Here is a 144,179-nt window from a genome sequence, read left to right on the forward strand (position 1 = left end):
CCGTGAGTTTAGAACCCGGTACTGCGAAACTAGATCAGCTATCAGAACCGGAAAAGTCCAGTCTCCCATAGTCCAACGCTGTATTGATTTTAACCATAATGAAAACGAGCTCAGATGGCTCATTTTGGAAAAAATCTAAGGCATCCCTGGTAAAAATATTGACGAAGTGTGAAAATGTTGAGAGACTTTTTGGGTTTATACCCTCAACTCAGTTAAGGAGGGCCTGAATGAAGCAATAGTATGGCAGACAACCTAACTACCTCTGCTACAGACCCTATTCTGAAATTGAGAAAGCTAGGGGATTATGATGAGGGATATGACATTGATTCCTACAAAATAACTATATGCTTGAAGTCCCTTCACCCACGAGGATCACTCCCTTTAGATTTGCTCTCTGACTCTGTCAGACTACAAAGTTATTATCAACATGAAGCAAATTCTATACTCGGAGAAGCAGAGGTTTCATATACTTAGAGCCAACCCCGAATTATGATAATTTGAGGATTGAGAGGATGCTCTGCTTACCCACCTACTCAGATATTATGACATTGATACAAAGAGTTTAAGGTGGCCCGTTGGCCTCATATGATACACCGCATTTTAAAACAACGACAGAGCTTGATCTATTATTACTTTCCCCTAGTTGGCTACTAAAAAGTTCTAAATAGATGCCCAATACAGATGGTTTTATAGTTCTCCAGTAACCGTAACGGTTAAACTGTGGAAGTCCATACATGTATGTACGATAATTTGAGGTCACTGATTAATAGATGACATATTATGGGCATGTTTAGATAGACAATGTGCTTCCAGCATGCTCATTGGTTGATTATACAACAGCCAAACATGCTGTGTTTGTGGTTCAGAAACATATTTGTACACAGTACGTAAGGTCTACAGACATATACTCAATATACATTTTGCATATCTACAGCCGTTCTGCTGATTAATATAGCAAATTAAATAAACTAACACTAAAACTATGTCCCCGGTAAAATTGACCTATACATATCAACCTCAGCCCAAGGGCTGGTTCTTTCGAATGAGAGAGTAACTTCTCATGATCAGTGTTGTTCCACAAAGAAAGTAGAGATTGCTACACATTACACTATTCCAATTTGGTGCATTCACTAGCACCTATAGAATTGCTCCCTACGATCAGTTCTGTGTGAACCGGAAATGATTCTATCACATCTGACGGCCACGTACGGGTAGCAGCCTACGCACAGTCACATGTGAAGCATAAATTAGACGCGGGATGAAATCATACAGCTGATGGCTGCTGGAAGAAGAAGGTTATCCCGACGTGAGCGACTGCCAAATAGGAGGTAAATTGAGTAGTTAAATCAGGAATTTCTTATGCTTTTTAATGTGGACTGCACGAGAATGGGTTGCGAACTGGGTGGCAGATTATATCATAGTCCTCGATAGATCGGGTTATGGACTATGGAATTATGGCTGCGCCATATTTTGGCTGCACTGAGATATCTGAGCCCATGTGGACCCAGAGATAAAAATACTTTAAAGGGAGGCCTGGGCTGTAAAAAACAACGTATTAGGCACTATCTGAATTACTCTCTGATTTCTAAAAGAACTATGCACTAGGCACTAATTGAAGTATTCTCTGATCTTAAAAAAGAACACATTGTTTTTCTGCTTTGCAGCATGCATTGTGTTTGGTATTAGGAACGAGAAATACCAACAAAGCGATACAATTTTCTGAGAGCTTTGAAAGTAAGTAGAAAGTTACATACGCAACAAGGTAAATGATTTTCGATAAGCACCAACAATGTCCAGGGGTTCGCGATTTATTAATTGAGCTCCACATGTTGAATATTACCGAAGGGCTCATTACTTTAGTATCTACGAAAGGTGACAAAATTTGGAACAGCATTTTGTAATCATTGCACTCTTTCCACCAAAATAGAGGCAGCTCGTGACAGAATATCCAACACCTGATCGAGAAAACAAAGGACTACTAATCATATGGTGGCGCTATATTTCACTAGAAGAGTAAGGCAAATACAATTGCGGATAACTACCCTTAGATTTTTAGGTATGCAACCTAATATTGTTGCTCCCTATGTTGTATAGGGTTGTGTCCTTGCAAAAGTCAATTCGAAAAAGGAATACATGCGGATAAAGTCATCTTAATCATTGCGTGTTTCTCCTTTTTTTAATAAGAGAAGCTGTCCGTGCAAGAAAACCTGTTTAGTAATCTGTCGAGATAATAAGGAACTGCAAACAAAACAGTTGTGTCATTCTTGATTAGGATCCAAGACACATATCAGGAGTTCATGAATAAAAGGTAATGGTTATAAAATATAGCATTAGGTGCTAATACCAGGACAGCAAATTCATGAATATTGACATAATGATACAACAGACAGATTTGGCATTTTTGCTGTATAATCATTGTAGATAACTGAAGGATTCTACTTTATGAAGTCAGGTCTTGTTAAGGCACAGATACTACCGACTATTTGCCCAGTACATCAGTGTGTTCTCAGAAAACGCCATTAACAACAGTCACAGGTAAATACTAATCTAATTTGTTATAGATGGTCAGTAGCATGCCCCATTATAAGGATATAATGACCACATAAAGGAAGTATAACCAATATAGAATTTTATTCATTTTTTTACCTTCACTTTTAACCACTTTTAACTATTTTTCTCTCACAAAATTTCCTGTTGTATATACACAGAAGTGACACTTACTCATGCTTATTCTGCACGGTATGAACATTATGTAAGGATGTTCAGGATTTTATCATCTTTTTCTATACTGTTTACATTCTTTGTATCTTTGTCTGAGCATGATTACCACTAATCGCACAGAATGGAGGATACTCGCCTTGAAAATACCCATAAGTGGCACATTCGTCTGCCATGAATATATACATAGATTAGGAGAAATGTAAAATGTCTCCTAGGGACTTTTGATCAAAGAATTAAATTAAGTGTAGTCTAATTATTTTCTCCACTGCTATTACAGATCTGTTCCCCCCTCATTCCACCCATTATAAATCATAAAATAACAGGTACTGAAGAAGATGGTTTAAAATTAATCAGCCAATTGAAACGTATGTGGACCGGAAAGACTCTGACACCCCAGCTACCAGCACAGCAATTGAGGATTGATTTCATCACCCTGATGTGTGCATGCAGTGTTGTTCTGGGGTGTAGAGTGTGAGTGTATTGTGTGCATTGTGTGCAAGTGATATGGTTGCAGAGTAGAGAGAGGTGTGAGTGTGTGTGCGGGTGAGTTGAATCATTTTCATTATTGTATTATATGCAGTGTACTATTTGAATAATGCAGATAGTTACATTTGTGTTAAAAAAAAGTATGTTAATAACTTAAAATATATGTGTACTTTCTTTGCAATTTGAAGTCTTATAAACAAAAGTTAAAAAAAGAAAAAAAATGAGATGAAATAAAATCTGTAATAATGGTGTATTTTTCAGTGTGGAGCATTATGTTCTTTTTGCTCTATTTCTGAGCATTGACAAGCCATACACCAAAGACATTTATTTCTAGAGGGATTGTTTCTCTTGTAATTTTGTTTATTTCCCCCATTCCCTTAAAAGCTTCTGCGTTTGCGCCCTTGAAAGCTTCTGTGTTTTGGGTAACTTTGTTGGCACTGGCGCTTCGCTCGTTCTTCTGTTGGTGAGATAGCCTCCCGGCGTCTCGTGCAGAGGAGCGTGCTTGCGCCCATGATTGCTCCGCTGTTTTGGGTGCACTAGACTCCCGTAAATACTCCTGCACCTAAAGCACGCTTGTATTCCGTTTCTCTGTTGGCGAGCCGGCACAGTAGAGGCTCTTGTAGAGGAACGACAGAGAAAGAGGGGGAACAGCTCCTTCTCCCCACAGACTCCTCTGCTGGAAGAGACCACGGAGTCGTAGGCCTCATTGCAGAGGAGATTCCAGAGGGATCGCTATATTCCTACCTTTCATTGCCTTTATTCACAGGGAGTCCTGCTGGGTTTCGAACATTATCTCCTGCGATCAGGAACCAAACCAATACTCGGGGGGATTTAGTGATGACATATCGCTCCCCAATGTATGGCTGTCTTTGGTCCGGAATTGTTGTGCTCGCAGCACGCCCTTCTTCTATGGTATACCATGCTTTCCAGTATATCAGTGGCATAAAGAAAACCCTGTGGAGTACGTTGCAGTACTATTAGTGGAAACAGTTATAGCAGTACCTATGGATTATTGCAGCACTGTACAGAAGATGAATGTACTGTAGCTGTTGTATCACGTTGTTTTGATTTGTATATTATATATCATTTCCCTAGGAGTGAGAGTCATTGGAGGGTGTGTCGGCAGCCGCAGGATTGCACTATCTACAGATCCGTGCTTACCTCTGGGTAGGTTGAGGGGGAGGTGGATATAGCCTTTGTGGGTCGCAGTAAGTGAACCATTACACATGTGCCCTGTTTATGGTATGTTCTCTTTTTTTCCCAATAGTCTTGTGTCGGATGTGTGCAATCACCCTCTTCTCTCTTCGGGTATCAGTTCTCCACTCTTTGTTTCAGGTAGGGGGTTCCCCATAGCATCCAATAAGTACTATGTGCTGTGTGTAAGGAGGTGGGGTGTTGTGAATGGACAGCAGGGACTAACCATGTGATCTTGTGTCTCCTCAGGTCTCCCTCCCTGCAGTCCCCATCCTTTCCTTCCCCCGCTTAATTATCTCACTAGTCAGAGTATATTGCTCTACGGACTTGGGGCAGTTGAGAGGAGGACCCCTTTGAGCATCAGCACAATCCTGAGGACTTCGGACGGCGGACCATTACAGAATAATCGGCCCACGAATCAAAATTGTCCTCTTGGTTGTGCTGGTGTCAGGGATGGCCCCCTTAGAAGATGTTATGGCAGCCTTAGCCCAAGTACAAGTGGAGCTTGCTGCTTCACGTCATGAGACAGCAGTTCTTCAGGCCAGAGTAGAAAGGATGCAAAGGAATCCCTTTGATATAGGAGTGTCTTCACACCCCGCACCTCTGCCAGTAGTGGTGGAAATGCCATCTCAGATCCCGCTAGCCCCTCCCGAAAGGTTTCACGGGGACAATAGGAAAGTACAGGTGTTTATGACCCAGGCTCTGCTTCATTTTAAGTGTAAACCAAAGTTGTTTTCTACCAATCAGGCTAGAGTAACTTTTGTGATCTCTTATCTGGCCGGGGAGGCAGCACAGTGGGCATTCCCTATAGTGAGAAGAGACGATCCCCTGCTCTATGATTGGGATGCATTCAGAATAGAATTCGACAAAACGTTCGATAGAAGGGTGGAAACCTTTTGAGTCGATAAGGACCTGTCGGAGCTACGTCAGGGGACTACGGAGCTGATCACGTATCTGAATAACTTCCGAAGATTGGTGGCAGAAACAGAGTGGCCTGAGTCTAAGCAAGCCGCTATCTTTTATCAGGGGCTCAAGGATGAACTGAAGGACGTCCTCGCCCAGATAGATCCCCAGCCACAAACATGCGCCTCCCTTATAGAACCAACCTTACGGCTGGACCACCGGTTGAGAGAGCGAGAAGGGGATCACAGGCGGAAGGATAGGTACGCTTCCCCATCCGATAGGGCTCCTCCTACGGAACGAAGTGCCCCAAAGACGGAGCCTATGGAGATAGGGGCTGTTAGAGCTTTTTGACCCTTAGTGAAAGGGACCATAGACGTAAACAAGGCTTGTGCCTTTATTGTGGAAAGAAAGGCCATTACCTTCGCGACTGTCCCGTCAAACCAAAGTATGGGCGTTCCAGACCAGGGCAAGTAGCTACTGTAGCTGCAAAAACAGAGGCGGAAAACGCCACAGCTTGAAGGCACGAGAAGGGGAGCCATCAAGCGGTTGTACGATCCCTTCAGTAAACCGATCAAACTTCCTAGAATCGTACACTTCTTTGTGGGGTTGGACATCATCATCAATCAGGAGCACAAACAAATACACGCCATGATTAACTCTGGTGCCACCGGATGTTTTATGGACAGAAAGGAAGCTCAGAGGTTGGAGATACCTCTTTTGTTAAAAGATATTCCTGAGCGTGTTTATGCTGTGGACGGGAAGGAGCTTGAAGCAGGCCCCATCAGTTACGTTACTCCAGAGCTTGAACTTGTTTAAGAGGGGTACCACCACGAGTGGCTATCATTCAATGTTATTCAAGCCCCACAATACGGAGTCATATTGGGTCTCCCATGGTTACGAAAACACGAGCCTACTATAAATTGGACAAACGCGTCCATGTCCTTACGATCCGTCTACTGCCAGACTCACTGTAACCAAACACACCTAAGACCTTCTGGTGCTTTAGCTATGCAACAACACATCACCACTGCTGCGGAAAAGAGCGTAACCCTGCCTAAGTGCTATGGGACATATGCTGATGTTTTCAGCGACGTCAAAGCGGAGAAGCTGCCTCCGCACAGAGACTATGACTGTCGGATAGACCTGGTGCCAGGAGCAGTAATTCCCTGTGGTAGGATCTACGCCCTTACCGCTCCTGAAACACGTCATCTCCGGAAATATTTGGACAAGCACCTCGCGTTGGCATTCATTCGCCCTTCCAGGTCACCTGCTGCATCACCACTCTTTTTTATCCCAAAAGCCAACGGTGATTTGAGGTGTTGCATCGACTACTGAGCTTTGAATGCGATAACCGTTAAAAATCAATACCCGCTGCCGTTGATTCCAGTTCTTCTGGAACAGGTAAAATCGGCGGTTATCTATACCAAACTGGACCTTCGAGGGGCGTACCATCTGGTCCGAAAGAGAAGTGGCGATGAATGGAAAACGGCCTTCAAGACGCGGTATGGGCTGTTTGAGTATTTGGTGATGCCGTTTGGGATGTGTAACGCTCCCGCCGCCTTTCAGTTCTTCCTCAACGATGTACTAAGAGAGTTCCTAGACCATTTTGTTGTGGTTTATATAGAGGACATATTGATCTATTCTGCCCATGAAGAAGAACACGTGGCCCATGTAAGTCGCGTTTTACAAGCCCTTCAGGATCACCAACTGTTTTGCAAAATCACCAAATGCGAGTTTCATGTGACCTCTGTGGAATTTCTTGGAGTCATACTGACGCCGTCAGGACAGATCATGGCCGAGAGAAAGGTAAAGGCGATCCTCGACTGGCCCCAACCACAGAACGTGAAAGACATCCAAAGCTTCCTGGGGTTCGCCAACTTTTATAGGCGATTCATCGGCGGGTTCTCGGATAAGGTAGCGCCCCTTACCAGATTGACCCGGAAGAAGACCCCTTTTGACTGGTTCAACGACTCTCAGACAGCTTTTGATCTCCTTAAGAAAGCCTTTACCACCGCTCCGGTTCTCGTCCATGCCAATCCGGAGATACCCTTTATCATGGAAGCCGACGCCTCCAAAATAGCGTTAGGGGCTGTGCTGTCACAAAGACATGCCACGACAGGGCATCTTCACCCCATCGCTTTCATGTCCAGAAAACTCAATCCTGCGGAGCTAAATTATACCATCGCCGAAAAGGAACTACTGGCCATAAAGGATGCTTTTCTGGAGTGGAGACACTGGTTAATGGGAGCCGCACATCAAGTGACCGTCTATTTAGACCACCGCAATCTCCAGTATATGCGAGCCGCACGTCATCTCACCCCCAGACAACTCCGTTGGATGCTGTTTTTTGCTGATTTCCAGTTCATCGTCACGTTCCGTTTGGGCAAAGAAAACAAGAAGGCAGATGCCCTGTCTCGACAAGAAACATCGACACAGCAACCTGTTGTGTATGAAAGAGCCATCATAGAACCTGGCAGAGTGCTATGCACTATACAAACAGAGGAGTTTCTACGGAAAACCAGGCAACAAATACACACCTTTGTGTGGAAAACCTGGTTACGATACCACCCTGAATGGCAGATGCGTCAAGGCCTCCCCATGAGAAACCAACAGTTGTTGGTCCCCTCACAGAACCTGAGGCGTACAGTGTTCACTTGGTGCCCTGACCTCCCGTGTGCAGGACACGTCGGAAGCAAGAAAACCCTGGACAAAGTATTATGCCAGTTTTGGTGGCCTACAGTCCGTCCCGATGTTCTTTCATGGGTGAGAAGTTGGTCCGTTTGTGCCTAAATGAAACCCGACCACAGCGCCGCACAGGGGCTTCTTCAGCCGTTGCCCACGCCCGAGGTCCCATGGGAAAGAGTGTCAGTGGACTTCATCGTTGGTTTGTCGAAGGATCAAGGGTGTACCGCGATAGAGGTGGTGGTTGACTACCTATCGAAGATGGGGCATTTCATCGCCTGCAAACAGGTCCCTTCGGCCGGTCACCTGGCAAAACTGTTTCTGACTAATGTGGTCCATTTACATGGCCTTCCAAAGGTCATTGTATCCGATAGGGGATCTCAGTTCACCGCCCGCTTCTGGAAAACCTGGTGTTCTGAACTAAAGATAGAGTCCTCACTTTCAACCAGCTTTCACCCTCAGACAGATGGCCAAACAGAGAGGCTAAATCAGACCTTGAAGCAATACCTCCGGTGTTATGTCGATAGCAATACAGAGGCGTGGGTGGAATGGCTATGGGTGGCAGAGATAGCGTACAACAGCTCCAAACACGCCTCTACCCTACATACTCCTTTTTTTGCACCTATGGTTTCCACCCCCGTTTCACGCCACTGATCCTTCCTAGCCAAAACTCCTCACTCCCTGATCTGCACCGGCGATTGTCTCACATTCGCACGACCTTGGTGGAAACACGGAATAACTTACTCCGTGCCAAACAAAAATATAAGGCCCAGGCGAACAAACATCGCAGACTAGGACCCACATATAAAAAGGGGGAGCGGGTGTGGTTGTCCACAAAGCACATACGTTTTAAAAGACACAGTGATTTCAACCCTAAATACATAGGTCCTTACCAAGTTTTTAAACACATCAACCCAGTGGCGGTGAAACTGAAGCTGCCGGTTCACCTCCGTATCCATCCTGTATTCCATGTGTCCTTGTTGAAACCCTCGCACTGTCCGGTAAAGAAGCAACCCAAGCCCATCTGGGTACACCAGGAGCGCGAGTACGAAGTAAAGGGGGTCTTGGACTCCAAATGGGTGAGGCACAAACTGTGGTATCTCATTGCCTGGAAGGGTTACGGCCCGGAGGAGAACTCCTGGGAACCTGTGGAGGCGGTCCATGCTGCACGATTGGTTTCCGCTTTTCACAAACGGAATCCAAGCAAACCAGGCGCCAGTCAGTGTCTTCCAAGAGGGAGACGTACTGTCAGGTCCCAGCCCCGGTAAACACTGACGGAGTCGCAAGGGGCAACCAGGAAGCAATTGAACCCTCTCAAAACTGCATTACCCAACAGGCCTAGCGGTGTCGCGTCACACGTGACCTCCGCTACGCAGGGAACCGGATATAGGCGTGCGATACAGACCTAGCGCTGCCGATTATTCTCGTCCCGGATGGCGTTCCGAGTAATGCCAGCTCCTCCCGAAGACCCGGCGGTGTGAGGCAGCATCGCGTTGGTGCGGTACCGTGAGTACACGGAAGTCTGTGTTCTGGGTGACGTTGTTGGCGCTGGCGCTTCGCTCGTTCTTCTGTTGGTGAGACAGCCTCCCGGCGTCTCGTGCAGAGGAGCGTGCTTGCGCCCTTGAAAGCTTCTGTGTTTTGGGTAACTTTGTTGGCACTGGCGCTTCGCTCGTTCTTCTGTTGGTGAGACAGCCTCCCGGCGTCTCGTGCAGAGGAGCGTGCTTGCGCCCTTGAAAGCTTCTGTGTTTTGGGTAACTTTGTTGGGAATGGCGCTTCGCTCGTTCTTCTGTTGGTGAGATAGCCTCCCAGCGTCTCGTGCAGAGGAGCGTGCTTGCGCCCGTGATTGCTCTGCTGTTTTGGGTGCACTAGACTCCTGTAAATACTCCTGCACCTAAAGCACGCTTGTATTCAGTTTCTCTGTTGGCGAGCCGGCACAGTAGAGGCTTTTGCAGAGGAACGACAGAGAAAGAGGGGGAACAGCTCCTTCTCCCCACAGACTCCTCTGTTGGAAGAGACCACGGAGTCGTAGGCCTCATTGCAGAGGAGATTCCAGAGGGATCGCTATATTCCTACCTTTCATTGCCTTTATTCACAGGGAGTCCTGCTGGGTTTCGAACATTATCTCCTGCGATCAGGAACCAAACCAATACTCGGGGGGATTTAGTGATGACATATCGCTCCCCAATGTATGGCTGTCTTTGGTCCGGAATTGTTGTGCTCGCAGCACGCCCTTCTTCTATGGTATACCATGCTTTCCAGTATATCAGTGGCATAAAGAAAACCCTGTGGAGTAAGGTGCAGTACTATTAGCCGTGGAAACAGTTATAGCAGTGAGGAGCCTGACCTTTAAGGGCCAAGCGGCGCAGAGTACACCTGAAATCCTCTAGTTCTCCTGCCTTGCAATACAGAGACACTGGACACTCCGTCTGGTGTAGAAGATCGAGTTTTATTAGCTGCAGCTAGTACAGTCGTCCGTGAAGTCACACAGGGATGGGTTCACAAGAGACTGCCGCTTAACTCCGTGGCGCACAGGCTTTTATACAGTGAAATACAATGGATACAATGGATAACCCAAACACATATAGAATTTGAGACATCGACAAATGTTACCAACAATGGTTTAAGCTAAAAACTGACTCGGGTTCCAGGTGATGTTTGTTGCTGGCCCCTGTAAGCAAATTTCAAAGAGAATCCACATGATAGAGTTTACAAGGAAAGAAAACATAGTTGTATGTTCTAGAAGGACAGTCGTGAGACCAGAGAATGCATGAGATGTGTAGCGAAGGGCAGTAGATAAGATAAGCGGGAGGAAAGAATGGCGTGAGCTTACAGATATTTCGGGCGGGGATTATCCGGCTCAGACATGAATTAGTGTATTCGGCCAGACCCTGACACTAGTTAATAAACACGGGACGAAAAGCTACCTGACACGCAAGGGCAGAAATGACAAAAACATCTTGTTTACCAGCTGCCTGAGTGAGGGCAACCTAAGATGGCGGAGAACACAAGATGGAGTCTGGGTATGATCGAGAAACGACAAATTTCAGAACCTCAGACCCTCGTTTAGCCATTACTCAGGCAATAACACAATGACTGGGCTCATGTTAGTCTGAGTCGGAGTCAATATCAATTGCCATAAGGTCGTTTAATTGTTGCTGGACCATCATCTTAATATTCTCTGTTTGTTGGGTTACGGGCTTTGATACACATAAGGTAGCGAACAGACCACAGATAGCAGGACCACAGTGTATGCACAAGCAACAAGAGAATATGATGGCCAGAATTGCTCCAAGGAATGTTAGTATCTTCCATCCCCAGGTAGATAATAATCCCCATAACCATCCCATGAGGGACCAATCTCCTTCGTCCTGATGGATCGATGTGGAGATGGTATGTAATTTTGAGATGGCCTGATATACAGTCGGGGCGTCATCAGGAATGTATATACAGCAGCTTGATCCAATTAATTTACAGACTCCTCCTCGGTCTGCTAGGATCACATCTAGCGCAATTCTGTTTTGTAACGTCATGAGACTGTCCGCTCGGAGTTCTGCAGTGATGTTACTTAAGGCACCTACAGTAACATCGATGGTTGTCTCAACCATGCGAACTAATCGCCTAATGTTTCCGCTGTTAATCATTGGTCCCCAGAAGGGAATGAATCCTTTGAAGAAATCTCCTCCCTCCTGGCCAGCTGTGTCTTTGGCATCAAATACGCCTCTACCATATCTGTGTCTGTGATGGTCTGAGGGTGCAGTATACGTTGGGGGAAGCAAGAATGCTATGTAACATGTTCCCGAAAAGTAAGAGGGGAGCCATGTATATGCTTTGTCATAGCAGACAAAATAGGTTCCTTGTGATGGGATCAATGGAGGGTTATTTTGAGACGTGAATACATATATCTGGGAACAGTTTTGTTGAGTGTCATTCTCCTTGCTATTGATTCGGAGGCAAAAGTTGCCTTGGTGGGGTACAGTCCATGCTGGGGAAGACTTCTTTTGTTTGGTCTTCTTATTAAGACTGAAAATGTAATGAGTTACATTCCAACCTTCGTAGGCTTTCTTTTCATCCAAAGGTATCTTACTCTTCCCTAGGATTTTAGCCATGGCCACTATACCCTTTATCAAATTACCGTGGTTAAAATCCATTCCATTCTCAAATGTACCTATCCGATATCGAAGTCTGTTGTGGTAGGCAGCCGAAAACATGGTCAGGTAAGCCCATGCTGAACCTTCATATGAGAAAGGCAATACTAGATAGGGCATCCCTTTATGGGCAGTGTGAGGCATGAGTCCACACACCCATCAGTCAGATATGTTGACAACTAACTGGTGTTGGTGTAACAGCTGGATAAACGAATTATTTTGATACTCCATCCTTCTTATTTGTTCATGTGAGGAAAGGGCACTTATCTTGTGCTGAAATTTAGTGAGACGAGAAGGTACAGAAGTAGATGAAGGAACAGTTTTTAGTTGCAACACATGGACAATCCAACCTATACATGCTAGTAAAACACATAGAATCAGCAACACACACAAGGTTACGCCAAAACGATTACGTAATGATTCACAATATTTGGTTTTCATATTCTGTCTCCTATCTACCTGACGTGATGTACCATCCATCCTGGCTAGAAAAATGTGTCGCTCGCGGCAATCTTACTCAATCACTTGGCTATTTGATAATCCTGAACCTAGCGGATCTTGACCATAAATCAGGTTCAGTTCAAGACTCCTACCGAGACGCTGCGACGGGGACAGATGGCACAAATACTATCTAAAAAAGAAAAATAGTTAATTGGTGGCAAAAGTAACAAATGTTCAAGTCTTTGCTTCAGGCCTGGTCCTCAGGTTGTATCATTTCTTTGTTGGAATCGTTTGGTCCTGAAAGATTATTTCTGGATTAGTAGTGTTTACTTGCAGATGTAATGGAATGGTTCTTTGAAGAATGTCATCACTTTCTTCCTCAGTCTGGGTGTCTTCCAGCCGTGCGTTACTAAATGGTACGAACCGGGGAGTCTTGTCTCCTTCAGACTCACCTATGCCCCCGCGGACCCACTGGTCAAAAGGCAAGGGCAAGGGTACCTTTTTGCAATGCACGGCGTGGACCCAGTTTTTCTTGCCTTCTATCCTTACTGCTGTCCGCGTAGCCAGTAGAACCTGGCGAGGAGGTGAACAGCGAGGATCAAGATTTTTCTTTCGTTGAAAGTTCTTGGTGCAGACCCAGTCTCCCGGTTTGATAGAGTGACCTGGGTCTGTTGAGGCCTCTGGCAGAGCACTTTGAACCTGTTGACGAAGAACACTTAATTTAGCAGTCAAGTCATGAAGGTAATCAATAAGCATAGGGTACGGTATGTGTGAGTACTTCCTAGGACGAGGAACTCCCCAAATGTTGGCGGGGCGTCCGAATATCACTTCATAGGGACTAAGTCCCATACGAAAGTGTACAGTTGTTCTGGTGGATAGTAAGGCCAATGGTAAAGCGTCAGGCCAGGCAAGACCTGTGCTGGCCTGAATCTTTGCCAATTTGAGTTTGAGAGTGCCATTGTAGCACTCTACCAAACCCGCTGACTGTGGATGGTTTGCCGCATGGAATTTTTGTCTAATACCAAGACCCATACATACTTCTGCATGATTTTGCCGACAAATTCACTTCCATTGTCACTCCAGACAATTCGCGGCAAACCGAATCTAGGAAAAAACTCTTTCAGTAATACTTTAGCAGTTGATACAGCTGTGTTATCTTTTAAGGGGTAAGCCTCTATCCATCTAGAGAATGCACATACTACCACCAGAACATACTTGAGATTGTTGCATCGATCCATGTGTATATAATCAATCTGTAATACTTCAAAGGGGTACGTAGGGGGAGAGAAATGGCCTGCAGGAGTTGGAGTACCCTTCCCTGGGTTATGCATTAAGCATATAATGCAATGTTTTACCACATTGTCTGCACATTTCGGAATTCCTTCATTTTGCCAAACTGGAGCCAGGAGTTTGCATATGCCTTTAGCACTAATGTGAGCTGGTCCATGAGCCATAGTCACTACAGGTAATACATATGCATCTGGCAACATCCATCGTTGATGCTCTGACAATTCTGTCCAACATCCATTCGAATCCAACATTCTCGTACTTTCTTTCCACTTACTCAATTCTTTCTCTGTAGCCTCTTCCTGAATCGTTGTTACGCTCTCAATTGTGTCCTCACACATTCCTCTTTCTGGGATCTGATTTGCAGGGCCTGCAACATACATGTGACTTGTGATGTCCCTAGCTGTGTTTTTCGCTACCTCGTCTGCGAAAGCATTCCCGCGACCAATTTCATCTGTGACTCTTTTATGTGCACTACACTTGATGATGGCAATTTGGGTAGGTAATGTGAGAGAGTCAAGAAGATCGGTGACCAACTGGCCATGCTGAATCTTCGTTCCATGGGAAGTAAAGAATCCTCTTTCCTTCCATAAACGACCAAAACTATGTGCCACGCCAAAGGCATATTGGCTGTCTGTGTAAACATTCACTCTTTTCCCTTTCGACAGCACACATGCTCTAGTCAAGGCTATCAATTCTGCAGCCTGGGCTGAATTGTATCTGATGCATGCTATCTCCACTACTGTATGTAATGTAGTGACTGCATAAGCTGAGGTAGTCTCGCCATTGGGTAATTTGAAACAGGAACCGTCAACCCACAAGGTTCCATCCGAATCCTCAAGTGCAGTATCCTTTAAATCTATTCTTCCTTTTGTTTCTTCTTCTGTGCGAAGAAAGCAATCATGATGATCCTGAGGATCTCTTTCATCTGGGAGTGGTAACAAAGTAGCTGGATTCAAGGTGTTACATCGCTTTATACGTATGTGGCTTGCCAAGAGAGTCAACTCGTAACCAGACAACCGAGCACTCGTGAGATGTTGTGTTTTAGTTCTATTCAATAAAGTGTCCACAGCATGTGGTACCATGACAGTGAGAGTGTGGTCCAATACTACTCCAGCTGATTGACGAATAGAAATTGCTGTCGCCGCCGTAGCTCTGAGACAGCTAGGTAACGCCTTAGCTACCGGGTCTAAAGTAGCAGAGAAGTAGGCACATGGCCTCTGTTTGTCTCCAAATTGTTGTGTCAAAACTGACAATGCACAACCTTCTCTCTCATGGACATAGAGAGTGAAACATTTACTGTAATCAGGGGTACCTAACACAGGAGCAGAACACAGGGCTGATCGTAAGTCAGAAAAACTCTTCTGACATTCATCAGTCCATGGGAGTGGATGGGGCGTGTCTTTCTGTGTAAGTGCTAATAAGGGTTTGGCCAATAAAGAAAAATTAGATATCCATTGTCTGCAGTAGGAAGTAATGCCCAAGAAAGCACGTACTTCTCTCTGGGTCGATGGTACAGACATGTGCGTAATTGCTTCAATACGTTCGGGGGTCAGTCGCCTTCCCTCCTTTGATAAGAGATGACCTAAGTATGTAACTTCTTGGCACACATACTGTGATTTAGAAGGTGATACCTTATGATTGAGATCAGACAAATGCCGCAACAATGCCACAGTCACATCTTTACACACATCCTTTGAATCAGTCGCGATCAACAAATCATCCACATACTGAATAAGAGTGGCTCCTGGAGGCAAAGGGAATGTATCAAGCTGTGACTTAAGAGCTTGACTATAAATGGATGGACTTTCACAATAGCCTTGTGGTGCTCTCTTGAATCGGAAGCTTCGGCCTCCTAAACAAAATCCAAAAATATCTCTGCTCTCTTCATCAATAGGAATGCTGAAGAAAGCGTTCTTTAAGTCAATCACGGTGAACCAAGCTGCTGAAGCTGGTATCATCGTCAGTAAGGCTGTAATGTCTGGGACAACAGGGAACTGTGGTGAAACAATTTTGTTCACCTCTCGAAGATCAATCACAAATCTATAGACGGGTGGTTGAGAAGGATCAGTTCACTTAAGAATTGGAAGAATAGGGCTGTTACACACATTTCCTCTCGTTTCTTCCACCACACCCTTCTGGACCAAATCTTGAACAATAACCAATAATGCTTTTTCACCCTCATTGGAAATCTTGTACTGAGCTATACGTGGCAGTTTAACATTAGGCTTGAGAGTGACAACATATGGTGGAATCGCAAGCCGACCCACATCATTCAAACCGTAGCCCAAAGACTTTCAGGAAGAGATAGGAATTCAGGTGGAATCTTATCTCTAGACAAATGCATTGACAATGTTAGTTTCTTACCTAGCGTAAGATACACACCAGAAGGGGAGCAGTGTAACGTGGCATGTAACTTTTTCAACAGACCCATTGCATTGACAGTGACATAAGGACCATTCTGATCTACTGGAATTGATACTTCTCCCTTACTTTGTCTATGGCTGTCCTATTCATTTTGGAAACTCTCGTCGCCACCTTCAACATAATAGTCACTATAATATTGTGTAGACTGGACTCTCTGTTGGTCAAAAGAATTCACAGCGTTAGGAGAGGGAAAGGAACGCTTCTCTTGGAGGGATGTACCTTTACCTCTACTCCTGGAGACTGACTGGAAATTACCACGGCCTCGTGGGACAAACACTCCATTATTACGTTGGAGCAAAACTGGACAATTACTCTTAAAATGTCCCTCTTCCTTACAGTAAGCACATTGGTTTGGACCTAGCATAGATCGGGGTACATAATGTTCGGGCTTCTGAAACACTTTCTGAAACTGTGGGGGCTGAGAAGACTGGTGCTGAGCAGGACGTGGAGGATAGGCCTGCTGTAAAAGAACCTTTGTTTTTAAATCTTTATTTTTCTTCTCCTGCTTATCTTTCTCTTCCTTGTCTCTGTTTTCATAATATTGTGCTGTAGCCAATATTTTGGCAGTAGAAGAAACAGCCCATGCACTCTTGGAACTTTTTAATTTATTCGATAATTCGGGAAGCAAGTTAAATACTAACTTGTCCACAAATAAGCGTTGTCCACCTTCTGTGCTCATATCCTGACCACTATGATCCAGAAAGGTCTCCTCAAAACGAGTGAAGAAATCGGAGACGCTCTAGTCTTTCTTTTGCTTACAGGCGGTTAACTTATCCCAATTTACTCGTACTGCAGGCATAAGAGTCTTCATTAAATCAATGATTCTACCAGGAAGTGCTGTAATCAGATCATCAGGCTTTGCGCCGCCAACTTGTGCTGTGTCAGCAGCTCTAATAGCTGCCCAAACACCACCTAGTTCGGCAGCATGATCTTCCCTACGAATTTTCGCCCATATTGCTTGTGGAACAACATTCCCAAATAACATATCAATATCAGCTAAGTACATAACGCAAGCCTCAACTGTCTGGGATAGCTCCTTATAATAGCCAGCAGGATTTTTACGTGGGTCTGGAAGTGTTTGTTTAAGGGCTAAAACTTCGGCTCTTTTCCAAGGTTCATGTACCCATATACGCTGGAAATGAGCAGCCACCGGCTGAGCACCACCTACCGCCTCTCTCCATACTGGGGGAACTTCACGCATAGGATAATGTTTAGTTTTGTCAATAGGATCAGTTTCGGGGAGTTTTAGAGAGAGAAATGAAGTCCTAAATTCAATCAGCATAATCACCGCTTTCTCAACGTCTGCTCCTACTATAAAACCTTTATCAAAATCGGCTTGGAGCTTCATCAGTTCCATAGGAGCCGTGTCTAATTCCATATCATCCCAACCCTTAATGAGAGTGTCGCACATTATGTCAAAAACATATCTTTGAATGGGCTCTGTCCATTGGCAAAAGGTGCTCATAATATCCTGTGTACTATATTTTGGACCTTTCTCAATCCATTTACGGGCGAGGGAACCTAATACTGCTTTTTCTTCCGTAAGAGGAAGCTGACAACAAGATTGTCGTCTAGAAAAAGACGGAGACAGATTCAGGGCTCCGATTAAGGGAGAAAAGAAACTTGTGACAGCATTTGTGAGTCTCTTCGGTGTACCTGGAGAATTTCTCACCAGAACAGGGGATAGAGAGGAATTAAAAGGAGATGGAATAACAGGAAGAGGAGAAAACAAAGGCTGAGGAAGAAGAGAAGTATTATTTGGCTGAGCAGGTCGCTGAGCAGCTGCTGGCTAAGCCATAGGAGGTTCATTAGGAGTTTGCACATAGGGTGGAGGAGAATTCAACAAACAAGACATTAAAGGGTCTTCCTCTATATCTTTACTCTTCTCTGAAGGGGAAGTAGGCAACACCGGATAGCATCTATCTACTGCCATGCGATGTTGTCTTTCTGATACCTCCCTAGCAGAGTCTACTTCGTTATTTCTTAACTGCTGGGCAGCCTGTAAAATCGACATATTCTTATCTTTTTGATCTCTTCTTGCTTGTTTTATTTCTTTCTGTTTGGCTTCCTTTCGCCAAAGGCGGAACGAGTCAAACATTGCCGGACGGGCTTTTCTTCTAAACAAAGTGGTTTCTAAATTGTCTAATATATTGGGCTCAAAACTGCCATTTTGTGGCCACTGCAAAACACCACCTCTTCTGGTATATTGGACCCATGTTTCGTTAAAAGTAATGGGACCAATACCATGTTTTGAATAGAGCTCATAAGTGGGAGTTCCAAATGGAGGAATCGGACAAGAGTCCTCGAGCTGGGAGTCCCTAGTACAACCTAAGCAACAAAATCGACGAAACTTACTTAGACCAGGCATCGTTATTTCTCTGGACTATTCTACAAACTTCTAAAAGGGCGGGTGTGTCAATTCTTAACAAAACAGCACAAACATACTCACCCCTTGGCCTCAATTATTGCAACAATTGAAATACAAAAATGAAACTCAAAGACCCAAAAAACCAAATTTGTGGGAGCAACCCACCAATCAAATACTTAACTAAGTATCTTCTTACGCCAACCGGAGGTCCGTCTATCGTCTCGCTCTACCAAATCATCACAAAAACCGGGGCCAAGGCAGGACGGCAGTCAGGGCAGCAGTCGCAGCAGCCGTCTGAAAGGAGAAGCCACGCCGTAAAATCCTTCGGTCCACTTCTGACATACAGGGGTCAATCACGTGGGGCGCCTCCTCCGGAATTTTCTTGCGGGCCCCTCACGACCTTCTGGCTGCACCGCTACCACTAAAGCCGTCCCTTCGTGGTCGCCATTTGAGGAACCTGACCTTTAAGGGTCAAGTGGCGCAGAGTACGCCTGAAATCCTCTAGTTCTCCTGCCTTGCAATACAGAGACACTGGACACTCCGTCTGGTGTAAAAGATCGAGTTTTATTAGCTGCAGCTAGTACAGTTGTCCGTGAAGTCACACAGGGATGGGTTCACAAGAGACTGCCGCTTAACTCCGTGGCGCACAGGCTTTTATACAGTGAAATACAATGGATACAATGGATAACCCAAACACATATAGAATTTGAGACATCGACAAATGTTACCAACAATGGTTTAAGCTAAAAACTGACTCGGGTTCCAGGTGATGTTTGTTGCTGGCCCCTTTAAGCAAATTGCAAAGAGAATCCACATGATAAAGTTTACAAGGAAAGAAAACATGGTTGTATGTTCTAGAAGGACAGTCGTGAGACCAGAGAATACATGAGATGTGTAGCGAAGGGTAGTAGATAAGATAAGTGGGAGGAAAGAATGGTGTGAGCTAACAGATAGTTCGGACGGGGATTATCCAGCTCAGATATGAATTAGTGTATTCGGCCAGACCCTGACACTAATTAATAAACACGGGACGAAAAGCTACCTGACACGCAAGGGCAGAAATGACAAAAACATCTCGTTTACCAGCTGCCTGAGTGAGGGCAACGTAAGATGGCAGAGAACACAAGATGGAGTCTGGGTACGATCGAGAAACGACAAATTTCAGAACCTCAGCAGTACCTATGGATTATTGCAGCACTGTACAGAAGATGAATGTACTGTGGCCGTTGTATCACGTTGTTTTGATTTGCATATTACATATCATTTCCCTAGGAGAGAGAGTCATTGGAGGGTGTGTCGGTAGGCGCAGGATCTACAGATCCGTGCTTACCTCTGGGTAGGTTGAGGGGGAGGTGGATATAGCCTTTGTGGGTCGCAGTAAGTGAACCATTACACATGTGCCCTGTTTATGGTATGTTCTCTTTTTTTCCCAATAGTCTCGTGTCGGATGTGTGCAATCACCCTCTTCTCTCTTCGGGTATCAGTTCTCCACTCTTTGTTTCAGGTAGGGGGGTTCCCCATAGCATCCAATAAGTACTATGTGCTGTGTGTAAGGAGGTGGGGGGTTGTGAATGGACAGCAGGGACTAACCATGTGATCTTGTGTCCCCTCAGGTCTCCCTCCCTGCAGTCCCCATCCTTTCCTTCCCCCGCTTAACTATCTCACTAGTCCGAGTATATTGCTCTTCGGACTTGGGGCAGTTGAGAGGTGGACCCCTTTGAGCATCAGCACAATCCCGAGGACTTCGGACGGCGGACCATGACACCCATGCCACATTCATGTTAGAGTACCTTCGGGCAGGGGTAATTCCATCTGGACTGTGGGTCCGCAATGTGCCGGTACTCTTTGTGGTGTCGTACTTTAGAATTTGGGACCGCGTAGGAGGCAGGGCCCTACCCCTGTCTATCCCGGTATTAGTGAACTGCGAATGGTTAATGCGGTATGTACAAGTGCTTTGTGTAACGTTTTAGCTATGAATGCACTGTGTATACATTATTATACATCACTACGTGGGTTCCATCTTAGAGCGGTGGCCATCTTATGGTTGCCCTCACATAGGCTATATAGCATGAAGCAAATACGGGCCTTTTAGAGCACATGTCCCTTTCTTTGACTTTTCTGTGACCTGGGCAGCTTGGCTCCGCTGCCCCAGGTCAGTCCGGTCTCACGAGTTCCCCGTCCTCTGGCCACCTGTGATTAGCATCAGGGCTTGACACACCATAAAGCCTTTACATTAAACACGAGCCTCCAGCTAATCTCTTTCTCACCTGACTGTTCCTGCTTTATGGCTTGTTTTCCAAACAGGAGATGCTCATGTTTATTGGGGCCTATCGATATCTGATGTGGGATCTGAGCCTTGCTGGGTAAATAATTGCGGGCTGGCTTAACTGGAATGTGGGATGGTCATCATGACTCTGCCTTTTCTCTTGAAATGTATACATATAAATGACCATGCCATAAAACAAGGACTGTATGCCTGAATCAGGATATTCTGTATTTAAGGAGAAGCCCGTTTCTGTGATTTTTAGCAGTCTCCTGAGAACATACACGCTGTTGTACTTCTAGGATACCTGTAATTGGTGTGCAGCCAATAAACTGATCTTTGACTTGACCCAGAAGACTCTGTGTTTCTGTAGGTCTGAAACAGGAAGAACCCGAAGTCATAGGGTGTGTTCCCCTGCACCGCTGGGCTTAAAATTCCCAGTACTTCAGTTGGCGCCCAACTCGGCGCGATTTCAGCGGTACCGGTCCAAGCCAGAGGTTCGTGAGGAGCTTTGTGTGGAAATTCTGGAGGAAGGCCGCCACTTCATCGACCCCTGCATGTCGACGTGGTCCAAAAGTCTTTTCTGCGAGGTTCTCCGCGTCCCGACGGCTACGAAGGACTGCTGCCCTGATTAATCGCCCTGTTTTGGACCCTTGACGATTTTGGTAGAGCGAAACAATCGAGAGAGTCTTCTGGTGACGCCATTGATCATAGATATTTAGTTAAGTATAAGTGGAGCGTCTCCCAGTTTGAATTTGGTATCCTTCGGGATTATTTTGATTTGGAGTTTGCAAACCCCAAAGCCAGATGACTCGTGTATTCACCAGACTATCGTAGTCGATAATCCTTTGAAGTTTGGAACTAGACTAGTGAGCGAAGATGCCTGGTGCTAGTGTATTTGGAAGATTATTTTGTTTGAGTTGTGGAAGGGATTTCCAGTTAGAGGATTCATGTCCGGTTCCTCCAATTGGAACTCCAACTTATGAGCTTTATGTAAAACATGGTGTGGGCCCCATTGCATATAATGAAGTATGGATCCGATATACCAGAAAGGACAGTGTTTTAAAATGGCCACAAAATGGTAGTTTCGATACAGATATCTTAGATAATTTGGAAGTGAAATTGTTTAAAAAGAAAGCCCGGCCGGCGATGTTTGATTCTTTCCGCCTATGGCGAAAGGAAGCCAAACAGAAGGAAATTAAGCTAGCGAAAAGGAATAAGAGAGAGAGAGAGGTATGTCAGTGATGCAAGCAACTGTGCAATTTAAAGATAATGAGGAGGAACAAATGAATGAGCAATTGCACAGACAGCGCAAACTAGGGATCGATAAATGTTACCCTGATTTGTCACCCCTTGTGCAAGATGAGACAAAAGAGAAAGAGAAAGATTCCCTAATGTCCCATTTGCTAAGTTCGCCACCCCCGTATGCGCAAAATGCCACCGCGCCTCCACAGCTTGTAAATGCGCAGCCTCCAGTAAATATGCCGCAAGCCTTCCCACAGCCGCCAGCTCCTCCTCAGCTGGCTCCTATCCCTGCACTGCAGCCCTCTCAAGGGCCACCAGTTTTGTTACCTGTTACCCCCGCGCTTCCTGCGACTTTGCCTAGCACGCCAGCGGCTTCCCCTGGCGCTCCCTCTTACACTACCCAGGTACCTGTATCTGAATCTGTTTTTCTTCCCTCTGTCTATCCCCCCGTTCTCGCCTCAACTTCTCCTTCAGCGCGACAACGTCTAGCTAATGTAGTTACTAGTTTAATGTCGCCTCTCTTTGGGTCATCGAGTGCGACTCCTGGTTTACAGCGTAAACAATTGCGTAGTCAGCTGCCTGGTCCAGACGAGAAAGAGGTGTTAGATCATCTGGCGCGTAGGTGGATTGGTTTCCCTTCACTCTATGATGTGGAATCAGTTGTTAACGTTTTTCACCAATGGGATGCCCCAAAGCAGAGGTATGTCTTTGATAAGATGTGTGAATTCCTCTGTGAGGAATTGGAGGATAATGGTGCAAACCCAAACCCGCAGGAATTGTGTCGAGTGCGATTTGATTTTGAAACAGGTATAATTGTGGGCCCCAATGTAGATAAAGCAGTTGCGACTTTACTGTCCCTCAGAAATGGGGATTGTCAGCAATCATTGTTCGAACAGGAATTCCCTGTGGGGAAGAAGGGAAAAGCGCGACAATACCCTATGAGAGAAGTCCCTCCGGTATGGAAAGAAGCCGTTGCGGCTAATGCCGCTCAAGGTATTGCTGCTGCTCCAGCACATTTTCAGCGTGTTTGGGTGCATGTCCCTTGGAAGCGTTCTGAGGTCTTAGCGCTTAAACAGACATTGCCTGACCCCCGTAAAAACCCTACAGGTTATTATAAGGAGTTATCACAAACTGCAGAATCATGTGTAATGAATCTGGCTGACATAGACATGTTGTTTGGGAATGTTGTTCCACAGCCTTTATGGGGATCCATTCGTAATGTAGATCACGCTGCAGAATTGGGTAACACATGGGCTAATATCATTGCTGCAGATGCTGGCCAAGTTGGTGGCGCGAAACCTGACCCTTTAGTAGCAGAACTCCCTGGTCGAATTATTACCTACATGAAAACTATAATGCCCGCGATGCGCGTAAATTGGGATAAATTATCCGCATGTAAGCAGAAGAAAGATGAGACAGTGTCTGATTTCTTCACCAGGTTTGAAGAAACGTTTATCGACCACAGTGGTCAAGACATGAGCACTGAAGGTGGCCAACGGTTATTTGTTGATAAATTTGTGCAGAATCTACTTCCCGAGTTGTGTAAAAAATTAAAAGACTCAGAAAGTTCCTGGGCTGTTTCCTCTTCAGCACAAATACTGGCTACTGCACAGTATTATGAAAATAGAGACAAAGATGAGAAGGATAGAACAGATAAGAAAACAAAAGAACTAAAAACAAAGGTCCTCTTGCAGCAGGCTTATCCACCACGTGGAGGACAGAATAATTATAGGCAAACACAAGGTATCTATCAGCAGCCCCAACAATTTCAGAATAATCAGCAAATGAATGGGTATTATCAACCACGAATCCCTGTAGGTCCCAACCAATGTTCATATTGCAAAGAGGAAAGTCATTTTAAATATAGTTGCCCTAAATTAATGCAGCGTAACAGTAATGCGTATGGCGCAAGAGGTAGAGGTGGTCAGCAAGCTCCTAGAGGCAGAGGGCGTGGAAATGTTCCCCAGAACGCACGTCCTCTTCCGCCTCAAAATACCATAAATAGCTTTGATCAGCAAGCCAATGCGACTGGTAATACAGCTCAGTACTACAATAATGATTATTATGCAGAAGATGACAATGTAGAAGATAACGATTACTAGGACAGCCATAGACAGAGAGAGGGAGTTGTTTCAGTGCCAGTGGATCAGAGCGGACCTTATGTTAAAGTAACTACAGCAAATGTAACGGAGCCCTTTTTTGCTGGATACTGGTGCTGCAAAGAGTTCAATCATGCATTCAAAACTCCCTGGCGTGCCTTTGTCTGGTGAAATGAATGTTTCAGTAGGTTTTTCTGGCGCCCCAGTTAGGAACCCGATTTCTAGTCCTATGTCACTTTCTGTTGGACCTTGTGAGCTAAAAGCACCCCTCATCTTAACGACAGGTTGTGGTGAAAATTTGCTAGGATTAGATTTGCTAAAAAGATTGCATGCAACGCTATATTGTTCTCCCTCAGGAGTACAACTTACATTAGGCAAGAAAGTGATTTCCCCGATGTATTTGTCTAAAAATGCAATGCCACCTGAATTGTCATCCCTTCCGGATGTCCTTTGGGCTACTGGTCCCAATGATGTGGGTCTTTTGGAAGTACCGCCATATGTGGTCACTTTAAAAGCCAATGTCAGATTGCCACGTATTCCCCAGTACAAGATCTCCAATGAAGGTCAGAAAGCATTGTTAGCAATTGTCAGTGATTTGATTAAAATTAATTGAAGAGTCAAGGGGCAACATTTGCAATAGTCCTGTTTTACCTGTCTTAAAACGAACTGACCCTTCACAACCACCTGTTTACAGATTTGTGATTGATCTTAGAGAGGTTAATAAGATTGTTGTGCCACAGTTTCCAGTTGTCCCTGATATAACTGCCTTGTTAACCATGATTCCAGCCTCCGCTGCATGGTTCTCAGTGATTGATTTAAAGAATGCTTTCTTTAGCATCCCAATTGCAGAGGAGAGCAGAGACATTTTTGGCTTTAGTTTAGGAGGTCGCAGCTTCCGCTTTAAACGCGCTCCCCAGGGCTACTGTGAGAGTCCATCAATATACAGTCAAGCTTTAAAAGCGCAGCTTGATGCACTGGTTTTACCCAGTGGCGCTATCCTTATTCAGTACGTTGACGATTTGCTAATCGCCGCGGATACTGAAAAGATTTGCAAAAACGCTACCTTGTCATTGTTGCGTCATTTGTCTGCCTTTCATCACAAAGTGTCTCTCTCAAAGATGCAATATTGTCGACAAGAAGTGACCTACTTAGGTCATCTCTTATCGAAGGAGGGAAGGAAACTGACCCCAGAAAGAATTCAAGCCATTGCACAGTTGAGTGTGCTAAGAACACAGAGAGAAGTACGTGCTTTCTTGGGCATTACTTCATACTGTAGGCATTGGATTCCTAATTTTTCCTTGTTGGCAAAACCTTTGTTAGCATTAACATGCAAAGACACACCGAATCCTATTCCATGGTCTGAAGAGTGTCAGAAAAGTTTTTTGGAATTGCGTAATGCATTATGTTCAGCTCCTGTGTTGGGTACCCCTGACTACAGCAAGCCTTTTACATTGTATGTTCATGAGAAAGATGGTTGCGCATTATCAGTGTTAACACAGCCTTTTGGCGACAGACCGCACCCATGCGCATATTTTTCGTCAACCTTGGACCCGGTAGCGAGGGCATTGCCAAGTTGTCTGAGAGCCACAGCCGCCGCAGCTATGTCTATTCGACAGTCTGCTGGCCTAGTAATGGATCATACATTGATTGTTATGGTTCCACATGCTGTGGACACATTGTTAAACAGGACCAAGACACAACACTTAACTAGTGCGCGATTATCTGGTTATGAGCTGACACTGTTAGCAAATCATATACACATAAAGAGATGCAACACGTTGAATCCAGCTACACTATTACCAATTCCAGCAGACCTAGATGAGATTGAGCAACATGATTGTCTGTTCAGAACCGAAGAAGAGACGAAAGGGAGAGTAGATCTTAAAGATACTCCCCTGACTGAGTGTGATGGTACTTTATGGGTGGATGGTTTGTGTTTCAAGCTTCCAAATGGTGATACGACTGCTGCATATGCTATCACGACTTTGCACACGATTGTGGAAACTGCGCGTGTGTCACAGAATTCGGCTCAAGCAGCAGAACTGATTGCCCTTACAAGAGCATGCGTGTTGTCTAAAGGAATGAAAGTGGACATATACACAGATAGCCAGTACGCCTTTGGCGTGGCTCATAGTTTTGGGCGATTGTGGAAAGAACGTGGGTTCCTGACTTCGCATGGAGCTAAGATTCAGAATGGCAAGTTGGTGAATGATCTCCTTGAGTCACTGACCCTACCGTTACAAGTTGCGATTATGAAATGCAGTGCGCACAAGAAAATCACTGATGATGTTGGTCGTGGTAATGCGTTTGCTGATGAAACCGCGAAAGAAACAGCAAAAGATGTAAAGACTCGAATGTATGTTGCAGGCCCTGCAAGATGGGTTGGTGATGTTAGAATGTGTTAAAACACAATAGAGAGTGTAAAGTCCCTTCAAGCTGAAGCCACAGAGAAAGAGTTGAGCAAGTGGAGAGAAAGTATGGGTAAGTTGGATGAGAATGGTTGTTGGATTGATTTGTCAGAACATAGGCGATGGTTGTTACCTGATGCATATGTGCTTCCAGTGGTTACTATGGCACATGGAATGGCACATATCAGTATGAAAGGAATTTGTAAGTTGTTGGCTCCAGTATGGCAGAATGCTGGAATTCCCAAGTGTGCAGAGAATGTGGTCAAGAATTGTATGGTATGCTTGAAATACAACCCTGGTAGGGGAACCCCAACTCCAGCTGGTCATTTTGCGCCTCCATCATATCCATTTGAAGTTTTGCAGCTAGATTTTATCCACATGGAAAGGTGCAACAACCTGAAATATGTGTTGGTGGTTGTCTGCGCTTTTTCAAAATGGATAGAGGCCTATCCCCTAAAGGACAACACTTCTCTATCCACAGCCAAAGCCCTTGTGAAGGAATTTTTTCCTAGGTTTGGAATGCCAAGAACGGTGTGGAGTGATAATGGGAGTGAGTTTGTGGGTCAAGTGATGAAGAATGTGTGTGAGGGAGTAGGGATAAAACAAATTCCACGCTGCAAATCACCCCCAATCAGCTGGATTAGTAGAGCGCTACAACGGCGCTCTAAAACTCAAGCTGGCCAAAATCCAAGCGAGCTCAGGTCTTAAATGGCCTGACGCTCTGCCTCTAGCACTCCTGTCCACCAGAATGACTGTGCATTCACGAGTGGGACTTAGTCCCTACGAGGTCGTTTTTGGCCACCCGGCTAATGTAGGGGGTGTGCCAAGACCGACAAAATTCAGTGAAATCGAACATCCAGTACTGCTTGATTATTTGTACAAATTGACGGCTAAATTGCGTGTTTTACACCAACAGGTGCACGATACTCTTCCCCAGGCCTCTGAGGCTCCAGGACACCCTATCGACCCTGGCACGTGGGTTTTGGTAAAAAATTTCCAGCGCAAGAGCAACGATGAGCCTCGTTGGATCGGCCCTCATCTCGTACTTCTGTCTACAAGATCAGCCGTTCGAGTAAAGGGGAAGAAGAACTGGATCCACGGAGCCCACGTGAAAAGGATCCCTTTGCCTCTGCCGTATGACCAGTGGGTCCAGGAGGGTATCGCAGACTCTGAAACAGACACTGTACCTCGTTTTGTGCCGTTCAGTGATGCACGCATAAAAGGCACAACTTCAGCACAACAGAGTGACGATATTTTGCAAGAAGCTGTGCCACCGTCAATTCGATTGGACACCACAGAGCCTGAACTCTTGTTTCAAGATCAGAAAGTACCTGGCCGTTTTCATTATAATCTAAGACCAAGGCCTATGGACAAATAAATATTCTTTTTCTTTTACCTTTTTATTTTTTGATAACCAGAGCTCTCCCATCTGAAGGACTTTCTTGATTTTTGTTTTTCGAACCACCATCCGGGTTCAGCCGCAGGGTCGCGGTGCCAAGACTTTGGGGTACAGGCCGAAGATGTTAGGTCAACGGTTCTGGTTGGTCTAGGGCGTTCCCTGGACTGACAGGCGTACTCCTTAGCAGAAGATACTCACCCGCCGCGAGCGGCACGATTAGAGGATGGAGTTTTTCAAGATGGAGAGACCCGCTGAGGAAATGAACTTTAAAGCCGGAATGTGTAAAATAATGAAGAGCAAACGTTTTGTATTTTTATGCCTGTTTGTATTATGTAGTATGGTAGTGTTTACTGTAGGATTTGTATTCTTCTCCTCTCAAGAGCCCATTGCACCCACTGTACAGCCTATACCTCCTCCTACTTTCTCCTCACACTCTTTCCACCCTCTGCCTGAACACGAACAAGCTAGACGATCAGAGTTTGTGAATAACTCGTTTATTCAGCTCCTGCACCAGCACCAACTAGTCATGAATACAACCAATTGCTGGGTGTGTGGTTTAATGCCACATACCATTAATAAGGGTATTCCCTATCTAGTGCTGCCGTTTAGTTACAATGGATCGTCATGGGCATTCCAGACCATGTTTCTCTTCGCATTAGACGCCTACTCCCCGCGACAACCGCGTTCCATCAGACCTAGCACCAATAACAAAGCTTTAATGAAAGGAGTTGCCGATATGAGCAGAGATATCGATGCATACTCATCTATTCCCAAAGAAGAGTTGAGTGCTTATGTTGGGTGGAACGCAACAGGGTATAGTATTAGTCTGGGTGAAAGACAGCGAAAAATCTCATCCCCAATCTGGGTCGTACCCCACATAGGTCGGTTCTGTTTACAAGGTAATGGTCAGAATCCTAGAGCTCAACTGGGAAGAAGTGACTGTACTGAAATGTACACTTTTCCGTCACAGTTTTCCCCTGCGTTTTTGGCTGCCAAGGGTACATATTTTATCTGCAATGACCGAGCATATACATGGTTGCCCCCTGATTTCTCGGGAACATGCTATATTGCAAATCTGCTACCGCCAACATTTACTGCCGCCTCTGACTATCACAAGACCAGAGTTGTGAGAGGCGTGATTAGTAAGGAGGATACTGCCGGTCAGGAAGCGGGAGATTTCTTTTTGGGTTTCCTGCCGTTTTGGGGACCTATGGTTAATAGTAGGAACCTGAGACAACTGACTTGTGTGGTTGAATCCACTGTTAATGTTACGGCTGGTGCCCTTGGTAATTTGACAGCTGAGCTCCAAGCGGATCGCCTCATGACTTTGCAGAACCGCATGGTTCTAGACGTCATACTTGCAGACCGCCGTGGGGTATGTAAGGTTATCCAATCTAGTTGTTGCATTTTCATACCAGATAACGCTCCAACAGTTTATCAAGCCATCTCCAAACTACATAAAATATCTGAGTCCATACACGTGGATAAAGGAGATTGGTCACTGGCGGGGTGGTTCTGGGAACTGATATCTGCCTGGGGTTGGAAAGCTCTAATGGTCATTGGAATGATCTTAGCCATCCTTTTCTTGTTCTGTCTGTGCATACAGTGTGTTCCTGCGATATGTGGCCTCTGTGCTACATTATGTGTTAGGAAACCTGTATCGAGGGACGAGCTAAGTAATAGGATGATGCTACAGCAACATCTCCATGACTTCGTGAATATTGACCTAGACTAGCGGTGGCCATCTTATGGTTGCCCTCACATAGGCTACATAGCATGAAGCAAATACGGGCCTTTTAGAGCACATGTGCCTTTCTTTTACTTTTCTGTGACCTGGGCAGCTTGGCTCCACTGCCCCAGGTCAGTCCGGTCTCACGAGTTCCCCGTCCTCTGGCCACCTGTGATTAGCATCAGGGCTTGACACACCATAAAGCCTTTACATTAAACACGAGCCTCCAGCTAATCTCTTTCTCACCTGACTGTTCCTGCTTTATGGCTTGTTTTCCAAACAGGAGATGCTCATGTTTATTGGGGCCTATCGATATCTGATGTGGGATCTGAGCCTTGCTGGGTAAATTATTGCGGGCTGGCTTAACTGGAATGTGGGATGGTCATCATGACTCTGCCTTTTCTCTTGAAATGTATACATATAAATGACCATGCCATAAAACAAGGAATGTATGCCTGAAGCAGGATATTCTGTATTTAAGGAGAAGCCTGTTTCTGTGATTTTTAGCAGTCTCCTGAGAACATACACGCTGTTGTACTTCTAGGATACCTGTAATTGGTGTGCAGCCAATAAACTGATCTTTGACTTCACCCAGAAGACTCTGTGTTTCTGTAGGTCTGAAACAGGAAGAACCCAAAGTCATAGGGTGTGTTCCCCTGCACCGCTGGGCTTAAAATTCCCAGTACTTCAGTGGAACTACTCAAATTCTTGGAGAGATGGTCACAAATAGGTAATAGATGTTCAAGAGATCGGATGATTCTAATTATAGAAACAGCCAGAGAACAAGTAGCTGCTCTGAATTTGGAAATCCAAGAATTAGAAGATAAACTTAGAACTGGAACAGAAGTAGAAAAGGCTAAACTTAAACTAGAAAGCCTTAATGGTGAATTACACAATTTTGAAGAATACCTGATCAAAAAAAAGACGGACAAGCTAAAGAAGGATATTAAATGGTTTACGCAAGAAAAGGCATATCCATATCTGAGTTCCAACTATTATCAACAGTGGCAAAGTGAGAGTGAGGCCCAATCATATGGATATAACAATAAAAGAAAAGTCCTCACATTCTCTGACACCAACTCGTCGGACTCAGATGGAGACGCTCCCAATCACTATGAGGGACATTTTCAAGGACACCTACCTCAGAGAGGTAGAGGTAGGGACTATCAACCATATAATCAGGCACCACCTCCTTTTTAGGGAGAGGCCGGGGCCAGAGCAGAACCCGTTTTCCAAAACAGTACAGGAGAGGGTACCAACAGATGGACCCAAAACCTCCTCAAATGTATATGAGGACCAGGAACCCGCAATATTGGAGAACCTGAACAGGGGGTTAAGGGTGGATATCATACCCATTTTTAACTTGTCCAAACACAGTCTAAATCATGACTAGTCAGCTTTTTTTAGCAAAGGGTTGGCCTTTGTGCCAAACACCCATTGTGACAAATTTAAGCTTAACCAAGACATCTTTGCCTTCTTTAGGAAGATTTGATTGAAAATATTTTTTTCACAAAGAGATGAAGTAGGTGCAGATGATAACCTTTCAGGGTGTAAACCTAAATCAACTTTCATTCCCACCTTGGAGATGGTGGGCCCAGGGATGGCAACCTTTGAAAAATCGGTACTTAATGAGATCCAGAAGATTACCAAATATACCTACAGCAGTAGACCAAATTTGTCTAATTCTGAGAAAACTGCGTTGGTGAAACTTCAAAACAAACCTGACCTTACAATAAAACCCTGTGATAAGGGAGGGGAAGACAAAATGAACCAAATGCTGGCAGTACCAGAACATTACAGACCTATTAGACCGGGGACGATTACTAAATTACAGGATCAGATAAGCAACATCACGGGGGGCGTGGCTTGCGCCCAGCGGAGATGTCGGTGTCGACGTGAGGCTCCGCGTCGGGCTCTAGCGCCAGCCTTCAGCAAGCGATTTCGGACGGCGAGAACAAGGATGACGGCATCGCGGATGATTCCTAGATAATAGCGGCGCCGTTTTTTTTTGCTTAAGGCGGCACTGTTTTACACTAATTTGGGAGCATTTAATGCATTGGTGCGTTCACGTTTTATCGCGGCCGCCATTTTGAATCCGATTTAACCGGCGATGACAGGAATAGATACAATAAAGGTATTCTTTTGTTTTTTACCTATTCCTGAAGAAATGTGGCTGGCTTTCCATCATAATTCTTGCTACACTCCCTTGAGACTTTATAATTCTGTCAAGATAGCCAACTAAGGAGGCTGATAAGTTTCATTTGATAATGGATTTTCCTCATTGTATGAAGAGTAAGAGCAGCCATTTTGTGCTTCACAATGACTGATGTGTTTACGCTGCATTTATAAACTCTCCCTGTGTGTGCTCCTGGCGATGAACGGATATCTGTGGATGCATCCTCTGCTCAATGTTTAATTTGAAGGCTACTATAGATTTCCTTATTGATAGATAGCAGGTCCCTTTCTTGTATCACAAGCTGAGCTTTTTGGGGGCACCTGCATCTCCCTTTTGAGGCTTCAACACACGGAGGCTACGACTCTTCCATTCTTAAAAGCCCAGGTAGCACATGGGGAGATCGAAACATCTACAAAGTAAAGTAGTGAAATCCACTCATCCATATATTAAGAATTCCAGACTTTTCACCGAATTAGCTAAACTTGAAGATAAGCTCTCTTCAGGATCGGTTGTAGAGGCCAACACCATGGATTCCACATTAACTACACCCGGTAAATCTGTCACCAAGCGCCTAAAAAAAGACCCCCTTACTCCGCCAAAGTCAAGCTCACCTGTATCTCTGGAGCTGTTATTGGATGAGATACGCGCTCTACGCCCTTTTATGGAGGACACTAATGCGAAATTACAGGTCCTAACAGATAACTGGTCCCAAATGGATGCAAGGATAAATACTGTGGAAAATAAGGTGGCATCTCTGGAAGCAATCTCATCCAACGTTGTCTCTATGGAATCCCAGTTGACGTCCCTCAAAAAACAGGTCGAGGAGTTGGAAAATCGCAGCAGGAGGAATAACCTTCGTATTTATGGCCTGAGAGAGGGCGTGGAGGGGAACGACCCATTAACATTCTTCCAGTCTTTCATACCCAAAATTCTTCATCTACCTTCGGAGACCCATCTCAATATTCAAAGAGCACATAGACTGGGTCGACCTTCTTCTACGCCCTCATACACAGTAAAACCAAGAGTCGTAATTCTTTATTTCTTGGAATATACTGATCTGTTAAAAGTGCTTTCGGCGGCCAGGGTCATCCAACATATTTCATGGGAGGATTCAAATCAATTGTTTGCTCAAGACTATGCTCGTGATACAGCTAGACGCCGCAAAGCCTTCTTAGACCTCCGACCTGACTTGAAATCCATGGGTGCTAGATATGGCCTTTACCACCCTTGCCTCTTTAAGGTCACCTTCAACAATCAAACGAAAACTTTTGAGGATCCGGAACTCCTGCGGCGGTTCATCGACTCGAACAAAACCGAAGCTATGATGACTTCCAGTTCAACTACATTGTAAAGGGTTCCTTAGCATTGCAGATGTTGATTGTTCCTAGAGCTTACTTGCGATGCTACGTATTAGCTTTTTCAGAATGTTAGCAATAATAATTCTATCAATGTTAGTTTTCATATATTTGTGGTTTTCATTGGTTTGATCATTTGCATTGTTTTGTTTAAATTGCATTAGATACATTATACTTCTTGCTTCCATAATAGTAATGCTGTATTCCTTCTTGTGTTTCTCCCAGTTTCAGTCCTATGCTGTATGTTTGATCTCGCGTCTTAAAGCAAACAGCCTACTTTGAGGCTGCGTTGTCCCCACGTGCGACCTTCCCCCGATGTCTGTCTCTCCCTGGTGGATCCTTCCCTCCCCCCACCTGATCCTGATCGTATGTAAGTATGTTTTTCTTTTTTTTTTATATCCTTCTCTTTTTTCTTTTTCATTTTTTCTTTGGCTTGTACTCTAAAACACACTCTTGGTGTCTTAAATATTTTCTTATGGCTTTTTCCTATATCTTTGTATTCTTCTTCGCTTGGCATTTTAAAATCTACCAAGTTTATAGCAGTATCATTTATTACATGCTTGATTTTATTGATTGTTCTTATGAAGTACACACCATACGATTTTATGAGTTTGAGCTCCCGATTAGGAGACAGAGAGTTCTGGCTCAGCTTGCTAAAATGGATGCTGATTTGGCCTTCTTGCAGGAGACACATTTGTCTGATACTGAATCGCAAAAACTGAAAAGAGGCTGGGTTGGTGACGTGTTTTTTTCTCCAGGAGATGGTAAACGGAACGGAGTAGCTATTTTAATTAAGAAATCTCTTTCTATTTCCCTGGTCTCCCAACTATCTGATTCAATTGGTAGATAGGTGAATGTTAAGTTACTGCTTAGCGGAACCCTGGTCTCTCTCCTTAATGTTTATGCCCCTACATGCGGAGAATCATCGTTCTGGCCCAAATTTTCGCAAACTGTATCCCAATGCTTAGAGGATAACTTTATTTTAGCAGGGGACTGTAACCAGGTTCTAGACCCCTTCTTAGATAAAAATTCCACATGTGTCCCCTCACCCAATAAAATTCATAAATCCTTTGTCCATTCAATAGCCCAGCACAAAATACAGGATGCTTGGCGACTATGTAATCCCACAACCAGAGAATACTCATTTTACTCTCCTGCCCACAAAACACAATCAAGAATTGACTACATTTTTCTCTCTCATAATCTTACTCAATCATTAACCCATGCTGAGATAGGCCCTATTCTCATATCTGATCATGCTCCAGTATTTATCAAATTGGATATTCTCCCTAAATCTGTTGGTATTCGACGATGGCGTTTTAACAATCGATTACTCTTAGATACCACTTTTACCGAGGCCTTCCAAAATTTTTCCACTGAATTTTTTATAATTAATGCATCAGATTCTATCTCCTTTCCCACTATATGGGATGCATATAAAGCGTCTGCGAGAGCTTTTATTATTTCATACGTGTCTAAGAAGCGTAAAACTGCCCGCAAACATGCGACCACTATTTTACAAAACATTAAACAGCTGGAATATTCATATTATAAGTCTCATTCACAGGCAACCTAAACTTCCCTCATCAATGCAAAAATGGAGTATAATACAAAATCTACGGAAGATGCCTCATTATATTTATTAAAGACGAGTGCCAAGTTCTATGGAGGGCGGAATAAAGCAGGTAAGCTTTTAGCCAACTACCTAAAAGCCCGATCCAATAGACTTAATATAGAATGAGTATATGACGAAAACCTTCAACTAAAATTTAAAGATCAAGATATTTTACTAGAATTTTCACATTTCTATGAATCATTATACGCATCTGACTCGCCTTCCACCGATGATCTCCTTTCTATCTTTTTTTCGGACATACCAAAACCCCAATGTACTCCCCTTGACTTACTTTCCTTGGAAAAGAATATTTCCCAAGAGGAACTTTTATCTGCTCTCCATGCCCTCAAGAACGACAAAGCACCGGGACCGGACGGCTTCACAGTCGAATTTTACAGACATTTCTCCTCTTTCCTATTACCCAAAATTCACACCTTAATAACAATTTCTAATAACTCCAATTTCTCATCGGGTTCCTTCGCAGAGGCTCATATCTGTCTAATTCCCAAAGATGGTAAAGACCCTCAATATTGTAAAAACTATCGACCCATATCTTTAGTAAACATTGATTATAAAATCCTTTCCAAAGCTTTGGCCATCCATCTGGATTTGATACTACCACATCTTTTGGGGAAAGAGCAGTCGGGCTTTGTCAAAGGTAGACTAATTACGGACAACACTAGACTTCTCTTTAATATTCTATCGAAAGCATCTCATCTGAATTACCCTCTTGCAGCAATAGCATTAGATGCTGAGAAAGCTTTTGACCGAGTGGAATGGAAATATTTATTTTTTACATTGAAATGGTTTGGCTTCAGTCCTAAAATGCTGTCACTTCTTTCTTTATTATACTCGAGTCCCAGGGCAGCTGTCATTGCGAACGGTCTGATCTCCAACTTTTTTCATTTAGGCAGAGGGGTGCGTCAGGGTTGTCCATTATCTCCTTCTTTATTCAATTTGGCCTTAGAACCATTTCTATTACACATTAAGCAAAACCCTGAAATACACGGCTTTCCAACTTTCCTCTTCTCAAATAAAGTTGGCAGCTTACGCAGACGACATATTACTTTTTTTATCTACTCCAGAGAAATCTCTTCAAGCTTTATTCAGAGGTTTCTGGATATAAACTAAATACAGGAAAATTTGAGATTTTACCCTTAAACAAATACACCTTTAAAGCAGATTTTCTTGTTTCTAATTTCAAATGGAGCCCCAACCATATCAAATATCTTGGTCTCCATATTACACCATCAATTGCTACCACGATCTTATTGTGCATTACTAAATGTACACAAAAGATTTCAGACCTTACCTCCAAGTGGCACCCTCTTTATTTATCTTGGTGGGGTCGTTTAGACACTATACAAATGATGCTCACACCCTTAATGCTGTACACTTTATCCAACATACCGGTTCTTGTTTCATCAAAACTACTAAAGAAGTTAAATAAAGTGCTCTCATCTTTTTTATGGTCTAACAAAAAACCTAGAATGTCCATGTCCAAGTTAACGCGTCCCAAAACGGAAGGCGGTGTTAATTTTCCGGACTTCTCAAGATACCACAAAGCTTTTCTGCTACGACAAGCATCTTACTGGCTAGATGAACACACTGAGGATCACCCACTTTGGATGCAAGTAGAACGATCTTTCATATCTCCCTTCACGTTTGCAGAATATCTCTCCTTTTCCCGTAAGCCACAAAAATCCTCTTCCCAAATTATAAAGGCTATATCAAAACTTTTGACTTCCTCAATACGACAATCGAATGTCACCCTCAATTCCAAGAATCTACGATTTGGCATAATAAGTTTGTATCTGTAAAAGGCCGCCCTATTTTTGGGAAAACCTGGCACGACCGTGGATTGCTTTGGGTCCATCAATTGTTTGCTGAACGAATCTTCATTACATTTGACACTCTTAAAACAACTTTTGATTTACCCTCCTCTTTTCGAACTAAAAATCTTATATTAAAAACTGCTATAATGACATATTACTCCTCTCTTCTGGAAACTCACTCCACCCATTTCCCTGTTCCTATAACTAATCTTAGATAAGCAACATCACAAAAAAAGCATGTGAAGACCATATCATCTGTGAAGAAGAACATCAGTTTCTGAACAAACCTAATCCTGTAATGCCGGCAATGTATTGAGTACCGAAAATGCACAAAAACATCAGTGACCCACCTTTGCGGCCTATGGTATCCTCTATCAATTCCTCTACAGAACCATTGTCTAAATAAATTGATGCATTACTGTGCCCGCTAACTACTAAGTACAAGTCCTACATCAGAGATACAGGGGACATTATTAGCAAATTAGAACATGCACCGTACGACCCTGATCGTGAAATCTTGGTGACATTAGACATCGAAGCATTACATACAAACATACCTCAACAACAAGCAATTGAAGCGGTGGCTAGCCTCCTGGGCAGGATGCCAGGGGAGAGGCCTGATGGCTATTAGAATGTTTAGAAATTGTGTTGAAGAATAATTACTTCGATTTCAAAGGTAAGTTGTATCACCTAATGAAGGGGACCAGTATGGGGGCATCTTGCGCCCTGAGTGTTGCTAATATATATATGGGCGAATATGAACTGCAACATCTATTCAATGAGATGGCCCCTTTCTATGAAAATGTCCTTAGGTGGCACAGGTGTATTGATGATATTTTTTTCATCTGGCGAGGAGATGAAGCTACCCTCCTAATGTTCATTGAAAGGCTCAATGCCAGCGATGATAATCTGAGATTCACAAGCCATTACAGCACCAGGTCGGTGGAATTCTTGGACATAGTCATTAAGGGGGAAGCAGGAGAAATCCAGGTCAATTTCTTCCGCAAACCTACTGCCAAAAACATGATCCTATTGCATGACAGTTACCACCCTAATTGTCAAAAAGACTCTATTCCTTTTTGAGAATTCCTAAGGATTAGGCGCAATTGTTAAAACTTCAAAGACTATGACAAAAATAGTGAAGACCTGAAACTAAGATTACTACAGAGGGGGTACCCCAGACGCCTCAACAGGATAGCCTACAAAAGGGCGCGCTATTATAACCGTGAGGCTCTCTTAGCAGGCAATAGACGCCCTAAAAATAAAAATGACAATTTGGTTTGTGTCATAAACCACTCATCGTTGAACTTTAAAGTTAAAAAGGTGTTGGATAAAAACTGGCACATTTTAAATACTGATGAAGACCAGGATACCATACAGAATCCTATTGATGCGTACCGAAGAAATAGAAATCTCAAGGACAATTTGGTGCACACAAGAGAAAGACACACCCCACGAGAGAAACAAACAACGATCACAGGCCCCCCCCCCCATTTTGGGAAATCACAGATGTGGTACGTATGTGGCATGTGATAGTGCAGTTGTTACCCAAGTTTGGGAATACCAGGGAAAGAAGGGGAAACTTAGAGACTTCACAAACTGTAGAAGCCACAATTTGGTATACCTTATCCTCTGCCCTTGTCGTAAAGGGTATGTGGGAGAAACAAGCGAGTTTAGAACCCGGTACAGCGAACATAGATCAGATATCAGAACCGGAAAAGTCCAGTCTCCCATGGTCCAACGCTGTATTGATTTAAACCATAATGAATACGAGCTCAGATGGCTCATTTTGGAAAAAATCAAAGGTATCCCTGGTATAAATATTGATGAAGTGCGAAAATGTCGAGAGACTTTTTGGATTTATACCCTCAACTCAATTAAGGAGGGCCTGAATGAAGAGATAGTATGGCAGACAACCTAACTACCTCGACTACAGACCCTATTCTGAAATTGAGAAAGCTAGGGGATTATGATGAGGAATATGACATTGATTCTTACAAAATAAGTATTTCCTTGAAGTCCCTTCACCCACGAGGATCACTCCCTTTAGATTTGCTCTCTGACTCTGTCAGACTACAAAGGTATTATCAACTTGGAGCAAATTCTGTACTCGGAGAAGCGAAGGTTTCATATACTTAGAGCCAACCCCGAATTATGATAATTTGAGAATTGAGAGGATGCCCTGCTCACCCACCCACTCAGATATTATGACATTGATACAAAGAGCTTAAGGTGGCCCGTTGTCCTCCTATGATGCACCGCATTTTAAAAAAATGACGGAGCTTGATCTGTTATTACTTACCCCTAGTTGGCTACTAAACAGTTCTAAATTGATGCCCAATACGGATAGGTTTATAGTTCTCCAGTAACCGTAACGGTTAAACTGTGGAAGTCCATACATTTATGTACTATAATTTGAGGTCACTGATTAATAGATGACACATTATTGGCATGTTTAGATGAACAGTGTGCTTCCAGCATGCTTATTGGTTGATTATACAACAGCCAAACATGCTGTGTTTGTGGTTCAGAAACATATTCGTACACAGTACGTAAGATCTACAGACATATACAGAATATACATTTTGCATATCTACAGCCGTTCTGCTGATTAGTATAGCAATTTAAATAAACTAACAGTAAATCTATGACCCCGGTAAAATTGACCTATAAATGTCAACCTCAGCCAAAGGGGGCCGGTTCTTTCGAATAAGTGAGTAACTTCTCACAATCACTTTCGTTCCATCCAGTAATGACAGTAGAGATTGCTACACATTACACCATTCCAATAAGGTGCATTCACTAGCACATATAGAATTGCTCCCTACAATCAGTTCCATGTGAACCGGAAATGATGCTATCACATCTGACGGCCGCGTACGGGTAGCAGCTTACGCACAGTCACATGTGAAGTATAAATTAGATGCGGGATGAAATCATACCGCTGATGGCTGCTGGAAGAAGAAGGTTATCTCGTCGTGAGCGACCGCCAAATAGGAGGTAATTTGCATCGGTAAATCAGGAATTTCTTATGCTCTTTAATGTGGGCTGCACAAGAATGGGTTGCGAACTGGGTGGCAGATTATATCATATCCCTCGATAGACCAGGTTATGGACTATGGAATTATGGAAGCGGGATATTGGCTCACTTAGCTATCTGAGCCCATGTGGACCTAGAGATAAGAATACATTAAAGGGAGGCCTGGGCCGTAAAAAACAACGTATTAGGCACTATCTGAATTACTCTCTCATTTTTGAAAGAACTATGCACTAGGCACTATTTGAAGTATTCGCTGATCTTAAAAAAGAACAAATAGTTTTTCTGCTTTGCAGCACGCATTGTGTTTGGTATTAGGAACGAGAGATACCAACAAAGCGATCCAATTTTCTGAGAGCTTCGAAAATAAATAGGAAGCTACATACACAAGAAGGTAAATGATTTTCGATAAGCACCAACAAAGTCCAGGGGTTCGTGATTTATTAATTGAGCTCTACATGTTGAATATTACTGATGGGTTCATTACTTTAGTATCTACGAAAGGTGACAATATGTGGAATACTATTTTGTAATCATTGCACTCTTTCCACCAAACTAGAGGCAGCTCGTGACAGAATATCCAACACCTGATCGAGAAAACAAAGGACTACTAATCATATGGTTTCACTAGAAGAGAGATGGCAAAAACAATTGCGGGTAAGGAACCTTAGATTTTTAGGTATGCGACCTACTATTGTTGCGCCTTATGTTGTAATGGGTTGTGTCCTTGCAAAAGTCAATTAGAAAAAGGAATACATGCGGGTAAAGTCATCTTAATCATTGCGTATTTCTCCTTTTTTTAAATAGAGAAGCTGTCCGTGCAAGAACACCTGTTTTGTAATCTGTCGAGATAATAAGGAACTGCAAACAAAACAGTTGCATTATTCTTGATTAGGATCCAAGACACATATCAGGAGTTCATGAATAAAAGGTAATGGTTATAAAATATAGCATTAGGTGCTAATACCAGGACAACAAATTCAGGAATATTGACATCATAATACAATAAAAAGTTTTGGCATTTTTGCTTTATATTCATTGTAGATAACTGAAGGATTCTACTTTATGAAGTCAGGACTTGTTAAAGCACAGCTACTACTGACTATTTGCCCAGTACATCAGTGTGTTCTCAGAAAACACCATTAACAACAGTCACAGGTAAATACTAATCTTATTTGTTGTAGATAGTCAGTAGCATGCCCCATTATAAGGATATAATGACCACATAAAGGAAGTAGAACCAATATAGAATTTTATTCATTTTTTTACCTTCACTTTTAACCACTTTTAACTATTTTTCTCTCACAAAATTTCCTGTTGTATATACACAGAAGTGACACCTACTCATGCTTATCCTGCACGGTATGAACATTATGTAAGGATGTTCAGGATTTTATCATCTTTTTCTATATTGTTTAAATTCTTTGTATCTTTGTCTGAGCATGAACACCACTAATCGCATAGAGTGCAAGATACTCACCTTGAAAATACCCATAAGTGGCACATTTGTTTGCTATGTATATATACTTAGATTAGGAGAAATGTAAAATATCTCCTAGGGCCTTTTGATAATGGAATTAAATTAAGTGTAGTCTAATTATTTTCTCCACTGCTATTACAGATCTGTTCCCCCTCCTTCCACCCATTATAAATCATAAAATAACAGGTCCTGAAGAAGATGGTTTAAAATTAATCAGCCCATTGAAACGCACGTCGACCAGAAAGACTGTGACACCCCAGCTACCAGCACAGCAATTGAGGGTTGATTTCATCACCCTGATGGTTTCATCTGTGCATGCAGTGTTGTTCTGGGGTGTAGAGTGTGAGTGTATTGTGTGCATGTGATATGGTTGCAGAGTAGAGAGAGGTATGAGTGTGTGTGGGGGTGAGTTGAATCATTTTCATTATTTTATTATATACAGTGTAATATTTGAATAATGCAGATAGTGACATTTGTGTTAAAAAAAAAGTATGTTAATAACTTAAAATATATATGTACTTTCTTTGCAATTTGAAGTCTTATAAGAAAAGTGAAAAAAAAGAAATAAATTAGATGAAATATAATCTGTAATAATGATGCATTTTTCGGTGTGGAGCATTATGTTCTTTTTGCCCTATTTCTGAGCATTGACAAGCCATATACCTAAGAAATTTAGGTCTAGAGGGATTGTTTCTCTTGTAATTTTGCAGTTTATTCATCAACATAAAATGTTTTACATAACATTTTATCCATATCAAACGTTCCTGGTCATAACCGTGTTTAATGTCAATGTTCTATCATTTTCATCTATTGCCCCTTGCAATTCTTTCTCTTGCATTATGGACCCTGCATCCTCAATTTTTCGGGAGGGGAGGGTCCCCTGTTTCTGGGCTTCCGATTCATGGGTCTAGGCTTCAGCTTGCTACGGATTTGAGGGTGTCCGTCTGGACCTGCCCAGGGTGCAAGTGCCGTCCTGCTCTCCCTGTGGCCCTTTCATGGGCCCTCCCTTCTCCCCGGGGTCCCTGCCGTTGTGGCATCCCAAGGACCTTATTTGAGCATCTACTCTACCTTTCCTGAGGCTGAGTCCTTGCTATCTTCTCCCTTGGTACCCATGTCGTGTGGCATCCTAAGGGTCCTGCACGAGCATCACATCTACTCCTTTGCCTTGCGGCACGCCACCCCTTGGCTTCCCCATTGCCCCTGTCGTGAGGCATTTCATGAACACTGTGAGAGCCTTCCATCTACCTTCTAGTAATTTTTCTCTTTTTACTAGCTTCCTTGTGTTTGTTCCGCCACCCTTCTTCTCCTTACGGCTGCGAGGGAGGGAATGTGCTTCATTCGGGCCGTTGGCCCCTTCTTAACCTCCCCCTCGCCCCCTGTTTGGGAGGGGGGAGCTTGCTTTTATTTGAGGGTGGCCAATCCTGGCCCCCGCAGGCCTTGCCGGCATGCTACTGTGGGCCGGGCTCATGCCTTCGGATTACGTTCTAACCGGACCCCTATTGGTCCGGCTTCGCCTTCCCGGCCTGGGTCCAAAACAGGGGCACCAGCTCAGCACAGACATGTCTGGAAATACTCTAGGAGGGCAAGCTCCTTCCCGTAATGCAAGGAGCTAAAGTCTCAACAATATAGCAGGGATACAAACTCTTTTCACTCACAGAGGAAACAATCTCTTTTCACAAACAAATACTGACAACAAAGTCCTGCTATTAATGAAGGACAGACGCTGTGTGCTACTACACAAGACTGTAAAACCCAAAGAACCGCGCTGTGACACAAGCTCCTTCCAATTATAAAGGAAAGACTCATTCCACATACACAGCATACAAGCTCCTTCCTATAATGTGGGAAATACTCATTGCACAAATACAGCACACAAGCTCCTTCCAGTAATATAGGAGATACTCATTCAGGAAACACTCATTCCACAGGCATCGTAAACAAGTTCCTTCCAATATTAAAGGAAGCACTAATTCCACAAATATGGTACACAAGCCCCTTTATCAATACGAGACACACTCATTCAGGAAACACTCATTAAAACAATTCAGTGCACTAGCTCCTTCCAACAATACAGGAAACACTCATTCCGCAAATGTATTACACACGCTCCTTCCAATAGTAAAGGACATACTCATTCGGGAAACACTCATTCCACAAATATAATACACTCGCTCCTTCAAATAATAAAGGAAGCACTTGCTCCACAAATTTAGTGCACATGCTCTTTTCAATAGTAAAGGAAGCACTCATTCCAAAAATATAGTGCACAAGATCCTTTCAGTAGTAAAGGAAACACTAATTTCCCAAATACAATACACCGACTCATTCCAAAATTATAGTGCACAAGCTCCTACCAGGAATACAGGAAATACTCATTCCATAAATATAGTACACACGCTCCTTCCAACAGTAAAGCAAATACTAATTCCACAAAAAGAGTGCACGTGGTCCTTCCAATAATGAAGGAAGCACTCAGTCCACAAATATAGTGCACATGCTCTTTCCAATAATAAAGGAAATACTCAGTTCACAAATATAGTGCACATGCTCCTTACAATAATAAAGGAAACTCATTCCAAAATTATGGTGCACAACCTCCTTCCAGGAATACAGGAAATACTCATTCCATAAATATAGTACACACGTTCCTTCCAACAGTAAAGGAAACACTCATTCCACAAAAAGAGTGCACATTCTCCTTACAATAATAAAGGAAACTCATTCCACGGAAAGAGCGCAAAGGGTCCTTCTAATAATAGTGCACTCATTACACGAATATAGTGCACAAGCTCCTTCCAGTAATAAAGGAACATGTATTCCACAATTATCGTATACAAACTACTTCCCAAAAATTCAGCGACACAAATTCAATTTACTAATAAAGACGATAAATAAAATCCAATGATGCAGGAACACAAACCTCTTGCAATATTACAAGAAACAAACTTATTATATCACACTGAAACACAAACTCCTTTTGAAGTACATGACGAAACTCTTAACTCCAACTCGGGGGCATAATAATGTATGATAATATATTAAACTAATCATATAGAAGAGAAATCATTCAAAACACGGGAAACAAACTCTTCCTAATATACAGGGGCATTCTTTCATTCAGTACTAAAACACAGACTTTGTTTTTTAAGACAAAAGCACAAACTCTTTAAAAAGCCTCCTAAACTTTTAGAACATTCCCAAAACGTACGAAAAAAAACGGAATACACAAACTCAGGACACAGGCCTCTAGCAATGATCCAAACCTATCACAATAGCACAATGTTACAAATTCCTTCCAACAAAACAGGGAAATAAAGTTTTTCAATAATAAAGGGAAAACACATTAGTAACACGACTGAAATTTCGCAATCGCAATCTAAAAACCCAAGAAATGAATCTTTTTCAAAAATAGAGGCGCACATTTTCTTTTAAATAACACAGGGCAGAAACTCATGTCAGAAATACAAGGACACAAAATCCTTCTAACCGGAGAGGGTTAAAATCACCTCCAAATAACCAACAAACCACTTCCGATAGCACAGGATACACACGTTTTGCAATATACGGTGTCATCAATTAATTTCAGTAATGTAAAACATATGTACCTCCCACCAGCGAGGGGCACAAACTCATCCCAGTAACACAACACCTAAACGTCCTCGAATAACATAGGGCACAGACTTCTCCCAAAACCATAGGAGACCAACACATTCTAAGGTACAGAAAAGACACCAACCTTTAAAATAGTCTTATCTGCAGAAATAAAAAAAAAACACAGGGAAACGTATGCCTTCTAAAAGACTGAATATAAGCACCTTCCAGTAACACCGGCCACAAGGTTTTCCAAAATATAAGTTCTCTTTAATGCACGAACACAAAGGGAATTATCATAATGACACAGAAATACAAAGTTTGTCTTATAATGCAAGACAGAAACTCGTACCAACCGCACAGAAAATAAGATTCAAACAGTGCACAAACTCCGTCCAAAAATTAGATAAGACAAATGCGTTCTAATGACATGACCACAACAGGGACACAGGTGTATTCACAAGCAGCCTCTTTTACGGTGTTTAAGCATGCTTTATTTTGGAAAATGCATTTTACAGCTAACTGGCTTCTGGCTGCTACTGCCACAAGTGTACTCCACATCTGTTTCTCTGACACATGGGTCTCAGGGAGCTGATCACTAGTGCTCAAGATAAACGCTTAACACTCCGTCTCCTCGGGTACGGTAAAGCCTGCAGCTCGCGTGCACATTCCCTGCACATCAAACCGTGACATATATATGGGCTTGTGTGGATGACAAAGAGGATGTCTTGTGGACTATGGCTAGTTAAGGGAAATTATTTTTATAACACCCCATAGTTCCAAAGATACAAGTGGCAATCCACCAGTGCATTAGTTTTGCGTTGACAACACCATAGATGTTATGCAGCGAGTTTAAAGGTGCTTGTAGACGGGTGGTCGGTGCGTGCTGAACACGTGCACCTTCGCTTCTACTAAAGGTGTAATAGTGCTGTTTTGGTGTCGTACATATCTACAGATCTTGGCACGCAAGTAAATATAGTGAAAAACACATGCATACACCTTCGAGCTCAGGAATAAGCCACATGGCAAGGCTTTTTGCACTTGAAGTAAACTTGAAGAAATTAACGGTGCAGGTTTCCTGGACAGAGCGCCTAGCTGGTTCTCATCTATCGGCGCTGACTGAGGCATGCCTGCTGCTCCTGGCCGAGGAGCTCTCTGTGCACTTGTGCTCTTGTCTGAGGTGCTGCGGGTATCACTCCGAAGACTCAGTGCGGCGTGCACTTCTGCAGGGTTGGGGTCGAAGCCTAAGGGTAATGCAGTGCTGCAAAACACACATACCTACCCTTACCTGCGCTTCCTACTGAGGCCCGTGACTCCCTCAGAATGCGACAGTCACCACTAGCCCAACAACAGCCTCCTGTTCTCCACCCTCACTCGGGGTGCACGCCCTGCTGTTCTCTGCTTGCAGCCCCTTCTTCCATCACTCCCGCAGGGTACGCGTCCGGGCCTTTCTCATGGCCGCTTAGAATAATATTATGAAAAAGCTGCCGGGGCAGCCTGAGAGAGCGAGCAGACTGCGGCACTCTATCACCATCAGCCCCACGCTGCCGAGAGGCTTCAAATTAAAGGGTGGGGGGCGCACTCCCCGAGCCGCTGGAAAGCCGAGACAATACACACCCAAAGTCAAGTTCCTGCGCAAGAACTTCGCAAAGTTTTCACATTTTCCTGGCGAAGGGATTGATTTGTTTTCTGATTTTGGAACCTGCTCTCACTTCCAAAACCCAAAGCAGATTGCTTTTGCACAAGCGAAGCTGCATGTCAGCAGCTCCCATTCTGCAAAAGCAATGCCATCTCCCACAGGAGGTGGGGAGCCGGTGGGACCGTGGGGGCATTGGGGCACCCCTCACGGTCCCCAATAGTGAGGCCAGGCCTGGGGAGATGGGGTCCCCGGGGCCAGAAGTGGCCAGGGAGGGGGTCCACATGGCCCCCCTCCCCTGTAATGAAATTTTTAAAGAAAAACAAACAAAATTGAAAGGCTGGCCCCGCGGGATTGGTCCCGGGCCATAATTGGCCTAAGGAGGGGGGGCACGCTGCCTCCCTCCTAAAAAAAAACACAAGCTGGCCAGGCCCCGGGGGATGGGGTATCCAGGGCCAGAAGTGGCCAAGGGAAGGGGGGCCAATTCTTTTTTTTTTTAGAACAACAAGGCAATGCCCCAGGGGATGGGGTGCCCGGGGCCATTATAGGCCTCAGGAGGGGGGCCACATGGCCTCCCTCCCAAAACAATTTCTATAAAATGCTGGCCAGGCCCTGGGGGATGGGGTCCCCGGGGCCAATAGAGGCCCAGGTAAGGGAGGCCACGCGGCCACCTTCCCGTTTTTTAAATTTTGTAAATGCTCAGGCCCTGGGGGATGGGGTCCCCAGGGCCCAAAAAATAGTAAAAGATAGGGGGCCACACAGCCCCCCTTCTACAAATATTCAAAACAAAGAAAAGCTAGCATCTCGCCGGAGGCCCCGGCCCCTCCCTGCACCACTCTGCAAACATGCCCCCTGGCACGTTCTAACTTGGGGGAATTAGGTCCCCTTGAATACTGAGGGTCCCTGGGGGCCAACTAGCCCACCAGGTACCTCCTGTAAGTGCCACACAGCTGGATTTTGGAAAGGTGGTCCGAGGTCATGCCCCTTTTTACTCTACTCTGCAAACGCGCCTCTTGGCGTACTGCTGGTGGGGCGATGAGGTTCTCTTGTGTCCTGAGGACCTCAGAACCCAAGGTGACTTCATCACACAAGCAGCAGTGCGTCAGGCAGTGCATTTGCAGAGTGATGTAAAAAGGGGGCATGGCCTTGGACCACCCTCAGAAATCCAGCTGTGTGGGTCTTACAGGAGGTACTTGATTGGCTTGTTGGCCCGCAGGGACCCTCAGGAGGCAAGGGGACTTCATCCCCCAACAAAGAGTGTGCCAGGGGGTGCATTTGCAGAGTGGTAGAGAAAGGGGACATGGCTTATGTACACCACTCAGCAATCCCACTGTGTGGGGCTTACTGGAGGTAAGAGGTAGGCTAGTTGGCCCCTAAGGACCCCCAGCAGTGAAGGGGACTTCAATCCCCACCCAAGAGCATGCCAGGGAGCATGTTTGCAGAGTGATGGGCAAAGGAGGCTTGGCCTTTTATGAGAACTTAGCAATCCTGCTGTGTGGTACTTACTGGAGGTAATATGATGGGTAGTTGGCTCCCAAGGATGTCCTTGGGGGCCAACTACCCCTCTTGTTACCTCCAGTAAGTCCCACACAGTAGGATTGCTAAGACGTCTTCGGAGGCCTCGCCCCTTTTCTCCACCACTCTGCAAACGCGCCCCATGGTTGACTATGGGATGGGGGATGAAGTCCACTTTACTCCAAAAGGATTTTGGGGGCAAAGAAGCCCTCCTGGTACCTCCTGTAAGTCCAATGCAGTGGAATTCCTGAGCGCTGGTCGGAGGCCCAGCACCCTTTCTCTACCACTCTGCAAACATGACTACTACTTAAAGAAGCATCTAAAAAGCATCTTTCTGCACCTCTGACTTAGAGGTAGTTTTATTCTTCTGCCCTATTATGTACTAGGGCCTTACAAAGGAGGTCATGCCAATCACAGGGGTACCCCAACGCATAGTGTTCCCTAGTGTATATAGGTGTTTTCACTGTATTTTAGGTGTCTTTTAGCATAGCACTAGCTCTAGGCCTGCTTAGTCAGAGTCAGTTACCACTAGTACTCGTCAGTAAAACGTTGGGGACACAGGATGACTTTGCAACAAGGCCTCTTTATGCACCTCTGTTGGTTCTTTCTGCATATCTCTTGCTTATTTCTGCACTTTTGTTTGTCTTTCTGGACTTCTGTTGCCTCTTTCTACATTACTCTTGCTTCTTTCTGAACCTTTCTTTGGCTTTCTGGACTTCAGTTGCCTCTTTCTACATTTCTCTTGCTACTTTCTGTGCCTTTCTTCCTCTTTCTGCACATGTCCTACCTCTGTAGGCATAGGTAGAAATTAGCATTTAAAAAACCTTTGAAATTCACAGAAAAAAACATTGGGTTCAGGAACGTTATAATTTGAAATTAGCATTTAAAAAACCATAGAAATTAACTGAAAAAAACATAGGTTTCAGGGACATTATAGTTAGTTGGACATTTCACTCATACAAAACCAGAGAAATTTGGCCGTTATAGTTAGTTGAGCTAACTATAACTCGCGCCCCTGCAATGCACTGCTGATGACTTCCCATATTACATGATTCATGACATGGTCAGTGACATCACTGATTACATCACTGATGACATCTCAAATGACATCACTGATGACATCATCCAGTGACTGTGTGTTTCTGTAAAGTTTACATATGTTTTATATATATATATGCCAATATTTAGAAATACCAAACACAATTCTGTGGACCTTTAATTACAAATGTTTGAATGTCTGCTATAGTTGGTCCTCTAGTTAAAACTTGGCAGGAGGTGATCATAGTCCCCATTTTTAAGAAGGGTGACAAAGGCCAACCACACTGCCATTTCCCAATTTCCTTGCTGCATAGCTCGGTAAAAATTCTAGGTAGAGTGAGGTTAGCCTAGGTTGAAATCTGAATATCAGAAACAGACTGCTAATCTGAGGATCAGTTTAGGTTCTGCCCAGGCCTGGGTATAATCGAGCAGACCCTGAACTTGACACTCACTCACTTTTCCACAAGTGCATTTGCAGAGATGGGAAGCTTACAGAGAATTTTCCATCAGTAATTGGGGTAAGGCATTGCTGCTTCCTTACTCCCTTCCTCTTCTTTCTATATATTAATTACCTTGATTACTTTCTTTATCATACAAGGAAAGATTAAGCACAAATTGGATTGTGTCAGGTCTCTGTTCTACTCTATGCCGATGACTCAAGCCTCATAGCCAGAACGACCAGTGGCCTTAACATTTTGTTGGCTGCCTTTAACACCTTTATGACTAATAGTGCCTAAGGACAAATAGAACTAAGTCCTTTATAATTAAGTGAGGCCCGAACCTTATTAAAATGAGTTTCCCATTTTACATATTTAGGTGTGCCTCTGGATGTTGGTTTTAACTGACAATGTATTTTAAGCATTGTGGCCCCACAATTCCAGAGGTTCATTGATGCAGATTTAGATTTTCCAAAAAGTTGGGAAACAAACTCATGAAAGAAATTTTATGTATTTTTAGAAGCAAGTGCCTTTCTATCGCCACATTTGGGGCTGGTGCATGAAGGTATTCTAACAGTAATTGTTTACAGACTACAGAAAATAAATTATTGGAAAGGCTTCTCTCAGTTCCCCAGTCAATGTCTATATATTTCTGTCACAAAGAAGTTGATCTAGGATTTATAGATGACCTTATCCAATTGCAGCCATTGTTACTCTGGCTCAGAGTATGGAACAACCCTGAGGCTCATTTTCCTAGATCCGTGCTGGCTGACTGTTTATGCCTAGATAAGGCTTTAGATATTCCATGGTTCAAATATATCAGAGATACTTTTGCAGTATTAGGGATTCCAGAATATTTTCACCTGTCAGATGCCTTTACCATTAGAGTCATATCCGGAGTGAAAGAGCTCTACTCCTAATACACTAACACTATCCATTCAACAAATTGGGCAGTCGAGACAGCAGTGAATCTAAAAGAACCCTCATATGCCAAATCACATCCTGAACTGTATCGCCAAATAGTTCTATCAGAGCAATATACATTTCTACGACTAGATTCCCACTAAATACTATACCATTTCTGGGAGCATTCCCTGTCCATGGTACTTGGATCTCTTCACTTCCCATACCCCTGCAATGGGCTTGCACCCTAAAGGACAAAGCACTTTAACCTTCTCTGCACTTTGTATACGACACAGAGGAGGCAGTTTTTTCACCCAGTTTTAAAATTATCAAGACTCAGAACCCCCAAACTAGCTTTTGATTACCTGCATAGCTTGGGAAGTGCAGTGCTGATTTTTTTTCGGAGTGCCCTTCTGATAAGTGGGACTGGACGAGAGGCTTACTTGTTTGTTCTATCAGTTCCAACCGATGTCTTCGGAAGTCTGTAGATCTGTCACAAGGTTTTACAATAGCCCACACTAGCTCAGACCCACTAAACGGCATACTAGATAATTTTTAGGCTAAATATTAGGACTTTCTGAGAGTTTTGCTGTTTTATTGTCTTTGTTATTGGCAGGAAATGTTTTAACCCCGTCGATGCTAGGCCTCCCCCATCCTGTGCTAAGCTTTTTTTGGGCTATTTGGAGTAGTTTGTGCTTAGACCACCATTATTTTTTGTCTACATAAGGTATACATGCCAAATTTGTGTCCTTTTTTCCTGAGGATTATAAAAGTACCCAGGGTTTGTGAATTCCCCTGAAGGGGACCGAGATATTAGTCGAAATACAGCAACTTTTTGTTTTTGGGGGAAAATGGGAAAAAGGTGCAGTAGAAGAAAGTGTCAGGTTTTTCCTGCAAATGGTGTCAATGAAGAATTTGCGGTGTTAAAATCACCATCTACCCAGCTTTCATGAACAGGCAGACATTTGTCAGAAAAATTAAATTTTCTACACAGTTTTGGCATTTTACTGGGACAGAGCCTATTTTTCCTATTTTTGTGCTTTCAACCTCCTTCCAGTTAATGGTAGAAATGGATATAAAATCATTAAAGGATCCTGTAAAGCTTTACGTTTCTGAAATGTAGATACAATTCTGAATTTAGCAAAGGGACATTTGTGTAGATCCTTGAAGGTTCCTTATAGAAAGTAACATTTGAAATAAAACAAATATTGAAATTGAGTGAAAAAAACAGCCATTTGTGCCTGCGTTTTTACCTGTAACGTCTTCTAACTATGGCATATTTTTTAAAACAATATACCAGTACGTCCGCAGGAGGACCCTTATGGTTGTGGGGATATAGAGGGCTTGTAGGCTTCCCAAGAACCCCAGTTACACAGAGCCAATAACCGAGCTGCACCTTTCAATGGTTTTTCATTGTGTACCGGGTATACAACAATTCATTTGGTAAAATATAAAGAGTTTAAAACAGGTATCAAAGAAACCTATATATTTCCGACTTGGGAGCCAGATATGGAGTTAAGCAGCAGTGGTTATTTGTACATCTCTGAATTTGTGGGTACCCATACTAGCATATGAATTAAAGGGCATATTTCAAAATGACTTATTTTTCACACACTATCTTACATTTGGAAGGCAGACATGCATAGAAAGACAATTGTTAATAACACTTGTTCTAATATTCTGTGTTACCCTGAGTCTCCCAATAAAAATGGTACCTCACTTGTTTGGGTAGGGCAAGTGCCCGTAACAGGAAAAGGCCCAAAATGCAATGTGAGCACATCACATTTTTTAACTAAAAACTGGCACTTTTCTGCAATGTGCCTAGCTGTGGATTTTGGGCCTTAGCTCAGCTGGCACCTAGAGAAACCTAGCAAACCTGTAAATATTTTAGAACTTTACAACCAGGAGAATCCATAATGGGGCTGACTTGTGTGACTCTCACCAGATTCTGTTGCCCGGCATCCTTAGCAAACCTCAAAATGTGCCGAAAAAAAGATTTTCCTCACATTTCTGTAATGGAAAGTTCTGGAATCTGTGGGGATCCACAAACTTCCACAAGCCCAGCATTTCCCCAAGTCTTCCGATAAAAATGTTACCTCACTTCTGTCGGTAGGCCTAGTGCACGCAACAGGAAACGGCCCAAAATGCAACGTAGACATATCAAATTTTTAGCAATGTGCCTAGCTGTGGATTTGGGGCCCTAGCTCAGCTGGCATCTGGAGAAATCTAGCAAACCTGTATATTTCTGAAAACTAGACACACAGGGAATCCAGGATGGGGTGACTTGTGTGACTTTCACCAGGTTCTGTTACCCAGAATCCCTTGCAAACCTCAAAATGTGTCTAAAAGATAATTTTGTCTTACATTTCTGTGATGGAAAGCTCTGTAATCTAAAGGAAGCCATCAACTTCCTTCTGCCCAGCCTTTCCATTAATCTTCCAATAAAAATGTTACCTCACTTGTGAGGGTAGGCCTAGTGCCCATGACAGGAAACGGGCCTAAACACAATGTGGACGCATCACATTTTTCCACTGAAACTGACCCTTTTTTCAGCAATGTGCCTAGCTGTGGATTTTTGGCCCTAGCTCAGCCAACACCTAGAGAAATCTATCAAACCTGTAAATTTTGTAAGACTATACACCCAGGGAAATCCAGGATGAGGTAAGTTGTGTGGCTTTCACCAGGTTCTGTTACCTAGAATCTCTTGCAAACCTCAAAATTTATCTAAAAACACATTTTCCCTACATTTCTGTGATGGAAAGCTCTGGAATATAAAGGGAGCCACAAACTTCCTTCAAATCAGCATTCCAACAAGTCTCCTAAGGAAAAATGTCACCTCCCTTCTGTCAGTAGGCCTTTTGCCCGCAACAGGAAATGTCCAAAAACGCAACAGGAATGCATTACATTTTTCCACGGAAAACTGACCCTTTTTTTTGCAATGTGCCTAGCTGTAGATTTTGGGCCCTAGCTTGCTGGAATCTAGAGAAACTTAGTGAATTTGTAAATGTTTGAAAACTAGATACCCAATGGAATCCAGGATGAGGAGAATTGTGAGGCTTTCACCAGGTGCTATTACCCAGAAAACATTTGTGTGATGGAAAGTACAGGAATCTGTAGGAAGCAACTAACTTCCACCCACCCAGCATTGCAACAAGTCTCCCCAGGAAAATGGTACCTCACTTGTGTGGGTAGCCATAGTGCCCGCAACAAGAAAGAGCCCAAAATGCAACGTGGATACATTACATTTATACATGGAAAACTGACCTTTTTTGCAATGTTTCTAGCTGTGGGTTTTGGTCCCTAGCTCGCAGGTACCTAGGAAACCTCAAGAACCTGTACATTTTTTTAACTAGACACCCAGAGTAATCCATGACGGGATAACCTGTGTGGCTTTCACCAGGTTCTATTGCCCAGAATCCCTTGCAAACATCAAAACTTTGTCTAAAAAAACACATTTTCCTCACATTTGTGTGATGGAAAGATCTGGAATCTGTGGGAAGCAACAAACGTCTACCCACCCAACACTCCCACAAGTCTCCTCAGAAAAATGGTACCTCACTTGTGTGGGTAGGCCTAGTGCCCACAACAGGAAACAACCCAAAATGCAACATGCACAAATTATATTTTTCCATGGAAAACTGGCCCTATTTTTAATGTGCCTGCCTAGCTGTGGAGTTTGGGCACTAGCTCGTGCAGCACCTAGGGCAATCTAGCAATCCTGAAAATTCTTTAAAACTAGACACCCAGGGGAATCAAGGATGTGGTGATTTGTGTGGCTCTCACCAGGTTCTGTTACCCAGAAACCCTTGCAAACTTCAAAATGTGTAAAACAAAAAAACATTTTCTTCACATTGCTGTGATGAAAAGCTCTGGAATCTGAAGGGAGTCACAAACTTCCTTCTACCCAGCATTCACACAAGTATCCATGTAAAAATGGTACCACACTTATGTGTGTAGGCCTAGTACCTGTGGCAGGAAACAGCCAAAAATGAAGCTGTGGATTTTGGGCTTTAGTGCAGCCAGCACCCGGGGGATTACAGGGAGGAGTGGCTTGCGTGGATCCTCCAACGTTTTCTTACCCAGAATCCCCTGCAAACCTCAAATGTAGCTAAAAAAATCATATTTTCCTCACATACAGTTCCTACCACCCAGCATTCCCCAAGTTCTACCGATAAAAATGGTACCTATTGCTCGGGTACATAAACATACTGGTTGGACTTGGCATGAGTACGAGTGAAGGTTCAGAGCGTTAAATTTTATCAACAAGCAGTTTCACAAAAATGAAATGCACTGTGAATAATTAAAAGGTTAAAACCTGAACCAAGGGCTCACAGATAATTACAGGCCATTTACACACCTTTCATACATGACATACACAAGACCATTCACACTGCCGGCCGCAATCCCAGCACATTCCAACATTCATATCAACAGACAGCGCCATTCAAGGGCCATCGCTTTCTTATGCCCACAACACTGACACAGCAATCACACAGGCTGGCAGTTGGGCCAGCCAAACGCCATTCCAAGCACACCGCCAGCCAAATGCCACTCCATGCACACTGCCAGCCAAATGCCACTCCAGACACTGCATCAGTAAAATGTCACTCTACACACATGACCAGCTAAGCTGCAGTCCACGCACACCACCAGCCAAGTAACAGTCCATGCACACCACCAGCCAAGCACCAATCCACCCACACCACTGGCCAAGCACTAGTCGACTCATACCACGATTACATTTTTTTCTACACAAAATAAAACACAAACCAATTGGAAGTATATACAAAACTATAACTACAAACAGCTCTAACTAAATACATCACACTAACACCAACCATCAAATTTAAGCAAAAAATATAAAACGATACAGACCAGTCAGTTTACTGTTATGCTCACAGTTTTGGTGCATGTGGTACAATTTGCAACATGTGGGCACACAGTCAAGGATTAGAAGAAAATTGGGGCAGTACATACAACTCTCCTTCCGCATACCTCTTCAGGTGATAAGGAAAGTTGCAATCTTTCAATCTAGCCACATCCTCCACCGTTAAAACTCTAGGAACTCTTGCCTGTTCCACCACAATAAGACTGCCTATCACAGACTGCTGAAACTGAACAAATGTCATCTTTGACTCTTGAGAACAATCCTTGAATACATGAAAAGCATTGAAGGTTGCTAAATGGACAGCCAACTTGTTATACCAAACGTAAGCCTATCGAACAGCAGTGCAAGGTTCCATCCTCTGATCTACTCTATCGATACTAGGCCTTTGCAGTAAATTCTGTTCTGCTCGCAGAATTTGCTGAATTTGGGTAGTTTCACGTTCCGCGGAGAACGCGGAATTGCCCAAAATTCTGCCATCTGCGGCTTTGCGGAATTTTTTGCTTGTTCGCGCTTTCAAAATGCATGTTCGCGAGATATTTCTCCCCGAGCATGCAAACAGCGTTCGCAAACGAGAAAAAAGCATCGCGAACGGGCAGAACAAGCAATTCCGCCTTTTGGATGCTCACGGTGACATTTTACCGTTTCGCAGAGCTTTATGTAGCGCGACTACGCAAATTCCGCCCACCCCTATACCTCCCATGTGCTTATTGTAGTCTAAAATGCACACAGGTTTTCGCACTTCAGCAGCCTGACCCCAAAAGTTCACAGGTGAAGTACTTTCATCATGGATGGTAGTCAGCATGTAGACATCTCTTGTGGCAGAAAATGTCTCAGCCAGGAGATAATCACCATGCAAGGCAATGAACTGTCCCTTCTCAATTTTTTTGCATACAAGCTCTTTTGGGTAACCTTTACGGTTATAGCAGATTATTCCACAAGCAACAGTGTCCACTTTGAACAATTCCCTAAACAATTGCACACCAGTGTAGCACTTATCTACAGGTAAATGATGACCTTTGTTACAAAGTCCTCTACCAAGTTCCCACAAAATGTTCTCACTGACTCCGCAAGTGGATGGACAACCTGGGTGGTCAATAGCTACTGGTGTACGCCCTGAAATTATAGACATATTCAGTACTACTCTCAGACAGCATATACATCTTAATTCTATAATGTGCCCTATGGCCAGGAATGTACTGCCAAATGCCAAATGGCCATTGAACAGGACCAAAGACTCATCCACAGCTGTTTCTCTCCTTGGAATATAGATCTCTGAAAATCGATCTACAAAGTAATCAAGGACAGGCCTAATCTTAAACTTATGGTCACAATCAGGGGGATCTCCTGGCAAGGCTGAAGCATTATCAACAAAATACGGTATCTGAAGAAGAAGCAAATAGCGACCACTACCCATGAGTGCAGGAAATTTAGCTGTTGCCATTGAGGGTTTAAGTAGACCAATTTGAAGATAGGAACAGCTTCCTTATCAAGCCCATCAAGAATGTTAAGCCCAAGAACTTCTTCAACTCATCCAGATATGTGACAGTCCATTGGTGGCTCTAGATGGGGCTTAAGTCTAGCACTGTTGTCCCTGAAATAGTGTGTAGCATACAAATTAGCCATGTCAACAATCTCATCCTAAAATACATTGTCCTTAAACAGCTAAAAGACTTTTAAAGGCAAAAGGTTTTCAGTATTCGCTCTACACCCTGCAACACCACATAAGGCACACAAGACAGGCTGCACCATGTTTGGGGCAACCCAGATTCCAGTACTTCCAATGGGAAACCTTTCAGCCCCATGCAATAATCCAGATGCCTCTTGCTGCACTATTGGCACATCTGTGTCCTCCTCTAATAGCAGCACTTCATCAGAAATGAGAGTGGCCTCATCATCAGATGATTCCTCTCAGAAAGAAAATTGACTGTCAGAATCCAGGACTTCCTACTCTGCCTCAGATGAAGAGTCAGTCTCATAATCATGGTCAAAGGAAGACTCGAAAAGCATATCAACAACCTGCAGTGTGGCAATCCTGCGGCTAGCCGTAATCCTTACTAAGAAAAGTAACTTGGCAAATAAGTCAACAATACCCAACACTGTGTAAAATAAGTAATCAATAAAGTGTCACTTTATCAAATGGAAGGTAAAACTACTGGTAGTCTGAAAGGAAAAGTCAATCAATACAAACCACACAAAGACTTACATTTTGAAAAAACAATACCACTAACTTGCCAGGGACAGCTAGACTCACCAGCACCTACTATGTACAGATACAGCAAGCACCAAAGATATCCCACTAGAAAGGAAAATAAAAAAATACATTTTTACATAGGGTAACACAATAAACATTGTGCACAAACATAAGGAGAATTTACACACAGTAAAACAGAAGGTAAATATGCTGCTATTACACCGTTTGCAAAAACCACATTCATGCAGGGCAATGACACTCATTCGGAGTAAACAGTACAAAAAATATATTCTTACCAAACAGATGCAACTCCACAAACTGCAGATTAACCAGTGATGAAACCGCAAGCATGACACACTAAGAAGAAAAAAAAGCATTGCATTCGAATAAATTGGATAAATAAAACATTACGATCACAAATGCAAATGATGACAAGAAATAAAACAATGAATATTATAAAACACTGTAAAGTCTGCCCATCACCTTCCAAATGCCAGTCACACACAGTACCAGACAGGGGCAGTCCACTCACAGACAGCCTAATGCCAGAACACACAGACCATCAGCCGAACTACAGTTCACCCACAAACTTTCATTGGTGTCTACTGTCTTCTGCCCCCCTTAGGGGCAGATGAGCCTAAAACTATATGGCCGATCTACCCCCAAAGTGACCAGAAACAGCCAAACCCTTCACCCCCAAAAGGGGGCAACCCTTGCCCAAGAGGATGCTTCCTGAACCATGATGCTCCACGTATACTAAAATCCCTGGTGGTCTAGTGGCTTCTGCACCCCTTGGGGGCAGATGGGTCTAAAAATATAAGGCAGATTTGCCCCCAATAATTGCCAAAAACAAAGCCTGGTGGTCTAGTAGATGAATTCCTGCTCGACGATCATGGCCCCACCCGTGATCACGGAGCAGGGATATACTCTATAAAAACACAGGGAGAAAGTCCTTTCCCCATGTGTCTGTATTTCTGCAATCCCCTCGGAGAATTAGTTACCTAATTCACCTCCTCTCCCTGGACCTGCTGGATCAAATGGTCATGAGCATGCCGACTTCATCATATCACTGAGAAAGGGGTTTGGGTTGCAGCGGAGGTGCTCGATCTGCCATCCCTGGTGGGGTTAAATGGGGCAGCCCACGGGCGGATTGCTAGTGCTTCCCACATGGGTGGGTGCTCAGGCTTCACCGTTACCTCCTCAGCACATTAGCACCATGGCTGAGGACGTACCCCTTACACCTATAGCACCCAAAGGGTTACATAAATATGAGCATAAAATGATCAAAGTGAAGTGAATATGCATTAAACACAACAAAAACACTAATAAGAGTTTATCCTAAATTGTGCAAAACAAATTCAAGCTAATCTCCACACAGCCTATCAAATTTAACTTAAAAACAGTTTCTAACTAAGGACAGTATTTCATTCAAAAGCAGTATAATAAGGTTACAAACTGTACAACAGAATGCTTCCTGAAGAACAATTACAGCAGAATAGTGTCACTTTTCACTTCGAAGAACCACTAAATATTCCAAGCAGAGCAAACAAAAAGGAAATTTGTGAATACATGTGAGCTTTAACAAATATTTTCAACTATAATACATATTTATTTCTCCAAAATACAGGTGCACCAACTAAAAATGTCAAAAGGAAAAGAAAACAAAGAGACGGACACTGAATTACTCGAAATACAAAAAAGACCACCTCAAAAGCAAGTATTGTAACTAAAGAATGAAAATAAAATCAAGCTTTAACATATTTTAAAAATTAAATAAAACACGCTCCTCACTAAAATTGAAGTTATAAAATAAATAGACACAACTAGCTTAATATTGATAACCTTGCCACATACATTGGTCCACCACGGCACATTTTCCGAGTAATCCTGACAATGGTAATGCCCTGCTGAGGAATTTAAGGGCTGTCATTATGATTATTGAGCCATGAATAATGGCAAGATGGCACATGGAGAGTATAGAGACGGACGGACCTCCTCTCAGATGGAGGTGAGGAGTGTGTGTCTGATGGTGGGGTGCCTGACCGGAGCGGTCCGAGGAGTTGTGGCGGCGCACCCTGGGACCAGTAGTGACCTGGGCACCCTGGAGGGAGTTTGAGTGTTCTGTGGAGATGGCGTAGGCCCTCAGTGGGGGCCCCTGATGTGTGAGAGCCTGCTGAACCGTGTGAGATGATCTGGTTGGGCTGGACTTCGGGGGCCTCTGGGCCCCACCCTGGATCTTCTAGCCTGGAGCGGGACGCTCACAGCGGGTAGGCCCCCAGCACCTTTGGCATGCGGGTGGGGGCCTACTCTATACTACCGCCTGATCACCCAACTCAGCCAGTTACACGGGGTCCATGATCAGGGTCCACCGTCTGGGCAACTTTGACTGGTTGCTTCGATTGCTCTGGGCTGCCCGTATACGTCTTGGTAATGCCAATCCTCTTTTAGTTCTTCTAGTCGACCCCCCCTCCTCTCGGGATGCTTAACTCCTCCTTCTGATAATGTTTGCCACTGCGAGACACCCCCTTCTGACCTATGGTGCTCCGGCGCAGAGAGTGAAACTGGCTCCAGATGATGTGCGTGGGCTCGTGGACTGCAAATTTGAGTTCCCACTGATGTACTATCTTCCTTTGCCAGTTTTGACTAACGTCTGTCCAATGCTCCTGCTGCTGGACTCCATTCCCACCAGAAAAACTGTTTGTTATTAACACTGAGCCTGAGCAACCTTGGCCGATGCCCGGTGGAGCTGTCCTATGCAGCTATAGAGGAGTCTGGCTCAGGTTCACCCCCTTGGCCATCACCTACCCAGCCAGACATCTGACATTGTTTTCCCCGTCTCCCTGTTGTGTCTCCTTCCCTCCCTAACCTTCTCCTTCCTTGACTCTTTGACTTTCCGCCTGACTCAATCTGCATCCCTCCCTCCTGCTCACCAGTCTCCCCCACACTACTTTACCCGTTAAGACATGTTCGCCTGGCTATTTTACACGCTAATAACTCATATTATTGTATAACCTCTAGTTTTATCTCATATGTCTACTCTTGGAATAATGTACAACTTGTAACTGATGTAACTTTGCAACAATGTAACCTCATGTAAAGCGCTCTGATACCTCCAGGTCTAGCCAGCGCTCTATAAAACTCATCAAATAAATAAATAAATAAATATACCTATATATATTTATACGTGAACAAGGCTTGGTATGCTGACCCAAAATGTGTTAGATCTGTATCCCATAATAAACTGCTCTTTGTTTATTACCGCCACCCATGTCCAGGTGCTTTTCTGGTGTGTGATCCGCAGAGCCGACAGATCTTAAGATTTGAGATCTGACTGGCTGCCACCACATACACAACAATGTGGCAGTAGTCATCTTAGGACTTGGGGCTAAGTCCATTGCCCTGGAAAATACATTTTAAAAAAAATTGGGGGAAGGGGTAGCCAACCGCCCAGGGCCCTGTGGGAGGGAAGGTCTCAGAGGGACCTCCAAAGGCAAAAACATTTTTTTTTAAAGTTTACCACAAATATGCAGTGGAGCTGACACATTCACTACTTTAGTTAGTGAGCACCCCATAATCCATAGGGCTTCTTTTGAGTAATAGTTTTTATTCCTTGTGGTGCCCCTAGAAGGAGTAGGGGCACCACCAAGTATTTTTTTTGTAATGTTATTGGGGCTGCTGGAAGTCCAGCAGCTCAACAGCAACAAAAAATAACAGTAAGTCTCCTGGCTCATTAAATCCAAGACCTCAGCAGAGCTTACCATTTTTATGACATTCACTTTTATTGAATATTGCATTGTGTACATTAATGAAATATACATTTGATTATAAATATTGGTGATTTTGACAAAGCCAATAGGTCTGCTAGGCAGTTGGCTTACTGTTGTGTGGGTGGGTGATATCCTTTCCTAAACCCTTCCATGTCCCCTTCTAAATGCTTCTTGTCTCCAATCCCATCTTCTTTTTGTAGTAAGTCTGCCCCCTTTTCCATCCACTCCATCCAGACTCACCTACTTGAAATACTAAAACATATTCTTCTTCCGTGTGTGGAGACTCCACAGTAGGGGCGAAGTTCTCTGTACACATAGGTATAGGCAATGCAGAGGCATACACTCTGCATATAGTTTGTGAATAGTACATTGTTACATGCTTTTTGTGGTGAATTAAGTTCAATGAAGAATAATCGTAGACAGAAGTAGTAGACCAGGAGATGCCCTTTATTGCATCTTCACAAGTTCAGTAGCAAACGTAGCATGCCCTAACGGCCATATCATCACAACTCCCCCAACTCCCACTTCCTTTGAATGATGCCGCACGCAGCGCAGAGCGAGGCAGTCATGAACCGTGATGGAAGATCACGCTCGTGACGGCCACACTCCGGACACCCAACACACCTTCCCCCCTTAAAATTGAACATGGAAAGAGAAACAAAAAAAAAGATAGGTAAATACATAAATATACATAAGAACACAGTAAACACATTACTTCATAATGTAGTCTTTGAATTTAGCAGGAAGACGATGGTCACGCACTGTTCTACTGGGAACAAAATCATGGTTGGTGTGAGCAGATGGGTGGTTCCTAAGAGCCTCACTGGACTCTACATCAAGAAAAACATTACTGTTGGAGTCTTCATGTGTAGTAGAAATACCTTTAAACAAGGATATTCTGTTAAAATTCCAAACACTTCTGCCCTCAACCCTGACAGCATTCCTGAAAATTTCAATAACTCTTTTAGGATCAGACCAAATAGAAGAACCTTTACAAACTACCTCTTTTTTTTATGCGAACAAGGTCACCTATAGCCACACTCTGTTTACTAACACTGCCTAATTTTTTTTCCATGGCTTCTTTCATTTTCCTTTTGTAAGATTCAACTCTACTATGGATTAACTCATAATCTATATACGAGAAATTCTGGTCTTGACCCATGTTTTTCTTTAACCACCAAGGGGCTAATTTGGTACTGGGTTTACGTCCCCTTAAGAGTTCAAATGGACTTATTGAGATAACAGAATTAGGAGAAGTCCTGTAGGCTAACAGCATAGATTGTAATGCATTACGCAAATTTAATTCCCCCTTAACTGATAGTTGAATAGCCTCCTTCACGACGCGATATAAGCGCTCGACCTGACCATTTGCTTCTGGATGGAAAACAGCTATTTTCCTATGGACAATGCCACACTTCTCAAAAAACAAATAGATTTCTTTACTCACAAATTGTGGTCCATTGTCTGTAACAATTTCTTGGGGAATGCCCTCTTTACTAAAAACCGCATCAAGAAACTCTATGATGCTACATGATGTTACTTCATTGACCATTTTAACCTCAGGCCATTTCGAGTAATAGTCTATTAAAACAATACCAAACCTCTCCTGCTTAGGTAGAACATGAAAAGGGCCAATAGTGTCTAACCCCAATTTCACCCTTGGGCCAGATGGACAATCAACAGGATGAGGTTCAACTCGCAATACAACTGCTGATTTGTCACTCTTTGCACACTTGTCACAAGAACGTACAAAATGTTCAACAGATAAATCAATGCCTGGCCACCAAAAAATCTTTCTGATACGTCTCCTAGTAAAAGATATACCTAAATTCCCTTCATGAGCAATCCCTAGAATCCTGGTCCTTAAAGCAAAAGGGGGTATCACTTTGTCGCCTCTCATAATAAGACCATTCTCAATAGCCAACTCATCTTGAATTTTAGAAAAACTCATCATATCTCCTGACACCCTCCTCTGATCTGGTCATCAATGAATAATGTAACTTTTGACTTTTTTTTAACTCTGTATCCTTTTCCATTTCAGAAACCCAACAGTCTTCAATCAAATTAGGTTGATCACCGTATACCAAATTCAAATCACCAGCAGTGAAAGCAACTTCACACTCATCGTCACACGAGTCTAACTCGCCTCCAACAGGTAATCTGGACATGCAAGCAGTATGCATATTGGCTTTCCCTTGGACATACTCTATCTTATATTTGAATGACTGCAGCCTGGAAGCCAAATCTAGCTAAACGTGCTGACATGGATCGTCCACCCCCTGGAGCCATAAGAAAGACAAGAGTCTTGCGATCGGTTTTGATAGTAAACTTGGTGCCCCATAAAAATTTTCTAAAGTGTTCAGCCCCCCACACACATGCTAGAAGTTCTCTTTCTATGACAGAATCATTTTTCTCTGAATCTTTTAACACTCTGGACGCATATGCAACAATCCATTCCTTTCCATTATCTCTCTGTAGTAAGACTCCCCCCAGACCAGTATTACCAGCATCAACCATAACGATACAGCTTTTCCCAGGTACAAATGATCTCAGGCATGGGGCATTAACAATCAAAATTTTCAAACTCTCAAAGGCAAGAGACATTTCATTAGACCAAAAAAACTTAGCATTCTTTTTAACAAGACATCTAAAAGGGTCCATTTTTGAAGAATAGATCAGTATGAATTTTGCATAAAACTCAGTTAAGCCAATAAGCTGTTCTTTAGAGACAGGAACAGGAGCATTGACAACACCTTCAACATTTTTACGTTTGGGTTTGATACCCTTTCCACTGATTGTGTGTCCAAGGTATTCCACCTCCAGCGCCTTGATTTTGCATTTATCCAAGCGGAGCGTGAGACCCTTCTCGGACAAAGCGGATATGACTTTCTTTAGGTTTGGTCATGTTCATCATTGTCTTTTCCATAAACCAAAATGTCATCTTGAAATGCGATTGCGCCTGTTAAACCTTCTAAAGTGTCTCTCATCAATCTTTGGAAGACAGAAGCTGCACTAGCAAGACCAAAAGGCACACGGCAGAACCTGAACAGACCTTTCGGAATGATAAAGGCTGTTAAGTTCTTTGATTCTTCAGCTAATACAGCTTGGTGGTATGCACTGGCTAGATCGATGCAAGAAAATACCTGAGCCCCTGCTAGGGTTGATATCAGCTCGTGTAAGTTGGGTAGAGGATGAGCATCGACCAAAATGGCATTGTTTAGGCTGCGCAAGTCCACACACAGTCTCAATTCGCCAGAAGATTTAACTGAAATCACGATGGGAGAAACCCACGGAGAAGACTCAATGGGTTCAATGATATTCTTCTCACATAACTCCTTAAGCATATCCTTTAACTTGTTCCTACAAGATAACGGTACGTTTCTTATTTTATGGCGGACTGGTATAGCATTCTCATTGAGTTTTATTGTGTGTTCAAATCCTTTATATTCCCCAAGTTTCCCACTAAAAACATTGGGAAAAAAATCAATCAATTCTCTGATGTAGTTTGAATTAGCATGGGAAGTAGATTTATCTGAAGAGATGGAGTACACAGGAGGATTAGCATTAGGGTCGAGTTTAATCCCCAATTTTTCTTGATGAGGCCATCCTAGTAAGGATTGTCCAGACCTGGCAACATAGATTTTGCAAAAAGCATGACGTCCTGCAAAAACGAAATGAGCTCTAAAGAAGCCCATTAAATCAATTTTATGTCCAGTGTAACCACTCGGTGACACATCTGGTGTGAAAAGTGTTCTCTTAGGCCAGTTTTTATGAAAGATGTCAGAAGATATAATGGTGTACCAAGCACAATAATCTACAAATAATTGCAGCTTTACATTATCAACAGAAATGGAACAGGAGGGAAATTTAACAGATCCTGTATGTCCACAAACGTTAATAACAGTGTTAATCTCATTCTCAACAGTTTCATAAAAGACGTCATCATCTTCAAGACATTGAATGTAGTTAACCTTCCTGGGAAGAGACTTACAAAATTTTGCGAAATGACCTTTCTTATTGCATTTAGAGCATACTTTGTCACATGCAGGACACATTTTGAAGTTAGCTAGATGTCTATTGCTCCCACATCTGTAGCAAAGCAACTGAGGAGAATTTTTTTCACTACTGTAGCTCCTAGGTCTAAAATCAGATTTCGAGGCTGACTCATTTTTACGACGAATTAACTTTTTGTGTCTGTCAGATTCCTTATTATCTTTGTTAACATTAAAAACATCTCCTTTATCATTTCCCCTTATTTCCTTGACAAATTTTTCAGAGTGTTCAATCGACTTAGCTATGTCAATAGCTGAATTGAGGGATAAATCTGAAGTAGTCCATAATCTTTCTTGAACTTTATTGTTATTCGTCCTCATCAAGATTTGATCTCTGAGGACTTGTTCGTAAGATATGTGCTCAAAATCGCATGAAACAGATAGAGATCTAAGAGCAGAAAAAAAATCTTCAACTGATTCATCTGCCTGTTGTTTGCGTGAATAAAATATGAATCTCTCCATACAACCTTTTTCTTCTTCCCAAAACGTATGGTAAGTTGTGAGGAAGCATATTTATATACGTCAATATTGCCAGGATTTTGTAAAGCAGGTAGTGTGGCAAATTCTTTTAATCCAATACCACCTAAGCAATGCTTTAAAAGAGAAAGTTTCCTTTCAGGTTCGCAATCATCGCCCTCTAACACTTCCACATAAGCCAAGAACACTGGTTCCCATATTTCCTATGCCATGGGAGGTTCACCTGGGGCAGTAAGGAATGAGGGAGGGGTTGCTATACCTGACATTGTAGATACTAAAGGCAGTAGAAGTAATAAATAGAACTCAACAAGAGAGAAAGAAAAGAAAAATGATGATTCATGAACAACGAAAAAAAAGTAAGTGCAATAATCCAACAAGTAATTGTGTTTTTTATCAAGAATACGCAAACAAAAAGTTCCAATTGGGTAACTGTCAATGCCTTGGTTATAATGGTGTGCTTATCACCAATAGACACACACTAAAACAGAATGAAGAACTTGCACGTAGCATCGTAGTATCGTTTTCAGCATTGAGCATTCCTGTTACTTTACACGTGTTAATCGTGTTCCTCTTCGTAAGAGATCTTGCTATAGTTTGGAAAATCTTTGCATAAAGAAACATAAGGGCACTAGACATTTTTAGGAAATTAGAATCTAGCATTATGGTCCAGGTAGTCATTTAGAAGTTTGGATCACATAATAAGATCACGGTTGCTTTAAGAACCTTTGCTTACGAATTGACGCTTGCTACGTAAATGAGTAAAGCCGCAAGAGTAACGGCTGTCGGAGAAGACTTTCCCCACGACTGATGCAGTATTTGTAAACGTAAGTGCTCTATAGATCTCTATAAGATTCTTTTAGCAAGATTAACTCGACATGTGAAGGGTTCTTTTGTAGAATTTCTACAATAGCAACAGCGTATTTAGAACAGATTTATTTTAAAAGCGTATGTACGCGTACAACGCGTAAGCACCTGTTACTTGTGAAACATTGTATCCCTCACGGAGATACAATGTAGCCTTTCATGACTCTCCCGCGGACATTTTACTTGCTTCCGGGGAGTGGTTTAAAAATCCTTTACAGCACACACGCTATTTACAGACGATAAGGGGCATTTTTGATAAAATACGACGATGACAATTTACCAGTAGTAGCGTGTTTAGAACAGATTTACTTTAAAATTGTATGTATGCGTATACCGCGTAAGTGCCTATTATCTGTGAAACATTGTATCCCTCACGGAGATACCAATGTAGCCTTTTATGCTTCTCCCGCAGACATTCTACTCGCGTCTGGGGAGCATTTCAAATAAATCTTTATAGCACACATGCTGAGTATTGATAGACGATAGATAAGGGGCATTTTTGAAAAAATATGACGATGTCAATTTAATTGTGTTGAACTATGCAATGTGCCATTTCAATTATATTCATTTTGCTGAAATTCAGAATATCGTATGGGCCTTGTTTCACGAGTAAGTGAAGGACTAGCATTGATGTGTGTTAGCTACTTAATGTGTTTCTTTAAATCAGATTCATTCTGCTGAATTCATAACATTGTACTCATGAGATAATGAAGGACTTGCATTGATTTGGGTTATTCATGTATTTAATTGCAGACCTCTGAGGAAGGGTCGAGTTGGACCCGAAATGCATTGGGTTTACAAGCTTATGGAAATGAATGTTTGTCGCATCTGAGAATATAAAATGCCAGAAGAACGTGTACATAGAGAACAAATTAAGAATAAAATTCTTGATGATTAATCGACAAAGATTGATGTGAATATTATTTGGATATTGATATGAGGAGCAACATCATGTTTCATTTTAAAAGTGCTCACATCTAAAGGAAAGGAGGTCCTGACCCACACAGATTTGGATTTACCTACAGGCACTACCAGACACAGTGCAACCGATGTTGTAGCACACCAAGAATCAATTGAAAAACAAATAAAAGATCAGACGTGTATGAGTGCACTGAGAAAATTCTGTTCTCATTTGACTATATAACTGCCATTATCAGTGACAATGAATTCAGGGCTGAGACCTCTGGCTGTAGACATTGGTAGACTTTGGCATGAAGTTCTTCAAAGTGTGTTGGCAGCTATATGTGATTTCTCCAAGGAGAACCTTGCAACTGCTGCATGAAGCCGAATGCCTTTACAAGCATCAACAATACTGAGACTAGTGGCTAGCCTTCACTTAACCCCTTGAAGAAGACACATGTAAAATAATGTATATAAAGTCTGTGGTTTGACAATGGGTCCAGATGTCTGTCATAAGATAGATGGACTGAACTTCATTCTCCTTCGCTACTTCGCTAACCAAGTCCAGTATTTGATGTTGTAGAACTGGCACAGCAACAGTTGAAAAATATTGCAGAACCTTCCATTTTGAACAAAGGTTCTCCACAAAATCCCCCTGTTTCCACCAAAGAAAATAAAGTCAAGTGCTAACAATTTTGCCAGCTTCACTTTCTGTAACGGACTAGACCATGGGGTCTGTAGTATGACAACTTCTTGTTGAACATAGACTTGATAATTGTTTTTTTGTAGCAGTTGTGTTCTTTGCAAGGATTCTACCACATAAGTGCCCAATGGTTGACATGTAGGTTGCATGGATGCTTTGGAGTGACTATATCTCACTTTTCTTTGCGCCATGCTGAGGTTGCTGCAGGTGATGGTTTTACTGTAAGAGCGACAGAGCTTCTTTACATGGTGGTGAGATCTTTTTCTACTTCATCTCCTTCTATCTCTTCAACAATTTATTCTTTCTCTGAAACAGCTATCCTTTTATGGTCCTCTTCCCATACAATTGCATGTTGATGTTTGAGATAGGCCAGTTGGCCTCCAGTACTATAATGCCTACCCGGCTTGTCAGGATGCATGGGTTAGTGGCAAGTTAGGCAACCTATGATGTGGTCCTCATGCAACCTAAATGTAACAAAGTCCCACACTACAGAAGAAAACTTCCTAAAGGGGCCAAAACCAGAAATAAAATTGGGTGGAGATAGGCAGTTCCCTTGAGAAGTCTGCAGATGCACTAGGGATGGTGGGTCGCTGCAGGGCTTGGTCTTCTTGAAAAGATGAAAGCAGGTCATGTTGGTGGTACTACATGAACATGAGTAGGTTGAATAGAAGTGATCTGCACTTCCTCTGTGACATTTTTCAGATAAATATCCATTTGTTCAACATCCTCATTTCCATTGCTTCCAGGAATTGTGTTTTTCCTTGTCTCTCATGGTGGGGCTTGGGGGTCCAGTTCATGTCACAATCATCTGATGGAGATAGTGAATACGATGTGTCCAATGGAAGAACAGTCACAACATCCTGCTCTTCTGCAGCAAGCTACAATTCCTGCAATGCTCCTACATCCAGAAGATCAGGTATGGCAGATGTTAGTTGCTGTTGAGCTTCCTGTGAAGATGAATATGATACCGGGGCAATTCAATTTCAGATTCATTGATGTCAGCCATGACTGCAGTCACTGCAGTGCTGATCTAGGGTTGATGCTCCTCCCAGCATCTTCCTGCTCAGCAAAGGATGCAGCAGTCATACTGTATTGTCTGAAACAAGTTGAGAGGTTGATGCCAGTGTTGACAAATAGATATATTCTCCTCACTGGACACTTACTTGTTAGGAGACTACTTCTAAGGGGCCATCTTTACTTCTTCTGTTGTTCATCAGCAGCATGAGCAAACAAACGTAGCAGATGAGCCCTTAAAACTCTGCGGTCAGCTAATTTGCAGATTTCTCTCAGGCTTCTCACTGTCTCAGTCTGTATATTCAAATGTACCAGCAGGTAAAAAATAAATAGAAAGAGTGACACTTTACAATTCTTGTCAATGCAATAGACGTCATTGTCACCATCATCATCCTAACAATATTATAAAACTCAATTAATTAAAGAAAAACTGGTTTTCGTTCAGGGCCCTTGGGGACTCTATTGGTGGCAGACAAAGACAGGCACAATATTAATTAAATTGCTTAATAAATAGTTGGTCCATGGGCCTCCTATTGGAGTCAGGGGCAGGCTTAAATTGAACAAATTAATAAATAAATACCTGGTCACTCCCAGTGTTTAAGGGGCCCTTATTTGAGTTGGGGGGCAAGCAAAAATTGGTTAAATCAATATCAAAACAACAATTATGTACTACAGACTACTCTGAATAGCTGCAACCACAAACAAATATATCAGGGTAAATATATATGAAAAAAACAAAAATGAACAAAAATTACATGGGCTTCTATCAATGCCTTTTAGAAATTGACTTTTAAAAGTGGAATAAAATAATAATCAGAAAGACACATTGGTGACATAAAAGAGTGGTTGATCACCAAACGCACAAACGCACACATACGCATGCACTGGCACCACATAATGGCCTTCCCCACATGGCCAGCAAAGAAGAATGAGGCATGGAGAACAAACACAAAATGGCCAACTGCGACAAACACACACACATACATGCAAACATTGGCTCCACAAAATGGTGGTCACCCAAAGGCCAGCAAAGAAGGAGACTTGGAAAACAAAGAGAATATGGCTATCCTAGCCTCACTGCAGCCCATTCATCCCCATCCACAAACAAAAACTTACAGGGAAAGCATTGTACAAATATATACCCAAAATATGGCTGGACCATTTGTGGGCCTTTAGTACCCTGCCAATAAAGCAGCACCATTAATGTAAAAGAATTGTTTAAAAACAATCTCAAACAAAGCAAAAAGGAAAAAATGAAAAAGATAAACAATTCTTTAAAGATGCCCTTAATACAAACAGCAGAAGGCAACATTTACCCCTGCAAAATACATTTACCATTTGAAGGAAAACAATTATTTAAGCATCTCACACAAACACATGCATAAACTGGTGGACAAGAAGAACCTGTTAGGAAAGAAAAAAGGAAGATGTCTGGCTCCATGGGCCTGGACTACTGGTGTGATCAAAACCCCTCCCCCCAAGAGGCACATGCGGACATAAATGTGCCATGAATACAAGGCCATTATTCACAAGCACCCTGAAATAATAAAAAAAAATATCTCTAACACAACAGCAGTCAGAATGTGTAAATTACATGCAAATATTTCCAAGGGCTACAGCAGACAAGGGGCCACATGTATGGAAAAATAGCAACTTGCAAATCGGTCACAAAGTGGTTTGCGAATGCAAAAATGACTGTTTGGCATGTACAAAAGCCATTCGCAAACTAAAAATTGTGAAGCAACTGTTCTGCTAGTCGGTAATCCCTGATTTCTATTTGCAAACTGTATGATTGAGGAAGTTACACATAGTGAATATTGGCTAAATGTCCTGCTTATGCTCGATATTTACCACAAACTCAGGTGGTAACTGATGGTAAAGTATGAAAGCAGGCAAATTATGCATATGGGGTTTTCACAATGGCTGCTCTGTACCTGATTCGAAGGAGTATGCCACTACTTGCTGCACAGCAGCAGAAGAGGCGGGGACAAGAGAGGATATTCAGCATCAGGATGACCATTTTTCAACAAACAGAGGAAGAAATATATGACAAATCAGGATAAGTAGCAATTTCTTATTGGCAAAAAATGCCTTTATACTGTCACATTTAGTAAACAGGACTATGAGCAGCAATTCAATCCCAACTCATTATCCGGTGTTGTGCTCATTACACCTATTGGCCTCTGGTAGTTACCAAGGTGTAATTGCTATAGCATAAGGGGTTTCTCAAAGTGCACTTTCAGGTTTCTTCTGCGTATTCCTAGTCACCATACCGCTCTATATTCACCGCCGCATGTATCTCCCCAGGAAATGCAAAGTACAAAATTAAAATTTTATAGGATAGCCAATTTTCTCCGTGTCATAGGGAGTATAGATTGGACACGTGCCCATATGTTCCCCATACCATCTGGAATATATATTCAGGAACTGGAAAAATACACATTCCTTCAATATACAAGTGTTATGCAATGCCCACAACATCATAACTAATATTGTGTCACAATATCCAGGAAGCACCTATGACTCCTTCAAGTTTAGACTCAGCTAAATATAAAGACAGCTGGAAAGAGTGGAGTTTGATGATTCATATCTATTGAGGTACAGAAATGAAATTTATGGGCAGATATATGTTTGTAGTGTCATAGTTAAATTATAATGTAGTCTTAAATCCAAGAAGACACAGATAACTGTTGTTACAAATAATTTGCAGCATCTCTTCCTTCTCGCTCTGCTTCATAGGCAGGCAATGAGAAGCCCTTCCTGGTTCAGATGTTTGAGCCTCAGAGTGTGGCACTTGAACCAGAAAGTGTTTCTCTGCATTTTTTGTTGCAGTTGTAATTTGCGACCACAGTCTCAATTTTGGACTGCTTTTTGCATGATTCGTAAGTTACAAAATAAACCAATTCTCACTACTCACATTCCGATTTGTGTTTACCTATTTGTGATTCGCTAAAAATAACAGATAGGTAATCGCAAAATTGGATTGTATATATACTTGTGACCATAGGTCCCAAAAAGGAATACACACCACAGTATGAAGATAAATCTGGAAAAAATTCACACAAAAACATGAAAAGGGGAGATATTGTTAGTCCTAGACTTCCACTATCCAAAAATGTCCATTTTCCATTAATGTCACCTGGGCCTGCCTGCATTCAAGATTCGAAGTGTGGTTGATGCAGCACTTGATTAAGCAAAGAATGCAGGCAAAACAAGAGAGATGATTTCCCTCTAAAATCCAAAATGATGGAAGACTGGACAAAGCACAGGGAGGAGTCTTAAGGCAGGAAGAGGAAATAGATTCTTTATCTACAGTAGCTTACTTTCTATATCACTTCTTCTGAAAACCAGAAAACAAATGATAAAAAAAGACACATTTCCTGTTCAGAAATTACCCTTGTGGTTTGCTTGTTGAAAAAAGTTAACATAAAATTACTTTTTGGGTTAATTGTAATCATTCCAATGTTAAAGAAATGTAAGCCACATTCGGGTTAATATTGTTATTCCCATGCATCAAACACATTGTTCCAGTGTCCGTGTGATTTTTCTTTGAGTGCCATAAAGGAGTAACTAGAGGTGCTATACATAATTTATGCAATGCAAAATAACCAAGATCATGCCAGATTACATCAGCATAATTTAAATTATAACCGGGCCCAGCCATTTCCCACTTTCCTCAAGTATTAAGGTGCCATTGGTTGCATTCATGGGGTGCTTTAGCCACCTACCACAGGGAAGACTATTTTTGCAGCATTGCTTGCACTTCATTACATGTCAGTTCTCTGTGATGACAGGGACGGGATCATTGATGTGTATGCTGTACTGCTAGGAAGCACTCACCATAGGTACATCTATTAATAGTCATCTCTTGCACATCAGATGGTCGCTTGGGGATTTTGGAGACATGCGTCTAACAGATAACTTTGAATAACTCGCAATGGGGTGTAAGGAGTACCTAGGGAATGGCTTTTCAAATATATTCACTCTTAACTTTAATATATATTTTATATTTAATCCTACATATCATGCAAGCATGTATAGAGTTATTAGTCTTTATAATGAATTTACATCAAGCAACACTATCAAGTCTTTATTTGACATGATGCTAGGTATGCCCGCTCTCCCATTCTCTTCAATGTTTTCGATGTTCAACCACATAGCATCAATAGAGCTATAATAGGGCACACATATGTACTTTGGAAATCATTGAGAACTCTTTTGGCATTCTCAAATCAGTCTTCAGTTTTCCAGCTCAAACGGGGCGGTTGTTGCAAACCCACCTTTTCTGCATCTGAAACCTGTTTTTGCTGCTTGTACAACTGTACACTACACCACTGCTAAACAGTAGTTAGGTGTCTGTGTGTCCCTTCCAAAACATGTGCTGTACATTGGGACTTCCTATTCGTCCTTTTTAGCTTCTCTATAAGTCCAGTGTAAATGGTTCTAAAGGGCACCAGTGGCATAGTAAGTTAAACGTCATATATGGGTTTTAGTGTTTAGTTACACCACCCTTATATATGACAAAAATATACGTATACCAGGAACACCTCTGTGCTTTGGCTGGGCTGCAGTTTAAATGCACTTATTAGTGCTTATTTGCTGTTACATTTGGTAGGGGAAAATAGCTTTACTATTTGTGATAAAACCTATTTTTATATATTCATAATTCAGCCTTAAAGTGTGCGTTTTATGCCCACAAGGCAGGGTTCTAATATTTAAAAACAGGGCACACTATATATTGGTGGTGAGTGTGCCCTCAAAGTGAAAGTTTATCTACCGGGCAATTCACACTGTGCATTCCGCTAACTCAACTGTGGCTGGGAAACCACACACCTGAGTTGGTGGAATGAAATCCATATAAGGCACAAACTCATATTTACTCACTTCTTGTACTGCCATGGAGACCCAATCCTACACATCCTGCCTCTGCTGGCTGATCACAAATCTTATCAACACCTGTGTCTCTGGAACCAAACGTAACTTCCCCCATTCCCTTGTCATATGTCCAGTGCAGGCCCATTGTCGTTTTCCCTATGTTAGCCTGAGCACATTGCAGGCTGCATTCAGATTTGCGCACTTTACTATACAAACGTATTTTGCTTTGTGCCACACTGTACTATAACACAGAACTTGCCTTTTTTTTTGTGTTCTATTCTTTCCTCGGATTTAGTCTGAACACCGTTGACAAGGTCAAGCAACAATGCCCCTTGGTATTCTGTTCTGGATGGGCTCTAGCACCTAGACAAAACAAACAAATGTAGCTGTTTTTTGGGAACATGCACTATTTGTCATATAGGTATGCACAGACAAGCAAATACACAATTGAAGAGTATATTTTTCAGAGAAGAGATCACAACTACATCTGAGATGTAGAACTTTTATCTGTGCATGCTAAGGTATGGGGTCCGTTGCCAACACCCAGATGTCTTCTGATATATAATCGCTTTGCTTCTATAGAAGGGGATGGGGGCAAGTATACTCTGTCTAATATCATGACAGCTCCTTTTCTGATGTATGGATTACTTACTATGCTCACTGTATTTGTGTTAGGCATCTTCTTACTTATTGTGGCACGTATACTGCATACTAGAGCACAATAGATAAAATAAATATTTTCAAATCTTCTCATGTCTCTATCAGATGTTAGTGTGGACAAGCAAGTGTGTTGAAGTGAAAAGTTATGTCCTGTTACCAAGCTTCCCAAAAGGGTCGGGAGTGTTGTGTTCTGGGATGTATAATCACTTGTACATCTGTGAGTGAGTAGGAGGGCAAGTGAGACACTATAGCTAATTGGTTCCGGGCTCATGGGTGATAGGTGGAAGAATGGGTCTGTTCATGCCTACTACAGTTCTCTGGTCCCAAGCATGGATCTGCAGAATCTCTGCAACATGGCGCCGCCAATGTTTGGTCTGGTTCTTATTTGTGGGACCCCTGAGTGGCACTTGTGCCTGTCCACAATACCGTCACACTGTTTTTCAGAGACATCTGTGATGTGGGGATTTGGCCTCCTCAGTTTGTAGGGCTATCCTATTGCTGTAGGTTTTTCAACCATGAATTTTAAGAGTTTTATACCCACCTTTGTGCTCCCGCTTGAATCCCTCTCTGTTCAATTATGGCTAATACCGTTGTGATTCCAGCTCATTTCCGTGTGGCACTTACTCAACTCTTGTTACAGCATGTGGTCCCCAATGCGGGATCTCCTGTTGTCTTCATGTTCGAGGTGGAACCTACATTCTGCTTCGAGGTTTTTTATTCCTGGGTTACGCTCCCCGCTGTTAATGCGAATTATAATACTTTTCATACTTATACCGTGGCCAATGTTCCACTGGCTAATCACCCTTATGCAGTCATTGAGCTTCCTCGTAGGGCCTGGGAGCACTAAATTTGGTTTAATGGCGCCTTTTCACATTCTATTTTTGCTGTTTGAATGGGCCCCTTATTTATTGACGGGGCAACCTGGCCTGTTTTGGCAGGTTTTACTGTGTACCCAAATTATGCCAATGCAACTGTGGCGGAGGTACGTTTGTTGTGTGCTCAAGTAGTCCTTCTTTATAGACGCTTGATTGAATTTGTAGCACGTGCTTTTCTGGCTGCTCCACCTGGGCTTGCAACTCCTGTGCAGGCTCTGCAAAATGGGGGGCTTGTTATTAGCCCTGTAATTATCAACTTTGTTATGGCCAATTGTCCCCTTAAATGTGAACAATTTCCATTTTGGATTGCTCAAATAATTGATTAGCTTGATACAGTTTTTCCCCTTATGGGCCCTTTGTAAAAGCATAGGATCCTTTTCCCGTGATTGCCTAGTGCTCTGCTTCCCCCTTTGGCAGACTGCAACACCTGGGGGACGGTGTATACAATTTGTTATGGCAGCCCCGAGATGAGCGCTCTTCCGAACAGTCTCAAACATGTACAGAACAAACATGGGGCAGGCCCTGTCCTAGAATTAGGGTAAAGCTATTTGGTAATTTTCTGGTAGTCTCCAAAATGATTCTTTCTAATGTTAAAGGTGTGGCAGCATCCTTATCTATACACCAGCAACCACTGTAGACCGCATGCGTGAGTTGCCTGTTGTTCTCTCTGATGGTTATACATCCTTGGGTAGTAATAGTTTTGGTTCCAGACCATATGCTCAATCTCTGGGCAAACCTCCTCCTGAAAAGAATGGTCATACATTTTTTCCTAAGAAGTCTTGGGATCAATCTAAGCAACAACAACAGAAGCCTAGGTCTCGAGGCAGGTTGCTGCCACTGGACGCTTCTGGGCAGCTATATGATGTGCGCAATCACACTAAAATTAAGCCTCCGGAGGCTTTTCCGGTTCTTGATCCTCGTGCTCCTCGTTCCTTTCAGGATTTGTCTGCTTAACAGTATTACAGAGGCGGGCAACAAGATTGCAGACAAGGCGAGCCTGTGCAGCCCAAACGAGACATGCAAAGCTCATTTAATGCAAAAGTCAAGAGGGTGGAACCACGTCCCTATAAAGCCCCCTTCCAAAAGAAGATGGTTGCTGTTTTAACAGCTAAATATGCCCCAGACGGTGAGAACCCTTCTACTGGACAAGAGTTGGATGGTGACTCTCCTCGACAGTGCAGTGGAAGTCACCGAAGTGCACCAGACACTCTGCCAGTTTCCGGAGGAGAGAGCAACTGACACCTTTGCTACAGTAGAGACTGCAGACACCAATGATGCACCCCCTGATTGACTTCTTCATTTAGACATTCAGATTAAATGTGACATTAAACGCACCATTAATGCTATGTTTTGGGATAATTTGACTTCCAATGATATTTTATCGGTGGAGGTTTATTGGCCTTCTGCCTTTGTTTTCGCTTGTCCTCGTGGGGAAGATATAGTCCTCCCTTCTTTTTTTCATCTCATCCCTGAGAAGACGAAGTATGCTTATGCTTCTGAGTGGGCCCTAGCTTGGGCCCCTGCCTTACACCACATCCAGGTTGGTTGGGATAAGGATTCTCAGCTACATGCTATTCCAATACGTTCCACCCATCAGCCTTAATATTCAATTAAACGTGAAGCTATAGCATCCATTAAAGACATCCTTACTCAGCTGGAGTATCAGGGTGCAATTGAGCCCTGTGTCTCGCCTAGGAATAATCCTCTTTTTTCGGTTTTGAAACCAGACAGTTCTTATCATGTAATCTTAGATTACAGTCATTTGAACAGTCATACGCCCACCTTTGCTATGCAAAACACACATAGTACTGCCTTGATTAATAATATCATCTGTAGAAAAATTTCAAACTCCACTTGATAATTCTAATGTTTTTTTTTCAGTCACAACTTGGCTCCTGAGAGCCGTGACTGGTCAGCGTTTATCGCCCTCAGTTCCCAGAGGTATAAGAATAGCCATGGGGCCATTGAGACACGTATTGTGTCCCTTTTACATGACATTGATCCCGACACTTTGTCCTATGTAGATGACATATATCTTACCGATGATGAACCAAATTCTCATTTGGCGAGAGTAGATTGCGTTATTAAGCGTTTCGCTGCACTTAGTTACAAGTTCAATTTTGCAAAATCCCATATTGCTTACTTTGCTATGCTTTTTCTTGGGTATGAGTTAACCAATCCGGGTAGGGGTTTGGCTCCCCATTTTCAAAGAAATGTGCACAATTGAAACCCCCTGCAACCCTCAAGAAATTGCAGTCTCTGCTGAGGTTTTAAAATATCGGCAGAACTTACTTTCCTAATTATGCTTATCGAATGAAACCTCTTTATTCTTTGATACACCCTGTTTTTCTGTTTCTTCGTGGCTTACAGAACATACTGCTGTCTTATGTCGTTTGCAGTCGAATCTATTAGCAACACAGTTCTTACAGACCAAGCTTAATACCACAAATGTGGTCCTCTGAACCTTGCCGGGTGCAATTGGTTTCACTTATGTAACATTTAATGAGGGAGATCCGGTCCCCATCGCTTATAAATCGCATCTGTACACTCCTGCTGAAATGCATTTTTCTACTGAGAAAATTTCGACTGTGGTACACATGGCCAACCTTAAGAACGGCCTCTCGCTCAAGGTAAATGCTTTTTTGTCGTTTTGCCTGTGCCTGCCTTAGAGGCGGTTGCAAAAACTAGCGTTCCCAACTCTAAAGCTATTCACCCCCATTGGATTCAATAGGCTATGTCTTTAACTACTGTTGATGTTTCCTTTGTTTCTGACCCTTTATTACAAACATACAAGTTTCTTCAATATGAGCATTTTCATCGTCTGCCTTTCCCGCTTCTTCCTCTTGATCAGTAGAAATGTATCATTTACACTGATGGTTCGGCACAACCGGCCGTTGGTTCTAAGCAGGCTTATTCTGTGGCTTATGCTATTATAGTAGGTACTATGGCCAATGGAGTTTTCCACTCCACTTTAATTCATATTCAGTCCCTTGGAGACTGTACGACACAGTTTGGCAAGTTGAGAGGTTTGCTTTTGGCTCTTGAGCATTCTGGACCTGAATCACTCACCTTTGTTGTGTGTGATTCTTTTCCTTGTGTACAATCATTTAATTTCAATTAGCATTTTTGCAGACATAATGACTTTCAGGATTCTAAGGTAGCACAATAAAGCATAAAACGCTTTGGGTTAAGGTGGCTGATCTTAAAGATCGCCTGCCGCTTACACATGTTGTAAATACATTGGGCCATCAAAGTGCAGGAGTGCATGCCGTTGGTAATTCAATGGCTATTGAAGCTGCCAAATCTGCAGTTGCCACAATTAAAATAGCTGTGATTACACATTCTATGACTAAAATTGATGACGACAATCTAGATGCCATTGCTGCGTCTCAGGATGGTACTTCCTTTCCTCAAGTATTTCCTTCTAAATATACTTATCAAGAAACAGCTGACAAAGTTCCCTTTGTAACCATTCCTGTGATTGTGATCGTCTGATACCCAACCTTGAACACAGACACTCTTTAATAGGGACCACTCGTGAAGGTATTGCCTTTGCACATGTCGGAGTAGCTGCCACTGTTTCATTCTTTCAACAACTTTATTGATGGCGGGGATTTTACCAGCAAACTCGCAGGTATGTCCTTTGTTGTGGTGTTGTCAACAAATTAAGAGTTCTACTGTGTCCCGTCCACCTCAGACACCCCTTTATATTTATAATCAGCTATTTGGCTGTATTTATCTTGATCATTGCGTCCCAGTGTTTCAGATAATGCATTCAAATACATTTTGGTTGCAGTAGATTCTTGCTCTACGTTCATCTTGGTCTGACCACAGCGCTCGGCTGATGCTCAGACTGTTATTAAAGATTTGCAGGCCTTTGTCAGGACTTATGTCTGTTGCGCTTTCCATTCACACTAGGTTCTTGCTTTTTGCCTCTAAGGTGTACTGTGATTCAATTACGTCAATGGGAGTACAGGTGCATTTCTCGTTTCCATATGGGCCTGAGGGTAATTGTGTTGTGGAGTGGATGAACCGTGACTTTAAGCAGTCTTTAACAGCGAGGGTATTGGTTATGTGACATGGCTGGTTAACTCATCTGTATGGGGTTCATCGAGTACTTAATAACCTCCCTAAAAGATCTCTGGGTGGGCGTACCCCTTATGAAATGCTCTTTGGCATCAAGATGTATGTTCCCGACTTTGATGATCAAGACGCAGTGACAGCAGCCGCAACCTTTGATGTAGATAACCACTGTTCTGTCTTACAGGATCTACAAAAATGTTGTGATGCTCTGATTGACAGTCATTTGCATGTGAATCTCTCATCGGATGCAGCTGTTCAGATTCCTGTTCCTGGCTGGCTATCTAAAGTTGGTGGTCTGGTTCGTGAAAAGGTAGCGATCAAGAAAGAATTCTGTCCCTCCTACCGTGCTTCTGTTACAGTGCTTTGTCTTTAGGGTACCCGAACTGTAATTTTACCTCCACTTCCCTGATACAAAGAGAACCGCTATGTTTCCCTTGAACATGTCAAGTTACACCATATGGCTAATCCTAAATAGAATGCCTAGAGGTGTCCCATCGTAGAATGTTGCTTTATGCCAGTGAGCACCATCATTGCTGATTCTCCCCAGCTGCTGGCGGGAGATATAGAGTCTACAGTTGATCTAGTACCTGTTCTTCTTCACATCCAACAAAATAAATTGTTTATTCCGATCCTCCAGTTGAGGCCACTTCTGCAATTTAAGCATCAAGTCTCCATTCAGAATCCCAGCCTCCTTTATTCCAGTGGAGTTCTTCTTTTTACTATATTGATCTAGATAACTTCAGACAGTTCTTCATTTTCTTCTCTTTTGTATCCCAATTTGGGGCACTAAGTCCTGTCAAGTCTGAGGTACAGAATCTCTATTCGGTGCATGTCTCATACCTACACAAATCATTTTTCTAAATTACACTATCCAACAGACTACTTATCTGGTATTGGCAAAAATTAAAGAATTGAATACTCCAATTATTCTAATCCTTGCTGCTTCTGATTACTGGCAATCTTATACAAGTTATACTGAAGACCAATTAAATAGTATGATACAAAACGGTACATTTAATTCCTCAGTTATGGCTCGGTGGGTGGTTAGTATGGCCAGTGGACGCTAATGTTTGTCATGCTTGTTTTTTAAATTCCATATCTGGGTTCATATCACATAGACCTGATCCCCGATAAAAACAATCCATGCACCCCAAACACTGTTACTACTTACTCCATGGGTAAATTATGACAACAATGGTTAGAACATTCCACATTGTCTGCAGTGAAACAACCGCTTTCTCACCTATCCAAAGACATGAACTTGTCTGGCTTCCTTTTGGGTCCAAAATCCCCCTGTTCTAAATGATTTGTTTATGCTGCTTATAATGAAATTTGGAAATTGTTGCAAATGGAAACTGCAGTTCGTTTATGCCAAATTGATCAAGATAACTTAAAGTGCTTACGATAGTAGACAACAGTAATAATACTTTTTCATCTCATGTTTACAGTTTAGATAATATTGTATAGTCAGTTATCGATTTTGTGCAAAGTGATGTGTCTACATTGTATCATGGTCAAACTCAGCTTAGATCAATTATGCAATTTAGTTGGACACTCCAAACATTGAAAAACGGGAGAGTTCCTTGGCATTAGCTCAGTTCTACCGCTTTATTCTCACCATTCAATTTAACAAATAAACAGCAATCAATGGCTATGAAGGATGCTAGTTACACTGTTACACACAGAGAAACTTAAACAATTTCCTTTTCCTTTTGCGAAATACCATACGCAGTCTGGGTGCTACATGTGGTTAAATAATTGCCCATCTTGACCTTTTAGTTCCCTGCCTGCATGAAACACTTCCAAGTAGGCAGATGCAAACCCCTTGGAAGCAGCTACATACATGAGTTGAGGGTCCCAGCCATTTATGTATTGTTTGTCAATAGTCCGAGGGAGAAGTTTTTCTTACAGGGGAGGAATGCGACTCCGCTGTCGATCATTCCCTTGTTTGTCAACATATAAAAATTAATGGTGCTTGTAATGTGCCTGCACCAGATTTGGGTGTTATTTAAAAAGGAACTCCGGTTCCTGTAATTATTCCCACTATCTCATTTCTTTCAAATGGAAGATATCTTGTCCTTAATAATCAGGACTGTTGCATTCTGTGGGCAGGAATCCTGCATGTGGTGTCCGTTTGCCAGTTAGTCACTTTCTGCAACAACAACTTGTTTACCCCCTCCACAAGTGGACATAGATAGTTGATTATGGCCTTCCATTCCAACTTTGAAAACAGATTTCAATAAGCTAAACTGACTCAAAGCGTTGTTGTGTCAACAAGAAGTGGCTCTCACTTCAGATCGTGAAACCTTCGAACTGCAGGTGGCGAGAACTTTCAGTGAAATACAGTCATTGTTAAACACGAATCTCCCCCTACATTTTGGTGCACTGATACATCAAATATTTAAGGCTTCTGATCTCACGGGCCTAGCACACTTTTTTAAACTTGTGGGCTCTGGCCTCATGACATCTTTTCAAACTATTTTTTGGTATTTCCCAGCTTTTATACATTCTATTTTTTCCAGCGTGTTTGGTGGGTTCCCGCTGCTACACGGCATTATAGTGCTGTTTCTGTTATTCCGCAATTGATGCTCCTACTGTAGTCCTTCCAGTCCAGGCATCGGTGCAACCGTACCATGAGTGCATGCTACAGCTCTTTAGCTCAGTGCACCAGGAGGCTCTGGATGCTGAGTTTTGTTTAATCTTCTGCTATGCCTATTTTACCTGTGTGCAACCTGTATTTCATTGCAGCCGGTGCCCCTTCGAATAGGCCCTGGACTTCTGACTGACTACCTCATCACACGCTGCCTTGGATTTTGAACTGTTGATGAGTCCCTTAGTGGCCCATTACCAGGACTGTTCATTGGGCATGCGACTCGTTTATAACCCAGCACTATGGCCATTGGTCGGAGATGATCCCTCTGCAATGGTACAGCATCTTCTGGATCTCAGTTTCATCTAGATCAACAAAGGTTACCCTCTGATGGTCTTGTCAACAACTGGCATGGAGGAGCATGTTTGTTCCTTTGACCTGCTCAATTGGATGCTGATATTTTTACCTCAGAAGGTTTCGATTTCTTATTGCAATCATTGACTGTTCACTTGGCATCCCACATTGTGGGCCTGGAGACATGCTGTAACTGATTACACTGCTGAAAAACAAATTTTTTTTTTTTTTTGCATGGTCCTTTTCGGTGAGACAATGACTGACCTACTTTTCCAATGCTTTGATTTGGCTTATCTCCTGATTTCTGTCATCACTTTGGTGCTACCATCCTGACCAAGGGTGAGGGTGTCATATGTCCCGTGCAGGCCCTTGTTGTTTTCCCTATGTTAACATGAGCATGTTGCAGGCTGCATTCAGCTTTGCTCACATTACTACACAAATGTATTTTGATTTGTGCCACGCTGTAATTTTACACAGAACCTACCATTGTTTTTGTGTTTGTTTATTTCCTGGGATTTAGTATGGAGACCGTAGACAAGGTGAAACAACAATGCCCCTTGTTATCTGTTCCGGTCAGGCTCAAGCAACTAGACAAAACACAAATGCAGCTGTTGTTTGGGAACACATACTCTGTCATATAGGTATGCACAGACAAGCAAATACACACTTGGAGAGAGGTTTTTCAGAGACAAGATCAAAACTACACCTGGGATGTAGAACTTTCATCTGTGCATGCTAAGGTATGGGGTCCGCTGCCAACACCCAGAGTTCTCTTGAGCTATAATCACCTTGCTTCAGTAGAAGAGGAGAGAGTTAGTATACCCTGTCTAATATCATGACAGCTCCCTTTATGATTCATGGATTACTTACTATGCTGACTTCATTTGTGTTAGGCATTTTCTCACCTTGTGGCACATATACTGCATACTAGAGCACGATAGATAAAATAAATATTTTAAACTTTTCTCGTGTCTCTATCAGATCTTATTGTGGACAAGTACGAGTGTTAGAGCGAAAGGGTGTTTCCTGTCACCAAGATTCCAGAGAGGGTCGGGAGTGTTGTGTTCTGAGGTGTATAATTACTTGTTCCTCTGTGAGTGAGTAGGAGAGCAAGTTAGACACTATAGCTAGTCGGTCCTGGGCTCATGGTTACTAAATGGTAGGATGACCCAGACCCTGCCTACTAAGGTTCTAATGTCCCAAGCATAGTTTTGTGACTCCGCAGAAACCCTGCAACAACCTGTTAACTTTTTCACTTGGCTGTTCACATATGCTCAGAACCCGTGCATTATTAAATTACTCACTCAAGCAATACAGTTTAAAATTGTCGTTTTAACCTGCTCATGATTGCATATTTAATCACCTGTTTTGTGTTCAAACTTGTGGTTTTTCCTGCCCATGATTACCCCATTTAACATGTTGAATTTTGGGATTTGCAGTCCTAAATCTCTGTAGTTTTTCCCTCTCATTCCCGGTGACTATCAGTTTTCCCTCCAAATTTCCCCTTGTCTCTGTGCTAAGACCTGTATGTTAAGCAGTACACCCCCAGCCACCAATTTGTGTTAACAAGTAAGTGAAACCAGCCCCTCCTCCCTTCCCCCCCCCAGCAACAGGGATATTCTACATCAGAGGGTGCGCTGAGGCAGCAGTGATCTTCTGTGTGCTGTTTAAACTGTGTTTAAATGGGACTATGCACTTTGTTTTTTGGCCAGGAGAGGGAGTAAAGTTTTATACAAACACTATTGTCAGAGGACAAGTTAGGCCCTTACCTGCAGAAGCCCAAAGTGTGGATTGAGCCTGTCTGTCTCCTAGGAGATTCTGAACAATAGAAGCAGCTTCCAACTCCCTGGCCAGCACACCTTGTCTGAGGTCACTGGGACCTTATATAGTCTGCTAGTGGTTGGTACATGTGTACACTGATTGGTGGTTGTATCTGATGTTTCTATTGGATTAGGGTTAGTGTCCTCATTGATTGGGTATATTAGGGTTCTGATTGGTGTCTGGGTCTGTGATTCAATCAATGTAGGGTTGGGGCTAGGGTTAGGATTTCTATTAGAAGTAGGGACTAGGGCTTCCTATGTTATTGGTTGTTGGGTCTAGGGTGGGACTAGGGCTAGGGTTAGGCCTTTAATTGGAAGTAGCGATTAGGGCTTCTGGTGTGATTAGTTGCTGGACTAGGTGTGGTACTAAGAGTAGGGTAAAGCTTTCTATTGAAAGTAGGGACTAGGGCTTCCTGTGCCATTGGTTGCTTGGACTTGGGTTGGGACTACTGGTGGGGCTAGGGCCTCTATTGGACATAGAGATCAGGGTTTTCAAAAAGTTATTGGGTGCTTGGACTAGGGCTGAGATTGGCTGTAAGGTCCTGGTCTCCTATTGGTTCTAGATTTTAGGGCTAATGTTATGATTGGATAGGGCTAGGGTTCCCATTGGTTGAAGAGGTCACCTGACTACTAGGGCTATTAAAGGCTGAGGCGTAAGGCGTCTCAGCACGGGCGTCGAGGCTAAGGGCGGAGAGGACAAGGGCAATTACCTGTTTTAGCATTTTCGAGACTGGCCGTGACTAGGGCCAGAAATGCTACCCATGTTCACATTCAGAAATAGCTACTCCAGACCATCCACAAACATAGTAATACAATCACACCAAGGTGCCGATTACGATCCTGTAAAAACCAGGTACGAGCCGTCGGACGGAGCATATTCTCCGTCCGACGCGTACCCGGTCGTAACAATATACAAACATGTAAGTACAATTCGCACGGAAATACTATTTCCGTACGAATCGTACAAAACCCCGACCGACGAAAATAAACATACAAATGTGATCCGGGAAAGCGACGACGTGACGTCGGGACGCACGCAGCCTGCCATTCACGAACCAGGAAGTACGATTCGCACCGACGTCATCCCGCACGGAGAATATTTTACTGCCGGGAAATCAGGATGACGCGAACAAGGAGTACCTGCACGCGACGGACAGACATGGACCCGAACCTACGTGTCATCCCGGCCCTCATAGCAGTCGACCTCCTCTACAGGTTACGACGCAGACGCCGCAGAAGGTCAGAACAACAAAGGGAGGGGGGAAAGGGGAGCAGGAGCAGGGGCAGGCCACAAAACCCCCACCCAAGTCACACAGAACACATGCCCTGGACATACCTGACCCCCAGGCCCTGGTCACTACAAGGGGGTGGGGGCGTGTCCAGCAAAGCCAGCGTCCGCCACAACGGAAGTGGTTGACGACGCGAACTGGTAACACAACAATACAGGTACGTCCCGTACCCACGCCTTAAGAGCGTGGGTACAAGTCGTACCACGCCCACACCTACGTCACCCCAACAATGTACCCACGTGGCAAAGGCCTGGTTACGGCCCGCACAAGCATTCCACAGCGTGGGTACGGATATGTACGGACCGTACCCCCACCCCTGTATGCATGGAGCGTACCCCCCACCCCAACAGTGTAAGTACGAACCGTACCCTCACCCGCGTACGTATGGAGCGTACCCCCACCCCAACCATGTATGTACGACCTGTACCCTCACCCGCATACCTATGGAGCGTACCCCCCACCCCAACAGTGTAAGTACGACCCATACCCCCACCCCCGTATGCATGGAGCGTAACCCCCACCCCAACAGTGTAAGTACGACCCGTACCCTCACCCGCGTACGTATGGAGCATACCTCCCATGCGAACAGTGTACGTACGGACCGTACCCCCACCCCGTATGCATGGAGCGTACCCCCCACCCCAACAGTGTAAGTACGACCCGTACCCTCACCCGCGTATGCATGGAGCGTACCCCCCACCCCAACAGTGTAAGTACGACCCGTACCCTCACCCGCGTATGTATGGAGCGTACCCCCACCCCAACCATGTATGTACGACCCGTACCCTCACCCGCGTACGTATGGAGCGTACCCCCCACCCCAACAGTGTAAGTACGACCCGAACCCTCACCCGCGTACGTATGGAGCGTACCCCCCACCCCAACAGTGTAAGTACGACCCATACCCTCACCCGAGTAAGTATGGAGCGTACCCCCCCAACAGTGTAAGTACAACCCGTACCCTCACCCGCGTACGTATGGCGCGTACCCCCATGCCAACAGTGTACGTACGGACCGTACCCCCACCCTGTATGCATGGAGCGTACCCCCGCCCCAACAGTGTAAGTACGACCCGTACCCTCACCCACGTATGTATGGAGCGTACACCCCACCCCAACAGTGTAAGTACGACCCATACCCCCACCCCCGTATGCATGGAGCGTAACCCCCACCCCAACAGTGTAAGTACGACCCGTACCCTCACCCGCGTACGTATGGAGCATACCTCCCATGCGAACAGTGTACGTACGGACCGTACCCCCACCCCGTATGCATGGAGCGTACCCCCCACCCCAACAGTGTAAGTACGACCCGTACCCTCACCCGCGTATGCATGGAGCGTACCCCCCACCCCAACAGTGTAAGTACGACCCGTACCCTCACCCGCGTATGTATGGAGCGTACCCCCACCCCAACCATGTATGTACGACCCGTACCCTCACCCGCGTACGTATGGAGCGTACCCCCCACCCCAACAGTGTAAGTACGACCCGAACCCTCACCCGCGTACGTATGGAGCGTACCCCCCACCCCAACAGTGTAAGTACGACCCATACCCTCACCCGAGTAAGTATGGAGCGTACCCCCCCAACAGTGTAAGTACAACCCGTACCCTCACCCGCGTACGTATGGCGCGTACCCCCATGCCAACAGTGTACGTACGGACCGTACCCCCACCCTGTATGCATGGAGCGTACCCCCGCCCCAACAGTGTAAGTACGACCCGTACCCTCACCCACGTATGTATGGAGCGTACCCCCCACCCCAACAGTGTAAGTACAACCCGTACCCTCACCCGCGTATGTATGGAGCGTACCCCCCACCCCAACAGTGTAAGTACGACCCGTACCCTCACCCGCGTACGTATGGAGCGCACCCCCCACCCCAACAGTGTAAGTACGACCCGTACCCTCACCCGCGTATGCATGGAGCGTACCTCCACCCCAACCGTGTATGTACGACCCGTACCCTCACCCGCGTACGTATGGAGCATACCCCCCACCCCAACAGTGTAAGTACGACCCGTACCCTCACCCGCGTATGTATGGAGCGTACCCCCCACCCCAACAGTGTAAGTACGACCCGTACCCTCACCCGCGTATGCATGGAGCGTACCTCCACCACAACCGTGTATGTACGACCCGTACCCTCACCCGCATACGTATGGAGCGTACCCCCCATGCCAACAGTGTACGTACGGACCGTACCCCCACCCCGTATGCATGGAGCGTACCCCCACCCCAATCGTGTATGTACGGACCGTACCCCCACCCGCGTATGCATGGAGCGAACCCACACCCGTGTATGTTCTAAGCGTACATATCCTGAAATAGGAGGGTTGGGTGCAGAGTCCTCCCAGCAGTGCCCAGACACAGGAGGGGTGTGTGCAGAGTCCTCCCAGCAGTGCCCAGACACAGGAGGGGTGGGTGCAGAGTCCTCCCAGCAGTGCCCAGACACAGGAGGAGTGTGTGCAGAGTCCTCCCAGCAGTGCCCAGACACAGGAGGGGTGGGTGCCTAACACTCCAAGCAGTGCCCAGACACAGGAGGGGTGGGTGCAGACTCCTCCCAGCAGTGCCCAGACACAGGAGGGGTGTGTGCCTAACACTCCCAGCAGTGCCCAGACACAGGAGGGGTGTGTGCAGAGTCCTCTCAGCAGTGCCCAGTGTTAGAAGGCGACCTCAGAGGGGCCCGGAGGGGGGGCCCCGACTGTCCTGAGACCAACCCTCGAGGTATCGTAGCCGGGCACTGGCGGGAGACTCCTCAGGGGAGGAATCTCGTATCTAGGATCGTACACTCTGCACCACACGACAAAGAGACACCACACCGAGAGTTCTTAAGAACAAATCTTTATCAGGTCGGAGTGGTGAGATCTTTATGATCAGCAAGGCAATATATATACAAGTAGAGCGTGGGCTCACAAAGTCTTGGAGGGGGGTTAGGAGGTAGCGGGACAGTCTTTGGGGGAATGGATCAAATGCAGGAGCGTATCCGGCGCACAGCTCACAATCCTTGAGCTGGGGGATGCGCTTGTCGTCGTGGGGTCCGGCGGGACCAAGGGAGTCTGGGGGCGCTGCGAGATACTCAGCAGGCTCGAGTACAAGTTCGGAGGTCTTACGATCTTCAGGGAGCCGCGAGTCACTCAGCAGGGCTCAAGCACAAGTTCGGAGGTCTTACGATCTTCAGGGAGCTGCGAGTCACTCAGCAGGACTCAAGCACAGGTTTGGAGGTCTTACGATCTTCAGGGAGCCGCGAGTCACTCAGCAGGGCTCAAGCACAGGTTCGGAGGTCTTACGATCTTCAGGGAGCCGCGAGTCACTCAGCAGGGCTCAAGCACAGGTCCGGAGGTCTTACGATCTTCAGGGAGCCGCGAGTCACTCAGCAGGGCTCAGGTGTTTCCAAGGCGAATCTGCCGGACAGTCCCAGGGCACCCCTTGTTATAGGGCGACTCCCCTTTGATGTCCGGAGTCTATGCAGGCAGGGGTCTTGTCACCTGGGGGTCGCTTGTTGGGGGTTTCCTGCCATTGTCCTTTGATCCTTTCAGGGCCGGGTCGGGAGGAGCCCCAGACACCCAGCAGGCATGGAGCCAGCCCTCGGGGAGGCCGGCGGGTCGATCAAAACCCACCTTCCCAGGGAAGCGCAGAGGTGTGATGGAAACTGCTCCTCCCTTTCTCATCCCAAGGGGAGCGCGATGTCCTCCACCCGGAGTGGCGCCTGTAGGCTAGGGTCGCGCTGGGGTCGGGCGGCCATCTTGGTGCATGAAGTGGGCACGCGGGGTGGCCGAAGGGGGGAAGGCCTACGGACGGGGGAAGTCCGGGTCGGGTGTGTGTGTTCTGGGGGAAGGATCGGCCAGGCCAGGGGCTCGGGGCTGGTGTGAGGTGCAGGGGTCAGGTCTGACTAGGTTACGAGGGCCGGGTCTAACAGGCGTCCCCCCCAGCTGAAAGCCGGAGAGAACTACCCATTTTCTTGGGGGTTCTCTTCGCTGAGGCGGAAGAATCGGGAGAGGCCATTGGCGTTGGCGTGATCCGTACCAGGGCGATGTTCCACGGTGAAATCCATCCCCTGGAGGGAGATTGACCACCGCAGAAGCTTGGGGTTTTCTCCTCGCATCTGCATGAGCCACCGCAAGGGGCGATGGTCGGTCTGGACCCTGAAATGGGTGCCGAACAGGTAAGGGCGTAGTTTTGTGAGGGCCCAGACTGCTGCGAACGCCTCGCGCTCGATGGTACTCCATCTCTGTTCCCGGGGCAACAGCCGTCGGCTGAGGAAGGCCACGGGCTGGTCCAGACCCTGGTCATTTACTTGGGAGAGGACGGCCCCGATGCCATGCTCGGAGGCATCAGTTTGTACCACAATCTCTTTGGAGTAGTCGGGGGCCTGGAGGACGGGGGCCGTACACATGGCCGTTTTCAGGGCATTGAACGCCTCTTGGCAGGCAGGGGACCACTGTACCTTCTTGGGCTGCTTCTTGGACGTGAGCCCCGTGAGGGGACCGACCAGGCTGCCGTAATTCCGGATGAATCTCCGATAGTAGCTTGTGAGGCCCAGAAAGGCTCGGACCTCTGTTTGGGTAGTGGGAGGTTCCCAGGCTAGGATGGCGTCGATTTTGGGCTGTAGAGGGGCGACCTGCCCGCTCCCGACCTGGTGCCCCAGGTAGGTTACCGAACCTTGCCCAATCTGGCATTTGCTGGCTTTCATGGTGAGGCCCGCCTGGCGTAGAGCGGTTAGCACCCTCCGGAGGTGTTGGAGGTGCTCGCTCCATTCGGAACTAAAAACTGCGATATCGTCGAGATATGCAGCGCTGAATTTTTCCAGCCCGGCCAGGACTCTATTTACCAGTCGCTGGAAGGTGGCCGGGGCATTTTTCATCCCGAAGGGCATTACGCGAAAGCGATAGTGCCCATCCGGGGTGGAGAAGGCGGACCGCTCCTTGGCTCCCTCTGTGAGCGCAATTTGCCAGTAGCCGCAGGTGAGATCAAAGGTGCTGAGGAACCGTGCAGCTCCGAGCCGGTCAATGAGCTCGTCGGCTCGGGGAATGGGGTGGGCATCGGCTCAGGTGACCTCATTGAGCCCCCGGTAGTCCACGCAAAAGCGGAGTTCCGGGGGGACCCCGGGGGTGGCTGCTTTTGGGACCAGGACCACGGGGCTGGCCCAGGGGCTGTCTGAGGGTTCGATCACGCCTAGGGTCAACATTTTCGAGACTTCGGCTTGGATACAGGACCGGACCCGATCGGGGACTCGGTAGGCTCGGTGTCTCACTGGTGGGCTGTCCCCGGTATCCACATCATGGACACACCAGTCGGTGACCTTGGGGACCAGGGAGAAAAGGTCCGGAAACTGCCCTAGGAGCTGGCGGCAATCCTCACGTTGCTGGGGAGTGAGGGACGGGGAGAGGTTCACTCCTTCTACGGAGCCGTCCTTCTCCTTGGTGCATAGAAGATCGGGGAGAGGATCCGACTCTTCTTCGGACCCGTCATCAGTGGCCAGTAGGAGGCTCAGCTCTGTCCGCACAAAGTGGGGCTTGAGGCAGTTCACTTGGAGGACCCGGAGGGGGTCCCGGGGTGACTGGACGTCTACCAAGTACGTGACCGGGCTCTTTCGCTCAACTACTTTGAAGGGCCCGGTCCATTTATCCTGAAGAGCGCAGGGTTTCACGGGGGCCATGACCCACACCAGCTGGCCCGGCTGAAACTCGACGAGTGCGGCGTTCTGGTCGTACCAGCGCTTCATCTCCTCCTGACTCGCCTCCAGATTGGCCTCTGCCATTTCCCGGAACCTCCTAGTCTGATTGCGGAGGGTCAGGACGTAACGGAACACGTCTCGGGGGGTGCCTCGGGGCGCCGCCTCCCACTCTTCTTTGACCAGGCTGAGGGGCCCCCTGACGGGGTGCCCGTAGAGTAGCTCGAAGGGGCTGAACCCCAAGGATTTCTGGGGAACTTCTCGGTATGTGAATAGGAGGCAGGGGAGCAGGAGGTCCCACTTACGCCGGAGGGGCTCTTCCAGGCCCGCGATCATCCCCTTCAGAGTCCAGTTAAACCGCTCTACCAAGCCGTTTCCTTGGGGGTGGTATGGGGTGGTGAACTTGTAGGACACCCCACACTGTTGCCATAAGGACCTCATGTATCGGGAGATAAAGTTGGTACCGCGATCGCTCACGACCTCGCGGGGAAAACCCATGCGCGAGAAGATCCCTGTTAGACGGACCGGGAGGGTCGGCCGAGGACAGGGGGAGAGGTCTCCGGGGAGAGCCGTCTCTAGCGATCGTACAGACAAATAACTTCCCCCCCACAGACAGATACCACACAAGAAGAAGGTTTAGCGATCTTTATAAGCACTTCTTAAGGTACGATGGAATGGTACAAGGAGGTCTGGACTCAGGGGTCCCCTCGATTCAAGTCTCTCAAGGTAGGAAAAGGGGGTAGCGGGACAGTCTGGTTACCAGTCTGGTAGTTGAGATGGTCTGGTGGGTAGCTCACAATCCTCGAGCTTGGTGGTTTAGCTGGTACGGGCCGCGGCAGCGCCAGCAGGTCCCGGTAGAGATGGTCGATACACGGTCCGCGGCAGCGCCAGCAGGTCCTGGTGAAGATGGTCGATGTACGGTCCGCGGCAGCGCCAGCAGGTCCCGGTGAAGATGGTCGATGTACGGTCCGCGGCAGCGCCAGCAGGTCCCGGTGAAGATGGTCGTTACAACGGGCCGCGGCAGCGCCAGCAGGTCCCGACGAGGATGGATGTTGCAGAAGGCCGCGGCAGCGCCAGCAGGCAGGACGATAGTTCGCAAGATAGGGCTACGGCAGCGCCAGTAGTCCGTCAAGGCTGAGTTCTCTCGGTGTCTCTCGACTCCAGGATACAACTGCCTTCCTGCTCCGGAGCTGCTCTAGTTATAGGGCAGGCGCCCTTTGATGTCCGGACCCTCGCACTTGGAGGTCGGAGGGTCCGGGATGAAGGTGTCCAGACACCCAGCAGGGGGTGGAGCCGGGGCCTGGGGGAGCTGGAGGCGATCGACACCTGGCGGGGGAGAGTCCTTGGCGCTTCGTTCTCCCACTGACCTGCCAAGTGGTCCGCTCACCTCCTGGGTGGATGGTGGTGCCGGGATGTCGGGGCCGGCCAGGCCCAGGGTTAGGGTCGGGTGGAGGCCACGCGGCCTCGTGGCGCAGGGCCCAAGATGGCGGCTTGACCCGGCCGGGGGAGCCGGTGGGGGCTGGGGCCCGTGATACATGGAGGTCCGAGGGCAGGAGTTCCGTCGGGAGACGGGGTGCGGGTGATTTCCGTGGGTCACGCCTGGCGGGCCGGGGCTTGGGCCCTGTCATGCGGGGAGGAAGCAAGCCCTTCGTGTGGCCTGTCCAACATGCGTCCCCCCCAGCTGAAGGCGGGGAGAGTCACCCATCTTCTTGGGGACTCTCCTCGTCGAGGCGGAAGAAGCGTGACAGGCCATCTGCGTTGGCGTGGTCTTGGCCCGGTCGGTGCTCCACGGTGAAGTTCATTCCCTGCAGGGAGATGGACCAGCGCAATAGTTTTGGGTTCTCCCCCCGCATCTGCATCAGCCACTGCAGGGGTCGATGGTCGGTTTGTACCCGGACGTGGGTACCGAAGAGATAGGGCCGGAGCTTTTTGAGGGCCCACACCACTGCGAAGGCCTCCCTCTCGATTGTGCTCCAGCGCTGTTCTCGGGCCAGGAGACGTCGGCTGATGAAGGCCACCGGCTGGTCATGACCTTCGGGGTTCAATTGGGAAAGAACCGCTCCGATGCCGTGGTCGGAGGCGTCTGTCTGTACCACGAATTCCCGACTGTAATCGGGGGCCTGGAGCACAGGGGCGGTGCACAGGGCGGCCTTCAGCTTCTCGAAGGCCGCTTGACAATCGGGGGTCCAGCTAATCCGCTTCGGTTGGTTTTTGGACGTGAGACCCGTGAGGGGCCCCACGATGCTGCCGTAGTCCTTCACGAACCGCCGGTAGTAGCCGGTGAGCCCCAAGAAGGCTCGGACCTCGGTCTGGGTGACGGGGGGCTGCCAGGACTGGATGGCAGCAATCTTAAGTTGTAGCGGGGCCACCAGCCCGCTCCCCACCTGGTGCCCAAGGTAGGTCACGGACCCTTGACCAATTTGGCATTTGCCGGCCTTAATCGTGAGGCCGGCCCGCTGGAGGGCCTGTAGGACCTCTTGGAGGTGGAGGAGGTGGTCGGACCAGTGGCGGCTGTATACAGCGATATCGTCCAGGTAGGCAGCGCTGAACTCTTCAAGCCCCGCCAAGACCTGGTTCACAAGACGTTGAAACGTGGCGGGGCGTTCTTCATGCCGAAGGGCATGACCTTGAATTGGTAGTGGCCATCGGGAGTAGAGAAGGCTGACCGTTCCTGAGCCCGGGGTGTGAGACCGATCTGCCAGTAGCCCGCTGTTAGGTCGAAGATACTGAGGTAGCGGGCGGCCCCCAGCCGGTCGATCAATTCGTCCGCTCAGGGGATAGGATGAGCGTCGGTCCGGGTGACAGCGTTCAAGCCCCGGTAGTCGACGCAGAATCTCAGTTCAGGTGTGGCGCCGGGGGCAGCGGCTTTGGGGACTAATACAACCGGGCTGGCCCAGGGACTGTCCGAGGGCTCGATGAGCCGGTGGGGGCTGGGGCCCGTGATACATGGAGGTCCGAGGGCAAGAGTTCCGTCGGGAGACGGGGTGCGGGTGATTTCCGTGGGTCACGCCTGGCGGGCCGGGGCTTGGGCCCTGTCATGCGGGGAGGAAGCAAGCCCTTCGTGTGGCCTGTCCAACAATCCCCATCAGCGCCCGGCCCACCACGGGGGCCGTGATGGTGCGCAGGGGGATGGCCTCAGGGTAACGAGTGGCATGGTCCACCAGGACGAGGATGAACCGGTGCCCCTGGGAAGTTGGGGGGTCCAGAGGTCCTACAATGTCGATCCCGACACGCTCAAAAGGGGTACTGACGACAGGGAAGGGCTGGAGGGGAGCCTTGCGCCTCCCTCCACTCTTCCCACTGGCCTGGCACGTGGGACAGGACTTGCAGTGGGCTTCTACATCTGCTTTCATTCGGGGCCAGTAGAAGTGAGTCACGAGGCGACTGTATGTTTTGTCCTGACCCAAGTGGCCTGCGAGGGGGACGTCGTGGGCCAAGCCCAGGAGGAGGTCTCAGAAGCGTAGTGGTACCACCAGCACTCGGCCGGACCCTAGCTCCACCGACTTCTGTTCGCTGTACAGAAGGTCATTCTCCCAATAGACCCGGTGCGTCCCCGTCTGGTCGCCTGTGGCCTGTGCCTCTGCCTGTTGCCGGGGCCCAACCAGGGAGGGACAGGTAGCCTGTTCTCGGCAGAACTCCTCTCGGGAGGGGCCCCCTTTGTGGCGCCACTGTGCTAATTCGGGCAGATCGCCTAACTCGGTGTCTGGGGTGGAGTCGGAAGGCGGCGGCTCGTCACTGGCGAGCGACTCTTCCGGCGGGGGAATGTGGGGGCCCTCGGCCGGGACCATCCCATCTTCAGGGGTTGGGGCGTCGTCGACGTCCCTCAGGGGGGTCAGTCGAGCCGCCATGGATCGAGTGGTGGCGCACACCCACTCAGGGAGGCCCATCATCCCTAGGTGGGTCTTGCGCTCAACTGGCCCCCAGGGGGAACTTTCCAGATCGTTCCCCAGGAGACAGTCGACGGGCTGGGATGTTCTCACTGCGACCTTCAGTTTACCGACCACCCCTCCTCACTCGAAAGGCACCAGGGCTACCTTACATAGGCTTTCTGTGTTGTCGGCTGAAAGGACCGGGCAAAATACGTTGGGGAGGACCTGGTCCTCGTAGACTAAATGGCTGAGGACACCGGTGAAGCTGGCCCCGGTGTCACGGAGGGCTTCTACTTGGTGGCCATTGATCGTGACGAGCTGCCCATATTTCTTTGTGTTAGAGGGCAGGAGGCTCCCAGGGACCATCTCTCTATCCCCTAAGGACACTAGGGCCATAGCGGCGGGTTGCCACTCCTCGGCCTCCTCAACCTCCTCCCCTAGGGCTACATTGGCTATCTGTCTAGCGGGGGGTGCTGCCTGGTTGGTGCGTGGGGCCATGGGGCATTCAGGGTCGTTGGCGTAATGCCCGGGCTTCTGGCAACGGAAACAAGTGATGGTTACCCGGTGCCCCCGTCTCAGGGGAGGGCCGGATACAACTGGTGGGGGTGCCGGGAAAGGTGGAGGTTGGGACTTCGGGGGACTAGTCTGGGGCTCCCTCTGCCCTCCCTGGTTTCCCCCCCCTCTCTGGCAGGGTGGTCCCTGACTGGCTCGGGGGTACTCTCCTACAGGGCCCCGGGAGACCCGGGTGTTGGTCCAGCGATCCGCCTCGACAGCCAGCTTTCTCGGGTCCGTGAGCTTGCTGTCGAGCAGATGCTGGCGTAGTTCCACAAAGCAGTTGGCAGCCAGGTGTTCCCATAACATAAGGTCAGTTAGTTCTTCCAGGGTGGTTACCTTGCTGCCCTTGATCCACCCATCGAAGGCACGGCTGAAGAAATTCACATATTCCACCCAGGTGGTACCCGGGATCTTCCGGCAGTCCCGGAAGCGCTGGCGGTACATCTCCGGGGTGAGGCCATACCTTGTGAGGAGGGCCGCTTTCATGTGTTCATATGAGGTCTGCATGGAGGTGGGTAGGTCGAGCAGGGTGTCTCTTCCTTCGCTCAGGAACCGTCCCCATAACCCAGCCCCCCAATCTTTCTGCGGGACCCGATGGGAGGTCATGGCGACCTCGTAGGCCCGAAACCACTGCTGAATGTCATCATTCTTGTAATATTCCTTGACCACATCCTTGGGGATGTGGACCTTCTGTTCCGTCGGGGCGGCCGCCTCTCGGTTCCCCGGGGGCTGCGCTTCTTCGCTTCTTGCTTTCAGTTCTATTTCCTTCAAACTGCGTTCATGTTCTAGTTGAAGTCTCCTTCACTCGTGTTCTCATTGGAGTTTCTTCTCTTCCAGTTCTCCTTGCACTCGCAACTGTTCTACTGCTAGCTTTTTCTCGGCTAATTTCAACTCGCCCTCAATTTTGAGTTTGGCTAATTCGAGCTTGTGATGGCGACTTTTTTCTCTGTCTGCGAGTTCCTCCGGGGATAGGCCCCCGTCTGGTACGAAGCCTCGCACCTGGTTGCTGCTGCGTTCTTCTTGGGAGGGTCCTGCTTCGTTGTGGGGCTCCACCGCTCCTTCTGGGCGGGGGGCTCCCGAATCCACCCAAGCTTTCAGTGCCTTTTGCATGTCTTCTTTGGTGTTGAGACCAGTGGTAGCGATTCTGAGTTCCTTACAGAATTGCTTTAGTTCCCTGTGAGTGTACTCTTCCAGCTGTTCCACCTGGAACACGGTACTGGCGTCGTCTTCTACGAGAGCCACGGCGTTTCCTTCTGCCATCTTTGTCGGTAGTGCGTCAGCTGTTCACGGTACGATCTCTAGATTATGGGCCCGTATCCCACCGCTGCCACCAATGTTAGAAGGCGACCTCAGAGGGGCCCGGAGGGGGGGCCCCGACTGTCCTGAGACCAACCCTCGAGGTATCGTAGCCGGGCACTGGTGGGAGACTCCTCAGGGGAGGAATCTCGTATCTAGGATCGTACACTCGGCACCACACGACAAAGAGACACCACACCGAGAGTTCTTAAGAACAAATCTTTATCAGGTCGGAGTGGTGAGATCTTTATGATCAGCAAGGCAATATATATACAAGTAGAGCGCGGGCTCACAAAGTCTTGGAGGGGGGTTAGGAGGTAGCGGGACAGTCTTTGGGGGAATGGATCAAATGCAGGAGCGTATCCGGCGCACAGCTCACAATCCTCGAGCTGGGGGATGCGCTTGTCGTCGTGGGGTCCGGCGGGACCAAGGGAGTCTGGGGGCGCTGCGAGATACTCAGCAGCCTCGAATACAAGTTCAGAGGTCTTACGATCTTCAGGGAGCCGCGAGTCACTCAGCAGGGCTCAAGCACAAGTTCGGAGGTCTTACGATCTTCAGGGAGCCACGAGTCACTCAGCAGGGCTCAAGCACAGGTTCGGAGGTCTTACGATCTTCAGGGAGCCGCGAGTCACTCAGCAGGGCTCAAGCACAGGTTCGGAGGTCTTACGATCTTCAGGGAGCCGCGAGTCACTCAGCAGGGCTCAAGCACAGGTCCGGAGGTCTTACGATCTTCAGGGAGCCGCGAGTCACTCAGCAGGGCTCAGGTGTTTCCAAGGCGAATCTGCCGGACAGTCCCAGGGCACCCCTTCTTATAGGGCGACTCCCCTTTGATGTCCGGAGTCTATGCAGGCAGGGGTCTTGTCACCTGGGGGTCGCTTGTTGGGGGTTTCCTGCCATTGTCCTTTGATCCTTTCAGGGCAGGGTCGGGAGGAGCCCCAGACACCCAGCAGGCGTGGAGCCAGCCCTCGGGGAGGCCGGCGGGTCGATCGAAACCCACCTTCCCAGGGAAGCGCAGAGGTGTGATGGAAACTGCTCCTCCCTTTCTCATCCCAAGGGGAGCGCGATGTCCTCCAGCCGGAGTGGCGCCTGTAGGCTAGGGTCGCGCTGGGGCCGGGCGGCCATCTTGATGCATGAAGTGGGCACGCGGGCTCGGGGTGGCCGAAGGGGGGAAGGCCTACGGACGGGGGAAGTCCGGGTCGGGTGTGTGTGTTCTGGTGGGAAGGATCGGCCAGGCCAGGGGCTCGGGCTGGTGTGAGGTGCAGGGGTCAGGTCTGACTAGGTTACGAGGGCCGGGTCTAACACCCAGACACAGGAGGGGTGGGTGCAGACTCCTCCCAGCAGTGCCCAGACACAGGAAGGGTGGGTGCAGAGTCCTCCCAGCAGTGCCCAAACACAGGCGGGGTGTGTGCAGAGTCCTCCCAGCAAAGCCCAGACACAGGAGGGGTGTGTGCAGAGTCCTCCCAGGAGTGCCCTGACACAGGAGGGGTGGTTGCAGAGTCCTCCCAGCAGTGCCCAGACACAGGAGGGGTGGGTGCAGACTCCTCCCAGCACTGCCCAGACACAGGAGGGGTGGGTGCAGAGTCCTCCCAGCAGTGCCCAGACACAGGAGGGGTGTGTGCAGAGTCCTCCCAGAAGTTCCCAGACACAGGAGGGGTGGGTGCCTAACACTCCCAGCAGTGCCCAGACACAGGAGGGGTGGGTGCAGACTCCTCCCAGCAGTGCCCAGACACAGGAGGGGTGTGTGCCTAACACTCCCAGCAGTGCCCAGACACAGGAGGGGTGGGTGCAGACTCCTCCCAGCAGTGCCCAGACACAGGAGGGGTGGGTGCAGAGTCCTCCCAGCAGTGCCCAGACACAGAAGGGGTGTGTGCAGAGTCCTCCCCGCAGTGCCCAGAGACAGGAGGGGTGTGTGCAGAGTCCTCCCAGCAGTGCCCAGACACAGGAGGGGTGGGTGCCTAACACTCCCAGCAGTGCCCATACACAGGAGGGGTGTGTGCAGACTCCTCCCAGCAGTGCCCAGACACAGGAGGGGTGGATGCAGACTCCTCCCAGCAGTGCCCAGACACAGGAGGGGTGTGTGCCTAACACTCCCAGCAGTGCCCAGACACAGGAGGGGTGTGTGCAGAGTCCTCCCAGCAGTACCCAGACATAGGAGGGGTGGGTGCAGACTCCTCCCAGCAGTGCCCAGACACAGGAGGGGTGGGTGCAGAGGCCTCCCAGCAGTGCCCAGACACAGGAGGGGTGTGTGCAGAGTCCTCCCAGCAGTGCCAAGACACAGGCGGGGTGTGTGCAGAGTCCTCCCAGCAGTGCCCAGACACAGGAGGGGTGTGTGCAAAGTCCTCCCAGGAGTACCCTGACACAGGAGGGGTGGGTGCAGAGTCCTCCCAGCAGTGCCCAGACACAGGAGGGGTGGGTGCAGACTCCTCCCAGCAGTGCCCAGACACAGAAGGGGTGGGTGCAGAGTCCTCCCAGCAGTGCCCAGACACAGGAGGGGTGTGTGCAGAGTCCTCCCAGCAGTGCCCAGACATAGGAGGGGTGGGTGCCTAACACTCCCAGCAGTGCCCAGACACAGGAGGGGTGGGTGCAGACTCCTCCCAGCAGTGCCCAGACACAGGAGGGGTGTGTGCCTAACACTCCCAGCAGTGCCCAGACACAGGAGGGATGTGTGCAGAGTCCTCCCAGCAGTGCCCAGACACAGGAGGGGTGGGTGCAGACTCCTCCCAGCAGTGCCCAGACACAGGAGGGGTGGGTGCAGAGTCCTCCCAGCAGTTCCCAGACACAGGAGGGGTGTTTGCAGAGTCCTCCCAGCAGTGCCCAGAGACAGGAGGGGTGTGTGCAGAGTCCTCCCAGCAGTGCCCAGACACAGGAGGGGTGGGTGCCTAACACTCCCAGCAGTGCCCATACACAGGAGGGGTGTGTGCAGACTCCTCCCAGCAGTGCCCAGACACAGGAGGAGTGGGTGCAGACTCCTCCCAGCAGTGCCCAGACACAGGTGGGGTGTGTGCCTAACACTCCCAGCAGTGCCCAGACACAGGAGGGGTGTGTGCAGAGTCCTCCCAGCAGTACCCAGACATAGGAGGGGTGGGTGCAGACTCCTCCCAGCAGTGCCCAGACACAGGAGGGGTGGGTGCAGAGGCCTCCCAGCAGTGCCCAGACACAGGAGGGTTGTGTGCAGAGTCCTCTCAGCAGTGCCAAGACACAGGAGGGGTGTGTGCAGAGTCCTCCCAGCAGTGCCCAGACACAGGAGGGGTGGGTGCAGACTCCTCCCAGCAGTGCCCAGACACAGGAGGGGTGTGTGCCTAACACTCCCAGCAGTGCCCAGATACAGGAGGGGTGTGTGCAGAGTCCTCCCAGCAGTGCCCAGACACAGGAGGGGTGGGTGCAGAGTCCTCCCAGCAGTGCCCAGACACAGGAGGGGTGGGTGCAGAGTCCTCCCAGCAGTGCCCAGACACAGGAGGGGTGTGTGCAGAGTCCTCCCAGCAGTGCCCAGACACAGGAGGGGTGTGTGCAGAGTCCTCCCAGCAGTACCCAGACACAGGAGTGGTGGGTGCCTAACACTCACAGCAGTGCCCCTGCAAAGAAAAGGGTGGAGTACCCACAGATCCAATGCCCACAAATGTCAGTCAGGTGGACAAAGATCGTGCAGTACATGTACCACATGTGTGCGAGGCTGGGAGTATACACATGCATAGCGCCGAAAAGAAAACATGTCCACATGAAGTCATGACAACAGTCTACATACACAAGTACAGTGACCACCAAGGACGCTACGAATGATGCAGGTGGAGACATCGCTCAGCATGCATGGCCCAAGTCTAACGAGTCAGTCACACACCCAGCCAATGTAGACAAAGCTCAGCACCACTTATTAGAAAGACCCTGCAGGGAAGATGTCAGGTTACACAGAGGAAAGAACACACCTTGGGACGATGTCACCATGCAGTAACTGCTTACATGAACAAAGCTTGAACAGCTTGTGATGGCACACAGATACCAGGATCCACCCTATGACCAGCACAAGACTACAATTCCCACACACCCAACACATAATCACCACCCAAAATAATGGGGCAGGTCCACCAACAGCAATACCAGACAGACAGTAGTGTACTAAGGAAAAATAAATTGCTTTATTCAGCATCCAAAAATCTGTTTGTCCCTTGAAAGTTCAAAATGTACAATGCCCATAGGGCAATCCAAAGTTCAAATCCAGGTGGGGGACACAGTGGGACGCGTGTCCCCTAGCTTGCCTGCACAGTCAGACTCCTTCGTCTTCCACAGGGGGGAGGGCATTATGTGGGGGGGAAGGACCAGGCACCGCAGGGACATGAGGGCGAAGGGTAGGCATCGTAGGTGCAGGGATGGAGGACTCCACCACAGGGGGTGGGGCAGGGCCAAAGGCGGAGGCCAGGATGGCACTGCACACCTTAGCAAGGTCCTCCAGCGACTCCCCTGCACCCGAAGGAACGACAGGCCCCAAGGAGGGGGGGGGTCAGAGGGATGGGTCGCAGCGCCACTGGGGGAGGATGTGGACAGGGGGGGACTCAACCACCCTGACCGGGGACTCCCTTGACCGCTTGCGGGGTGGTGTCACTGTGGGGCTCAGGGACAGAGCGGCCATGAAGGAGTCTTTGCTGGATATGTTGCCAGGAGAGCTGAGGGGAGGGGATTTGGAGGGTGTGGATTTGGTGGAATGCGGACTCCCACTCTGGCTGCGTGTCTTACGTTTGCCCCCCGACCCAGTGGGTGTGCCTACTTCACCCTGTGTGTGCGTGCCAGCAGGTGTGCGTTTGACCTTCCCTGCTGGTGTGGTGCCCGTGTCTGTTGTGGTGGGTGCATGCTGACGTCTGGGTGTACGTGGGACAGGCATGGGAGTGGGAAGTGTAGATGGGTCAGGGGTAGGGGGTTGGACGAAGCGCTGCAGGAGACCCACTGCTGCAGTCAGTGTCGAGTCAATGGACCTCAGCAAGTTGCGTTGGTCAGCCTGCGATGAGAAAATGCCCTCCAAGTATGCCTCCATGTTGTTCAGCACTTGGCTGTGGCCATGGAGGACATTAAGCATCGCAGCCTGACCAACCTGCAACTGCCGCTGGATGTCCACAGACTCGGCATTGGCGGCAGCAGTGGAGACAGGGGCAGGGGGTGCGGTGCCTGGCAGGAAGGAGATATGTGGTGACTGGGCACGCTGGGAAGGGACACGAGCAAGTGGGAGGCGGCTGATGGCAATGGAGTGGGCGGGGAGAGATGTTGTGCCGCTGTCAGCTGCTGGTGCAGCCTCCGCCCACTCGGAGAGATCATCCTCGGACCCGTCAGCTTCATATTCTGTGGTGCCAGTGGACAGGTCCTCGGACTCACTCTCCTCCGCCTCAGTTCCACTCGATGTGCCAGCCACGATGTCACCGCTGGCACTGGTGCTCGGTCCCTCCGCTCCGTCTGTGCTGATGTCTCCCTCCGTGTCCCCCGATGATGCTGTGGGCAAGGTGTAGCGACAGCAATTAATCATACACCTGTATACATATGTCACATGAGTCCAATCTACATAGGTTACAGTGCATAGCCTGAAAAGGAAGATGAGTAACATCTACAAAACAAGGTACAGATGTAGGGAATGCAACACACAGTTGGTTGACCCACCATGCCAATGAAAAACTATGGAGAGCATGACACAATAGCAAATGACATGAAATGGATTTTGACAGAGGAGCCAGGCCCTGGGGACAATCCAGCACTGCATCTGCACCACACAGCGTTGCCGAAAATAGGGATGAGCAGGGACCATATCCATGAACTTGAGGCACATGCTGCATAGGTAATACTGAAAACATGCCCACCATGACTGGCTCACTCCACCTTGAGTGTATGTCCAGACAAACATCACACACTGGCCAGACCTAGCAAGGAGATATCAGGTTTTGACATGTAGGCTTTGCCCGCACCAACCACCCCCTACATGAGACAATTTGTTGAGACACAGGAAGCACTTACATCTCTTAGTCTGGGTGAAATACACATGGGCTGGATAAATGCAAGATTGGACACAAAATACCCAAGGTGCGCCTGTCCAAATAATCATGTACACATGGTCATCATCAGATGATTGTAACAAGACACACAGGCACTGGCCACCGTGAGTATGAACAAGGAAAATCAGGTCAGGCTGTACAGTGGACACTTGTACTACATTTTACGTCAATATACATGGTGCCAGGGGACAATGGCACAGGGCACAACCTATGCTGTAGACACTGAGAGTGTCCACATTTTGTGATGACACACATGACACCTAGGAAAATATGCCCCAGGGGACAGTAGTGGCCACACAACTCCATGGTCCTGAATGGGAATGACTGCAACACACGCCACCATCCCTGCACTATGCGTATCGCACACTCATGCACATCATGTCACAGGCCACAACATAGGACATGCGTGCTGTAAGGCATGACACTTGAGAGACTAACTCCCATGTCTGGACTCAGCATCAGTGCCAACTGACATGGAACCCACAAGTACTGAACTGGACAGGGCACAGGCAAGGTCCCAAAACCTGTTACACACCACCCCCACACATGATGCTACCGGCATTGTTCACGTGGATAAAGTGCCAGCCTACATAACCATGTGAAGGAGTGACTACACACAGACCAGGGAACACATTGCAAGGAGGGGAAGGGAGGCAGGAGAGCACCGCTATACTGTGGGTAACAGGATCTGCACAGCACCTTTAAACCCTGGCAGTGTATCCATGCAACTGTGCACTTACAAATGCTGGTGGCACACAACAAACACACATGTACCTACCCCCTTCCTGCTGCTGCTTCTCCTGTAAGCGCCTCTACAAGTCTGGAAAGACCACCGCCAGCACACGCTTGTGGATGTGGGTCAGACGGCGTCGCCCGCGGTTCTTATGGGTCTCAGGTGAGTCCCCCAGCAGGACCCGTGCGATCCTCCGCGTCCAGCACCGGATATCCTGCCAGCGTTTTCTCACCTGGGCCAGGCGCCGCTTGCGACCCTCCGTCCTCCTCACGGCACTGACGGCGTTCATCCAGATCTGCTTCTTGGCAGAGGCGCCTACCTGTGAGGATGAACAAGTGACACTACATCAATACACCTGGCACATGTCACAGAGACACATATTAGAACAAATTTGCTGTTTACAACAAGGCATAGTATGCATCCAACGCATTGCACCTTTGTCATAGGGACATGATCCACTAGGGAAGGGCAAAAGCAGTACGTGCCATTGAAAGTACACAGGTGGAATGAGGGCAACGACACAATCAATGATCCAGGCTCACACTGTGCATCACAAGCTACACCAGGATTATGTGCAGCACCTCAAAGCAGTCACATGCCACAGGCCACTGACGCTACCTCAGCAGAGTACACAGACACACACAGGCACAGGACATTCACCTGCCATTGCCAAATGCAGCTACAAACCTCACTCTGCACATGTGCCACTAGACGGGGGGGCTCACAGGTGTGGGGATGGCTCTGCACGTCAGACACACAGCACTGCTCCCTGCTCACATCAGATGGGCAGGGTATATCCATCCCTCATGCAGCTTGGGTGCTACACTCCACATATGCACCCACCCACATGACAGGGGACTTACACACACACCGATGTCCAGGGTACGAACACATCATGTGGACACTCTCAGCACAGGTACACAGAACTAACACACATCTGTGGGTACAGTCACCTGTCACACTGGGCTGACCACATAATCACATGAGGACTGTAGAGGCTACATTCCCAGGAGGATAAGACAGGCAGAATGTGGCATGCACCATGCAGTGATTGTGACAGTAAACACAATGCAAGTGAGGACGGAAGACATGCACCACAGCATGCTCTGGCTGGGAGACATCAGGCATTCCCCCCCCGGGACCCCCCCTACAGTACATTGCATGTGTGTCACACCTGGACACAATGGCAGAAGTCACAGTCACAAAAAAGGGACACAGTCTGTGCTAGTGGACTCTGCACTCACCTGATACCCTGGTCGCCCATTCAGCAGGGGGTACTGTGGGAGGATCACATCCAGCAATGCCAGGTTCTCCTCCAGGGTGAAAGGCTGTGCCCTCTCCACAGACCTTGACATGGTTACAGGGAATCAGCAGCAGCAGCTGGGTCGTAGAATCCAAAGATGTGAAGGCAAGTGCTCTCTCATGGGACCTGGCTGCCTTATATCTGCCTTGCTGGCCTGTTTCATGCACAGGAGTACAGAGTGATTGGTCACTCACATTTACATCCAATGTTTCCTCCAATCCCTTCAAACCTAGCACAGTCAGTGGGTTTTCATTGTTTTTTTCTTAAGCATGATGTCAACTCCAGAACCACATTGCAACAAAGTAAATTCATTCAAACTGACTTTTGCTGTGCACCTGCAGAAAAAAATTCATACTTTAAACTTGGTCTCCATGACAACCAGCATGCATGTAGGCCTTTATACTTGTCCCTCATGTGTCCCCTATGTAATTTGGAGATTCACACACAGGTACGGTGCGTTCCGGGGCCCTAGGGCACCCCAAATGCATAGCAACGGCCCGTACAGGCGTGTGTACGGTCCGTATCACTATGGGTACGCATACGCGAGCACACCCATAGTGATAGTGAGCGTACGCGCGTGTGTACGGTCCGTATCACTATGGGTGTGCTGGCGTATGCGTACCCATAGTGATATGGACCGTACATGTGCCTGTACGCTCACTATCACTATGGGTGTGCTCGCGTATGCGTACCCATAGTGATACGGACCGTACACGCGCCTGTACGCTCACTATCACTATGGGTGTGCTCGCGTATGCGTACCCATAGTGATAGTGAGCGTACAGGCGTGTGTACGGTCCGTATCACTATGGGTGTGCTCGCGTATGCGTAACCATAGTGATACGGACCGTACACGCGTGCGTACGCTCACTATCACTATGGGTACGCATACGCGAGCACACCCATAGTGATAGTGAGCGTACAGGCGCGTGTACGGTCCGTATCACTATAGGTACGCATACGCGAGCACACCCATAGTGATACGGACCGTACACACGCCTGTACGCTCACTATCACTATGGGTGTGCTCGCGTATGCGTACCCATAGTGATATGGACCGTACACGCGCCTGTACGCTCACTATCGCTATGGGTGTGCTCGCGTATGCGTACCCATAGTGATAATGAGCGTACAGGCGTGTGTTACGGTCCGTATCACTACGGGTGTGCTCGCGTATGCGTACCCATAGTGATACGGACCGTACACGCGTGCGTACGCTCACTATCACTATGGGTACGCATACGGCAGCACTCCCATAGTGATAGGGAATGTACACAGGCCCTCTGAGCGAATGTACGGTGCCTTTCACACATCACAGTGGTGACAGGCAGCACACAGGAAGGAATAGAGCTGACATACTTGTCCATGGATGGACATCAAGGCATTGTCTGGGCAGTACTACATGTGTGGGGCACAGGTGTGAAAGGCTGTGATGTGGCACATTACTCCTGAGTCGAGAAGGCAACAGATGTATGATGAGATGTGTACAGATGTTATGTGTGACGGTTTCAATGTGTGCCAGGCATGCTCTTCACTCCTTTGACATGTGTGCATGTCGTACTGCACACTTGGGATGAGCGTCACTGGCATGGCACAGTCAACAACACACGCAAGTGTCCCCTGATGCCCGCTACAGGGGTTACCACACCAGACATGTGACTACCCACGGTGCACGATGTGTCTATGTCATGTATGTGTGGTGTGTTCCCATAAGCTTGATGTTGGTGCTCCCTCAAAAGCATCAGCTGTTGCAGCAACCAACATGTGTCTGTGTGTAGATGGACATGGCACACTGTTACACACACCAGGCCACATGTGGTATGGGATATGAGGTGCGTATGTATGCATGGGACACGGAGTAGCGTAACAAGGACATGTCTGCGTCCTCTCAATGTATGTGTGGTGAGTCATTACATGTACACCTTATTGGCAAGGTGTGTGGGCTGTCCTAGTGTAATGTCATGTGACCTGTGGCTCTAGTGTTCCGCTACCTGTCTCTGAAATCGACATCCTACTTCTGCGTATGTGTTGATGTATGTCACTCCTGTGTTGCGTCTGGCTGTTCACTCACACTGGGACACAGCTAATCCCATGCCATGGCATGTGGAGGTTCACAATCTCCGTGTGTAGCTGGGTCTTGGTAGGAGTGTCACCTGGCAGCCATACATGTCCAGGGCATGTGGCACATACCTGACTCCGTATGTAGCATATGTGTATTGACAGATTAACATGTGCTCAGTACAAATAAATTGTTGTTGTAGTGCACTCACTCTTCCTTGTCACTTCCAAATTACTGCAGAGCGCCGCCTCTTCCCCGACCAATTCCGGACTTGGCCGACATGCGGGAGAATGACTGTATATGGTGCTACCGCTTCCCCCAACCATTGATTGAGGAGTTGACGGCAAGGCTGGCACCACACCTGCAACCGCTGCACAGGTATCCTACGGCACTGACACCCAAGCTGAAGGTAATGGCAGCCTTACATTTTCTTGCCACGGGTACCCTTCAATATACCATAGCTCATGTTGGTGGCATGTCCCAGAGCATGTTCAGCCGTGTGCTGCATGATTTCTTAGAGGCCATGTTGCTGCACCTGGATGAGTTCATCCATTTCCCAACTCCTGAACTGTTGACTGGGGTCAAGCGTGGATTCTATGCCCTGGGAGGCATGCCCCATGTCATTGGGTCCATAGATGGGACACATGTGGCTTTGGTACCACCACAGGCACAGGAAGTAGCGTACAGGAATCGCAAACACTACCACTCCATCAATGCCCTTGTGGTGTGTCTGTCCAACATGGTGATTTCACATGTCTGTGCTCGTTTTCCAGGATCAGCACACGATGCCTACATCATGAGGCGTAGCAGGGTGCCTGAAATGATGACGCAGCTGCGCAACGAACGAGCATGTGTTGTTGGTGGGTACACTCTGTCTGTCCTGTATTTTGCGTAGACTTCCTGTCCTACTTATGTCCATGTGGTTTCCATGTAGGGGACGCTGGCTATCCCAACATGCCATGGCTGATCACACCTCTCCGCAACCCCATCACGCCGGCCCAGCTCCGCTACAACACCGCCCATGGCCGGACAAGGCGAGTGATAGAGAGGACATTTGGCCTCCTGAAGAGCCGATTCAGATGCCTCCACAAGACCGGCGGCGCCCTCCCATATGCCCCGGCGAAGGTCTGCAAAATCTTCATGGTCTGCTGCATGCTGCACAACATGGCAGTTGAGAAAGCTGTGCCACTCATCCTGTATCAAGATGATCAGGACCATACACCCGTGGAGGACGAAGGGCTTGGCAATGGGGCTAGTGATGTGGAGGATGTGGTTCCGCATGAGGACATCTGGAGTCGGCTCATACGCGACTTCTTTGCTTAGTGGTGAGTACCAGTGTCTGTGTGTGCACGCATTGGTCCCCGTGTGGCATGTGTTGCGATGTGTGTGTCCATCTGCATGTATGCCACGTGAGTCAGAGGTGTGTGTGGATGTGTCACTGGAGTGATGGTGCCAGTGATGAGTGTATTTCCCCAGTCATAATTGTGACCTAGCATGTTGTCATCCTTACATGTGTCGAGTACATGCACATGCAAGTGGCTGTGCTTTTTGTGGCTGACTTCTTGCGTGTCTCTCATCCCCAGGTACTTGCGCATGCCGTCTGCTGGTTGCATTGTTGTGGCACTGCTATTCCTCATGGACACATCATCGTGTGCTGACTCAGCGTTACAAGAACGGACAAGTTTGGAAGTCTCCTTAGGGTAAGGGATGCATCAGGGGTGTATTGGGTGTGGCTGTTGTTTCCGATGTGTGCACACTGCCCCTGTCGATGTTTGGTTCCTCTGCAGACATGTCGCATCACCATGGGACACATGACATGTAGCTGGGTACACCTGAATAGATGGTCAGACTTGTTGACAGTCATCTGTGATGGGATAGTGGATTGTGATGATGGCATCAATGTGTGTAACACTGCCCTCGGACACATACGGTTTGCATTGGCTTGACATGGTGTGGGACTTCCACATCAGAGGATAAATGGTGTATGGCAGCCTCTCCGTGAGCAGCAGGGGGTGTTTAGCTGTTAGGCGACACTTGTGTGCCAGTTCCATGGCTATCACGCATTTGTGCTGCAGAAGGGGGGTTCCAGTGTTGGACCCACATGTTACTCCACATGACCTGTTTATGTGTACTCCGAGTTGCCTCTGCATTCCCGAATACATGAATAATAAAGGTGTCCCTATGCCTCCAAGGTGCCTATTCTCAGTCAATGCTGGTGTGTTTCCACGGTGCATACAGCATGTCTGGCATGGTTTTCCGTGATAGTGGCTATGTGTCTATGTGTCGAGTAGCAATATGCAAGCTGTTTGTGTGGGATTAGACTGTGTATTGTGCATGATGTCCATGACTGTGTGGGTATTGTGACATGTGCCATTCTCATGCATCCAATGTTGGCCAGGCCACCATTCTCTGCATCCACCTGACTCAAGCGTGCAGGACATGGGTCTGCCACCTGTCCACACATACCTGGGTGCCCCCCAGGACACTCCACATGATCCCTGACCTCGGCGCATGGCTGTCACTGTACTCAATATGTCTGTCGGCACGGTTGTGCGGCCACCCCCTCAGCTGGTTGGGCCCATCACGGGTGTGTATGGTGCTCCATGTCTGTGTTGCCTAATACATTGTGACCCATGTGTGTCCTGTGCCAGACTCAGGCCCCAGGGTGTGGATGGTTGAAGTCATATGAGAACTCAGGCATGGTTAGATTTAACAAGACACATGTAAGGTAATAATGCAAAATGTAGGCATCATCTCTTTATCGTGTAACTTTTTATTTTTGTTGGGGTACGTGGGGGGGTATGACATGAGGCGCTTTCAGGGTGTGTGGAATCCAAAGTTCACTAGGGGAGTTGGTGTCCTTGCCATTGGAAATCCTCAGAGTCCATGCCACAGTCGTTGTAAACATTGGTCAGACAGTGACCAGCAAGTCCATGTGGCAGAGAATGTCTTTTGCTGATGTGCTGCTGTTGGTCCAGTGGGCCAGGTGCCAGGCCAGGTGTCCTGGGAGATGGTGCTGTTGCGCTGACCCTCACGGTCTTTTCCGTGGACGACCCGCCCTCCTGCGGGAACCCTCAGAAGCAGGCCATGACGATGTTTGGGATGCTCCGTCGGATGTCTCCTCCTCCTCCTGATCCTTCCCTGTGGGTGGTGATGTTCTACGCCTGGTGGCACAGGGAGGGTTGCCCATGTTGTCGGCTCTCCGACGGAGTGTACTGTGAATTCCCGTGAACACCGTCACGAGCTCAGCCTGTCTGTCCTCCATCCGCCCTTGGTGTCGCAGTAGACAGGCATGTTGCTCCGCATGTTGCTGGGCCTGCTGGGTCTTGATCTCCTCGAGGATGGACACAACCTGGGCCATGCCCGTGGTGTCCTGCCGGTATGTGTCCAGGATGTTTCTGACATGGGAATATACCGGTTCCGCAGCCAACTGGTCAGGCTCGCGCCTCCGCCATCCTCCACTCCCACCACCACTGCCCACTTGCACCTGGCCTGCCCTTGTGGGCACATCGGGTCTCCGGGACCCCTGAGGGGTGGCATTAGCGTTGTCGCCTGCCTCCTCCTGGGTGCCCGGTACACCGTGTCCCTCCTGGTGAGCCTGGCTGCATTGTGGTGGTGGGGCAGGGATCCTGGGTGTCTCCTGGGATATGGCAGGAGTGGGGGTGGTGGTTGGCCCAGTTGTACCTGACGCAGGTGCTGCAGGTGGTTGGACACCAGAGGGGCCAGGTTGGTCGGGGTCGTCCACAGAGTGGTGAGAGTCGTCGCTGCCGGTGGGATCGGCATCCCGCAGAGCCGGGTCCTGTGAGTCTTCCCCCCCAGTGTTGGGGGTTGATCCACGACGTTGACCTGTGTGTGAGAGAGACAATGTTATTTATGTTCGATGCAACATCCATGTTTCATTCGTTTCAAAGTTGGCACATTTCCTCTGGGAATTTGGATATGTCTTGCATTCCACTCACAGTGCACTTGTGCATGGGTATGTCCATGGCCACAGCTTTTGAGACTTTACCTATGTGTGGCACAGTCTTACTTGCTGCGTCAATTGTGACTGCAGTCAGCAGTGGAGTGAGCAGGTGTGGCGAGCCATGCATTGGCGCCTTCCGTGTTGCACTGTACGTGGGCACATGGAGTTGTTCCACACACTTATATAATGCAGGTAGCTGGTGTTGTGCTCGTGCACAGGTTGAGACATGGCCCTGTGTTTTGCCATGGAGAAGAGAGGGGGATTCAGGCACCCTTGTCTACATGCACGCAGTCCACCTGCTGACGTGCAGACATTCCCACTCCCCACAAGGCTGAATTGGTCTCCCTGTGTGTCCCTTTCTCCCTCTCTGCCCCCCTCTCCCTCCCTCCCTGTGTCAGCCTCCTCCCTCTGTCCGTCTCCCTGTGTCTCCCTCCCTCTCTCTCCCCCTCTCCCTCCCTCTGTGTGTCGCCCTCTGTCACCTCAGCCCAGCTTCCTAGGCACACACTTTTAGCAGATCTTTGAATGGCCCTTGGCTTGTTGATGTGAGTTTGTTTCTGATCTCCAGGCACCCATTGGGTGTAGTGTCTGTGTCTGCGCTGCTGCTGTGGTGGTGTGTGCTGCCACTCTTTCACAGTGTTGGCTGTTCATTAGCTGCTGTCATGTGCAAAAACGTGCCTTCACCCCCATGTCTTAATGCAAGGCATCCGCTATTTGCTGGCAAGTCTTTCCTGTGTGGGGACACAGTGTTTGTCTGGCTGTGACCTAGGCCATATGGGCAGAGGGCATTGTTGTCTGCTTGTGAGTTGCACTATGTGAATTTTGGGGCACACACTCCCGCCATCCGGCTTACCGTGTCTTGTGTTGGTGTTTTCTGTGGCCTGTGACTTGGCATTGTCCAGCTGGGTGCATGGGGCATGGTGGCGCTAGTGGCATGTGCGTGTTGATGGAGTGTGGTTGAGTCATGCGATAGCTTGGGGTGGTTGCGTGACTGATTGTGAGTTTGGTTGTGGATGACGTTCCCTCCATGTGAGGTGAGTTGTTTATGTACTCACCCGGGTCTCGGAGTCCTTCTAATCCGTCCACTGCCACCACCGGCAGTATGGCCATCACCCTCTCCTCCCAGGGATGGTATTGTACGGGTCTGCGGGGCGGCCCTCCTCCAGTGATGTTGGCCTGGTTGTGGTCGTCGGTCATTTTGGCTCGGACCCTCCTCCGCAGATCGTACCACCTGGCTTGGCATTCATGCCTGGTCCTTCTGGTGGATGCAACAGCATTCACAGCATAGACAATCCTCTGCCACATGGCTGTTTTTTCGGAAATGCTGGTCTGTCTGACCAATGTTCCAAAGAGGTGTGGCTCGACTCTGAGGATTTCGTCGACAAGGACCTCCAACTCTTGGCTAGTGAACTTTGGATTCTTGTTAGTGGGCATGGTGAGGGGTGTGGGTGTGGATGGTTGTGGGGGGTGTGGGTGTGGATGGTTGTGGGTGTGTGGCTGTGGTTGTGCAGGTGTGTGTGTGAATGTGATGAGGGGGTGTTTGTGAAGGTGTGTGTGTGAAGGTGTGCAAGTGTAAGGTGTAGTAAAGGTTCAAGTATGGTGCTGTCGGTTGTCTGTGGGGTCTGGCAGCAGTGAGTCTGTTGCAAAGGCTCATGGTTTGTGTCTGTGGGCCCTTTTTATTGGTCCATTGATGGGTGTGGCTGTGTTTGAACTTTGGGTGGGTGTGTTATAAGGAGTGGTTGTGTTTTGGGCCTCTGTTTGGGATTTTGGCAGTTGCAGGTCAGTGAATGTGTTGTATTTGTGCTTGTTGGACATGTTTTGTGGCTTTGTGCCATTCGAATAGTGTATTCTTGTGTTGTTGTGCTTTGTCCTGGTTGTGTACGTGCGTTTTTAGTGTGTGAACGGTAATTACTTCGGCAATTTTGTTGTACAGTGCTGTCCTTGTGTCTGGCTTGGTACGACTCGTACATGCGCGATGTTGGGTGAAGGTGCTGGTGTTGGGGCCTGGGGTGCGCTCCGTACTTAGAATGTTGGGGTGGGGGTACGCTCCATACGTACGCGGGTGAGGGTACGGGTCGTACATACACGGTTGGGGTGGGGGTACGGTCCGTACATACACGGTTGGGGTGGGGGTAAGCTCCATACATACGCGGGTGAGGGTACGGGTCGTACATACACGGTTGGGGTGGGGGGTACGGGTCGCACATACATGATTGGGGTGGTGGTAGGGTCCGTACATACACGGTTGGGGTGGGGGTACGCTCCATACATACGCGGGTGAGGGTACGGGTCGTACATACATGGTTGGGGTGGGGGTACACTCCATACATACGCGGGTGAGGGTACGGGTCGTACATACACGGTTGGGGTGGGGGTACGGTCCGTACATACACGGTTGGGGTGGGGGTACACTCCATACATACGCGGGTGAGGGTACGGGTCGTACTTACACTGTTGGGGTGGGGGTACGCTCCATACATACGTGGGTGAGGGTACGGGTCGTACATACACGGTTGGGGTGGGGGTACGGGTCATACATACACGGTTGGAGTGGTGGTAGGGTCCGTACATACACGGTTGGGGTGGGGGTATGCTCCATACATACGCGGGTGAGGGTACGGGTCGTACATACATGGTTGGGGTGGGGGTACGCTCCATACATATGCGGGTGAGGGTACGGGTCGTACATACACGGTTGGGGTGGGGGTATGGTCTGTAAATACACAGTTGGGGTGGGGGTACGCTCCATACATACGCGTGTGAGGGTACGGGTCGTACTTACACTGTTGGGGTGGGGGGTACGCTCCATATGTACGCGGGTGAGGGTACGGGTCGTACTTACACTGTTGGGGTGGGGGGTACGCTCCATACGTACACGGGTGAGGGTAGGGGTCATACATACACGGTTGGGGTGGGGGTACGGTCTGTACATACATGGTTGGGGTGGGGGTACGCTCCATACATACGCGGGTGAGGGTACGGGTCATACATACACGGTTGGGGTGGGGGTATGCTCCATACATACGCGGGTGAGGGTACGGGTTGTACATACACGGTTGGGGTGGTGGTAGGGTCCGTACATACACGGTTGGGGTGGAGGTACGCTCCATACATACGCGGATGAGGGTATGGGTCGTACATACACGGTTGGGGTGGGGGTACGCTCCATACATACGTGGGTGAGGGTACGGGTCATACATACACGGTTGGGGTGGGGGTACGGTTCGTACATACGCGGTTGGGGTGGGGATACGCTCCATACATACGCGGGTGAGGGTACGGGTCGTACTTACACTGTTGAGGTGGGGGTACGCTCCATACATACGCGGGTGAGGGTACGGGTCGTACTTACACTGTTGGGGTGGGGGGTACGCTCCATACGTACGCGGGTGAGGGTACGGGTCGTACTTACACTGTTGGGGTGGGGGTACGCTCCGTACGTATGCGGGTGAGGGTACGGGTCATACATACACTGTTGGGGTGGGGGTACGCTCCATACATACGCGGGTGGGGGTACGGGCCGTACGTACGGGGGTGTACATACACGGGTGGGGGTACGTCTCGTACATACACGGGTGTACATACACGGGTGTACATACACGAGTGTACATTCACGGGTGGGGGTACGTCTCATACAGACACGGGTGTACATACACGGGTGGGGATTCGACTCGTACATAGGAGGGCTGGGGGAGTGTTGGGTGCGTATGCGGGCACATGTGTCCATGGTTGCTATGGGAGTTCGGTGCGGACGGTGTTTTTTCCATCCGGTTGTAAGATCGGACGCACGGGATGGATTGTACTAGCACGGTCGGACTTCACTTTTCACATTTGTACGGTAAATCGTCCGAGGATGTGTCGGACACATTTTCCGACCCGAGGACGTGTGGGGAATAATTCCCAATGCGATTCGTATGGAATTTTTCCCATGCGAATTGTACTTGGCAGTTTGTACGGCACTTGTACGATTCGTACGGTAAAAAGACCGGATACGAGTCGTACGGGGAAATTTTTTACAGGATCGTAATCGGCACCCAAATGTAGACCACACACAACCCTATGCATCGACCAATGTACCAGCATGCACTACAAACCCAACCAAACCACATCTATACACCCTTCTATCCCAACTACCACACATACCCACCATCACCTACAAACAGTACACAACTCTATCCTATACCACTAACCAATCCACTAATCACTAACACAACCCCATTTAACACCATACATAACTACATCCCATCCAGACACATGCTCCCTGCTCTAATTACACCTAACAGACCACCTTTTATCACTAACAAATATGTATTCATCCTTCCATCATTTGTCCAACCAACACCCTCCTCTCCCTACTACTAAAAATAACTTTGGTTCACAATATATATGCTACAGGAAGCTTTTGACATAATGATACCACTCAAAACCACAAAACAGCACAAAAGAAAAAAGCGTCTTGGAGAAACTTAGAAATAAAAGACATAAAACAACAAATTAGAAAGCTGCAACGCACCTGGCTCAAAACAAACACCAAACAAGACAAACTTCACCTACAAAAAATAAATAGATAATACAAGTCAGCTATCAAAAGAGCTAAGAAAAGGTACTATTCAGACAGAATTCAAAATGCTTAATATGCAAATAAAGAATTCAATAAAATACTCAATGAATTTCCCAAACCAAATTGCCTAGAAGAAACTCATCCTGTTACTGAAGATTTCACAGACAAACTGGAAAGTCATTACACAGACAAAGCAGACACATTGGACTCGTACTTAAAACAGAAACAAAGCACCAGCACTAACCCCTGTACAAAACAACAATCCAAGAATACTCTAACCCAGCCTCTCCGTTCCTTCCAACACATCTCACACGATGAATTTATGGACCTGGTCGAAGCAAGCAGGCCTGCCGGCAGCCCTTCTAACCCCTGTCCACCACACACTTTCAAGACAATTCTTTTAACAACCTCTGCTGCCACTCCAGTAAGAAGAATCATCAACGATTCCTTAACTACCGGAATATTTCCAGAAGAACTAAAAAAAATCATACATACGCCCTTTACTGAAGAAAAGAAACTTGGACCCGCTGAATCCTGCCAACTACCGACCCATTACAAATGGACCTTTCCTGGGCAAACTGATAGAAAGAGCAGCTTTCGCCCAGATGTCACAATTCATTGAAGAGAATTACATATTCTCAGACTTCCAAACAGGATTCCGTCCGGGAAGAGGCACTGAATCTGCCCTCCTTGCCATCTGGGATGACCTGAAGAATACAGTTGACCGCAGCGGGGTTGCTGCACTGCTCCTCTTGGACCTCTCGGCTGCCTTTGACACAGTTGACCATGACACTCTGAAACTAAGACTCTATGAAGCCAACATAGAGGGAACTGCTCTAGACTGGATCGCGTCCTACCTTCAAAACAGAACTAATGTCATCCATACCCCACCTTTCTTGTCCAAACCATACTCCACAAAAGCAGGTGTCCATCAAGGTTCTATCATCTCGCCCATGCTTTTCCACATCTACATGAAGTCATTACCGGTACTGATCAATCAAGTTCACCTAACGTGCTATAACTATGCAGATGACACTCAAATACACCTTCAATTGGATTGCCCCAAAGACATTGAAGAATCCCCAATTTTCAGTTGTCTCAAAGCCGTGGATCAGTGGATGACTTGGAGCCATCTCAAATTGAATGCTTCAAAAACAGAAATACTCACGTTTGGGCGATTGGAAACATAACGACCCGCTTGCCGCCTGGCCTGATGAACTGGGATCACCACCTAAAGTATCGAAGGAAGTAAGAAACCTCGGAATGACTATGGACTCCAAGCTGTCAATGAAGGCCCAAGTGGAAAAACTAGCAAGATCAAGCTTTGTCACTATAAAAACGCTGTGATGAATTTACCCTCATTTGGAATTTCCACACAAGGTCCAAGCTTCCATCTCCCTTGTTCTGTCCAAACTCGATTACACCACGAGCCTCTACCACGGATCACCTTTAATGACCATGAAAAGACTACAACGGATTCAGAACTTGGCTGCCAGACTACTCTTGCATATCAAACCGTGAGAGCACATCTCACCTGCCTTGAATGCCCTGCATTGGTTACCGGTTGCCGGAAGATCCACGTTCAAGCTACTTTGTATCACCCACAAAGCAATACATGGAATGGGACCGCTCTTCATCAGGAATAAAATCACCAAACCCATTCAACGAAGGAACCTATGCTCTAAAGGGGCATCTCACCTCAAAATCCCAAGATACAAGAAAAAACCATGGGTGGCACATCCTTCTCTGTTCAAACAGCCAAACTATGGAACTCTTTACCTCCCAACATAAGATCCACAGACAAACACCTTATCTTCAGAAAACTACTCAAGAATTGGCTCTTCCCCACATATGCACCATATGCAACCAGAAATTGACAGCATATTCCTCTGTATGTAAGCATTTATTTTCACTATAGATATGTACCTATCTTTGTGTATTGCTTTGTATAAACATGTAAAATAATTATGTTGTTGTAAATAAATAAATAAAAATCATCTTTGGTCTACATGTACTTACTTCCATTGTGTATCTATGTACCTTCCATGTACTTGGATATGTGTGCCTGTTACTTTTCTCCTGAAAAAGCAAATCTAATACACTACCCTATTTCTCATCCTGTACCTCTATCAATATCTTTAATCTATATATACTTACCTCCTTTATGCATCTATATATGTTCAATGTACTTATGGATCTATATATTTATCACTTTCTTCTAATTTAGCATTTCAAATGCACTACCCTATTTCTCAGCCTATACTTCTCTCAATAGATCCTCTGGCCCACATTCTGACTCATCTCAAACTTCTTTCTACTACTCTTTCAAATGCACTACCCTATCTATCGCTCTCACCATATACATCTATCAATATATCCTCTCTTATTTTTCCCAAACCCCATACCACTACTATGATCCCCAAAATAACCCTTTCTAGACTCTCTCCTACTCTACCCCTCCTTGCATCATTTGACACCTCTTTTTTCTATACCGATCCCCCAAAACAAACCTTTCTAAACTCGTCCCTCTGACTCTTCCCCCCCAAAACCCCATTTTAGTAATCCAAAGGCCTCCTCCTACTGCTATGACCTCAAAAAAAAAATCTCACTCTTCTGTCCCTACACTATCCTTTTCAATCAAAATAACAGACTACCATGTTCACTTCTCAATTTCCATATTCCACTATACTAATTCTCTGTGGGTTCCAGAGTAGCATGCTACTCCCCAATGAAGCGTTTCAACACCACATCAGGGTTACCAGCGCTATATAAATGCAAACCTTTTTCCCTTTTCAACCCCTCCCCAACCCTTCTCAATCCAAATAACTGACTAACTTATCCACCACGCAAATCACTTTCATTTTTCGCCAAACTAATTCAACAGTAATCCATATGGGTTCCAGAGTAGCATGCTACTCGCCAATAAAGCGCTTCAAATCCCCATCAAGGGGTAGCAAGCGCTATATAAATACAAACCTCTTTCCCTCTTCGATCCCGCAACCTACCCTTCTCTATCCAAATAACTGAATAGCATATCCACCACTCAAATTACTTCAACACCAATCCTTTATGAGTTTCGGAGTAGCGTCCTACTCGCCAGAAAAGTGCTTCAACACCCATCAGGGGTAAAAGGTGCTACATGAATGCAAACTTTTCTCCATTTTTATCCCTCCGCTACCCTTCACACTCCAAATAACTGACTAATATCCACCACTCAAATTACTTTCATATTTCACCATACTAATTCAGCCCTAATCCTTTATGGGTTTCCAGAGTAGCGTGCTTCAACACCCCATCAGGGGTAACAAGAGCTATATAAATACAAATCTTTTTTTTCCTCTTCTATCCTTCTGCTATCCTTCCAAATCCAAATAACTAACTAATCTATCCACCACTTAAAGTTTACTTGCATGTTTCACTATACTAATTCAACACTAATTCTCTATGGGTCCCGGAGTAGCATGCTACTCGCCGAAAAAGCGCTTCGGCACCTCTTCAGGGGTAGTAAGCGCTATATAAATGCAATTATAATACAATACAATAGCATACCAATGTGACATGGATATGCATTTAATGCCTACATTTAAGAAATTTAAAGTAACACACCCGTATAACCACATTGTGTTAATAAATTTGGTGCCAGAAGATTTCCAAAAAAAGGACACTTAAACAAAAAAGGATATCAAATAAAAAATCAAAAACTCACCAACAGGTGTAGGTAAATAAAGAACAGAAATTGTCAAAATAAAAATATTTGTATCGCACATCATCGGGATAAGTGCAATGCAATATCACATAGAAATTGTACTAGGTAACCTGTAACCCTCACCTCATAGATTACCTGGCAAATCAATGGCATTCCCAAATTTGGAACACTCTACATATTCATCCATGTAACATTTCTCCTTGTGTAGTGCAGGTCCTGTATTGTATACAATTTCAATTTGCACATAATATTATAAGGTGCAATGCATATGCACTTACTTATCAGTACTCAAGGTGAAACAAACACACATGTAGTAAAATATCCTTAAATAATGTCTCAATAACTATTGTTTGGTGCAAGTGTCTAATACTATGTTGAATGTCTGCCCCTAAATTCAAACTATTATCACATACCATGTGAACTAGTGTATGCACTTAACATAGTATACATTTAAAAAGTATGTAGTATTCTGCCATCATGCTAAAGAGAACTATGCACTACACATTTTACATTGAAATATATCTAGAAATCAAACAATTGAAAATTAAAATTAATTTCAGGACAAACTTGATGAAAAGAAAAATTGTGATTTATTCACAATGCGATAACTCTCTCAACTTGTTTTAAACAGGGAAAATGGCAGTCCAAATGGTGCCTAAAAAGTCTTGTGCAATTGCCATGCCTGGGGAATCTCCCAGGGAAGGGGCATCTAGTGGGCAGAGCAGACACCTCAAAGATGTTACTTAAGAGGGGGTGTTTGAGTTTGGGTTTGGGAGAGATGCCCTTGGGTTTGGGAGGGGGGTGTGGTTTTGAAAGGGATGGTCTAGGGTTTAGGATGGGTGGTTTTGGGAGGGGTGGTCTTGGGTTTGAGGGCGGTGGTTTTGGGAGGGGTGGTCTTGGTTTTGGGATGGGGCCGTTGACTATTTTAGGGGTAACTTGGGGGGTAGTAGGGGTGGGTCCTGTCCTTTGAGGGGGGTTGGGGGATAGAAGGGGTAGGTGTGTAATTGGGAGGGTTAGGTATGAGTTTGGCAGGGGTCAGGGCAAGGGCAATGTTAGATCTGGGGGTCTCTAGTTGGCAGGGTAGGTACCACTGTCCAAGTAGGGACCCTTGCTTCTAGTCAGGGAAAGGGGGATACACTGTTAAGATAACCCCTGCTCACCCTCTAGGTAGCTTGGCCTGAGCAGTCTAGGCTATCAAAGGCAATGTGTAAAGTATTTGTACCAACACTCACAGTAACACAGTGAAAACACCACAGATTTACTCCACACCAGTTTTAGAAAAATAAGGTATCTTTACTAAAAACTTCACAAGACCAAATACTACAGAAAAACCAACATACAATTAAAAAGGTTACTTTAAAGATAGTTCAAGAGTTTGCAGAAAGTACTCCAGGATGTAAAAGTCAGTGTCCTGCACAATGCGACTCTCAATGCACAAAATGCGACACTCTCGTGCCCAACAGTACCTGTAGTTGCGATAAGGTTCCCAAAAGCTATAACAAGGAAGATGGCAAAGGCGATGCGATACTCCTGAGATCCTGGGGAGGCTTTGCAGCAGCCCTGCTTCACGCAGCAGAGGTGGATGCGCCGGCTCCGATCTGTAGGGGGAGGATGCGATGACTTTGGCTTTCGTTGCGTAGGTTTCTTCGGAGGAAGCTTCACGCACAGGTTCGATGCGACACTCTTCGACGTGGCACGATGCGCGGCGCAGCGTTGACTTCCAGCACCGCAGCTCTCGATGCTCCACGGAACGGGACTCTGCGTCGACGCATGCAGCGACTGGATACTTTCACGCACCGGCAGTGGTGCAGCCCGCAAACTGGTTCTGCGACGACCCTCGCAGCGTCAGGAATCTTCTCGCACCGGGACGATGCTCGACGCACTCGGCGATGCGGGGACTCCGGGTGCTGCGATGACGCCGCGATGAAATTCTCCTCGCACTCTCGTTCTTGCGACACGCAATCGGATGATGCGTTGGGTACCAGTTACTCTTTTCACGCTTCTGCTTCCCAGCTCCCAAACACAGCAAAACGGCCTCCTGAGGCCCCAAGACTGGGCAAGCACTCCAAGGCAGGTCAGAACTCCTTCAGCAGAGTTCCAGGGGAGCTGGTGGTGAAGTCCTTTTGTTCCTGGGACTTCTTAACAGGGAGCCAGCTCTTCTCAGGCCCTTGGAGATCAGAATCAAAAGAAGGGGACACAGCAAAGTCCTTCCCCTCTTCTTGGTAGCAAAGCAAAACAGCAAGCAGGCAGTCTTCTCCTCTTCAGTTCTTTTCAGCTTTCTCCTTGGCAGAGGTTTCTTCTTAGTTCCAAAGTGATCTAAAGTTTAGGTGTCTGGGGTCCTCTTCTTATACCCCTCCAAGTCTTTGTCTCTTTGTTCCAGTGGGGGGATTCCCCTGCTCAAACCGGTTCCTGGGTGTGCTCTAATCTGGAGCACCTGGTTCCTTTCAGAGTGAGGGGCAGGGTCGTTAGACGCTCAGCAGGAGGTGGAGCCTTCTTTGTGCCAGCAGAGGCAGAGTCCTCAGCCTGGCCAGCAGGGGGTGGAGCCAGCTTTGTGCTGGCAGGGGCAGCCCTATTCAAACCCAGGGACTACTCCTCCCACCCATCTAAAGCAGATCTCCCTATTCACCCTGCTGCTGACTCATCCAGGCTCCTGGAGCCACCTAGCCCATCACATGACACCAGTCAGCCAACCAGCACACAGGCACACAGGAAGGTTAAACAGGAGAATAGCTACTTTCTAAAAAGTGCTATTCTCACACAGTGAATTTAAAAACCATCTTGCTAAAAAGATGTATAATTAAATTCTGAACACAAAGATACCAAACTTGGATTTTCTATCTTGCCCTTATGGGAAGATAGGCATGTAAACAGCCTTCCCCATTCTATCCTATGGGCAAGATAGCCTCTCAGCAGTGAAAAACGAAAATGGCTGTAATTCACTACCAGGGCATGTTACACACCTCAGTACATGCCCTACCTTTCAGATACACTGCACCCAGCCCAGGGGGGTACCTAGGGCCACCATAGGGATGCCTGACATGTACAGAAAGGGAAGGATAAGGCCTGGTCAGTGGGTGCACTGGCCAAGTCGACATGGCAGTCCTGGACTGCACATAGGCACTGCAAGCAGGCCTAAGACATCATTTTAGCGCAACTCCTGTGGGTGGCACAATCAGTGCTGCAGCCCACTAGTAGCATTTGAATCACCAGCCCTGGCACACGCAGTGCACTTTACTAGGGGCTAACAGGTGAAACAAATATACCAATCATGGATAACCAATCAATATAACAATTTACCAAGGGAGCACTTCCACTTTGACACTGATCAGCAGTGGCAAAGTGCCCAAAGCATCTAAACCAGCAAAACGAAATCCAGCATAGCATCAAAAATACAGGGGGTAGAGGCAAAAAGTCAGGGGTAACCACGCCAAAGATGCCAGGTCTAACACGTGTCCCCTCCAGCTGAAAGTGGGCAGAACTACCCACCCTCTTGGGAGTTCTCATCGCTAAGGCGGAAAAACCTGGACAGACCATCAGCGTTGGCGTGTTCTGTACCGGGGCGGTGTTCCACTGTAAAGTCCATCCCCTGTAGGGAATTGGACCACCTCAACAGCTTAGGATTCTCACCCCTCATCTGCATCAACCATCTGAGGGGCCTGTGGTCCGTCTGAACCCGGAAGTGAGTCCCAAACAAGTAGGGTCTCAGCTTCTTCAGCGCCCAGACCACAGCAAAAGCTTCCCTTTCAATCGCACTCCACCTCTGTTCCCTGGGAAGTAGCCTCCTACTAATGAAAGCTACAGGTTGGTCCAAGTCCTCATCATTGAGTTGTGAGAGCACCGCTCCCACTCCATGCTCAGAAGCGTCTGTCTGCACTATGAATTCCTTGGAGAAGTCAGGCGCCTTGAGTACAGGTGCTGTACACATGGCCTCCTTCAGGGCATCAAAAGCTTCTTGGCAGGCACTGGTCCAAATCACTTTCTTCGGTAACTTCTTGGAAGTTAGTTCTGTCAAGGGAGCAACAATGGTGCCATACCCCTTGACAAAACGGCGATAGTACCCGGTGAGTCCTAAGAAGGCTCTCACCGCTGTCTGGGTCTTGGGGGGTTCCCAGGCCCGGATGGTATCTATCTTGGCTTGTAGGGGCGCCACCTGGCCGCATCCTACTTGGTGTCCCAAATACACCACCGAACCCTGCCCTATCTGGCACTTACTGGCCTTGATAGTGAGGCCTGCACTATGCAGAGCCTTCAACACTGCGCAGAGGTGTTGCAAGTGTTCTTCCCAAGTGGAGCTGAACACAGCAATGTCGTCCAGATATGCGGCACTGAATTGCTCCAGCCCGGACAATACCTGGTTGACCAGTCTCTGGAATGTGGCAGGGGCGTTCTTCAACCCAAAGGGCATGACACGGAACTGGAAGTGCCCCTCTGTCGTTGAAAACGCAGACCTCTCATTGGCCCCGTCAGTTAAGGCAATCTGCCAGTACCCAGAAGTTAAATCAAACGTACTGAGGTAATTGGCAGCTCCCAACCGATCCACGAGCTCATCAGCTCTGGGGATGGGGTGTGCGTCAGTCTTCGTGACCGCATTGAGCCCACGGTAGTCCACACAAAACCTAAGTTCTGGAGTGGCACCTGGCGCAGCAGCTTTCGGTACAAGTACCACTGGGCTAGCCCAGGGGCTGCTGGAGGGCTCAATCACCCCTAGCTCCAACATCTTAGAAACCTCCTTCTTGATGCTGGACCTGACCTTGTCAGCCACCCGGTAAAACTTCTGTTTCACAGGCATGCTATCTCCCGTGTCCACGTCATGGACACACCAGTTGGTGATACCGGGGGTCAGGGAGAACAGAGATGCAAACTGCCCCAGCACATGGTGACAGTCCCTCTGCTGTTCTGGGGTCAGGGTGGGCGAGAGGACCACTCCATTCACTGACCCATCTTGCTCCTTAGCTTCCAGGAGGTCAGGAAGAGGATCGCTATCCTCCTCCATCCCTGCATCTGTAGTAAGTACTATTGTCATTTCAGACCTCTCAAAATGGGGTTTGAGGCGGTTCACGTGTAGGACCCTCATGGGGTTCCTGGGAGACCGCAAGTTGACCAGGTAGGTCACGTCACTCTTGCGCTCCACCACCTCATATGGCCCAGTCCACTTGTCTTGGAGCGCGCAAGGCTCCACTGGCGCCATCACCCACACCATCTGCCCAGGTTGAAATTCCACCAGAGTGGTATGCTGGTCATACCACCTCTTCATCTCATCCTGGCTGGCTTCCAGGTTCGCCTGAGTGAGGGCCCGGAAGCGCTGTGTCTGGTTGCGGATGGCCAGCACATAGCTGAACACATCCTGGGGGGTTTTCCCAGGGGATTTCTCCCAACCCTCCTTCACCAGACTGAGAGGTCCTCTAACAGGGTACCCGTACAAAAGCTCAAAGGGACTGAACCCTAGAGACTTTTGTGGTACCTCCCTGTAGGCAAATAATAGGCATGGCAAAAAGACGTCCCACTTCCGTCTCATGGGCTCTGTCAGCCCCATGATCATGCCTTTCAGGGTCCGGTTGAACCTTTCAACCAACCAATTTCCTTGAGGGTGGTAAGGAGTGGTGAACGTATAAGTTACCCCACACTCCTCCCACAGAGACTTCATATACCTGGAGATGAAGTTGGTACCCCGGTCAGATACCACCTCTTTGGGGAAACCCACACGGGAAAAGATCCCCATCAACGCACGGCCCACCACCGGGGCTGTGGTTGTCCTGAGAGGGATAGCCTCCGGGTACCGGGTGGCAAGATCCACCAGGACCAGGATGAACCTGTTGCCTAAGGCTGTCCTGGGGTCCAGTGGCCCCACAATATCTATTCCCACCCACTCGAAAGGGGTGCTCACTACCGGAAAAGGCTGGAGAGGGCGTTTGCATTTTCCTCCAGCCTTGCCACTTGCCTGGCAAGTCTGGCATGATTTACAAAAGGAAGCGACGTCCGTCTTCATCCCGGGCCAGTAAAAGTGGGTGGCAAGCCTTTGTCGGGTCTTGTCCTGCCCGAGATGTCCTGCAAGCGGCACGTCGTGAGCCAGACCCAGTAGGTAGTCTCTGAACCCTGCGGGTACCACCAGGGTACGTGATCCACTGGGCTCAGCAAACCTAGGCTCACTGTACAACAAGTCATTCTCCCAGTAGAGAAAGAAGTTCTTCGGATCGGCACCTGCTGCCTGGTCTGCAGCCTGGTGCCGCAGACCTTCAAGAGTAGGGCATGCCTTCTGCGCTCGGCAGAACTTCTCTCTGGAGGGACCACCCTCTTGCTGCCAATGGGTCAGCTCAGGTATGTCTCCCAGCTCAGCTACCTGTTCCCCTGTAGGCTCCAGGGCATCCCCCGCAGGTTCTGCTCCTTCCTGGACCGTGGGAACAGTGGGGGTGGACGCACCACGCCCCTTGCCCTTCCTCTTTCTGGCAGGGACCTGGGCCACTGTTTCAGGCTCCAGGTCTGCTTCACAACCCTGTCTGGCTGCCATGGACCGGGTGGTCACACAGACCCACTCAGGCAAACCCAACATCTCCAAATGAGCCTGGCGTTCCACCTCCTTCCATGGGGAACTCTCCAGGTCATTACCTAACAGACAGTCTACTGGCATGGATGGACTCACAACAACTCTGAGAGGACCTGAGACCCCCCCCCACTCAAAGGGAACATGTGCTACCTTGCAAAGGCGCACAGAGTTGTCAGCTGACACTACAGGGTGAAGTACGTCTGGAATGATCAGCTCCTCAGGGACCCACTGACACCTGACCGTAGTCACACTGGCTCCAGTGTCCCTGAGAGCCTCCACCCTCCTCCCATTGATGGTCACCCACTGCCTGTACTTCTTAGTGTTATCAGGGACAGGGGTTTCCTGGACCATCTCTGTGTCTCCTAAAGAGACAAGGGACATAACTGCTAATCCCTCCAAATCACTAGAAATTAAATCCCCACCAAAAGCTACACTAGCTATACCCGGTGTTGGAGCACCAGAGGGTGCCTGGGATTTCTTGGGACACACAGGAGACTTGTGACCCAATTCCTGACAGTGATAACACCTAATGGGACCCTTGTTATCTGACCTGCCCTTAGGGGGCCAGGTTGGTTTGGGTTTTGACTTGGGGGGCTGGGACTGGTTACCCTGGGAACTGTTTTGGTGCCCTTGTGAGAACTCCTTTTGGTTACCCTTGTCCCCCCCACTCTTCTGCTGGGGACCCTGCCCACCTTTGGCAATGGTACCCACAATTCCTCTGTGGACCCTGGTACTGGTCCAGCTGTCTGCCTCCTTAGCTAGCTCAATGGGGTCCGTCAGCTTGCTGTCTAAAAGATGCTGGCGCAGCTCTGGAACACATAGACTACTCAAGTGCTCCCAACTAATTAAATGCAACAACCCCTTATAATCAGTTACCTTGCTGCCCTTCATCCAACCTTCCAGTGCCCGTGAGTACAGATTCACACACTCCATCCAAGTCTCAGACTCTTTCTTCTTGGAGTTCCTAAACTGCAGTCTATACTGCTCTGGAGTAAGTCCATACCTGAGACATAGGGCCTCCTTCATATTGGGGTAGGTCATGGCACCTGCTAATTCTAAGGGCTCTAGAGCACTCCTCCCAGAAGCCTCAAAATGTTTCCACAGGCCCGCCCCCCAATGCTGTTCAGGCACACCATTCATCCTCAATGCTATTTCATACGATGTAAACCAGGCATAGATATCTTCACTCCTATTGTAATTCTGCACTAAATCCTTGGGGATATATACTTTACCCCCCTGCACTGGCTGTGCGCTGCCACCATTTGAACCGGACTCCACCTGCTTGGCCTTGATGTCCAGTTCTCTCATGCTCACTTCATGAGCCAGAAGCAATTTCTTCTCCTCCAAGGCACGGGCATTCTTGCTCTCCTCCGCCGCCTTGTCTGATTGCTTCATTTTCATTCTCATTATTTCCAATTCATGGTCTCTCACCCTTTGATTCTCCTCCAACTCCTCTGGAGTGAGCCCTCTACTGGAATGGGAGCTGCCAGCCCTTGAGACTGGTCTGCCCATGGGCAGATCTTGGGGAACAAAACCATTCTCTTCATTTGCATCATCTTCCTCTTGGGCCTCCCACCAGGCCTTCAAGACTCTTTGTAGCTCATCTTTTCTAGCTCCACTTTTAAAAGGGCAACCACGGTCTTTGCAGAATTGCTTGAGATCTTCAACTTTGTATGAATACAAATCCGCAATGGAAAACTCCAATTCTGCACTCTCACTTGTTGCCACCTGAGACATGATGCTTTTGAAGAGTTACTCAAAAATAGAAAAATAGTATGTGGTTGTCTATTGGTCTGCACTCCTAGTGATGTACACCAATTACTGTGGGTCAAGTACAAATACAAGTTCAATCCTCACCGCTGACCACCAATGTTAGATCTGGGGGTCTCTAGTTGGCAGGGTAGGTACCACTGTCCAAGTAGGGACCCTTGCTTCTAGTCAGGGAAAGGGGGATACACTGTTAAGATAACCCCTGCTCACCGTCTAGGTAGCTTGGCCTGAGCAGTCTAGGCTATCAAAGGCAATGTGTAAAGTATTTGTACCAACACTCACAGTAACACAGTGAAAACACCACAGATTTACTCCACACCAGTTTTAGAAAAATAAGGTATCTTTACTAAAAACTTCACAAGACCAAATACTACAGAAAAACCAACATACAATTAAAAAGGTTACTTTAAAGATAGTTCAAGAGTTTGCAGAAAGTACCCCAGGATGTAAAAGTCAGTGTCCTGCACAATGCGACTCTCAATGCACAAAATGCGACACTCTCGTGCCCAACAGTACCTGTAGTTGCGATAAGGTTCCCAAAAGCTATAACAAGGAAGATGGCAAAGGCGATGCGATACTCCTGAGATCCTGGGGAGGCTTTGCAGCAGCCCTGCTTCACGCAGCAGAGGTGGATGCGCCGGCTCCGATCTGTAGGGGGAGGATGCGATGACTTTGGCTTTCGTTGCGTAGGTTTCTTTGGAGGAAGCTTCACGCACAGGTTCGATGCGACACTCTTCCACGTGGCACGATGCGCGGCGCAGCGTTGACTTCCAGCACCGCAGCTCTCGATGCGCCACGGAACGGGACTCTGCGTCGACGCACGCAGTGACTGGATACTTTCACGCACCGGCAGTGGTGCAGCCCGCAAACTGGTTCTGCGACGACCCTCGCAGCGTCAGGAATCTTCTCGCACCGGGACGATGCTCGACGCACTCGGCGATGCGGGGACTCCGGGTGCTGCGATGACGCCGCGATGAAATTCTCCTCGCACTCTCGTTCTTGCGACACGCAATCGGATGATGCGTTGGGTACCAGTTACTCTTTTCACGCTTCTGCTTCCCAGCTCCCAAACACAGCAAAACGACCTCCTGAGGCCCCAAGACTGGGCAAGCACTCCAAGGCAGGTCAGAACTCCTTCAGCAGAGTTCCAGGGGAGCTGGTGGTGAAGTCCTTTTGTTCCTGGGACTTCTTAACAGGGAGCCAGCTCTTCTCAGGCCCTTGGAGATCAGAATCAAAAGAAGGGGACACAGCAAAGTCCTTCCCCTCTTCTTGGTAGCAAAGCAAAACAGCAAGCAGGCAGTCTTCTCCTCTTCAGTTCTTTTCAGCTTTCTCCTTGGCAGAGGTTTCTTCTTAGTTCCAAAGTGATCTAAAGTTTAGGTGTCTGGGGTCCTCTTCTTATACCCCTCCAAGTCTTTGTCTCTTTGTTCCAGTGGGGGGATTCCACTGCTCAAACCGGTTCCTGGGTGTGCTCTAATCTGGAGCACCTGGTTCCTTTCAGAGTGAGGGGCAGGGTCGTTAGACGCTCAGCAGGAGGTGGAGCCTTCTTTGTGCCAGCAGAGGCAGAGTCCTCAGCCTGGCCAGCAGGGGGTGGAGCCAGCTTTGTGCTGGCAGGGGCAGCCCTATTCAAACCCAGGGACTACTCCTCCCACCCATCTAAAGCAGATCTCCCTATTCACCCTGCTGCTGACTCATCCAGGCTCCTGGAGCCACCTAGCCCATCACATGACACCAGTCAGCCAACCAGCACACAGGCACACAGGAAGGTTAAACAGGAGAATAGCTACTTTCTAAAAAGTGCTATTCTCACACAGTGAATTTAAAAACCATCTTGCTAAAAAGATGTATAATTAAATTCTGTACACAAAGATACCAAACTTGGATTTTCTATCTTGCCCTTATGGGAAGATAGGCATGTAAACAGCCTTCCCCATTCTATCCTATGGGCAAGATAGCCTCTCAGCAGTGAAAAACGAAAATGGCTGTAATTCACTACCAGGGCATGTTACACACCTCAGTACATGCCCTACCTTTCAGATACACTGCACCCAGCCCAGGGGGGTACCTAGGGCCACCATAGGGATGCCTGACATGTACAGAAAGGGAAGGATAAGGCCTGGTCAGTGGGTGCACTGGCCAGGTCGACATGGCAGTCCTGGACTGCACATAGGCACTGCAAGCAGGCCTAAGACATCATTTTAGCGCTACTCCTGTGGGTGGCACAATCAGTGCTGCAGCCCACTAGTAGCATTTGAATCACCAGCCCTGGCACACGCAGTGCACTTTACTATGGGCTAACAGGTGAAACAAATATACCAATCATGGATAACCAATCAATATAACAATTTACCAAGGGAGCACTTCCACTTTGACACTGATCAGCAGTGGTAAAGTGCCCAAAGCATCTAAACCAGCAAAACGAAATCCAGCATAGCATCAAAAATACAGGGGGTAGAGGCAAAAAGTCAGGGGTAACCGCGCCAAAGATGCCAGGTCTAACACGTGTCCCCTCCAGCTGAAAGTGGGCAGAACTACCCACCCTCTTGCGAGTTCTCATCGCTAAGGCGGAAAAACCTGGACAGACCATCTGCGTTGGCGTGTTCTGTACCGGGGCGGTGTTCCACCGTAAAGTCCATCCCCTGTAGGGAAATGGACCACCTCAACAGCTTAGGATTCTCACCCCTCATCTGCATCAACCATCTAAGGGGCCTGTGGTCCGTCTGAACCCGGAAGTGAGTCCCAAACAAGTAGGGTCTCAGCTTCTTCAGTGCCCAGACCACAGCAAAAGCTTCCCTTTCAATCGCACTCCACCTCTGTTCCCTGGGAAGTAGCCTCCTACTAATGAAAGCTACAGGTTGGTCCAAGTCCTCATCATTGAGTTGTGAGAGCACCGCTCCCACTCCATGCTCAGAAGCGTCTGTCTGCACTATGAATTCCTTGGAGAAGTCAGGCGCCTTGAGTACAGGTGCTGTACACATGGCCTCCTTCAGGGCATCAAAAACTTCTCGGCAGGCACTGGTCCAAATCACTTTCTTCGGTAACTTCTTGGAAGTTAGTTCTGTCTAGGGAGCAACAATGGTGCCATACCCCTTGACAAAACGGCGATAGTACCCGGTGAGTCCTAAGAAGGCTCTCACCGCTGTCTGGGTCTTGGGGGGTTCCCAGGCCCGGATTGTATCTATCTTGGCTTGTAGGGGCACCACCTGGCCGCTTCCTACTTGGTGTCCCAAATACACCACCGAACCCTGCCCTATCTGGCACTTACTGGCCTTGATAGTGAGGCCTGCACTATGCAGAGCCTTCAACACTGCGCAGAGGTGTTGCAAGTGTTCTTCCCAAGTGGAGCTGAACACAGCAATGTCGTCCAGATATGCGGCACTGAATTGCTCCAGCCCGGACAATACCTGGTTGACCAGTCTCTGGAATGTGGCAGGGGCATTCTTCAACCCAAAGGGCATGACACGGAACTGGAAGTGCCCCTCTGGCGTTGAAAACGCAGATCTCTCATTGGCCCCATCAGTTAAGGCAATCTGCCAGTACCCAGAAGTTAAATCAAACGTACTGAGGTAATTGGCAGCTCCCAACCGATCCACGAGCTCATCAGCTCTGGGGATGGGGTGTGCGTCAGTCTTCGTGACCGCATTGAGCCCACGGTAGTCCACACAAAACCTAAGTTCTGGAGTGGCACCTGGCGCAGCAGCTTTCGGTACAAGTACCACTGGGCTAGCCCAGGGGCTGCTGGAGGGCTCAATCACCCCTAGCTCCAACATCTTAGAAACCTCCTTCTTGATGCTGGCCCTGACCTTGTCAGCCACCCGGTAAAACTTCTGTTTCACAGGCATGCTATCTCCCGTGTCCACGTCATGGACACACCAGTTGGTGATACCGGGGGTCAGGGAGAACAGAGATGCAAACTGCCCCAGCACATGGTTACAGTCCCTCTGCTGTTCTGGGGTCAGGGTGGGCGAGAGGACCACTCCATTCACTGACCCATCTTGCTCCTTAGCTTCCAGGAGGTCAGGAAGAGGATCGCTATCCTCCTCCATCCCTGCATCTGTAGCAAGTACTATTGTCATTTCAGACCTCTCAAAATGGGGTTTGAGGCGGTTCACGTGTAGGACCCTCATGGGGTTCCTGGGAGACCGCACGTTGACCAGGTAGGTCACGTCACTCTTGTGCTCCACCACCTCATATGGCCCAGTCCACTTGTCTTGGAGCGCGCAAGGCTCCACTGGCGCCCTCACCCACACCATCTGCCCAGGTTGAAATTCCACCAGAGTGGTATGCTGGTCATACCACCTCTTCATCTCATCCTGGCTGGCTTCCAGGTTCGCCTGAGCGAGGGCCCGGAAGCGCTGTGTCTGGTTGCGGATGGCCAGCACATAGCTGAACACATCCTGGGGGGTTTTCCCAGGGGATTTCTCCCAACCCTCCTTCACCAGACTGAGAGGTCCTCTAACAGGGTACCCGTACAAAAGCTCAAAGGGACTGAACCCTAGAGACTTTTGTGGTACCTCCCTGTAGGCAAATAATAGGCATGGCAAAAAGACGTCCCACTTCCGTCTCATGGGCTCTGTCAGCCCCATGATCATGCCTTTCAGGGTCCGGTTGAACCTTTCAACCAACCCATTTCCTTGAGGGTGGTAAGGAGTGGTGAACTTATAAGTTACCCCACACTCCTCCCACAGAGACTTCATATACCTGGAGATGAAGTTGGTACCCCGGTCAGATACCACCTCTTTGGGGAAACCCACACGGGAAAAGATCCCCATCAACGCACGGCCCACCACCGGGGCTGTGGTTGTCCTGAGAGGGATAGCCTCCGGGTACCGGGTGGCAAGATCCACCAGGACCAGGATGAACCTGTTGCCTAAGGCTGTCCTGGGGTCCAGTGGCCCCACAATATCTATTCCCACCCGCTCGAAAGGGGTGCTCACTACCGGAAAAGGCTGGAGAGGGCGTTTGCATTTTCCTCCAGCCTTGCCACTTGCCTGGCAAGTCTGGCATGATTTACAAAAGGAAGCGACGTCCGTCTTCATCCCGGGCCAGTAAAAGTGGGTGGCAAGCCTTTGTCGGGTCTTGTCCTGCCCGAGATGTCCTGCAAGCGCCACGTCGTGAGCCAGACCCAGTAGGAAGTCTCTGAACCCTGCGGGTACCACCAGGGTACGTGATCCACTGGGCTCAGCAAACCTAGGCTCACTGTACAACAAGTCATTCTCCCAGTAGAGAAAGAAGTTCTTCGGATCGGCACCTGCTGCCTGGTCTGCAGCCTGGTGCCGCAGACCTTCAAGAGTAGGGCATGCCTTCTGCGCTCGTCAGAACTCCTCTCTGGAGGGACCACCCTCTTGCTGCCAATGGGTCAGCTCAGGTATGTCTCCCAGCTCAGCTACCTGTTCCCCTGTAGGCTCCAGGGCATCCCCCGCAGGTTCTGCTCCTTCCTGGACCGTGGGAACAGTGGGGGTGGACGCACCACGCCCCTTGCCCTTCCTCTTTCTGGCAGGGACCTGGGCCACTGTTTCAGGCTCCAGGTCTGCTTCACAACCCTGTCTGGCTGCCATGGACCGGGTGGTCACACAGACCCACTCAGGCAAACCCAACATCTCCAAATGAGCCTGGCGTTCCACCTCCTTCCATGGGGAACTCTCCAGGTCATTACCTAGCAGACAGTCTACTGGCATGGATGGACTCACAACAACTCTGAGAGGACCTGAGACCCCCCCCCCACTCAAAGGGAACATGTGCTACCTTGCAAAGGCGCACAGAGTTGTCAGCTGACACTACAGGGTGTAGTACGTCTGGAATGATCAGCTCCTCAGGGACCCACTGACACCTGACCGTAGTCACACTGACTCCAGTGTCCCTGAGAGCCTCCACCTTCCTCCCATTGATGGTCACCCACTGCCTGTACTTCTTAGTGTTATCAGGGACAGGGGTTTCCTGGACCATCTCCGTGTCTCCTAAAGAGACAAGGGACATAACTGCTAATCCCTCCAAATCACTAGAAATTAAATCCCCACCAATAGCTACACTAGCTATACCCGGTGTTGGAGCACCAGAGGGTGCCTGGGATTTCTTGGGACACACAGGAGACTTGTGACCCAATTCCTGACAGTGATAACACCTAATGGGACCCTTGTTATCCGACCTGCCCTTAGGGGGCCAGGTTGGTTTGGGTTTTGACTTGGGGAGCTGGGACTGGTTACCCTGGGAACTGTTTTGGTGCCCTTGTGAGAACTCCTTTTGGTTACCCTTGTCCCCCCCACTCTTCTGCTGGGGACCCTGCCCACCTTTGGCAATGGTACCCACAATTCCTCTGTGGACCCTGGTACTGGTCCAGCGGTCTGCCTCCTTAGCTAGCTCAATGGGGTCCGTCAGCTTGCTGTCTAAAAGATGCTGGCGCAGCTCTGGAACACATAGACTACTCAAGTGCTCCCAACTAATTAAATGCAACAACCCCTTATAATCAGTTACCTTGCTGCCCTTCATCCAACCTTCCAGTGCCCGTGAGTACAGATTCACACACTCCATCCAAGTCTCAGACTCTTTCTTCTTGGAGTTCCTAAACTGCAGTCTATACTGCTCTGGAGTAAGTCCATACCTCAGACATAGGGCCTCCTTCATATTGGGGTAGGTCATGGCACCTGCTAATTCTAAGGGCTCTAGAGCACTCCTCCCAGAAGCCTCAAAATGTTTCCACAGGCCCGCCCCCCAATGCTGTTCAGGCACACCATTCATCCTCAATGCTATTTCATACGATGTAAACCAGGCATAGATATCTTCACTCCTATTGTAATTCTGCACTAAATCCTTGGGGATATATACTTTACCCCCCTGCACTGGCTGTGCGCTGCCACCATTTGAACCGGACTCCACCTGCTTGGCCTTGATGTCCAGTTCTCTCATGCTCACTTCATGAGCCAGAAGCAATTTCTTCTCCTCCAAGGCACGGGCATTCTTGCTCTCCTCCGCCGCCTTGTCTGATTGCTTCATTTTCATTCTCATTATTTCCAATTCATGGTCTCTCACCCTTTGATTCTCCTCCAACTCCTCTGGCTAGCTCAATGGGGTCCGTCAGCTTGCTGTCTAAAAGATGCTGGCGCAGCTCTGGAACACATAGACTACTCAAGTGCTCCCAACTAATTAAATGCAACAACCCCTTATAATCAGTTACCTTGCTGCCCTTCATCCAACCTTCCAGTGCCCGTGAGTACAGATTCACACACTCCATCCAAGTCTCAGACTCTTTCTTCTTGGAGTTCCTAAACTGCAGTCTATACTGCTCTGGAGTAAGTCCATACCTGAGACATAGGGCCTCCTTCATATTGGGGTAGGTCATGGCACCTGCTAATTCTAAGGGCTCTAGAGCACTCCTCCCAGAAGCCTCAAAATGTTTCCACAGGCCCGCCCCCCAATGCTGTTCAGGCACACCATTCATCCTCAATGCTATTTCATACGATGTAAACCAGGCATAGATATCTTCACTCCTATTGTAATTCTGCACTAAATCCTTGGGGATATATACTTTACCCCCCTGCACTGGCTGTGCGCTGCCACCATTTGAACCGGACTCCACCTGCTTGGCCTTGATGTCCAGTTCTCTCATGCTCACTTCATGAGCCAGAAGCAATTTCTTCTCCTCCAAGGCACGGGCATTCTTGCTCTCCTCCGCCGCCTTGTCTGATTGCTTCATTTTCATTCTCATTATTTCCAATTCATGGTCTCTCACCCTTTGATTCTCCTCCAACTCCTCTGGAGTGAGCCCTCTACTGGAATGGGAGCTGCCAGCCCTTGAGACTGGTCTGCCCATGGGCAGATCTTGGGGAACAAAACCATTCTCTTCATTTGCATCATCTTCCTCTTGGGCCTCCCACCAGGCCTTCAAGACTCTTTGTAGCTCATCTTTTCTAGCTCCACTTTTAAAAGGGCAACCACGGTCTTTGCAGAATTGCTTGAGATCTTCAACTTTGTATGAATACAAATCCGCAATGGAAAACTCCAATTCTGCACTCTCACTTGTTGCCACCTGAGACATGATGCTTTTGAAGAGTTACTCAAAAATAGAAAAATAGTATGTGGTTGTCTATTGGTCTGCACTCCTAGTGATGTACACCAATTACTGTGGGTCAAGTACAAATACAAGTTCAATCCTCACCGCTGACCACCAATGTTAGATCTGGGGGTCTCTAGTTGGCAGGGTAGGTACCACTGTCCAAGTAGGGACCCTTGCTTCTAGTCAGGGAAAGGGGGATACACTGTTAAGATAACCCCTGCTCACCCTCTAGGTAGCTTGGCCTGAGCAGTCTAGGCTATCAAAGGCAATGTGTAAAGTATTTGTACCAACACTCACAGTAACACAGTGAAAACACCACAGATTTACTCCACACCAGTTTTAGAAAAATAAGGTATCTTTACTAAAAACTTCACAAGACCAAATACTACAGAAAAACCAACATACAATTAAAAAGGTTACTTTAAAGATAGTTCAAGAGTTTGCAGAAAGTACTCCAGGATGTAAAAGTCAGTGTCCTGCACAATGCGACTCTCAATGCACAAAATGCGACACTCTCATGCCCAACAGTACCTGTAGTTGCGATAAGGTTCCCAAAAGCTATAACAAGGAAGATGGCAAAGGCGATGCGATACTCCTGAGATCCTGGGGAGGCTTTGCAGCAGCCCTGCTTCACGCAGCAGAGGTGGATGCGCCGGCTCTGATCTGTAGGGGGAGGATGCGATGACTTTGGCTTTCGTTGTGTAGGTTTCTTCGGGGGAAGCTTCACGCACAGGTTCGATGCGACACTCTTCGACGTGGCACGATGCGCGGCGCAGCGTTGACTTCCGGCACCGCAGCTCTCGATGCGCCACGGAACGGGACTCTGCGTCGACGCACGCAGCGACTGGATACTTTCACGCACAGGGAGTGGTGCGGCCCGCAAACTGGTTCTGCGACGACCCTCGCAGCGTCAGGAATCTTCTCGCACCGGGACGATGCTCGACGCACTCGGCGATGCGGGGACTCCGGGTGCTGCGATGACGCCGCGATGAAATTCTCCTCGCACTCTCGTTCTTGCGACACGCAATCGGATGATGCGTTGGGTACCAGTTACTCTTTTCACGCTTCTGCTTCCCAGCTCCCAAACACAGCAAAACGACCTCCTGAGGCCCCAAGACTGGGCAAGCACTCCAAGGCAGGTCAGAACTCCTTCAGCAGAGTTCCAGGGGAGCTGGTGGTGAAGTCCTTTTGTTCCTGGGACTTCTTAACAGGGAGCCAGCTCTTCTCAGGCCCTTGGAGATCAGAATCAAAAGAAGGGGACACAGCAAAGTCCTTCCCCTCTTCTTGGTAGCAAAGCAAAACAGCAAGCAGGCAGTCTTCTCCTCTTCAGTTCTTTTCAGCTTTCTCCTTGGCAGAGGTTTCTTCTTAGTTCCAAAGTGATCTAAAGTTTAGGTGTCTGGGGTCCTCTTCTTATACCCCTCCAAGTCTTTGTCTCTTTGTTCCAGTGGGGGGATTCCACTGCTCAAACCGGTTCCTGGGTGTGCTCTAATCTGGAGCACCTGGTTCCTTTCAGAGTGAGGGGCAGGGTCGTTAGACGCTCAGCAGGAGGTGGAGCCTTCTTTGTGCCAGCAGAGGCAGAGTCCTCAGCCTGGCCAGCAGGGGGTGGAGCCAGCTTTGTGCTGGCAGGGGCAGCCCTATTCAAACCCAGGGACTACTCCTCCCACCCATCTAAAGCAGATCTCCCTATTCACCCTGCTGCTGACTCATCCAGGCTCCTGGAGCCACCTAGCCCATCACATGACACCAGTCAGCCAACCAGCACACAGGCACACAGGAAGGTTAAACAGGAGAATAGCTACTTTCTAAAAAGTGCTATTCTCACACAGTGAATTTAAAAACCATCTTGCTAAAAAGATGTATAATTAAATTCTGTACACAAAGATACCAAACTTGGATTTTCTATCTTGCCCTTATGGGAAGATAGGCATGTAAACAGCCTTCCCCATTCTATCCTATGGGCAAGATAGCCTCTCAGCAGTGAAAAACGAAAATGGCTGTAATTCACTACCAGGGCATGTTACACACCTCAGTACATGCCCTACCTTTCAGATACACTGCACCCAGCCCAGGGGGGTACCTAGGGCCACCATAGGGATGCCTGACATGTACAGAAAGGGAAGGATAAGGCCTGGTCAGTGGGTGCACTGGCCAGGTCGACATGGCAGTCCTGGACTGCACATAGGCACTGCAAGCAGGCCTAAGACATCATTTTAGCGCTACTCCTGTGGGTGGCACAATCAGTGCTGCAGCCCACTAGTAGCATTTGAATCACCAGCCCTGGCACACGCAGTGCACTTTACTATGGGCTAACAGGTGAAACAAATATACCAATCATGGATAACCAATCAATATAACAATTTACCAAGGGAGCACTTCCACTTTGACACTGATCAGCAGTGGTAAAGTGCCCAAAGAATCTAAACCAGCAAAACGAAATCCAGCATAGCATCAAAAATACAGGGGGTAGAGGCAAAAAGTCAGGGGTAACCACGCCAAAGATGCCAGGTCTAACACGTGTCCCCTCCAGCTGAAAGTGGGCAGAACTACCCACCCTCTTGCGAGTTCTCATCGCTAAGGCGGAAAAACCTGGACAGACCATCTGCGTTGGCGTGTTCTGTACCGGGGCGGTGTTCCACCGTAAAGTCCATCCCCTGTAGGGAAATGGACCACCTCAACAGCTTAGGATTCTCACCCCTCATCTGCATCAACCATCTAAGGGGCCTGTGGTCCGTCTGAACCCGGAAGTGAGTCCCAAACAAGTAGGGTCTCAGCTTCTTCAGTGCCCAGACCACAGCAAAAGCTTCCCTTTCAATCGCACTCCACCTCTGTTCCCTGGGAAGTAGCCTCCTACTAATGAAAGCTACAGGTTGGTCCAAGTCCTCATCATTGAGTTGTGAGAGCACCGCTCCCACTCCATGCTCAGAAGCGTCTGTCTGCACTATGAATTCCTTGGAGAAGTCAGGCGCCTTGAGTACAGGTGCTGTACACATGGCCTCCTTCAGGGCATCAAAAGCTTCTCGGCAGGCACTGGTCCAAATCACTTTCTTCGGTAACTTCTTGGAAGTTAGTTCTGTCAAGGGAGCAACAATGGTGCCATACCCCTTGACAAAACGGCGATAGTACCCGGTGAGTCCTAAGAAGGCTCTCACCGCTGTCTGGGTCTTGGGGGGTTCCCAGGCCCGGATTGTATCTATCTTGGCTTGTAGGGGCACCACCTGGCCGCTTCCTACTTGGTGTCCCAAATACACCACCGAACCCTGCCCTATCTGGCACTTACTGGCCTTGATAGTGAGGCCTGCACTATGCAGAGCCTTCAACACTGCGCAGAGGTGTTGCAAGTGTTCTTCCCAAGTGGAGCTGAACACAGCAATGTCGTCCAGATATGCGGCACTGAATTGCTCCAGCCCGGACAATACCTGGTTGACCAGTCTCTGGAATGTGGCAGGGGCATTCTTCAACCCAAAGGGCATGACACGGAACTGGAAGTGCCCCTCTGGCGTTGAAAACGCAGATCTCTCATTGGCCCCATCAGTTAAGGCAATCTTCCAGTACCCAGAAGTTAAATCAAACGTACTGAGGTAATTGGCAGCTCCCAACCGATCCACGAGCTCATCAGCTCTGGGGATGGGGTGTGCGTCAGTCTTCGTGACCGCATTGAGCCCACGGTAGTCCACACAAAACCTAAGTTCTGGAGTGGCACCTGGCGCAGCAGCTTTCGGTACAAGTACCACTGGGCTAGCCCAGGGGCTGCTGGAGGGCTCAATCACCCCTAGCTCCAACATCTTAGAAACCTCCTTCTTGATGCTGGCCCTGACCTTGTCAGCCACCCGGTAAAACTTCTGTTTCACAGGCATGCTATCTCCCGTGTCCACGTCATGGACACACCAGTTGGTGATACCGGGGGTCAGGGAGAACAGAGATGCAAACTGCCCCAGCACATGGTTACAGTCCCTCTGCTGTTCTGGGGTCAGGGTGGGCGAGAGGACCACTCCATTCACTGACCCATCTTGCTCCTTAGCTTCCAGGAGGTCAGGAAGAGGATCGCTATCCTCCTCCATCCCTGCATCTGTAGCAAGTACTATTGTCATTTCAGACCTCTCAAAATGGGGTTTGAGGCGGTTCACGTGTAGGACCCTCATGGGGTTCCTGGGAGACCGCACGTTGACCAGGTAGGTCACGTCACTCTTGTGCTCCACCACCTCATATGGCCCAGTCCACTTGTCTTGGAGCGCGCAAGGCTCCACTGGCGCCATCACCCACACCATCTGCCCAGGTTGAAATTCCACCAGAGTGGTATGCTGGTCATACCACCTCTTCATCTCATCCTGGCTGGCTTCCAGGTTCGCCTGAGCGAGGGCCCGGAAGCGCTGTGTCTGGTTGCGGATGGCCAGCACATAGCTGAACACATCCTGGGGGGTTTTCCCAGGGGATTTCTCCCAACCCTCCTTCACCAGACTGAGAGGTCCTCTAACAGGGTACCCGTACAAAAGCTCAAAGGGACTGAACCCTAGAGACTTTTGTGGTACCTCCCTGTAGGCAAATAATAGGCATGGCAAAAAGACGTCCCACTTCCGTCTCATGGGCTCTGTCAGCCCCATGATCATGCCTTTCAGGGTCCGGTTGAACCTTTCAACCAACCCATTTCCTTGAGGGTGGTAAGGAGTGGTGAACTTATAAGTTACCCCACACTCCTCCCACAGAGACTTCATATACCTGGAGATGAAGTTGGTACCCCGGTCAGATACCACCTCTTTGGGGAAACCCACACGGGAAAAGATCCCCATCAACGCACGGCCCACCACCGGGGCTGTGGTTGTCCTGAGAGGGATAGCCTCCGGGTACCGGGTGGCAAGATCCACCAGGACCAGGATGAACCTGTTGCCTAAGGCTGTCCTGGGGTCCAGTGGCCCCACAATATCTATTCCCACCCGCTCGAAAGGGGTGCTCACTACCGGAAAAGGCTGGAGAGGGCGTTTGCATTTTCCTCCAGCCTTGCCACTTGCCTGGCAAGTCTGGCATGATTTACAAAAGGAAGCGACGTCCGTCTTCATCCCGGGCCAGTAAAAGTGGGTGGCAAGCCTTTGTCGGGTCTTGTCCTGCCCGAGATGTCCTGCAAGCGCCACGTCGTGAGCCAGACCCAGTAGGAAGTCTCTGAACCCTGCGGGTACCACCAGGGTACGTGATCCACTGGGCTCAGCAAACCTAGGCTCACTGTACAACAAGTCATTCTCCCAGTAGAGAAAGAAGTTCTTCGGATCGGCACCTGCTGCCTGGTCTGCAGCCTGGTGCCGCAGACCTTCAAGAGTAGGGCATGCCTTCTGCGCTCGTCAGAACTCCTCTCTGGAGGGACCACCCTCTTGCTGCCAATGGGTCAGCTCAGGTATGTCTCCCAGCTCAGCTACCTGTTCCCCTGTAGGCTCCAGGGCATCCCCCGCAGGTTCTGCTCCTTCCTGGACCGTGGGAACAGTGGGGGTGGACGCACCACGCCCCTTGCCCTTCCTCTTTCTGGCAGGGACCTGGGCCACTGTTTCAGGCTCCAGGTCTGCTTCACAACCCTGTCTGGCTGCCATGGACCGGGTGGTCACACAGACCCACTCAGGCAAACCCAACATCTCCAAATGAGCCTGGCGTTCCACCTCCTTCCATGGGGAACTCTCCAGGTCATTACCTAGCAGACAGTCTACTGGCATGGATGGACTCACAACAACTCTGAGAGGACCTGAGACCCCCCCCCCCACTCAAAGGGAACATGTGCTACCTTGCAAAGGCGCACAGAGTTGTCAGCTGACACTACAGGGTGAAGTACGTCTGGAATGATCAGCTCCTCAGGGACCCACTGACACCTGACCGTAGTCACACTGACTCCAGTGTCCCTGAGAGCCTCCACCTTCCTCCCATTGATGGTCACCCACTGCCTGTACTTCTTAGTGTTATCAGGGACAGGGGTTTCCTGGACCATCTCCGTGTCTCCTAAAGAGACAAGGGACATAACTGCTAATCCCTCCAAATCACTAGAAATTAAATCCCCACCAATAGCTACACTAGCTATACCCGGTGTTGGAGCACCAGAGGGTGCCTGGGATTTCTTGGGACACACAGGAGACTTGTGACCCAATTCCTGACAGTGATAACACCTAATGGGACCCTTGTTATCCGACCTGCCCTTAGGGGGCCAGGTTGGTTTGGGTTTTGACTTGGGGAGCTGGGACTGGTTACCCTGGGAACTGTTTTGGTGCCCTTGTGAGAACTCCTTTTGGTTACCCTTGTCCCCCCCACTCTTCTGCTGGGGACCCTGCCCACCTTTGGCAATGGTACCCACAATTCCTCTGTGGACCCTGGTACTGGTCCAGCGGTCTGCCTCCTTAGCTAGCTCAATGGGGTCCGTCAGCTTGCTGTCTAAAAGATGCTGGCGCAGCTCTGGAACACATAGACTACTCAAGTGCTCCCAACTAATTAAATGCAACAACCCCTTATAATCAGTTACCTTGCTGCCCTTCATCCAACCTTCCAGTGCCCGTGAGTACAGATTCACACACTCCATCCAAGTCTCAGACTCTTTCTTCTTGGAGTTCCTAAACTGCAGTCTATACTGCTCTGGAGTAAGTCCATACCTCAGACATAGGGCCTCCTTCATATTGGGGTAGGTCATGGCACCTGCTAATTCTAAGGGCTCTAGAGCACTCCTCCCAGAAGCCTCAAAATGTTTCCACAGGCCCGCCCCCCAATGCTGTTCAGGCACACCATTCATCCTCAATGCTATTTCATACGATGTAAACCAGGCATAGATATCTTCACTCCTATTGTAATTCTGCACTAAATCCTTGGGGATATATACTTTACCCCCCTGCACTGGCTGTGCGCTGCCACCATTTGAACCGGACTCCACCTGCTTGGCCTTGATGTCCAGTTCTCTCATGCTCACTTCATGAGCCAGAAGCAATTTCTTCTCCTCCAAGGCACGGGCATTCTTGCTCTCCTCCGCCGCCTTGTCTGATTGCTTCATTTTCATTCTCATTATTTCCAATTCATGGTCTCTCACCCTTTGATTCTCCTCCAACTCCTCTGGCTAGCTCAATGGGGTCCGTCAGCTTGCTGTCTAAAAGATGCTGGCGCAGCTCTGGAACACATAGACTACTCAAGTGCTCCCAACTAATTAAATGCAACAACCCCTTATAATCAGTTACCTTGCTGCCCTTCATCCAACCTTCCAGTGCCCGTGAGTACAGATTCACACACTCCATCCAAGTCTCAGACTCTTTCTTCTTGGAGTTCCTAAACTGCAGTCTATACTGCTCTGGAGTAAGTCCATACCTCAGACATAGGGCCTCCTTCATATTGGGGTAGGTCATGGCACCTGCTAATTCTAAGGGCTCTAGAGCACTCCTCCCAGAAGCCTCAAAATGTTTCCACAGGCCCGCCCCCCAATGCTGTTCAGGCACACCATTCATCCTCAATGCTATTTCATACGATGTAAACCAGGCATAGATATCTTCACTCCTATTGTAATTCTGCACTAAATCCTTGGGGATATATACTTTACCCCCCTGCACTGGCTGTGCGCTGCCACCATTTGAACCGGACTCCACCTGCTTGGCCTTGATGTCCAGTTCTCTCATGCTCACTTCATGAGCCAGAAGCAATTTCTTCTCCTCCAAGGCACGGGCATTCTTGCTCTCCTCCGCCGCCTTGTCTGATTGCTTCATTTTCATTCTCATTATTTCCAATTCATGGTCTCTCACCCTTTGATTCTCCTCCAACTCCTCTGGAGTGAGCCCTCTACTGGAATGGGAGCTGCCAGCCCTTGAGACTGGTCTGCCCATGGGCAGATCTTGGGGAACAAAACCATTCTCTTCATTTGCATCATCTTCCTCTTGGGCCTCCCACCAGGCCTTCAAGACTCTTTGTAGCTCATCTTTTCTAGCTCCACTTTTAAAAGGGCAACCACGGTCTTTGCAGAATTGCTTGAGATCTTCAACTTTGTATGAATACAAATCCGCAATGGAAAACTCCAATTCTGCACTCTCACTTGTTGCCACCTGAGACATGATGCTTTTGAAGAGTTACTCAAAAATAGAAAAATAGTATGTGGTTGTCTATTGGTCTGCACTCCTAGTGATGTACACCAATTACTGTGGGTCAAGTACAAATACAAGTTCAATCCTCACCGCTGACCACCAATGTTAGATCTGGGGGTCTCTAGTTGGCAGGGTAGGTACCACTGTCCAAGTAGGGACCCTTGCTTCTAGTCAGGGAAAGGGGGAT

Source organism: Triturus cristatus, chromosome 12 (assembly GCF_964204655.1).
Source record: "Triturus cristatus chromosome 12, aTriCri1.1, whole genome shotgun sequence".
Classification (NCBI taxonomy): domain Eukaryota; kingdom Metazoa; phylum Chordata; class Amphibia; order Caudata; family Salamandridae; genus Triturus; species Triturus cristatus.